We start from the raw sequence: 144,179 nt of genomic DNA, 5'->3' as shown, positions 1-144,179 counted from the left end.
ATAACAACTTTATTATAAATTCACCTATATTTTTATATTTTGTTATTACAGGATCAATTCCAGAGCTCCTCTCACAAACTGAATTCTTGTGTTGAAACACAAGAATGACAGTACCAATAGGGCCAAATTGACAAGTAATGTTTTGTATCTAACCTAAGGAGAAGTCTTGCATCTTTGAGACTTTGCCACCACTGTTGACATCTTTATGGGTATTTTGGTATAGGTTTATTTTTCTCTATTTTTCATTCTTCACTTGAATGAAGGTAATAAGGTAAAGATTCTGATGTAACAACATAAGTCGCAGTTGATTTGAGAAGACTCAAAATATTATGGAAGAGACTGTAAAATTGAAAGATCTAGCAAAAACAATGGGGTAGATCCTCCTGCAATGTGTGAAATGTGGTCACTGAGCGGTCCTAAAGATAATTTTACAGCTTCAATTCCAATTCAGTTCCATTTTTCTCATCAGCCCTGAGCCTGTTTAGCTTCCTGTCACTCTAAACCCTTGCCAATTTAGGTTTTTCAGCTTACTGTTTAATATAGATGTGATTCTGAGGAGCTACTTTTCTCCAAAATAAGGTGTCACGAATGGAAGACTTGTAAATATAAGTCTTCTCTGTAGTGGTGACAAGCTCTGTTTCTTGCTAAAAGGGCATTTAAATTGTACTGCTTTGCTGCAGAATCTCATGCTGTGCTGCTGCATTCAGAAACCATTATCACTGTGGGAAATGATAGCAAGTGGATATATTAATTAGGAGTTTTGAAAAGCAATGATGAAGATAAGATTTATCTATATCTCTGTAACTCACAGCTATGTGAAACAGAGTAGCTAAGGAATGACATAGTAATTCAAGTCATTGCATTTTATTGTAAATAAATTCATCTCGTAATAATGTGGGCTAGGAAGAAATACCTAGAAAGATAAAGTTAAACAATGTTATTTGACCATGAATTTCATGTGAGAGGCTTACCATAGGCCTTGGACAATTACTGGAATTTGTTTCTGCATCTCCAAAGCAATATTGGGGTCAGCAGTTAATAGTTTCTAAGAGTATAATGATTAAGGAAGTCAAAGCTGCTGTGATGTCTAACTATTAGCATTGTTACCGCTAAAGTTTGAAGAACTTATTAAAAACATAAAGGGTTTAGATTGTATATTAGCAAAACTTTCTTCACCCAAGAGGTTGTCAAACACTTCAACAGGCTTCCCAGGGAAGGTATAGACTTTTGATCCCTGTAGGTATTTAGAAGATGCATGGATGTGTGCGTCACTTAGGGACATGGTTCAGTGGTGGGCTTGGCAGTGCTAGGTTTACAGTTGGACTTGATCATTTTAAAGGTCTTTGTCAGCCTCAATTATTTTAAGATGTCATTTAAAAGAAATCATAATGATGTAAGGCTATTAAACAATAACAGTTGAAAGTAACCTTAGCTGTTTCTATAAATTTTGAAAAGCTATTGCTAAAGAAATTAAAAGATAGAAGAAAAAGAGAGTCATGTAAATTTTCAGCATTGCTAGACCGAAGTGGAAAAAATTCAGAAAGCCTCACTTTTTTTTCACTTCTCAAGCCTTCATGCAGCTTCCTGAAATATCTACTTCATCCTTGTTATTGGATGACTTTTAAAATGAAGCCAACAAACAACATAATCATCAAGATAAAAACTTCCACCTTTGGTAATAAGTATGGCTGCAATGGGAATTGAACAAAATCTCTGCTCACATGTAAAGTCTAAATAAAGTCAATATAACGGTGCTGATATTTCATTTGAATCTGGCCATCAGTTTGTGTCTAACACAGAACAGAAATTCAGTTGTGTGGAAAGAAACAAGTTAAGCAAAAAATCTCAAATATAGCTTGGGATAAACTTTAGATTTTTACAAAATATTTGGAGTTCTGCAAGGAAAGTACAAGAAAAGATCTCTTCAAGGGACTAGTTATTGAAACATTGCTTCAAATTAGAAGAGAATAGGTTTAGATTAGATATTAGGAAAAAACTATTTACTGTGAGGGTGGTGGGGCCCTGGCAAGGGTACCTGGAGAAGTTGTGGAAGCGTTCAGAAGTCTGGATGGGGCTGTGAACAACCTGGTCTAGTTGAAGATGTTCCTGCTCATGACAAGGGGTTGGAAAGAGGTGATCTTTAAGGTCCCTTCAAATCCAAAGCATTCTATGGTTCTGTGATTGTTGGATATAAATTCGGTTTTAAATACTGCCATAGTGTCACTGCTCTTTCTAAATACATACACATCTAAATACATCTCTGTGGTTTTTGTCTGTGTGTGTGCAGGAGTCTTCCTCAGTTATGTCATCTCTGTATATATGGCAAAATCCAGGCATAACTTTTCTTCCTGGCTCACCCCATGTTAAGTATAGAAAAACAAGGTGTGATTACTGTGAGAGACAGAAAATGCCTGGAATATTGCCACTCTGGATAGCCAACAGATTGGTATGACTGGAGCTCTGCTGTTCCACAGCAGCTTTTGTAAAAGTCAGGTGAAGAACAAAGAAGGAAATTATGCAATTGCAGATTACTGTGATTGTTGACTTTGATTGGAAGAAGCATTGCAGAAAAAAGGTAAGAAAGCCTATATATAAGCACAAACACAAGGCTGGAGCACAAGAGTGGATTGGGATGCTCAGTAGAAGTGGTCTTTGTACTACATAGGAAAAGTACAGCCCCTAGTGCCTCTCCTAGAATTTAGGAACACCTGATTTATATGTTTTCTCTCCTTTAAGGAATGTTATAAAATAAAAGAATTGTCATGCTTTTCCTGTAACAGCCATGAAAAGTAGTTCTTCCAGGAATACTAGGCTTTAGGACATAAAATTAATTCTTATTTGGTGATTATGCTGAGACAATATTTATGCCCCAAAAATATTAAATAATACTGTGAGTTCCAAGTAAATAGCATAATGAGTTTAAATTTCAATTGTTTCTTTCAGACCTCACCTATTCTCTTGACTAAGTTACATAAACTTTGCTGAAAAACACAACATTTAATTTTTTTAGAATGCTAAAGAAATTTATGAAACTTAAATTACCTTTCCTTTAGAAGAGTTTCACATAAAGCTGGTGTCCATATTTTGCACTTCAACAATGTTGCAATTTGCATTGCACCAACTCAGTTTTACAAGCTCTTATGTAGGTGCTTAACTTCATTCAGCAGTCAAACAGTTGATTTCCCTTCTCCAGGTGGGCTTTCTTGCTATTCCTTGCAGTTGCAAGGTATTCAGCTCAGCTTATACAAATACCCATATGAGCAACAATGCAATGTATTTGCCACACTATCTAATACAAGGAATAAAAGAGGGTGAAGTCATCTCGGAGATTGCCTGCTTCCTGATTTACATAACCATGCAATGTATAAATGTTGGCTCAAGAGAATTAAAACATTTCTTTTCCCCTCTAAAATATTTTGAATCCTTCTGTGAATGCAAAAAAAAAAAAAAAAAAAAGAAAGAAAAAGAAAAAAAGACTCATGAAAATCCAAAGCATTGGTGCTTGCTAAGGTATTTTAGAAAATGCATTGGATAGGAAGAATATTGCATGAAAAATCCAAGAGGATATCTATAATTTCCTGTCCTTTACTATGAGGCCAGTAATTCTCTGCTGTTGCATCGACTGCACATTTCCCAGTAATTCCACAGTGAATAATTCCCATTTATCATAGAGTTCTTCATAAAGATACTGCTAGGTTGGAGCTTGATGTTATATGGTCTTGAAAAGCTGAGATGTGTAAAATGTGCAGGAGAGGCGGTTGGGAATGCATTGTAGGAACATTCAATTAAGGGCCTGTACCGAAAGGTTTATCCTGCTGCTCTGATATTTCCCTTTTTTATTAAACCATCAAGGTAGTAGAGGCTGGACTAAGGTGTCTTCTGTCCCAGCAGATAATCTGTATGCATATCATCTGGCCAGATGTAAAACAATCTTCTCTTGTCTTTTTATTATTCCAGGCAAATAATTTTACTTTATTATTCCTGGAGCTCACTATCAATTGATATCATCATGCTCATACAAGAAATGGAGGTCAAATCCCCACAATCATTTATGTAAATTGGGATAAATTTCTAGCCATGCCTGCCAGCCTGAATCCTCCCCAGCTCTGATAGAGATTAAAAGAGTAAGAATTACAGAGGCAGGAGCAAAAGCAGGACTTTGGGTTCCAATTTCATCATCAATAAAGTATCATTAGTCTACAAATTTAGAGTTCAGTACAGATTGAATTGTGCATGGATTTCATTCTCATAGTATTGAACTTTGTGATTAAAATCTGGTGGGAGAAATGGAAAGTTATCTTTTTCTCATATGTCATATGCTGTCTGTCTTACATGAAGTTAGGCTTCACACACATGGAGGAGTTTTCTTGTGTATTGAGATGTTTGTGCTGAAGCCCATATTTACACCATCAGCTAGGAAATTGCAACATGAGGAGGATATAAATATAAAATATTGTTTCAAACATCCAGCTTCTACTGCAGCTCTTCCATTGAGTCAGTGATAAATCTGTTTAATTTTAACATCCTGACTTCATTTTAACAATGAAAACAATTATTGTTCACGACTGTCACTGTCAGGTTGTATGTATAATTGAATCTGACGATTTTGCACAAAAAATTTATTGTCAATTGGTTTCCCAAAATTTATTTGTTTTGTTGGGGTTTTCTATCTGTTTATTTTGTTTTGTTTAATGAAATAAAAGTTGTTTTATAGCAACTTAGCTACTTATAGTAATTTAAATTTTATTCTAATGATTTTTGTGGTACATTAATTTTGTAATTAAGAATGAGAATGGAGATCATGGCTGACAACATTCACAAGCCAGGCTTCTAATTCCTTGATTAGCTCCTGGCAGGAGAATTGAAAACAGACAATTTGATTTGTTTTCCCTATGGGAATGATACAGGCATGAAGAGAAGCTAGCAGAAAAAAGTGAAAAACCAAATCCTAAATGTCCACCTGTGGCACAAAATATTAAAGCAGTTAAATCTAGTTTCTAATATATTAGATCTTGATGTGAATTTGCAAGCATTATTTACAACAGTGACAAAATTTTGCAAGAAAAAAGCAAGATTTCTTCATACATTACATTATTTTATGGGAAACATTGGTATTTAGACTTGAAAAAAATTAATTATGCATATTCGGAATATTTTGAGTAATATTTTCTAGGTAAGGACAATATGCTTGCACCAGTTTCCACCGAAATCAGTGCTCATCTCTTTTGAATTTACGTGACTCAACTTCAGATGCAGTTCAAGATGTAATTTGTCATGTCACTCCAGAGTTAGATTCTTCACAGTGGAAAGACTTATTTAGCCTTAGATGATATGAAAAGAGGGACATCGAAATGAAAAAAAAAAATAAAATTATATTAGTTCTTATAGCCCATAAAATTTTTTGCTTGGAAAATAAATAGATTTCTGTGGTTCATGGGATTGACACCAAAATGCAAGACAGAGAGTTGCTTTCTCAAATTTCGAAGAAATGACCTTTATACTTTTTCCACAAAAACCCTCAATATAATTTCTTCTTGATTTTATTGAATCAGGTTTTTGCCTGTGCTCAAATGAGATTTCTTGAACCTTGCAACACAAGGAGTCAGAACTGAGCATTTCACCCATTAATAAAAGATAGTTTGTCTTGGTTAGTATAGGGAAAAGCCAGGTAGTCATAAATTCACAAAGTGCTGTAATGTATTCTACCACATTAGAGTCCAGGATAACATGAAATTCAATATTCATTCAGAAAGCACATCAGTGTTCATGAAATACTGAGTTATGTAGTTTTAAGTGCTTTAACTTCTATGGGCCAGAGGGATAAATTATTTATTTTCCCGTGCATACATTTGAAAACATCATTATTCTTATTGAAGAGAAAGGGGGAAAGGTATACTGCTGTTTGAAGGTATAAATTTTACAACCATGCTGTGCAAATTGTAAATTGTTCACACTGGCAGTTGCCTATAAGTCTGCACTTACATTACTTGGAATGATGACAATTCAGACCTGACAGGTGCTTTGGAACTGCTGTAGTAAATATGGTCTAATTATAATAACAGTAGTGTATAGAGAAAGAGACTTAAAAAATATGATCTGACTGCTCACAAATAACTGTATCCCTTGGACAAGGATTTTGGAAAGCAGCCCTTGGGTAAATGCAACATTATGGTTGAGAGGCAAAGGATGCCATGAGGTACAGCTTCCAGATGTTAACCTTCATCTACAGGGACAGCAGACTCAAAAATGGAGTCATTTCTTTGGTGTCCCATTTCTCCATCCTGTGAGGAAAGGCAACATAGAGCTTTTATCCTGCCTAACTCAAAAAAGTCAAGGGAGATGCTGGTTTTCCTTACTGTGATTATCTGCATGTCAGCCACAGAACCACAAAATGACTCAAGTTTAAAGAGAGCTCTGGAGATCATCTGGCCCAATACTCTTGCTTTAGAAGCTTCATCTAGAGCATGTTGCCCAGGACTATGTCCAAATACCACTTGAATATCTATAATACTCCTCAATCTTCCTGAGAAATCATCTCCAATGCTTAGCCAACCTCAGAGTAAAAAAACCCACAACATTATTCCTACAGTTACTGTGCTTCAGTTTCTTTTTATTGCCTCTTGTCCTGTCACTGGACACTACTGTAAAGAGTCTTGGTACTTCTAGGCCCACTTTTCATGTATTCAAATTAATTTATAAGATCCCCTCTGAGATCGTACAGTTCTCAGCCTTTCTTCATATGAGAGATGCTCTGGTTCCTGAGTCATTGTACTGGCCCTCCACTGAACTCTGTCCAGAAGCTCCAAGGATTTATTGTGCTGGAGAACCCAGAATTCACAAGTATGGCAATATACTTCGAATATACTCAGTACTCTAAGTATGAACTCAGCAGTCCTGAGTACAGGAGAAGGCTCCCCTCTCTCCACCTGCCAGCAACACTATTCCCACTATTCCCAGTGCAGCCCAGGATACCATTTGCTTTCTTTGCCTTGAGGGAAGGTTCATGGCACATGTTCATCCTGGTGTCCATCAGCCCCCATGGGCCTTTTCTGTAGAGCTGTTTCCTGTTTGGGTGGCCCCCAGCATTTATTACTGCAAAGGGTTTGTAATGGCCCTGTGTGGAGCTCCATCAGGTTCCTCATCCTATTTCTCCAGTTTCTCAAGGTCCCTCTCAGTGGCACAGTGACTTTCTGGTGTATCAGCCACTCTTCTCAGTTTTGCATTATCAGCAAAGCTGCTGAGGATAAATTCTGTCACATCATCCAGATCATTACAGAAAATATTAAACAGGATCTGACCTAGCATGGACAACTGGGATATAACTCTGATTATTGTCCCCTGACTGGACTTCGTGCCACTGATCACTGACCTCTGGATCTGACCATTCAGCCATTTTCCAATGTACATCCACTGTCTGCTCATCCAGCTCATACTTGATCAGCTTCTCTGTGAAGATCTTAAGGGGGGACAATATAAAACTGACCAAAGTCATCCACAGCTCTCCCTTCATCTAATGACAGAGTCAATTTATTGTTGAAGGTCAAAGCATTGGTAAAGAATAACTTCTTGGTGAATCCATGTTGACTACTCCTATTGGACTTGTAGTTCACATATCTAGAAATAGTTCTCAGGATTAGTTGGTCCATCACCTTCCCAGGCTTTGAGGTTAAGCTGAATTCTCTACAGTTCCAAGCCCTCCTTTCTGTCTTTTCAGAAGTTAGGAGTAACACTTTCTTCTCTCCATCCTTCAGGCACCTCTCCCAGTCACCATGATCATTACAAGATTGCCATGAATTGCCTCTTAAGGACATCAACCAGCTCCCTTAGCACTCATCCTATCAGGCCCCTTGGACTGGTGTATGAGTAATTTGCTTAAGTCTTTGTAACCTGATCCTCTTTCACCAAGGGCATGCATTTCTTGCTCCAGATTTCCCTGTGGTTTCTGAGTCTGGATCCCTGAAGACCGGTCTTGCTGGTAAGGACTGAGGTGAGGAAGGTGTTCAATACCTCAGCCTTTACCATGCTCTGTGTAGCCGAGCCTCCTGCCTCACTCAGCTGTGCACTGACATGTTCTCTGGTCTTCCTTTTTTCACCTGGTGACTTATAAAACCCATCCTTCTTGTCTCAGACATCCTTTGAGAGATTCAATTCCATCTGGGCTCTGTCCTTCCTAATCCCCTGCCTGTATGCTCAGTCTCAGCATTTCTCCAAGGTTACATGTCCATACATTGACCTTCCATATACTTTTACCCTGCTGCCACATTCTGTTTGCATCAAAGGATTAATTTCAAACCCATTTTTTTATGTATCATTGCTCGCTTTGAGCTTGGAGCTGGACAGAAACTTAGAAAGTTTAGATTAATCTGGAAAATTAATATTTAAAGGAAGAGCATCACTCTAAAGTCAGTGAGAAGAGGAGAAGATCAGTTTCATAGCTTTTTTTCCTCAAAAAAAATATTAAAAAGTCTTAAGTAAGTTTTCCAGCTCCATCCAAGCATCTCATAAATGTAAAGAACTCTACATCCTATAAATCAAAATTGGGCAAGTGACACAAAAATTTTACAATATGCTTATTCATCAAGGGCAGTGATCAACTCCAAGGGTTTTTTTAAGAGAAAGACACTGTGCAGAAAATTTATCAATTATATTTTTATTATTATTGTTTGCTTTTTACATAGTCTGTCTCTTTTAATTGGTACCTAGGTGATCTAGTAATTCGATTACACAAAAACTACTCACAGACATTTCTAGTCCTCAAGGTTAGAGAGAAAGATACTTTAAAAATTAATTTCAACTCTTCCAATGAATCTGAAAAACAGAAAAAAAATGCAGGGTTTTGTTTTTTGTTTTATGAATTACTCTAAGGTAATGTTAATTTTTAAAATAGCATTAGTTTTATTCAAGGGTCCTGATTTGTACTACTGCAATGCTTTGTGTTTACAACAGTGTCTATACCTGTTGGATCTTTATGCTTATTGGCTGAATATTACACTTAAAATCAGCATCAGACATTTTTAATAGGAAAGATAGAAGATTTATTTCATTGGCATTTACCTGACATTCAAATGTCATGTATCCATGTCTAAAAGTTTAAATTGGATTATAAAAAGAAGAGAATGTAATCAATGAGAAATTAATTTTAAAGGCTTTATTAATAGCTTAGATGAAAATCAAATTTGAGTATTTACACCTTCTAGCCACTGTTAGGTCAAAGCTGACTTTTTAAAATTATATAACTGATTCTTCTAGAGCTAATTGTCCTTAATCAATACCAACTCCTTGATTTTGTCACATAGCAAGCAAAAATACATGGTCTAATTTGCTGCTGTTTAAAAAAAACTGTAGTCATATAGTGCATTTTGATAAAGAAACCCTCTTCTTATTAGCATGTGCTGTTGGAGTTAAGTGTGGGTTGTCAATGGCAAAGTCACTTTGAAAAACAAAATTCTGTATTATAAACTTTTGTTAAGAGGCCTTTCATGCCTCAACTTCTTTCTTTTGAGAAGATCATCAGGTGGGAGTATGCATTGCAACTCCACCGAAGCACTTTGCTACGTTAAGTAGCCTCAAAAACGACATGGTTGAAAAAAGGCTAGGAAAAACTGTAGGGCAGCCAATGTCTTCCCATACTGTAAAAATTTAATAATGATGACTGAAATGTTTTCATATTTAGCCCACAGTTTGTCAAAATAATCTCAAATGTATGTTGATAACGTGCTGTGAAATACATCTTACCTTCCTGACTTTTTGTCCGTCTGTTTGGTCATGCTTGAGTAACCAAATTGCTCAAATCACTTCTGGTAGAAAAGAAAACAGAGATTAAATTATAGGGACACTGGAATGATTAACAATATAATTTTATCTAAAAATTAAGGGTTTATCTGCAATAGGGATATCAAGGACTGGGTGAGCACCAGTCCACCTTCCTAATGAACTGAGATGCAATCTGTAAAAAATGTGGTTTGCTACAATTTATTGTCATTCCAGCACTCCAGATCTGCAATTCTATCAGTGACTAGAAATCCTACAAAGAACTTTCCTGCAGGTAGCCTTCAGACATGGAGAGAAGATCCAAAATCCATCTTAGGCACTATTAATAGGTGAGATGATATCATGTGAAAAAGTGGGATTACAAAGCAGTTATAGAACTGATCAATGGAATTAAATGCTGTTCATGCAAGAGTAAGGACAAAAATTATATAGAAGCCCAGGGTTGTTCCTTAGCCTTCATCAGGACTTCTCTAAGTGACTGTGAAACAAGGACCATGTTTTGTGATATCTTTGGGCAGAGAGAAGAGTAAACCTTTGAGTGATAAAATATTGGCAGTTAAAGGAGTGTTTGGGGAAGTGTCACCATATGCTTGTTTTTCCACTCTTCCCTAAGCCTCTAATCTTGACCACTGTCAGTAGGAGAATGTGGGACATGGGGTTGTGTTTGATAAAGTTGTTAAGGTTTGTGCTCACCAGAAGGCCCTGTGGGGAAGGCACAACTGCAGGCTGGATGGTTGGAAGTTGGTTGGGGGATGAGAGCCAGTTATGAGGAAGAATGTGTGGACAGCACATGAATGGGAAGCTGATTGGGTTATAGGACATGCGGAGAGCAGACTGCAGCTGAGCCAGCCAATGAGTGCCCTTCTTCTGTTAAATTCAGGTTCTTTCCAGTGGAAACTAAAGGTATAAAAGGGGGGTGGTTTCTACCACAAAGTGATCTCTTTTGGTTGCTTAAGGGCGTCCATGCCTCTTTCTTCCCCATTGCTACAAGAGAACACAAAACCAGCCAGATGAATCTTTGGACTATTCTTACGTTCCCATCTTACACTCAAGGACAGCATGAATGAAGTGACCTGTAAAAAATAAATCACTTGCCAAATCTTAAACACCCAATAGGCACAGTAAGAGTAGGCCTGTCTGCCTCTTGATGAACTGGTTCACATTCCAAAACAGAGTCCACCTGACTGCTTTGTCTAAACACACTCACAAATTACCAAGGCATCTGTTAAAGAACAATTTTCTCACATTCCTGGAATACAAAGGTAACCTTTTCAGTAAAACTAGAAAATTACTGCCACAGATGTTCAATAAAGGACAAGAGAAAAGCCCCTTAGCACATAATTTCATTTTGTACTCGTTTCTTGAGTCTCTTCTATATTTCAGAATGGCTTGTTGCAAACTGCAAATAAAACTAATCTCAGACATCTTGTTCTCAGAGTTCATCTTCCCCTCTGATTATTGAATATTATGGATTTATTTTTCCATGAGACAGTGAGTTTGCCCATTGTGAGCTGTATCTTTACAGAGCGTGTGTTACACTGACTTTCCCATAAGCAGAAGGCTATAATAACATGTAGATATTCAATTCAGTATGAATAAAAAGTAAAATACATTTTACTTTGATTTTATAAATAAAGAGTAATCATCTTTATTTTATAAAGACCATTTGTTAATGAAATGGTCATGGTTTTCCGCAGCATTTTCAAAAAAGCATCTCAAAAGTAGATAACTATTGAATTAGAATAGGCAATCGCTTACAATTTCTTTTTGGCCTTTTATTATGATTTCTTTTTAATGAAATCATCACTATTTCTTCACTTGGGAACTAAACAAAATGATAACACCTATGGAAAATGTGTGGGTTTGCCCCAGAACTCAAATCACTGAAATAAACAGTTTTATTCATATTGTTCATGTTAAAATATCCCATATTATAATCATGTATTCAGAGATATGTTAAACTTATTGATAATTCTAAGTGTAAAAAAAATCAATAAAATAGTAAAGAAAACACATCTAAATATGTTGTTTTAAAGTTCAACTACCAGTACATTGCAGACAGTAATCAAATAAATCACTAACAGCTATAAACTGAAAGTCTGCCTACATAGTCTCTTTCTAACTGCTAAAAAGCCTAGAAAAAATATATCAATATAAATTTACTTTTAAAACAGAACATTTCTGTCCCTAAATCTCTGTGGTAATTAGAAAACAACCAAGGTCTCATGACAATTTCAGTTCCAGTTAAGAAACTGGTAGTCGAAAAAGCAAGTGGAAACAATGTCTTTTAAGAGGTATGGAGAAGCTAACATGGATTTGTCAAGAAAAAAGCTCTGTCAGACCAATTTAATTTCCTTCTCCGGTATGGCAATAAGATTTGAGAATAGAAAATAAGATGCAAATGTCATTTCTCCATGCTAGTAAGGCTTTTGAGTCATGACATTCTTATGTGCAAACGAGGAAGCGTGGTCTAGCTGAAAATAGTATACTGAGCTGTGAACTCATTGGAAATCTGAGCACCTCTCAGTGCTTTGCCATTAACAATAAAAGGTTATCAAGCAGGATAAGACTTTTGCTGTTTTCAATATTTTTATTAACAATCAGAATTAAGAAATCTGCTCATTGAAATCACAAATTACATCACTTTGAAAGAGACTGCTCATATACAGGAGATGGAATTTGGGACTCAAAATGACCTTGAAAAATGGATGATATTTGATATGAAAGATGCATGATGCTCTAACAGAGGAAAAGCAAGGTGCTGCCCCTCAGGCAAATTCATATGGCAATGCAGAACTTTGTAGGCAGCAGCTATTCAGTAAAGACATCAAGATGCATCATTGAATCTCAAGCTGAAGGTGAATCAAGAACACCTCAATGTCAAGAACACCTCAATGAACGAGAGTGATCTAGTCTGGTTACTGACCAATAGAGAACCAAAATGGTAAAACACTGAAGAAAGGAACAATGATTGGAATGGTTGAGATAAATAAATGTGCCCTACACTTTTCTGGACTTCTGGACTGCATGCCAACCTTCAAGAAATGTGAGAAAAAAGAGTGGTTTGTCAGTAACTAAATTAATCCTTCTTTACATGTTCTAGTCAAAAGAAATGAGTACTGGGAATTAACACAATGTCTACGTGCTACAGATGTCCAAAGACTTTAACATTTTCTGAATGAAAGAGCTATAAAGATAGTATTTGCACGTCTTCCTTACCCATAGGAAACCTAAGAACAGAGTAGAAATTACCCTGGCAGTAAGATTATCATCTAAATTATCCTGTCCTAGGACAGGGAAACAGATTTGATGATCTCTCACAGGTCAATGATTCTGTAACTTCAAAATCTTTTTCTTGTATTTGCTTTATTGAGTGAAAATTACATTTTAACTAATTGTAGTTTTTTACTTCAGTTAATTTTTCTCAGTAAATCTTTGACATTACCAGTAGAAGCCATTTCAGTTTATAGCCATCTAAAATAGATATGTTGAGATCAGATTACCTATTTAGACTGTATTTACCCAAGACACAGTAGGGACCTGTACTGGAAAATTACTTCACCTCTCTTTGACAAAGGATTCAGGAAGAAATTTATTTTTCCACTGGCTGTAGGAGAAGCCAGGACTAGTTTAGACTAGATATCTAATTTTGATTGCTAACATTTATTGAAAAAAAATTATGGTTATTCCCCCATCAGATATTAATTATTTTTTCCAAATATTATGGAAAAAGATCAGCAGTAATATTAATCTCTCTATATAAATTAGTTCTGCTGGTTTAGTTAGTTACATCTGGGGAAAGGCAGGAAAAGACTGATTTTTAAAGGAGGACAATGTCTCAAAGTATCTTTCTGTGTCATTTGAACTATCTGCACAGTCAAGGAAATCATTACTATTTGCCCACACAGCACTTGTATTTTTTATACAAATGGGCAAAAAACCTGAAACAAGACAATAAATATAGCTTTGTTTTCCTTTCAGTGTTCTTGTATGATTGAGAAATCGGGTTTTGGTTACTATCTAACTTTATCTGAAACAAGTGATTCTCTTTATTTATACCATGTCCTCTTCAAAATACATTCTTGCTCAGAAGATCTATAAGGAAAAAACCCTAATGTCCAAACCTCAGCTCTTTGAGAAAATGGCATGGCGTCTTTGTAAGCAAAAGTGATAGAATCTCCAATAAAGAAAACAGTCCTTGACAAATTCACAGAACCTATTACTGGCAGGAGAAAAACCCAAACAAAACAGCTGTAATAGAAATGAGAGATAAATAAAACTTGAACATTCATGTGTCAGCTTTTTGGGACAATACTTTACAGTCTCTCTATTTGGAGGTAATTTGGTGTTGATAATATGATGGCATGGGAGAAGAGAGAGGAAGAGAATTTAGCCATGCTATTTTTGGTTTATAGCTAGTTAGCTTTGAATGTAGCATGTTTCATTCATTCATTTAATTAGCAGTAGATCACATTTCTTCTTATGGCAGGCACCTGGCAATTGTTTGGCAATCTCAGTGATTCTGGCCAGAAGCACCAGAATTACCACCTCCAGAGACAATCCACGTAGAAGTTCTTCAAGTCTGTTTCTCACAAATCCACACCCAAGGCACAGTCCACAGTTATAAAACTAGCTGAGTTTGTTCAATACATAAACTTCAAATGAGTCTGAAATGGTGAAACCTCCTAACAGGATATTACATTGCATCTTTCATCATTACCAAGATCCTTACCATCATGGTTATTCTTCTTAGCAACTCTTTACTTCAAAGAAATTATGTGATGCTTTGCAGAAAAATAAAAATTACACATCCTCCCTCACCCTCTGAGAGGAACCAATTCAATTTTTATTTATGCCTCACATTTGTTATAATTCCATTTTGTGACACAGGATGAAAAATTACTGTAGAGGCTGTGTGTGTCCAGGGAGCCTTAGCATGTGCCACATGCAGGGGACAGCTCGGACAGGTGAGGGGACAGTGACTGCTGACATAACAGAGTCTAAGTGGACAATGTGGCATTCACATTCTCTGAACATGATCCCTTCGCCCAGGGTTTTTCTCCTGGGGAGCTGAAAGGCAGTGAGAGGCCTCAGAGAAAAGGAAAACAATTCTGATCTCATTTACTACTCCCATGTTGTGCTCATGTGGAATGTATTTGGAGAGTGTTCACCCACAGGTGATTGCTGGATTGTACTCCAGTATGAGTTGTTTTGACTCATTGGCCAATTAGGGCCAAGCTGTGTCTGGACTCTGGAAACAGTCACGAGTTTTCATTATTATCTTTTTGGCATTCAGTAAGTATCTTTTCTGTATTCCTTAGTATGGTATAGTATAGCATTCTTTAATATAACATAGTATATGTTAATGTCATATGTTATATGAAGTAATAAATTAGCCTTCTGACAACATGGCATCAGATGCATCATTCTTCCCTGCAACAGGGCTCGCCGTGCATTTACAATACTGACAGCCCCTGCAGAAAAGGCAGGGAAGCTCTGTCTCAGAGGGAACTTTACCTGACAGCCAACCAGGGCAGAAAAGTTTCCATGATTGGGCTGCAAGCCCCTTTGCTGGTGGTGTAGACTCCCAGGAAAAAATGTCCAGGAAATCAGGCTGTGAGAGGAGTCTTAGCAGATAAAAGCAGTTAACTGCACCACAATTCTGTCCATGGGTTTTGTTTTCTTGGGAGTGGGGGCCCACCAGGAGGGTCAGCCTGGCACACCCCCTCTCTCTTCCCCCAGCTTTTTCTTCTTGCAGTGCTGCTTCTTCCCTGCCTCTCTTTCCTGTCCACACGTGTTCCTCCACCCTGTTTCACCTCTTCCCCAAGGCAACTCATTGCCACTGCCTGCACCCAGCAGCTGCTGACGTTTTTCCCAGCTTGTCCGGCAGCCAGCCTGCAGCAGCCAGCCTGCAGCAGCCATGGTTCAGCACCAGCAGGACAGACACACAGCCTGCTGCTGTTTGAGACCGCGCCTAGCGGGAGCCAGGGGAGCCGCGAAGGCTCAGCACAGTGCACGCACTCCATCTGCAAATTGTATTCTATTTGCCATCTGTATGGCAGTTGTCTTCTGTTAAGTGGGCAGTTTTCCTTATCTCTTCCACACCCAATCCTCCCTCTGGAGAGACATCTGCTGATAACAGGCTATTGTATGTCACTGCATGACTGATAAAATTACATTACCCCATTGTGAGATGCTCCGCCCACAGGGGAGGGCCAAACATTCTACCTGGATATAATCTTGAGATTCTAGAACACCAGCATGGCTTCTCCACTGGATTTTCCCAGAACAGCTGCTCTCTTCCACTGGATCTTCAGAAGAAGACTGCACCTTTCTACAGGATCCCTGCACCAACAGAACCACACCTGACACTCCCGGAGCACTGCAGCCACCATTCCAATTGGGCTGCTACCAACACCCTGACCAACAGGGTGTCAGGTTGTGTTCTGACTCTGGTAGTGCTGTTTTAGTTTACTGCATTGTTTATTTTATTTTCTTATTTTCTTCCCTAGTAAAGAACTGTTATTCCTGCTCCCATATATTTCTTTTTTCCTGAGAACCCCTTAATTAAAAATTTATAGCAATCGGAGGGAGGGGGTTTACCATTAACCAAATTTTCCATTTCAGGAGAAGCTCCTGCCTTCCTTAGTAGGCACCTGTCTTTCAAAACCAAGACACCTGTTCCTCTCTACATTTCTCTTTTTCCCTCTTTGTTCTCTTTTCTATCCTCCTCTAGTAAAGACCATACTCTATCAGTAAACAGTTCTCAGATATAATATTGTCCATGTTTGTGAATTATTTTAGTCCGAGAAATCTATTAAAAAGAATCTTCCATGACTCCCCTTACAGCAGAAAAGGACACCACCATCAAGCTTTCCTTTGATGTGGAAGGAATTTAAAAAAGCATTTAGCAATCTTATTGAGTGATCAAGGTATCTGCTCTGTGGGAGATTTTTTCTGTAGCTGTGATTGATATCTTAGGGTAGAAAAAGGTTATTTCTAGCCTTTTCACAATTGTGCAAGGGTACAACAATGTAAGTGAATGGTCAGGAATAAAATGGTTCCCTAAAGCTGTCCAAACATACAAGTTTGGAAGGGATGAAGACTTTTACTAAAAATACCCTGTGCCTTCTAAATCTAGAAACCATTTTCCCCCTAACTAATGAACTCTAACAAACTGCATGCCAAAACCAAGGAAAAAAGCTCTGTATTTCATGGATATGAAATTCTATGGTTTCATGGACAAAAAAATCCTGAAAGCTTACTGTCAGAGAAGCTGCAGATTGAGGGACTCTAGAAGTCCTTAGACTACAGAATTTATACAAAAATGTGTTTACTTCTGGGAGCCTTTGTTTTATCCCACATAAGAAGGTGTTCACTTGCTCTTAAGCAGGTTTGCATTAAAAATTTCTCTTTCCTCTTGTCCTGATTATGTTACACTTTAAAGCCCATGGAGAAGAGCTTCTGCAGGACCAACAGTACAGAAAATCCTGCAAAAAGTTTCAGAAATCAGGGAGTTTGAAGTAGTGGGTCTTTAAGGCAAGCCCAAATTAACACATTCCAGTTAATATTTGAATTTTCAGTAATTAAAACCAAAGTAATCATTGCTCCATTCCAGGAGGAATATTAATGAAAATTAGATGAACATTTAATTTATATAATTTGTTTTAAAAATCTGTTTTATAAATTATGAATTGAATGAGTTAAGAAGAGATACAAGTTACATAACTTTTACTTTCCTTCATTTTTTATTAAAAAATATCAACCACAATGTTATGATCTCTTTCATAACTGGAGTTTTGCTTCACTTAAAATATCCTTTATAAAATATTAATTTGCAAGGTGAACAGCAGGGAAAATTGAGCTGTGTCCCATCTTCATGTCAGCTGGGGATTCACATATTCTTCAAGCATTTTAAGAGCAATACTAGAACTCATTTTCAGGAGTACAGTTTCTCCCAAATTGCCATTTAATCTGATCAAAGACAAGAAGTAGGAAAAGATGGAGGTGATTGAGCAGGCAAGACCACAAGAAAAGAGGAACATGTTGTTTCCTATTAACAGATGTCCTGGTACAAACAGGACCCTGCCCTCACCCTCAGGCCCTGGATATGTATTTGCTACAAAATCCTTTGTTATTCTTCTTCAGTCCTGTTACCATCCAAATAAACATAGAAGAGCAAGGAAAACTAAATCTCTGTGAAAAAAAAACAACAGGTTGAACCAAGAAAGGTTCAAAATATACCACAAAACTTGATTAAAACCAAATTAGGTTAGATATTGGTGCCAAAAAAGTGGATATATTTTATTTAATAGTAAAAGAGGCAAAAAGAAAGATGGAACAAAGAGGAAGTGGTGGAAGGAAGGAGGTGGCAGAAGTGGTGGAAATGACGGAAGTGGCGGAAGAGGAGGAAGTGGCGGAAGGAAGGAAGGAGGAAGGAAGGAAGGCGGAAGGAAGGAAGGAAGGAAGGAAGGAAGGAAGGAAGGAAGGAAGGAAGGAAGGAAGGAAGGAAGGAAGGAAGGAAGGAAGGAAGGAAGGAAGGAAAGAATAGAAAAGAAATAGAAAAAGGGGGGAGGTGTTACAGGCAGAGAGTGACATGGGTTAGGTAGAAACATGTCACCCTTCCGGGGTCCCCATGACATCTTATTGTTCTCCTCCATGCCGTCTTCTTGGTGGTAGGATCCCCACAGCCCCGCAGCCAAAAATATAGAATCCCATGGATTAATAAACGTTTGGGCCAGGTGGGAGCACCCAGGTGCCTCCCCTAAGGGGGAGAGCTTTGACACTTTGTCCCTTGCAACACTGTGGGTCTGTTGCATCATGCTGCAGTGCTCTGGTGCAGGGTCTGGGGTCCCCTTTGTGGGGTGTCATTGATGGGCCATGACACCCCCTCAGCTGTCCTTCACGTGGATGTGGCTTTTCCTGGAGTGAGGGGGCCCAGAGCTGAGCTGATCAGCACAGTGGAAGATGGGTGTTTGCTGCCTCAGACCAGAGGCTATTTCACCTCATGCCCAAAAGCTCTCCTCCTCCCCACTTAAGGGGAGGATCTGTGCAAGCCTGGCAGCTGATAACCCAGGGGCTGTAGTCTCCACCCTGAAGGTGCTAAGGTTGGCCCTCATGTGAGTGTGTTTTTCTCCCCCAGTCTAGACCTGTGTCACTTTTTCTTATCTCCATCAATGAGCAGTGCAGGGTCTTAGTCAGGGCCCCACTCAGGTTTTTTCTGCAGCTTTTGTTATACAGTTTTGCTATAATAGGCAAAAGTCTTTCATGAAGGTGTTTAAGCCATAAACCATAACATTTCAGTCTCATGTAAGGTTTATTAAAATTCAGGCATGCAAGGAAAGAAAAACATGCCATGGACTTCAGTAAATTATGTATGTAGTACATTACATAGTCAGAGAATATGATCTCTTTTACTTGCCTTGAGTATATCAAATACTGGCTCTGCAGAGGGATCAGGACAGACTGGATCAGTGAGTTGAGGCCAGTTGGACGAGGTTCAACAAGGCTGAGTGCCCTTAGGTCACAACAACCTCCTGCAGTGCTACGGGCTGGGGACAGAGTGGTTAGAAAGCTGCCCAGAGGAAAAGGATGAGGGGATTCTGGTGGACAGCAGCTGAACATAAGCCCAGGTGTGCCCAGGTGGCCAACAAGGCCAATGGCACATGGCCTGTAGCAGCAATAGTGTGGCAGCAGGAGAAGGGCAGGATTGTCCCTCTGTGCTGGGCACCAGTGAGGCCACACCTCAAGAGCTGTGTCCAGTTTTGGGCCCCTCACTGTTAAAACCCAGGAGATCCCTCTGGCTGTCCTGAGCAGCCAAGACCCCTGACAGGGGGCTCAGAGACCCTGGCACAGAGCCCAAAACCCCTGTGGTTTTGATTATGACCCATGGAGCCATACCAACCTTGTATGAAGATCTGCAAGGCACGACAGTTTAAGTAGAATGATAGTGAATTTATCACAGGGTGAAAAGTAGTTTATTTGGGGTTTTTAGAATGGGGGTTCAGGGGCCAAGATGGAGGAATCTGGGCATGTCCTGCCTTTCTCCTTCTCTTCTTCTTCTTGGCCTCCATCTTCTGCTGTGATGTTGGCACTTTTAGATTGGTTTAGAGTAGAAGCTCACTGTCTAACATAGGTGATAGGTATTGGAAAGTAGTTGTAAACACTGTATACATAGTTTTTAGTATAAAGACATAACACCACCCTGGGGGCAGGCAGAGTGCCCCTGACTGTCTTGTTGAGCGGACCTCAGCTGGATGGGAGAAAAAATTTTATGGATAAGGAACAATAAAAAACCTTGAGACCAAGAACTGAAGAGCTCTGACTCCTTCTTTGACCGCCGGGCTGGGAAAAGAGAGTTTCTAGTGCATCTCAGGGTCACTCTGACCAGTGAGAGATCCTGAGACCTGACTGGAACAAAGACATTTAGGGGCTGGAGCATGTCCAGAGGAGGAAATGGAGCTGGGGAGGGTCTAGAGCACATGTCCTGTGAGGAGCAGGGAGGTGGGGGTGTTCATTCTGGAGAAAAGGAGGCTTAGGATGAATGTCTGAAGGGAAAGGAAGTCATAGCAAGGTGGAGGTTGGTCTCTCCTCCCAATTAACAAGTGAAAGGATGAGAGGAAATAGTCTCAAGTTGTGTCAGGGGAGATTTACATTTGCCATTTGGAAAAAGCTCTTCACGGAAAGCCTTTTCAAGGAGGGGGCTGCCCAGAGGAGTGATGGAGTCACCATCTCAGAAGATATTTTTAGAATATGCAGATGTGGCAGTGAAGGACATGGTTTAGTGCTGGACTTTGCAGTGCTGGGCTAATGGTCCTGAGGTTCTTAAAGATTTTTTCCAACCCAAACTATGCTATGATTCTGTGATTTCATGGACAGTTAATTTGATCTGCCTTGATAATCAGTAAGTGAAAAAAATGCAGAGGTAGGAATTATACCATATTTTTCTGAAATAACACTTCTGAATAATAACATGTCTGAACGTGGTGAATTTTTGATGACAGGGTGGAACAGGAAAGAAAAGCTGCACTGACAACTCCAGAAGTGTAGATATCTGCCAACACACACAAAAAAAAGAAGCAGGACTAATCAAAGGTGTAGAGTAGGAACATTTTTATCCTGAAGATCAGAAAAAAATAACACAATGAAGTGAAAATAGAATAAACTCATGAGGCAAGAGAGGAAGACAAAAAAACATGCAAAAAGTAAAAATCTGTGGAAAATATACCTTACAACCTCAAAGAGAATGATGCTGATGTTGTACCAAAGGCTTAAAAAATACAGATATTGCTCACATTTAAAGAAGCAGGAGATGGGTGATTTGCAGGCTTTTAAGGAGGATGGAGTACCTTAAGACTATTAGACTACCAGAATTAAATAGTTTGATGATTGGGAATATTTTTACAGGATATCTAGAGAAGCCAGTTGTTCAGGAGTGTCTAGGGAGAAGATAAACCATCTTCAGGATCAAATATACTGGATATGTAACTCAAATTTGGTTTGGAAGTGTTGCTTCCTTTAAGTTTTTTCTCCACTTGAGCAAAACATCAGATCAATAGGAATTCTGCTTGCTGACATAGTCCTGAGGTTATTTATCTTCTAAAGAAAGAATTCTGTTTCATTAAATTTGTTGCCTTCAGTATAGCAAAGAGCTAATTTTTTTCTGGTAATACCAAGAATTCTACAAGCAATCCAATTCTTCATTGTTATTGTGCTCAAATCTTGTTTTTGAAAGATTGCATGCAAAGAGAAAGGCATACATTAGATATCTAAAAATATGCATATCAGGCCAAGGATTTATTGTTAGTATGACTGAAATATTATTAGTATAAATCAAGGATTATGAGCCTAATGTAATTGCTACAAGAAAGAAAGAAAAAAAAAAAGAAAAGCAAGCAAATTAATGCAGTTAAAAGTGTTATACACATCTTAGTTTTCACTCCTACAGGAGCTATGCTCACCCTGGCACTGCTCCTCTATGCCCTAAGGTCAGGAGGGTTCATTCTGTGCTGAGAGTTTCATGGGCAGAGTTTTCAGCATCCTTTCCTGGCAGGATTATGACATTCAAACTCATCACTAGTTCTTCCTTGGTCTAGAATTCACTTTAGTGAATTTATCATGTGTTTGATAACACACTTTGTACCTTTCTGCTCCTGCACTGGTCTGCAGTTCCGTATGTTAAATACTATTTCTGTGTTGCCCTTGTCACTCCTAGACCACATTTTGTGCAGGTCTGCTTTTCCTTGAGGGATCAGGGGGGAGCTGTGTTCAGCTTCCACGACCACCCTCCATCCCATTTCCCATGGCTGTACTCCTCTAAGCAGCATTCTGGGCTCCACCTGACAAAGCCTCTGCTCTTAGATTAGGGCTGTCTTTCCCTACACTGTCTTCATGTCATAAATATCTTCTGTGCAGAGTAACTGCTTCTCACTGCTCTCTATTTTGAGCTGTGCTTGTATCACACAAATACAAACAAAAGTAATGCATATAGCCATGGGTCAACTACAGAAACTGCTATCACAGCTAAACCAAGAAAAATGAAGCTTCAGGCAGGTCAAGAAAAGTTAGTACAGAGGACGATGGATAAACCCCAGACCTGAGGCCTTGGCAACTAAGTACAGTGCTTGTGGCCCATTACCAGCAGTGGCAATGCTGTGCTGGAGAGCTCCAGGTTTACTTTATGCAGGCAGCAAAGTACACAGAACCTAAGGATGCTCCCTAGGTGCTGGGCTTCCTGACTAAATCATGTACTTAAATTTAAGTGCATAAAGGAGTGTTGCTTATTTCAGTTCTGGCAGTGAAGTGTTTGCTGTCATCATGCCATTTGTGAGCAGCAGTAAACCCTGCTATTACAGCAATAAGTTCCACTACATTACTGGAATCGAAACCAGAAACTTATATTTAAGCATATCCTTTAAAGACTTTTTAAAGTAAAAATAAAGCGTTCAGTATAGTGCAGCACTGAAACTGATGAAAAATAATGTCCTCAGAGCTTCTCATCACAACAGGATTACAGTACTGATTTTTGTGAACATGTTAAGTTCTGTTGGTTGAGGATGGAAAAAGAGTTTTGACATTACAAAAACGAAAAAAAACCCTTTTTTGAAAGAGGATTTATTTTTGAAGTGCAATTTTGGGACAATACTTCCCCAAAAGACTGGTGTGAGTCTTTCCCCCCCCTTCTTTCTGTTAGCAGTCTTTGAAGATCCTTTTGTCTAACAGCTGTGAGTTTTGGGATTTTTTTATTATTCTCCTACAAATTAGAAGGCAAAAGGTAAAGCACAAATAATTAAAAAGTTAGAAAAAAATTGCGAGACTCATTATGTCTTTTTTTTCCTTATTAAATAAAAATAAACTGAAAAAGAAAATCTGTTTTTAGATACTATGAAAAACATTTAGTCAGAAAATTACATGCCTTTATGTAATTTTGAAGTTCTGTGAAAAACTCTGATTTCTCTTCACTTATAAATTCATTGTTTAAATGAGAGATAGTACTTCAGACTGTAAAACATCAAGATCATTAGAACCAATGGACTTCAGTTATAAAAAATAAATTTGTTTCTGACATTTAAGGACCAGCTTATATTATCTGAACATTTACTTTTTGGTGGACATAAAAAATAAACTGTGGTGTCTTATACACATATATGAATGATATCATATGCATGTGTAAGGTGGGAGAAGATGGGGGAGAGACTGAGGTTACACAGACACCAAGTGCCTTTTTGAGGAGCTTTCAATCTTCCCACAAGCTGTTCTAAAACAACGAGGGGAGCACCTACAGTTTCAGTTCTTCTCCTCTTATTCTATCCATATGGGAAAAATTAAGAGGAGTGATTACAATCAGCATGAGCTACTCAGGAAAATAGGCCAATGAAACTACAAGGCAGCAAAAGTATTCACAGTTAAAGGTAAACGAAGGTATTTTATTTTCTTTTTTAAACTGCCAGGTAGCTTGCTCTTAAATTTGAACCAGTTGAGATTAGAGGTGCTTGTATAGAGTCAACTGCTGTTCAGCAGGAAGCTTAAAAAAAATTAAGATGATTAATGACTGGTAGCAACATGCACTGCTGTCCATGGCAACTCTAATGCAAATGCAAAAAGAGGAAGTTCTCTGAAGAATGCCAAGGAGTTCTGTTACATTCACTTAGGAAGAGTAATTAGACAGTTCCACTTAGCTCACAAAAAAATTCTTGTTTACTCCACAATATGTGATTTAAATAAGCTCATAATGAAGCCTGTAAAGCAGTTGTCGATATTAACCAGAATGCTTTTTTTTCAGTAAGTTATATTTCCTTTATCTATTTATACATTCCAAGAAAGACGGAAGTTTATTATGGCACTTATTAAGCACAACCCTACAATCAGACTAACACAAAAATGCTGGAAAATATTTGCAAGGTAAGAGAATTTGCCACTAAAATTACTGGAGTCTACCTTAAACTAGATTGGCATTGGAAAGATAAAATTATGTAAAACCTGAATTCTCTAGAGCAAAAGAATAAACTCTGCAGTTTAAAACAGAATCTGATAGCTGTTTTAATGATTTTGAAAATTTCTGTCAATTAATATATCATTTATCCTGCATGCTGTTTGATCTCAACACTTTAAAGAAAAATCCCATCCAGAATCTTGTGAGCTGTTTTGGTAGTTAACCTGTTGGTAGGGTTTTTATTCTCTGAATCTAATCCAGAGTCTGTAATTCTTGGTGAGTATTTTAATACCGAGTGAAAACAGGTGAAAATCCTTAGCAGTGACAAGGTGAGTCAAGTTAAAGGGACTGGATTGAATTATTGGAATAAGATCATGATTCATAATTACATCTATATCCAGATATGTTGAGTGTTTGGATGCTTGAGCCTATCCTAATGATCTCACTGGAGTAGGAATGATTCAGGAGTCATAAAAGGCAAGATGGAAAGATAACTTGTCTCCTAAAACCTGGAGATAAAAACCCTATTTTCTTTCTCCAAATCTGACACTTCAAGACTACTTGACAAATTTCTGAAGTGGTCTGGACCTTGACTGTTGTTAAAATCTTCTCCCTTCCTATTTTTCAGGTTCTGCCATCAGCAATGCAGTGTATAAGATTTCTGCATAACATCACAACTGCTCAGATGGTGCTCAGATTGCCACCAAAATATCTCGCTAATACAGTACAGCTTGATATCAAATCCTCCAACTCAGTCCACAGACATGTGCCATCTCCTGTGAACCCATTTGTTTATTTTCTTTCCTCAATATACTGCCAGTGAAGTTTGTAAAATCACATAATTGTATGAATCAACTGTTTTGAAATATGTTCTAGCCATCTACCATAACACTTAGCCCACACTGGCTGCATGGTGGACAATTTAAAACACCACACAGCAAAGAGCAAGATGACACTTCAATATTTCTTTTCTCAGTTTTTTTTTTTTTACCAGACACTTCTCCAAGGCTGATCTTCTGCATTTGAGCAAACAAGATATTGGCTGTTGTTTCTTAACAGGAAATATTTATAACTGGATGAGGGGATCCCAGAGAGCATTTGAAAATACTGTTGGACCAGCCACTCACAGTCTTTTACATGCCTAAAACTACAGAACTTACACCAGAAAAAAGATGCAAGAACCAATGGGACATTATATACAATACTGGGACCTTGCTAATGAGGTGGTTTTTGCAACTTCCTCATCTGAATAGAATGGATGCAATGAATCTGCTCTCTGAATTACAAAAGGTCCATAAATTTGGATATAAAATTTTTATGAACATTGAACTCTTTGCTTATTATACATGCAGTCAATTTAATTAACACTGTGAGCTAGTGATCAAAATAATCTATTCACTTACTTTTAAATTCCCTGTACCAGATGAATTAAAATTACCCAGAGCATTATATACTGGATAATATCAGTGCTCACTCAGGCTTCTTGGTCATCTTTCAGGACAGTACCAAACTTTTAATTTACACCTCAAATTACACACCAACTCTACTGCATTCCCTCCTAAATTCATAATATTACAGTGCAAGCACAGAGTCTGAAGAAGGAAACCCAGATTTTCAAGTCATATATTACATGTTTATTCGCTCTTTCATTTTTGTGCACTGTCTTCAGTCACAGGAACAGCCTCAATTCCTGGTTCAAATTTTTCATCCTGGTGATTTTTCCTTTAAAACATGCATGCCTAAGTAGCACTCAAGTAAAATATATCAAAAATTTCTCCCTTGCCAAGTTGCTCAAAGACTGGAAAACACAATCTTCACTTCCTTTAGAAGGTGCGGTTGAAACTTGCTGCTCTACTTTTGTCTGAACTTCAGCATTTTATCCTCTAGAGATTCTCTGTGTCTATATTAATGCCACTGAGGAGAAACTAAGCATTCTAGATTATAGATTTCTATTGGTATGACTGAAAGGGCAGCAGCCATACATTGACTGGAGAAGAGGAACTGTATAAATTGGTTATTGTGATTTGGTGCTGTTTTTAAAATGTCATGGAATAATTGTGTCCAGTAAGAGACATTCTCTGAGGAAAAAGAAAAAGTAAAATACCACAATTCACTTCTTTCTTTGTTTTTTTAAACATTGTTTTAAAAGATCAAAGGAAGATGAGAGTCATTAAGAAATATATACTGAATATAAAATTCTATCCAGTACACCTACTCTAAAAACAAGGAGCTTCATATTAGCTCAAATGTGTTCCGTTCATGCATCTCAATTCATTTTCTGCCAATGAAAATTAAATTATATGGATTACATATGGAGAATTCAACAAAGCAACATCCCAAATAGAAAATTACAGGACTAAATAATCTTTTCAGATACTAGGAGGAGAAGTGCCTGGTTACATATTTTGTTTTAATAACAGCCAGGTCTGTAAAATGAAAGATTTTTTTATTAGGGGAACTTTATTATAGCAAAACTGAGTAACATTTCCTAAAGAGGAGACTGATGCAGGTTTTTAAACCTTGCTGAAGAGAAGACAGCTTGAGAAGAGAAAGTGCTCTCTGCTAATTACCCCAAGAAATAAAAACAAGCACTTCCAGAAAATTAACACCATTTCTAAATCAGTTCATGGAGACTCTCCAATTTCTTGTTCAGTGTGGCAGATTGATGTTACTTTCTCTGTCACTGTTAGCATCTCTTTCACTGTCTCTGTCACCTGTTGCTAAAGGCTGACAAGAAAGCTAAGCACCCTCTTGTCTTCATGAGCTGTATCTTGCAGATCTGTGTTCAGCTGCTGGTCTGGCTTTAGACATTTCAAATGTAGGGATGGTGAACACTATAGAAGACAGTATAAATCACTTGAAAGGGAGCCAGCTTTTCTGCTTGACCAGGACAGCAATTTTTGTTTCAGTACCTGCAACCTAATTCCATAATGAGTACAGCATCCTCACACTTTCTTAGTATTGCCATCTTCCTTCACAATAAATTTACCTGGTGCAGACCAAGTGGTGTGGGCAAGGTTGGGACACATTCTCTCCACAGAGGCAATGGAGGCAAATCAGGTGCTGGTTTCAATACAGCTCAAGGCTTGTATCACAAGATGTTTCTGAGGAGTGCATATTTCAACAAATGCGTTATGTTGGGCCTTGTATGATGTGATGCCAACTCTGAGGAAGGACATTCCTTCTGGCAGGCAGTAATATACATTCCTCCTGCAAGGAAAATCAGCTGAAAGAAAATTTCCATCTTCAGGCAGAGCTTGAACAGAGCCATATCAGGGGGATCCCTCCACTCTGGATGAAATAATCACGCCTAACAAAAATGCCATATGGGTATTTTGTCTCCCTCACTTTAAGTCTGATGGGTTGACAAACATTTTAACTAGCAGAATGAGGAAGATTGACATAATTATACTGTAATTTTAAGAACTATACAAGAAATATGCAAATTATGGGTTGGCTTCTACTACTATAACTTTGCTTTTATAGGCTCATCTTTTTATATCTCTCAGGCTGTTGCTCAGCAACAAAAATGACACAGAAGTTAATCGCATCCATCTAGTGGAAAAGTCTGTCCAAAAGGAGACAGAAATAAGCTATCCAAAAAAGTCTGAAAAATCCCATTCTAAATGAACTATCCATCTATCTTCAGCTGTTGCCATTCCTTTTCTTTTCTCACATCAGCTGTGCTCACCATTTTTCACTTCAATGATTGGATACAATTACAGGAGAGGAAGACCACTCTGCCTAGGAGGGAAAAAATGTTCTTAATGTTATTTGTTGTATTATTTCATAAAAGTAGATTGGAAGACAAAAAGGAAAGAGGTTTGGATCTTTTCTATGCCTAGCACTGTCATGAAAGTAAATTTTTCCTTTTTGTGTCCTAATCCACATAATTTTCATGCATGAAGATTTGGACTTTGGTATCACATACAAAATTTCATTGGGAAATGTCAATAATTTGAGTTTTTGTTTTTTATTGGTGGCTTCAAATCAAAAAAGGATGAAAACAACTGCACTTAATGTCTCCTTTAATAAACAAGTATATACATTAAAGAAACCCACAACAAAACTTGCAGTTACCACCAAGGCAGAAAGCATGACAGGAATACCCTAAAATCATATAAAAAACAAGATTTTATTTTACATTTGCAAAAAATGTACCATAATAAATCCTTTTTAAGTTCAAAAATTTTGCAGCAAAACATTTTTCACTGTAAATTGTATGTGTTCTTTCAAATAAGATAATAATAGCATCATTTGAAGCTTCTTTTTTTTGCTGTAGATCCTCCTGTTCTCTGCTCATATGTATAGAAATAAGGAAGCGTTTCCTAAATGTATAGAGTGAAAGTAATGTAAATTGCAAGATCCAGAGGTCACCTAGTCCAAACCCATACTCAGAGCATGCTGGTGGGTTTTTTAAATCTAAAACTTGTGTCTCTAAGGAGCATGCAGTTAACCGAGTATTCACAAGATGGGTGAGCCAAAAGTGAGAACCAAAGAACAGTGTGAGACTTCATATTTTTTGTATTAATTTCACTTCTTTTTTTTTTCATTTCATATTTTTCTATTTCTTTTTATTTTCATACTTTTTCTATTACTTTTAAGTAACCAGTCTCATGATGGATACAGAAGGTGGAGGAGACTGCATTTGGTTTCCTAGTTAATATGAATGATGTTCCAATGACCTGGAGACCTTCGAACTGCTCTGGTTGCACTGGCATGCTAAAGGCCTTGACCCAGGCAGAAACCCTGGGGCATGATGCAATCATTCAAGCCTGCCCTGCCTTGTTCAGGAGATAAGAGAAATTGGCCTCCAAAGATTCTTTCCAAAATAAACTTCTCTATGACTTTTGAAATAGCAGTTTCCACCAAAAAATAATCTAATCCTCTTTCATAAGCTGCAATTTCTCTAACAGCTGAGATTTTTAAGATATGATTGAGATTAATTTAAGGTGCAGGGAAAATGCTGCAGTCTATTAAACCTGGTACCAATAATAGTGTCAAATAATGATATTAACCTCTGGAATCATGGTATCAATTAATGTTTTAAACAAAAAATGTAAGCTATTAAGATACTTATATTTGATATTTTGCAAATATTTGACATAGCAGAACAACTGAAACTTAAGGTCAGTTCCAATTATATACATACATACAGCTATACATGAATAAATCCTATACTAAAAATAAAATGGATAGCTTGTTCTCATAATTCTGTGTTTCATATGAATGTTCAAGCTTTTCATGTCAGTTGAAATGCCACGAAGGGCAGGGACACATAACACTGCTGTCAAACATCTAATATGGGGAAGTGATGTCCATGTTATTAAAAACATCAATAAGTGTAAAATCACTCTACATAAATTAAGAGGGTGTCTTAGGTTTCCTAGAGCATTACCACAATGGTGCTCAATGACCTAGGAGTTGTCTTTGGTCACAAGTAGTTTGCTAACTACATTTAATGTGTGAGGTTTTGGTTCAACTGGCAAAAACCAAGTTTAACACAAAAAGTCTTGTAAAGACTGATTAGTGTGACAGTCTGAGGCACCTACAGACTGGAATCTTATATTGTATTTCATATGATGTCATGGTTTGGCCCCTCACAGCCATTTGCTCACTCCCTCACAGTGAAGAGTAAAACCAAGGAAACTCATGGCTGGAGATAAAGACAGAGATAAAGACAGTTTAATAGGGAAAACAAAAGCAGTGCGTGAAAGCCAAGCAAAACAAGGAACTAAGTCACCACTTCCTATGGGTGAGCAGGTGTTCAACCATTCCCAGGAGAGCAGGGTTCCATCACACTTAATGGTGACTTGAGAAGACAAATGCCATCACTCCAAATGTTCCCCCTTCCTTCCTCTTCCCCCAGCTGAGACTGACACCCTATGTTGTGGGATATTCCTATGGCCAGTTGGAGTCAGCTATCCTGGCTGTGTCCCCTCCCAGCTTGCTGTTCTCCACCAGCCCACTGCTCAGTGGGGTGCTGTGAGGAGCAGCAAAGGTCTGGACCATGTGCAAGCCCTGCTCAGCAGTAGCTAAAAAAGCCCTGTGACTTCAATACTTTTTTCAGCATGAGCCCAAAACACAGCCCAATAGTAGGGGGAAAACAACCTTGCTCCTCCCTCTCCTGTGTGCATGCACAAAAGTTACATTTTAAACTTGAGTGATCATCACCATGCGCTGAAATATCTGATAGACCCCTTTGCCAGAGCAACCTGGTGTTTTTTCATTTGTTTGGTATTTTCAAGCTGGAAAAGAATCTGCTGTGAGAAGGAAATCCTTAGACATGAAATGTGTGCATTTGCAATTTATCTGATTGCATCCTTCAGAATACCTATTTCCAGCTTTCCATTGAAATGTAAATGGACTGCACAAAATTGCAGCATAGTATATCAGTACTAATTTGATCCTATTGTTCTCTTGTGCTTGATACTGGAAGTTAATTTATAAAAACTTTAATATTAGTCCTAGTTAAATCATGGTCACTGCTTCACCTATGTCCTTTACTTTCCAAAATAACAACCTATAAGTTCTTTGTAATGCTTTAAAAAGGATACATGGTGGTGCTCTTATGAGGTTGTGCTTATCTGAGTGGTAAAATGTGGTCTTAAATTACTCCCTTGAAGAAACACAAGACAGCAACCATCATCTTATCTTTCCTGCAGGATCTTTTTTTGAACAGAAGAAGGAGCAAAAGACAATGCAGGGAAATGGAAATGGAAAGGGGAAGGACGAAGCAGAACAAAAAATGTTGATTTTTAAAGCAAAAGTATTTATAAAGCCTGTACAAATTAAAAGGTTTTCAAAGCTGTGGTTCAATATAATTAATGATTTTTCCAGTAGACTTAACTGACAATTATATCCCTGCCTTGATACATGAACATGAATATTTATATGCACAGTTACAACCTGTCATCAGCAGTTCTTCCTGTCCCACAGACATCTTGTACCACATGATATTCCATAGAGTAGGTATAAAAAAAGAAGTTACATTTAACAGAAAGTATTTGTTCCCAGTTCTCACCTTCCCTGCTAGCTCTTTCAGCTCTCCTAATATAATCACACTTTCCTGCAATAATGTTGGCAATACCCACAAAATTCTGAGGTGCCAGCACAGAGTAGCAACTCCCTGGCACATCCCATTCTTGCTGTGCCCTCTAACCCAGGGAAGTAGCTCTTGTGTTCTGGAGTGTTAAAATTCCATTCTGTATCTTGATATCCACTAAGTTAAATTGTGAGGAAAAAAAAATATAAGAAATTGCAACAGAGATTGCAATTGCAATCTCTCCCCTGGGGTTTTCTGTGGTTGTTTTTTTGGTTTGTTTGTTTGTTTTCTTTTTTTGCCTTTTTTTCTTTTTCCACTTTTTCCACAATCAAAGAAATGTACAGCTGTATTGCTCAGCTCAAATGATAGTCCTTCCTGATTGTTTCAGTATGAGGCCTCACAGTCTTAAGTAAACTTTTCACCTTAGTACACCAGCAAAGGCATCAAATAACACTAAAAAGTAAATGGAAGACTGCATGGTTCAATGCAGACGTAAATTTCTGAAATTCAGGATTCTTTCAGAGGTAACATAATGCTGATATTCTGTCTTACTTAGCGATGTCAAGTACTAAACTGATATGGTTCTTTTCCAAAGTTTTAAAGTTGGAAATCTCTTTGCATTTCATTACAACTTCTGTCTTAGCTGAGCTACTGCCATTTTAAAATATTGATTAAATTTCATCTTAGCACAAAGATCCATTTGTATGATTGACATTTTAGTCATCTGTATGGTACAAATTTGCAGCTCTTATCCAGGTGTGTATTCAAAATACAATAGCTGGAAATGTTTTTCCGTGTGATTCACCAATAAAAAAACCCCATCCTTTTTTTCAAAACATTGTCACAATATTTATAACTTATGCTATGTGAAACCTAGGTATTTGTTTATGGATGTATTAATAAAATCCTAAGCCCTGTGTTATTCTGAGTGTTTTCACAGAATCACAGAATGCTTGGGATTGGAAGGGGCCTCTAGAGAGCATCCATTCCAATCCCTCTTGATGAAGACTGAAATGTTATGGTTTATGGCTTAAACGTCTTTATGAAGGACTTTTGCCTATTACAGCAAAGGTGTATAACAGCACTGCACCAGCAAAGCCCACCCTGGATGGGTCTCCTGACTGAAAACCCTCAACTGTGGGTTAAACCATCTGAGGCAGATTGAGATAAAATGACGCCATTGTGTGAAGCATCTGGAAGAGCATCCACCACAGGGCTCAGCCCAGCACCTTTGGGGTACAAGCCCCAGCCCCAGGTTTTTCTGCTGCCAGGCTCCCACAGATCCCTACCCCAAGGCAGGGAAGGAGGAGAGGTTTTGGGTGTGTGGCATGGCCTCTGGCCAGATGCAGTGAACACCCATCCTCCACTGGGCAAACTGGCCCAGCTCTAGGGCCTCCCACCCCTGGAAGGCCACATCTGTGTCAGGGACAGCTGAGGGGGTGTCATGGCTCAACAAAGGCCCCCCACCAAAGGGGTCCCCAGACCCTGCACTGCAGGTGATCCCACATGATGCAACAGATCTGCAGTCTTGCAAGGGACAGTGTCAAACTTGGCCCCCACCGGGAGGTACCTGTGTGTTCCCACCTGCCCAAACGTATAATTATAATATGAGACATTATTGGGGACCTTGGAAGGGTAATATGTTTCTACTTAATCTCTGTTACTCTCCCTGTCCCCACTCTTTCTTTCTTTCTTTCTTTCTTTCTTTCTTTCTTTCTTTCTTTCTTTCTTTCTTTCTTTCTTTCTTTCTTTCTTTCTTTCTTTCTTTCTTTCTTTCTTTCTTTCTTTCTTTCTTTCTTTCTTTCTTTCTTTCTTTCTTTCTTTCTTTCTTTCTTTCTTTCTTTCTTTCTTTCTTTCTTCTTTCTTCCTTCTTCCTTCCTTCCTTCCTTCCTTCCTTCCTTCCTTCCTTCCTTCCTTCCTTCCTTCCTTCCTTCCTTCCTTCCTTCCTTCCTTCCTTCCTTCCTTCCTTCCTTCCTTCCTTCCTTCCTTCCTTCCTTCCTTCCTTCCTTCCTTCCTTCCTTCCTTCCTTCCTTCCTTCCTTCCTTCCTTCCTTCCTTCCTTCCTTCCTTCCTTCCTTCCTTCCTTCCTTCCTTCCTTCCTTCCTTCCTTCCTTCCTTCCTTCCTTCCTTCCTTCCTTCCTTCCTTCCTTCCTTCCTTCCTTCCTTCCTTCCTTCCTTCCTTCCTTCCCTTTCTTTATTTCTCTTTACTTCTTTCACTATTAAATAAATATATCATTTTTTTGGTATCAAGATCTAACTTTGTTTGGTTTTAGTCACCTGTTTTGGGGCATATTCATACCTTTCTGGGTTGGATCCATTTTATTCACAGATCATTAGTTCACTTTATTGCTCTGCAATTAGACCAGATCGCAGCACCCTCTGCCCAGGTAGGGTCACCCTGAGCAGGTGACACGGGAACATGTCCAGATGGGTTTGGAATATCTCCAGAGAGGGAAACTCCACTACCTCCCTGAGTAGTGTGCTCCAGTGCTCTAACACCTTCCTCATGTTGAGGTGGATCTTCTCATATTTTGGTTTATGGCCATTGCTCCTCATCCTGCCACTGGGCACCACTGAAAAGACTCTGGCACCAGCCTCTTGGAAGCCACCTTTAGGATATTTATAAGTATTAACGAGACCCCCTCTCAGTCTTTTCTCCATACTAACCAGGCCGAGATCCTGCAATTTCTCTTTGTAAGATAGATACTCCAGACTCATCATCATCTTTGTGGTCTCTGTTGGGCCCTCTCCAGTATCTCCTTGTGTTTCTTGAAATGTGGAACCCAGAACTGGACACAGCACTCCAGATGTGGCCTCACTAGATATGAATAGAGGGGCAGGATCACCTCCCTGAATCTGCTGGCCACACTCTTCCCAATGCACTTCAGGAGTTTTCTGCAGTTTAAATGAAGGACTCATTTTCCATTGCATCACTACAATAAAAGTGAGTGTCTGACATTGATAACTAATGTGCTCAACTTCCATCCACTCTGTGACTTTCAGTGGCCCCTGAAACTGCTCAACAAATTTCAGCAACCTAGGTTATAACTTGTTGGACTAAGTAAGACCCTTAGGAATATTCACTTCATCTTGAACTATCTAATGCAACCAAGGGACCACTTGACTGGGACATCCAGCTTTCTCTCCATAGTATTAATAAATTATGCTATCATAAATTAAACTTTTAAAATGTACATGATTATAAGAAGCAGGACTCCTTTTGAATGGAGTGGTAAGGAGAATTTTTGATGCACGTCTTCTCCCTTAAGTGTTCTCACTGAACCACTGAACCTTCCTATGCACATTCAGCTACATATCATTGTCACTGTCATTCCTAAGAGAAGGTTATAAAGAAAGCCTCTTAGGAAGGCTTCTGATACAAAAAAATTGAACAGTTTATAAAATGATATTGAAACCAAGTGATAAATATGCAAATTAAACTTGCCAGGTGGCAGGAACTCTTTCAATGTTCCTTTTCACCTTTAGATAGACTCTGAAAGTCTTCTGCCAGTCTCTCAGTCTCAAAGTGATTTTGAGGTATACTTGATGAGCAAATTTAAAATTGAAAATTTAATTTCCAAGGGCATTATTATACATTAAATGAAATACTCCAAGAAAAAAAGTACAAAGCAGGTATGAACACTGGTAATGGAGAGAATGCGAAGAGCAAAGGGAGAAAAAAACTATACAAGACTGGAAGTAAAGGCCAGAAGCAGAAAAAAGAGTTACATCTATACAAAAACCTAGAGTGTTCATATCAAGTCAGAAGGGGTGGTGTTGACCTGTTTCACCATATATCCTTTCCTGACTGTGCCCAGGTGCAAGACAGAGAACTTGAAATAAACCTTCAACTACTCAACAAGTTCTTTGTATAGTCTGAGATTAAGAATTTTGACAGCTGACAATAGAAAGTGAAGTGCTTTACAGGCAAGCTAACTTTTTAAAATAATGTGAAATAGTGTTTGAAATAGTTTCAACACCTGTGGCAGATTACAATGTTACATCATAGTGGTAGTTTACATGAAGTTCTGAGGAAACAAATGTAATGTTTAAAAAAGACTGTGACTATATTTTGTCTGGTGAAGTTAAAGATGAATGAAACAAGCTAATCTGATAAGTATTTTACTGGTATTATCATTATTATTGTTACTGCTTTGCTTCTAAAACCAGCTTCTATTGACTTTATATAATGTAAGAGATTATGTGACTTTAAATTGTGGTGTTAAGGCCTGTTTGATTTGTTCAGTGCTAGACAATACAGAAATAAAAGCAGAGCAATGTTAGTATAAATTGGCTATTTATTTTCCTTTATGGTCAGCATGGGAAAGTAAAACTGAAACATACAAATATCTCAAGAGAAGAAAAGATTGAACTAATTCTGTACTACATCTAAGACTTGAAGTTGTAATTTATGGTGTTTGTAATTTATGTAAAAATACATTGTTGTAATACAGAGTTGTATTTTATGTAATTTATTGTTTCAGGATGTCTTTCTTCTAAAGCAGAAATTTTGCTAAATTAATATCCTAGGTGTGATCTCAAAAATATTTTGAGTGTGTTGTACTGGTTTGTTTTCCTGGTCTTCTTAACTGTCATCTTAAATGAAAGGAATGTCTTCAGATGTGATTGTGTGATAAGGATCCATGATGAGAAAAAACTCAATATCCCAATGCTTTTAATAAGAGTTTATCTTTATGGAATTGTCAGTTTTCAGCAGTCAGGTTTAATTTCCTGTCAAATATATCACACAGGCATTAACAGCAGTGCCTATCTAGTCCTGTTTCTTATTTTGTCTTGGAACACGATTTTTCAATATTAGACAGCAGGTGATGCATCTAACTACAGCTTGGAGAAATTTTTGTATTTCTTAATTAATAAAACTTATTTTTCCAAGGGTATGGCTTGTTTGAATTATGATTTAGATTAAGGTTTCCAGTTGTTTTCCTGCATAACTCATGGTTTGGTTCAGCACTTGGCAGCTTTTGCATGCTTCTGCTGAAGTTCATTTTGCGTCTTTACAATCAGGTTTCACGTAGTTTGCTCTCACTCTAGGAAACTCTGGAATATGACTAGTTTGTTTCCTGAAGAAAATGTTAAAGTTTGCCAAGGATATAATAATTTTTTAGTTCATTTCAGGTTTCAGAACCTAAATGCTACTATTTCCTGTCAGCCTCATTTCACGGGGACATGGTTTATATCCTTTGACTAAATCTGAGTTATCTAGTTGCACTTTAGCAATTCTTGTTTTTCCCCCATGAAATGAGATTATAAACTTATATGCATCTCTACTAAGTGGTACCTCTGCTTCTTATACATAGATGGTCATGTGCGTGTGAAGTATAAGTCCTGTTGTTTGGGGTTTTTTTTTTCCCTTGCTTGGATAAAACCTCTACTTATCAACAATGCATCTCTTTTATTCTTTACCACATTTCTACTGCTTCTTTGGCTGTACCAAATGAATGGACACATTTATTTAGACATCCAGACATGCTATGGTGATAGATTCCTCCTGGTTCTGTAAACTGACCAGTGTATTCCAGTGGAATGTATTTTACTATGGATACCTCTTAATTCCAAGAGCACCCACAAAGGGACAGCAGTTGGGTCTTTAAGGATATTGAATTATTTGATGTCAAAGTAATAATTTTTATTGCAAAAACTTGCTTTACTAGACTATTATTGAACTTGTAGAAAATACTGAAAGAAACTCAAAGAAAATAAGAAGTGTCCCCATCACAGGAAGGGCGTGGACATGTTGAAGCAAGTCCCAAGATGATATGAGGGATGGAGCAGCTCTGCTATTAGGATATACTGAGAGAATTGGGACTGCTCAGCCTGGAAAAGAGACGCTTCAGGGTCACCTAATTGTGGCCTTCCACTACCTGGAGGAAGCCCACAAGAAAGATGGAGAGAGACCATTTACAAGGGCCTGGAGTGACAGGACAAGGGGCAATGACTTCAAACTGAAGGAGAACAGGATTTAAATTGGATATTAGGATGAAATTCTTTATTGTGAGGATGATAAGGCCCTGGCACAGGTTTCTCAGCAAAGCTGTGGCTGCCCCATCCTTAAAATATTCAAGGCCAGGACGAATGGATCTCTGAGCAACCTGGTTTAGTGGAAAGTTGTCTCTGCCCATGGCAGAGGGTTTGGATCTAGATGATATTAAACATCTCTTCCCACCCAGGTCATTCTATGATTTTCTGATTAATTTTATGATTTCAAAGAAAAGCTTTGCAAAAAGGTGTAGTCTAAAATAGTTATGTAAACAAGGATTATGAAGGATTATGATTATAAACAAGGATTATTTGGTAAATGTAATAGGAATGTAAGAATTTAATAATTATGAAAATAAATTATAATCCATAAGAATTAGTGGAAAAACTACATTCATAAAAGAGAAATGTCACTAATCAATAAATGCTGGTAGGTGACAATCTGTACTATTCTCAGTTAACTTTTAAGCCTTTTCTGAAAAGAGGTATAGAGCTGGATCTTTGCTGTCATATAAAACAAAAGGGTAGAGCAGCACTCATGTCTGATAGGAGCCATGTCTGTCAAACACTGCATCACTAGCAATGCTTTCTGACTTAATAAAATGAGATAAATAGACCAGAGGCCTCACTGAGGGCTTAGAATTTACTATACTGAAAAATAACTCTTAGGTCATCACCGTTCTTAAAAATGATTTATCTTGCAAACAGAAAGATTGGGTTTGGGGTTTACTGTCTATGCCTTTCATGGATTAATTTATGGATTTTTGAAGGTAACTTCTGAACCTTTTGATTATAACAGAGTTCCATTCTCTTATACTTTAGATTGAAAATCTTTCTCTCTGTAAATGTTGTCCCCTTAAGCCCTCTAAAAGTCATGTAGACTCTGAATAGTGATGCAGAATACCATTATTGCCCCCAAATGGTGAACATTTCCATAAGCACAGTCCATTCCACCGACCCCAAAAATTCCATTTGAAGAGAAAAACATACTTTAAAGTTGTGTCTGAAACAGAATTACTGGATGTGTTCTATTTTAGACATAAAATATCCTCCATCCCTTGTGTTATATAAAATTTTACCACACCTGCAAGTACTTGGATCTCATGTGTGAAATAGATGATACTGAATTAATTTTGTATTGAAAACAAAATCATAAGTTGATTTCTCCTAAATTTGTAATCTCTATACATTGCAGGAATAAATGTGTTTTTGTGGCTTGGGTAAAAATTTGCTCAATTTTGCCACAGACATGACAGATGCAGTTTCCTCTGTTTGTTGTGGCTGTTTTCCTTTGCTGGAGTTTTGCTGAGTGGTTCTGACAGCATTACTGCAACCACCGACTCTGGGAATTCCCATACCAACACATGGACCAAAACAGCAGTTTCCCATGTTTGGAACTAACATCAAATAGCTAATGATTTCCCTGAACACTGTTTTTAAGCATTCATTGGCCCACCTCCTGGAAATCCAACTCACTTTTTCCACCTCTTGAAACAATTTAGGCACTCTACTTTGACACCTGTCAGAAACCATTCCAGTATAACTGATCCTGTAAGAGTGGTCTTTGAATGCTGAATATTTGACTATGACTATGTTGGCTCTTTCTTGAAAGACTGTCCCTCATGGACCTGGTGTGTGTGTGTGTGTCTCTGTGTTATAATCCAAAATGCTTACTGGGACAGCTCTCAACTGTCCACATGCTTCAGCCACACAAGAGAACAGGAATTACAGCTGTGTCACACACATCTTTTATGAAAAATCCTTTCCTTAGGATTTTTCCTCCTGAGAAGCTGAGAGGAGGAGGAGCAAAATGTAAACAATGATTATCTGCTGCTGCAGAATGCAACAGGTGCATCTTTGATTGGTCTCATGTGGTTGTTTCTAATTAATGGCCAATCACAGTCAGCTGGCTTGGACTCTCTGTCCAAGACACAAGCTTTTGTTTTTCCTTCTTTTTCTATTCTTAGCTAGCCTTCTGATGAAATTCTTTCTTCTATTCTTTTAGTATAGTTTTAATATATCATAAAATAATAAATCAAGCATTCTGAAACATGGAGTCAGATCCTCGTCTCTTCCCCATCCTCGGACCCCTGTGAACACTGGTCACACAGCTGCATAATGCACATTTACTTTTGTTTGGATTCAGATACTTATTTACTTCTTGAAAGTCTGTTTTAATCTCCTCAGAAGCTGTTCAGCCTTTTCTCAGCTCCGTGGGACTTCATCATCAATCATGACACTGAGATGGCAGGCTGCCACAAGGGCAGAATAGCTGGTGCTGTACAGTCAACAGAAACAAGTGGTTTGAGTAGCTTTCCATTAGGATATGGCTGGACCCAGACCTCTGTTTATTAATCTGATGTTTGGGCCAAAGCACTTAGCAGTAGGATCAAAGGAGTAATGAATGCACTGCAAATCATGGAGTGTGTGTGTGTGCTCTGTAGGCAGTTGTTAGCAAAAGTAGGTCACGGGCCAGCAGCTCTGCAAGGTTTGACTTAGTGCAGCCTCTCTAGGGAGAAAATGCCATCATTACTGAAACACAAATACAGATTCCTTTGTTATGTACTCAAAATTGAGAGCTGTAGTAGAAAAGCTTAAAGCAGCAGAGGAAGGACCTTTTTGAAAAACAAGACAAAAAAGCCACACCAACACCTCCTCCCAAAATCAAAGCAAACGCCAAATTTCTTTTTTCTATTTTCAGCCATGAAAACTCAAACACTCTGCTCAGGATTCTGCTCAGGACCCTTCTCAACATGCCATCAACAAACATCACAAGAAGTTTCATACAGAATCCTCCAGGGAATTTCATGATGTCAACACTTCAACCACAAGCTAAACTTATTTTCTGATGATTTCTTTAAGCAGCTTGTCTGCAAAAATTGTGACAAACTTTTGTTCAGATCCCAGACTTCCACGTAACTTTAATTTAAATAATGGGGGTTTTTTTAATAATATGAAAAATATTTGGGATTAAGATGCCTTCAGATTATTTTTAATGGCAAATTATTACAGACATGGAAATCCTTCTAGGAAGAGAGGATAGATGGGTAGAAGAAGGTGGGAGGAAAATAAGGGTCAGGAGTTAAGACAGAAATGAACTTCCCTGCTTATTTTTCATCCAGCAAGGTGTACTTTCAAATTGTTTAATATGATTTCTGATAAAGTTTTTCTTTCTTTTAAAATAGAAGTGTAAAGTGCTTTTTTATTGACTTAGTCATTCTAGAAGGTTAATATCTAGAAGGTTAATATCTTTCTAAGTTAATATCCAGTAGTTTACATAGGTCATCATTAATCTTTTACATATTTCATTGTCATTACTTGCCCTTCCTTACTACCGCCCCCTCATTTTTAATGAAAAAAGGACATTCTAGAAAAATAATTGTTTGTCATAAAGGCTCATTCTTTTGCAGTGTGGATAAAAAGCAAATTTTTCTCCCAAATTTGCCCTAAACCAGGACAAGTGGGCAGAAGTGATTTCTAGGGAAATCATGAATCCATCCAGTACAGCTGACCTAGCTATTTCCATTTAAATGAAACTAATTTTCTTTTTATGAAGCAATTTAATTGTCTCACTACCTCTTTCCCACGTATTCAGTTGTGCTGAATATTTTTTCTTTAAATGCAGAGATCACTGAAGCTATATTTTAAAAGAGATGTAGATAGGGTCAACTCAAACCAGAGGCAGAACAGCAGAAAAAGCTTCAGTTTGTTAAGTTTGAGTGTCATTAGCAGCAGAATAATTTGATTATCAGTTAATGGACTCATTAAATGAGACAAAAATTAATTGTGTTCAAGCCTAATACAGTTCTGTTGTGCTCAAGACAGAAAAAGTGCCAAGAAATTATTGGGGGGAAGGGGATTGACAGCATTTAATAATTTTTGCTTTACATTTACACAAAAAGGTTTTTTATGGCTTCAAATTAAGCAAAGCTCACCCCCTCATTTTTCAGACAAAGTAATTGTATTTGCCTTCAGGAAGTTTCAAAGGGAAAGTGTCAAAACAGGACTTCCTTCCCCCTCCCCACATCCCCTCTTCCCTGAAACAGACGCTTGTTAAAAAAAAAAAAAATCCTGAAGAATTTCAGCTGAAAAAACTTCATGGTTTGACAGCATATTGTTTCACTGGATTTTAGTGAATCAGACATTATCAGCCTTCAGGGAAGGGAAGCAGCTAGAATAAATTACAATAACTTCTTGCAGAGCTGATTACACAGCAAGTGAGAGTTGAGACTTAAGAAGCATTAACTAATTTGTCTCCTTGTTTGAGGTTTTTTGTGTAGAACTGAAAGACCAAAATTCTACCTAAAAAGGATGAAAAACAACTCAATTTTTCCTTCCTGGGAGCTGTAACCTTCCACATTGACCTTCAAGGTACCCAACCACTCTATACATGAACTTCCCGAGTCTTGGTGATCTTTCACCATGTTCAGTTGTTTTCCTACTGCTGAGCAGCAGCAGCAATCCACAGAGACCAGCTGTGCCTCTGAATTTTGTCCATTGCAAATTCAAGGCTTGCTCTTACACCTTTCAGGTAACGCCTCTGATTTTGACTCTCCTTACCTCATCTTGCTCGCAATTTATGGGGTGAAGGTTTTCATGCTGTTGTGAGCTATTCAATTAAACAATTGATTAATTACTAACTATTGAACATTTGTTACACAGGAATACTTAAGCTATTCATCCTATGGACTAAGCAAAAGCTTGTTACCAACTGCCAGACTCAGAAACACATATCCAGTTGCAGCTACCTGGAACAAATATATTTTCCTGATAAATTTCAGGACAGCAGCTGTCCTGGACAATATTTCAATATTTTTGGCTAACAGTTGAATTTTCTTAGCCAACTGTATATTTCAAGATATATTTAAATATCTCTGCTTTCTCTTCTGCTTTCCGCAAGTGTTCAGCATCACAAATAACTTAAGAATAACATCATTGCTGCCTTTCTGCTTATCCACTTCTTATAAAAACAATGATACAGAAACTAGAATGGTTAACACCATATCAAGTGAGCATTTTGCTACTCATTACTGTGACAGCTTCTGTATATTTGATAGTCATTACTGTGACAGCTTCTGTATTTTCATCTCAAACTAGGAAAATGCCCCAGTCATTCAACCCAACAATCAAGACAGGCTCAGCACTCATATGCAGAAGTTTTTTGCACCAAAGGCAATCCCCTTTGTGGTGGTTTGACAGGAAATGTATTTTTTGGGATGCTGTGTTTTTGGCCAATGGATATTCAGACTTTAATATTGGCATTTAACCTGGCCATTAGGACATGGACACGCCTCTGAGAACACGGGGTTAAAAGCAGAGCTCTTCCCCTGGGAGGCTCCTCTTGGGTCTCCAGCAGGAAAGAGTTCGGGTCTCTCCCCCGGCCCAGCTGCTGGCTGGGCAGGGGGAGGGGAAAGCCATGTGGCCGAGAGAAGTAGGCCTGAGCCCGGGGGTGGAAGGGTGGAAGAGAGAGAGAAAGAGAGAGAGACAGAGACAGAGACACCGGGAGCCATCGGGCAGCCCCCCCGAGAGTCACAGAGATAGAGATAGAGATAGAGAGAGAGAGAGAGAGAGAGAGAGAGAGAGAGAGAGAGAGAGAGAGCGAGAGAGCCGCTGCCTGGGACTGTAACCTTGAAACTGGATAAACATGGGCCTGTGCCGGCAGCACGGCTGGGACAGAGAAGAAGAAGGGGGGGGGTTCAGCCGGCCGCTTGTAGGAGCTTTTAACCCCTTTTTGGAGAATGAGAACTTTACAGATCATTGACCTCTCCTGGAAGATAGAGTGGAAGATGAGGAAGGAAATGTGCAAGTGTGAGAGAGGTCTGGGCGAGCGAGAGATAGTAGAAGAGTAGAGAGGAACCCTAGTGGGAAGAGATGATGGAGTGGCTTTTGCTGGACTTTTTTTGTATAGCCATGGACAGAACCATGTTCCTTGTGACACAGAGACTGCATTCTAGGGGGAGGCAATGGCCACAGAACCAAGAGGGTTCAGTGTTGATGCCCCTCAGCCCCAGGGGGTGAAAAAATATGGGGGGGACAGGTGTCCCAAAGGAGAGATTGTGGGGACAGGTGTCCCAAAGGAGAGACTGTGCCTTTTTTGGATCGGGACAGAGCATCCTTAAAAGACAACCCTAGAAGCAGCTCTGGTCCGTGTTCAGTGGTGAGAGCACTGGACATGAAAAGGAAGAGGTCACGACGGCAGATGTACTCCGGGCGGTGCCACGAGCGACACGGAAACACACGAGGCTTCAGCTGTGTTTCCAGGGGAAGCCCATGGTACAAGAAGGACTCCTCTCCTCTTGATGAACTGAGGATTGATTGTCTAAAAGGTGGTGCTGGACCGAGAGTTGGTGATTTGAGGAATAAATGTATTGTGTGGGAAATTTGGTGGGGGGAGGAGGAAATGCATTTGTGAGGTTTTCATTTTCCCTGTGTGTGTGTTCCTTTTTATCTGTAGTTGTAGAGTAGTTAATAAAGTTCTGGTTCTTTTTTCCCTAAGTAGGAGCCTGCTTTGCTTATTCTTGGTCACATCTCACAGCAGAAACCAGGGAGAAGGTATCTTCATGGGGGCACTGGCATTGTGCCAGTGTCAAACCATGACACCCTTAAAATACACATGTGCACACACATATGTGGAAGGGGCTAACAGCGGGCCTGTTAGCTAAAGGAGCGAGAAGTAAGAAGAAACTGATAAGGAGCTCTCTCCAAGGCTGTAACCAAGGAGACTGAGAGAAGAAAGATAGAAGAACTTTGCAGCTGAATGAAACATTTTTAGAAAGTTAGTTAAGTCACTATAATTTCTCACCAATAGTATTATGTTGATTGTGGCCAATAGTAAAGATAGAAGAAGCATAAACAATTGGAAAGTGTATAAAAATCAGCCATGTTCAATAATAAAGTGTTGCCAACTGAGACTGCTCGTGGTCTCTGCTTTATGTTGTGACCGCCTCGACAGCGACACACATAGACTGCCCTGGTTATAGCAAAGGATGACCTTTGCTTAAAGGCTTTTATTAAAGGCTTCAAGATGAAATTATCTTTATCTTAAAATCAGATCTAATCACAAGGAACAACACAAACAGCTTTTACTCATACTTGTAGGTCCTAAATAGTGAGATGAACAAGTTTCTGAGTAATGATTATATTTCAGGTAAACGACCAGATCAAGGATGATTTTTCAAGCCATGATATATTTATCTTCAAGTTTAGAAAATGAGATTTTAAAAACAATTTACCTTGGGTTTTTTAATTTAAGACTTTTATTTGGCTTATAATAACTGAGCTTTTTTCTTGCACAAAACCCACTGAATCTTTCTTTAAATAAACGAGAGTTTTCATTTTATAATTCAGTTCTAAAGCCAGAGTTTTCAGGAAATTTAAAAATACAACAGGATTGCAAAATATGGTGACACAATCAATTTATTTTCTTATGGCTTTACATCTTGCATATATATTTTTTTTTCATCATGGCACAGCATGACAGGCTGCTTTGTAGACCTGCCATAGATTTTATGTAGCTAGTGAGCTAGCTTTTCCTTCTGTAACTCTTACCCAAAACAGAAGTTAAAGGTTAGCAAATTCAATTCTGTTTATATGCTTCCTGTAAATAAACACTTATTTTGTGTGTGAATTTAATTAAATAGACCTAAAGAAATTTGAATATCCAATTCACATATGTGCCTTTGCCTTGTCATCTGACAGTGTGTACAAACCCCAGTAAGAAGCTTTTAAAGTACAGCTTTAAACATTTATATTTTGTAAGTCCAGCTGACTTGATTAAACACAGTGAGAAAATATATTTATTTTATTTAATAAACCAAAATTTTATAATGAGATTGCATCCTTGAATAACATTATATATGAATTATAGTTTATTACTACAAATATTTGGCAATACACAGGTAAAAAAAATTTACATTAGCATTCATGCCACCTAACTAATTTTCTCATTATTTGCAGCAAGCAGAGAGAAACAGGTAAACACAGTCAAAACAAATACAATTCAGATGAAAAATTGCTGCAAGATAGGTTATCAGTAAAAGTGCACTTAGGAAAAAGCCTTCAAAAGTTATTTATGAAAAATTGTATTTTATTGACTGCATTATAGTCCCTTTATAAAATCAAAGCATATTCATTTGACTGCCATGACACAGTTTAATCTTTGAGTTGAGGAGTAATGATAAAGAGATACGTAAACAAAAAACCCCTTCAGTGCCAATGTCATAAAAACTGAAACTAGTGGAGAATGTTTCTTTCCAAAAAATCAGTCATTTTGTCCAGGTCTTGCCTTCCAAAACAGAATGAGTCACATGAGAAAGCTGTTATAAGGAGATGTGAACAAATTAAAGAGGAGCTGATCAGTAATTGAAAAAAAAATCATGTGGCAAACCACAGGGCTATAATCACTTTATTCATGGATTACTATTATAAATAGTAATAAATAAGACCCATTTTATTTAGTTAAGAATGTAATATGGAGCTTTATCAGAATATTCGTATTTATACTAAATTCATTAATTTGAACAACTCTCTTACAAAAATGACATTATTAGTCTGGCAGCTGGGATGAAACTTAGAAGTTCTATTTTTGTTTAATGATCAAGAAAGGAAGCCAAGTATTGGACAATTTATGCCCTAAAGCCATCACCTTTTCTGCAAGGCAGCATGTAAAGACAGCTGGGTTATTTCTGGGTAGTGCAGCACAATTCCAGGCAGGAAGACCACCAATAAGTAAAGCAGATAATGTGCCACACCACAGCAATTCACAGCTCTGCAATTGCCTGCACCTTCTTGTCAGGGAGCAGACTCACCATCCCTCTGGAAAAATCACAACTCATTGGCAGATTTCTACTACTACTGAATAAGTAATGTAAAAATAGCTTTGAGACATCACACCCTTTTCACTCTCAAAAAATTACGTATACCCCCAAAAGTCAAAATAGTGCTGTACACTATGCAAATGGCACGTGAAGGGAAATCTAATTAAGTGGATGAAGATTTGTTAATTATGTATCACCAGATTTTGCTGTACACTTGTTAACTGTTATCAGAACCATAGTAATTATGAACCTGTACTAGCAGCTTTGAATATTACTAACTGAGGTGGAAAGGAAAGAATGTGATTAAAGCTCCACAGAATAAGGATGGTAAATGACTTACCTGCCAGACGTGGTGTCATATGCTGACTTGAGTAGCATGCTGATGAAATTTGCATGGATATTTCTTCTGACAACTTAAAAAAAGTCTTTCTTGAGTAGAATCTGAGATCTATGAATTCCCACACATAAAGTGTAGGTGCACCCAATACTTGAGTCTAGTCTCCCTAGTAAAATGTATACAATCAATTTTCACTCAATTGGTGCTGAAAAGTTAACTGAAGGGTAATGCAAATAGGGAATTACAGGGATACTACTGGTAAATTAGCTTCATTTCAGGTTTCCTCATTATAGAAATATGTCTAAAATGGGAGCTTGAGGCTTCTTTTCCCACAATCATCATAGATTTTTTTTTCTTAAAAATTTATTCTAGCACTTAGAAAATAGAGAGATTATAATTTTTGATTTGGAACCCTAATGATACAGTCCAGAAAACACTAACTTGTACTTCAGTCAGAAGGTACAGAAAGATACTCTCATATCTGACTGCCACTAAGTGTTATATATGTATTTATATCTATGGGGTATTCAACTACTTTTACTATTTTATAATTGGGAAACCTGGTTGTACAGAAAAATAATTTTGTACAAATCATGTCTGACAGAGAAGGTATTTGCCTCCTTATTTCAACCTTTAGACAAATTAAACGTTTCAATCAATTGTAACCTAAAAAACATTATCTGTTCGACACCATTTCTTCCATGAGCATTTCTTATAGGATTATTTGCAATTAAGGTATAAATCTGAGAGTAAGTTATAAAGATATTTTCCAGAAGTGCAGTTTATCCTTGCTTGGAGAGGGAGGGAAGGCATACTCTGAAGGAAAAATGCACAAATTCATGAATGTATCAGCAAAATGCCAGTTACAATAACACTCCTCAAAAGTCATAGGGAGAGAATCAGGGAATATTACAGTGCATGCTGATATTATCACCCATTGAGCAAAATCCATAAATAGGCAGTGGCAAATATTCTGACTAAAAGCTCTCTAGGTGTTGCTGTTTGTTCTAAGAATATTTGTACTGTGGTCCACCCTAACAGTTGTGCATTTTCAAATATAATGTTTAAATGGAAGAATAAGCACAGAAGTTGATGCCACAGTGGTAGCCAAGTGCAAACATGGTAAAGAAGAGAAATTAAGCCAAGTACAAGAACTGTGCAATGACAGGCCAGACAGGTGAGCCCCAAAAAAATTACAAGGATCATATCTGAAAATGGAAGATTTCTTGTATGAGGGAGATGAAAGATGGAGGGGTCCTACCGAGGCTTCAGTTTTTGTGGGTTCTTTAGATTTTATTTTTGTTCTCCCACCTCTTCATGAAGAAGCAACATACAGTTTCAAAAGATGATTCTCCAGATACTTTCATTCTGGTAGAAGTCATATTTCAGTCAATCCCTTTTTGCTTCATGTGGATCAAAAAAATAACAACCGTTCAAGCAAAAGGGTAAAATAAAAATGAATAGAATTCTGTGTCCCAGCAATTTCTGATTTTTTTTTCTCTAAAGATTATTTTTAACCTGAGAATGTGCATGTTCATGCATATATGTGTCTCAGAAGACAGCTGAGTGTGTCTGTGATGAAGAACAGATATACCAAAAGTTTTCATTTAGCTTGATGATGATTTTGTTATTTCCATAACTGAAATCTGAATCAGAGAGCCAGACTAATAAAAAATATTTTTAGGAAGCTCAGAAAGTTTTATCCGAATTTCAGTGAAGAATAAACCCTCTGATACAGTCAGACCAAAGAACTATTATAACCAAAGGACTCATGGCACTGACTGGAAACTAACAGACAATTTAGTGCTAATGAGCACTAAAATACATATAGAATACATACAATTCATTCAATTAAAAATTACACTTCTTCTTCACAATTTTCACACTTCCAAGCGTTTTTTGAAGGACTAAAACCTAGTGAAAGTCTGAAACTCTTTCAGAGGTGAAATTATCAGAGAGCTGGAGCACCTCTTCTACAAGGACAGGCTAAGAGAATTGGAGTTGGTCACCTCAGAGAAGACAAGGCTTTGGGGAGACCTTAGAGCTGTGCCTCTACAAGAGAGCTGGGAAGGAATATGTAATGGTAATACAAGGGGGAATGATTTTAAACTAAAAGAGGTATGTATAGACTAGATTTAAGAAGAAATTCTTTACTGTGAGGGTGGTGAGACACTGGCACAGGTTGCCCAGAGAAGCTGTGGCTGCTCAAGGCAGGGCTGGATGGGGCTCTGAGCAATCTGGTTTTGTGGAAGGTGTCCCTGCCTATGGCAGGGGTGTGTAACAAGATGATCTTTAAGGTATCTTCCAGTCCAGATCATTCTATGGTTTCATGATTCTTGGTTTGGCATTTTGCCATGACACAAGAAAATATACTAGCTCCATACAAGTTTTTGAGAGACTCAGATGAAAAGGTAGGATCCATTCATTATTAAGGTCATGCTAATACACAGGAATATCAAAGATTTTTTTACACTCTTCTGTAGTGATGACAATTCCACTTGAAAAAAAAAACCAAAACAACAAACAGCACCATGGTATTTAAAGCCTTATAGAAGACTGAAGCTGATGGCGAGAGAGAGATTGTTTAATGCTTTTTTTTCTTCCTGCAATTTTTAGCCTGCAGAATTTTTACTCTTTTGTAAATGCTTGAAAATATTGAGAATTAAGCTAGAGATGTCAGTGGACCTGAAGACTTAATAGGATTCCACAAGCTTGTCAGCAGCTATGAGAGATGCAGTCTAGACAGATGTCTAAGAGAAAGGTATGTGGGATAGATAATAAAGGGGGCTTACTTGACATTCTGAGCTAGAGTTCACCAAATTTCTCCAGCTCTTTTTCTTCTCTTTTGCTGTATTTTCTTTACCCACACAACATCCCACCAAAGTGAATAAAGTCTTGGAAGTATTTCCCAATTGCAAGGCTGCATCAGCACCAGCATACTGTATGGCAATGCCGTAGAATGGCAAGATCCATCAGAATGTACTTGTGCTTGACTTTTTTTTCCTTTTGCTGTTATTGTTAGGTATATATAATGTCAACATGTTTTGACCCCCTTGGAAATTTTTTGTTTCCTCTTATCAAAATTATTTTTTACCTGCTTTCATGGATGTAAAAATAACTTTGATATATATTTGTATGTGTGTGTGTGTCTGTGACTGTGTCAGTGCCTGTCTGTGTGTGAATGCCCCAAATCGAATTCTTGAATTCTCAAGAAGTCCACTACCTGCTGGCAGCAATGGATATGGGCTCTTTGAAAAACCTGTCAGCATCTGGACTAAAAAATACTGGCCTGTCCCAAATCTTCAAATTAATAAAGAAATTAAGGAAAACCACTAATTAAGAGACTGATCGAGTGTTGGGTTTCAGCATATAGATTCTTGAAATGGGGGAAATGGGAGAAATGAGAATCTGGAAAAGACTTTCACTAAAAACAATTCATTTATAAACTGGTCTTGGAAAGAAGATAATCCTGAAACAGTGAAGATCTTTGCTAGAGAAGAGATCCTGAAAGAAAGGGAAGATTCTGGAAATCAAGGGGCTGTAAGAAGACCAAAAAAGTGAGATGCTTGGGGACCTTGAGAGGAAAGAGCTGAGATGGGTAAGGAAGAGCAACAGCATAGAGAGAACCAACTCAGTTTTATAGAGACCTTCCAGAGCCAGGAGGGACCTCCTGCAGTGAAGGGATGGTGAGACCTAAGAAACACAAGAGCTGCAGGGGAGGCTGTGACAGAATGTGTGAGGTAATCATGCAGGATAAAAAACCCTCATTGCCCTTTTCTTAAACAAGCTCCAGCATCCAGATTCACCCTGGTCATTTACTCCATCTCACCTGGAACACCTGGCACTCTCTCTTCCCTGTTCTCTTCTCCCACTTCTGCCCTGGCTTTCCCTATTTTCTGCAGTGACTTTTTAACTTTTTTTTTTTTTTTCCCACTGGGAACAGTAGCAGCTGTGGCAGAAACCATTTCAGGCCTGCTGTAATTTGTTCCTAGGATAGGTATCCCTTTCCTCTTTCTCTGGTCCTCTTTAAAGAAGTCTTTATATTTTTTGTTGCAGTCATGTCCTGGTCATTTACCTGCATCATTATCAGTTGCTGTGTGATCATGCCACATTGCTTTACCATGAAGAGAGTGAAGCATGCAAAGGTAATTTTACATATGATGTTAAAAAAATTGGCTAGTTGTTCTTTTTCAGTCTGAAGTGAAAAAACATAACCCAGAGCTTTTGTTCCCAAGTGAAGGTCACACAGACAAAAACTATAAAACCATTTGTAGCAAATAACAAGCCCCAATATTTTAACAGGTCATTCATCTGGGCAATTTTCTGAGCAAATCAGAGTTAGTTTTGCTTTGATGGTGTCCTGGTACACGTGTTTAAACAACATCTACAGTATCTATTCTGTGCAAATAGTTTAACTGGCTATAAGTCTGGGCTTCCGGTGACCCAGGAGTGACCTTTCCTGCTAATGCATGCACTAAAAGCAAGCATGAAAGGTACACACAGAGACAAATAGTTTAAAAATTCAAATTATTCTACTAAACACTTTTTTTTCCATTTTATATGCATAGAAGGCCAAATCAACAGCTATGACCTTGTAAGCCTCTAAATTTTTCTTCAATTTTTTCATAGTACAATTAGATAAAACTAGTACTTACATTCCATAGCACTTCACAGTGAGGGTAGCATAAAGCATATTAGCAAACACATATAAAATTGAGTACCGTTGTTTTTCTATTTTTATATAAACTCAATACTGTAACAATTCCAGACTGACTTTCTGCAGACATTTCAGGGTTTTGCACCATGGAGCCAGAAAGCTGCAACAGGAACCAAAAAGAGAGAGTGCAAACTTTTAGCTGTACTTTTCTATACAGGTATGTGTCAACACTATTTCCTTGTCCAGCTTTAACACCTGAGACGTTCATAGTGGGGAAGAGTGTGGATACATCTGCATTGCAGATCACAAAGCCTGATGAGGCAGAGTAACCTCTGGTTGCTCTCACCTCCAGATGTTTTGTTTCTAAGGCCTGAGCTTGCTAGGCTGGAACAGTTCAGGTACAGCTGCTACCGTGCAGTCTGCACGATACTCACAGCCATATTTTGGTGTTTCCACTTTACCACTGTGCCTAGGAAAAGAAAGAAGTTCATTTTTTAGGCTCAAGCCTAACAGAAAATAAAAAGAACAGAGGAACAGCTATTCTCACTTGTTCCAGTCATTGTTTTTAAAGTTATTATAAATGCCTCAGCCTGAATTGAGGTGCAAGTGAGACCATGTGCCAAAGTCAATAGTATGTATTTTATTTGATAGAAAATATGAGAAAGAGAGAGAGAAAGGGGAAAAGAGAGAAAAAGGAAGAGAAAAAAATAGAAAAAAGGTGGTGGGACAGAAATCTAGACAGATTAAAGAAAATACCACCACTCCGTGGATCCTCATGGTGTCCTGTTGATCCTATCCAGCTGGTCTTCTTGGTGGTGAGGGTTCCTTTTCTCCAGAAAACATAAAATCCAATGGATTAATTCATGCTCAGGCCAGGTGGGAGTGCCCAGGTACTCCCCTCCAGCCCACCTGAGCAGGGTGAGGGCACAGTTTGACAGAGTCTCATTCAGCAGACTCTGGATCTGTTGCATCTCTTTGCATCACCTGCAATGCTGTGGTGCAAGGGCTCTGAATGAGTCTGGGGAGTGCTTTGGGGATTTTGATGGATTATGGCACCCCCTCAGCTGCCTCCCATGTGAATGCCCTGTGGATGTGGCCTGTGGGCTTGGGGGTTTCACAGCTGGGCTGGTTTGTGTGAGGGAGGATGGGTGTTCACTGCCTCTGACCAGAGGTTACACCACACATCTGAGACCTCCTCCTCACCCCTCGGTTGGGGGGAGTCTGTGCAAACCCAGCTCCTGTGGGCTGTGGTCTCCCACACCCCAAAACCAGCCAGGGATGGTTCTCTGCTGCATTTGGCTTTCTTGTGGATGCATTTTTTGCCCTCAGCCCCAGATGATTGAACAATATCCTTTTTATCTTATCTACATGGCTTAACTCACAGTCCAAGGTTCCAGTCAGGAATTTTCAAGGAGGGATGGGCTTCTGTGTTTGTAGCTTCTTTATACGTATTTTCCTACCATGGGCAAAACTCCTTCGTAGCAATTTTTAAAGCATGAACCATTTCAGTCTCTGACATCACTGGAAAAGTGAAACATGAAAATTCACTATGAGTTTTGAGTCCCAGAAGAGTGCTCATTCCAAATATACCTGTTATTTCAGATAGCCTCATAGCCTGTCCATAATGAACTGTAACTCATGTAATAAATACCTCCAGGAACCTGAGAGCATGACCCAAACCACTCTGTTTCACAAGCTGTACAAAGCAATGACCACAATGATAGTTTTATATCATGAGACACAGAGACTCTGGCATCAGATAATTTAATTTAAAGTAGATAATTCAGCATGCATCAATTTAAAGTGAAGTACTATCATATTCATCGAGCTCATTACGTCCAGAAAAGTATTGCCCATTTTTTGGAGAGATCGATGTCAGAAGGTGACTTTGACCCTCAAGCTGCCTGTAGTGTTGATGTCCACACTGACTGTAATCAATTATCAGTAGTCTGTAGCATCCCACAGCAGACTAGGCACAAGGGGAGAGTAAAATAAAAAATACTGAAATATTTTATTGCAACTCATCTTTAATGACATAAATGAGGGTTCTATGCCCACACAACATCTGAAATGAAGAGCTATTACATGAATAGCCAATATCTGAATGATTTTTGTGATTCTTATCAATCTGAAGAAAAAGCTACAGATGTGAAACTCTCATACTTTCAAAATTGCATCTAGGCAGAAAATGGACATTACCAAGCAAAAAAGAATATATTGGCAGGATGTTGTTAAAAATTTGAAAAAATCACTTCTTCAGAGTCACTTTAAAAGATAAATATACAAACTTATTCAAATAATTGTTTTTTATTCCTTCACTTAGACTGTAAAACCTTTGAAACATAAAATTTACTAAAAAAAAAGGATTGTTAAAACTCCAAATGTATTTATCAAGACTGTGAGATAAGCATTAAGATGTATGTTTGGATTATACATAGAATTAGGCATGAGAAACAAAATTATGGTATATATACGCACCAGAAGTTCAAAGAAAAGCTCATTAATGTTTTGTTGATTTTGAGAAGACTTGATGAAACCCAATATGTCAGATAAATACATATTTTTGAATGCCTAATGGCAACATGAAATATGCAGATAATGAAAAAAATGGGTACTTGGGGAGAAAGTAGCAATACAAACAGATTGTGAGGCTGCTGAAGACTGTAACATCAAGAGAGATGTATGCCAAGGTTGCATACTTTATCTCTGTAACTGTTCAGCACAGATGCAGAAAGCATAACAATCTGCAGAAGAATCAAAAACATTGTAAATGAGATATTTGAATGAAGGAAGTGAATAGTAACAGCACAGTGGGTGCTGGTGACCATGTTAGAATAACATTGACTGGAGCAGAATTCAGGGATTCCCTGTGAGTAGCATCTCAAAGGGTTTCAGAAGAGTGAAAAATGTTAAGAAAACAATATTATAAAAATGTCAACTGAATAAAATCAGCAAGAGAAATTCCCAGATCTTGCTGGACTGACTGAATAGGTCTATTAATGGTGTGATTTGTGAGGGTCTGGTTCTCTTGTCTTTCAACATAGTGCATATTTTAAGAAAATACTCTGTACTCTAAAGGTAAACCCCAAAATTAGAAAGGAACAGTTCAGTGCTCTGTATATAAGAAGTCAATATATTTTTTTTAATACAGCTTAATTTAAAACCTTAAAAAGGAGGATAAAACACTAATAACTTCAAAATGTGATGCTTATATGTAAACAGTCTACTTCTATTCAAATACATTGGTCCAGCTGATGCTTCCTTGATTTAAATATGGACAAAACTTATGTAATTAAAGCATTATTCTGGTCTGTATCTAAATCCCTGTATCTCCTACATTTATAGTTACATTCCAGCTCCCAAGGTCTGCTAATGCAATAGCCAAAACACTCTTAAGAAGTCGAAGAAAAAAGAAATAGCAAAACACCCCTACCCACAACACCCCACTACAATATTTCAGTTCAAAAACCCCTGTAAGCCTTCTACTAATCTTGAATCTATTTTTCAGGATTGGAGTTACCAAGCACGAATATTCGAAGTGATCAGTACTGTATTATGTTCTGAAAATTAATCTTTCTGCAGATTAATATACAGTTTCTCACTAAGAGGGTGCCTTTAATTTAGTTAAGATCCCAAATTCAGAGCACAAAACACAAAGCTTGCACTGAATCTGCACTCACTATGGGACTGAACTAAAATTCATGATAAAATGAAAGTAATTTTACAGGCAGTGAGTCATTAAGTTATTTTAATTTTCACCCTCTAGTGTAGTAGAAAAAAATCTGAAGCAGATGGATTTTGCAGGTAGTGAAACATTTTAAAAGAACAAGGGAATTTAGGCATAAATGCTTTTGAGGGAGAAAAATGAGAAAATGGTAAAATTACTTGGAAGACCACAGAGAGAGAAAAGAAATTAAGCAAACAAAATTGCCAGATTTTAAATGCTGGCAACAGCGTATCAATGAAGAAACACAATGAATTTTTAAGATGTAGTACCAGCCAAGAAAGGGAAGTGTTTGGGGAGGTGTCTCTCATGAAAATTTATTTTGTTTTCTTTTTTTCTATTCCCCATTGAAGGAATTTTGAGTTGTCATTCGGATGCTTTTTGCAAACTTCTGCAAGCAATTACATTACGTGTATCAAAAGTTGATAAAATCTTTTCACTTCTTTCTAATGAACACATTTCTCTTGTGGGTTTTTGTTTATGGAATTAAACTGAAATATTTTATTCCCTGCCACCCCCTTTATGTGTATTGAATAATGCAGTAAATTCTCACACATTCTGCAGTGCCCCAAAACAAGGTTAAATACACAATCCTTCAGTTATGTTTTATAGCAAATTGAAAGGGAGATGTGAGATGAATGAAACTCCATGATCTTGCAAAGGAAAGCCTCCTGGTGATGCTTTCATTAGTCCCTCTCTTTTAAGGTCCAAATAGCTTTGGAGCTTTGGCCATGTTTGTATTTTTTAGGTATTTCTGTCTCTTCCCAATTTTACAATTTTAGCAGCTGCTGCTATATAGGGATGCTGCAGTGTCAAATCTGCATGTCAAACTATTGTATAATATGGATGCTCTTTCTTTCTGTAAGGCAAAACCGCTTTGCTATCAAAAGGATGCATTCCAAATTATATGAAGAAACATAATGACTTCTATCATAATTTTTTTCCTTTTACAGAAAAAAAAGCCCAATAATTTGTCTTCTTGCGTGACATTTTCTCAAAACTGTCTACAACTTTGGGATAGATGTTATATTGCAAAGAAGATGAAAAGAGAAAGAAGGAATTGAGAACCTTAGAAATCTTCAATACAACTGTTCCATTTTCCTATCTGATTTGATACTGCCTCTTGAGATTCGGATAAAATACCCCTTGTGACTCATTCCCACAGAGACAATTTAAGAGCAAAAAAAGTGTTGTCAGATAAGGATATCAATGCAGAGTTTAATTAAGCCATAAATTATAGCTTCAGTTTGTGATTTTAACCTTAGTCTCCTTTTTCTCTCAGACTTCAAATATATTGTATATCATTTTTAATTACACAATGATGGTATTTGATTGATTTTTTCATTGTGACTTATTGAGTATATAAAAAGGGAATTAGCAGCTGTATTCAGGGTCAGTTCTATTTTGGAAGGACACATTTGTCTGAGTATATCTTTGCTGCTTGACAGTGTGTGGGTTGGACTATTAGCACAATGAAAAATAAGGTGTATGTCAGTCTAACCTCCAGCTCTTCTCTCTAAAAGGAGAGAAAAGAAAACATCAGTTGAGCAATAGAAAAGTAGAGAAGAATGTGTGCAAGATGAACTGCAGGCATTTCAGAAGCAGATGGGAAAGTATTTTAGCTGTTTCCTGAAATCACTGGGAAGTTACGGAAGACAAGGATGTTTGGATGGATGGAACATTAAATGTGTCAACACATGATTTTGTTTACCTTGGTTTCATGGGTTTTTTTATTTGTTAGGTTCTTTTGTTTGTTTCTTTGGGTTTGGAGCTTCCTGATTTGTTTTTTAGATATTTTTTGTTGTTGTTGGTTGGTGGTGGTGGGGTGTTTTGCTTGATTTCCTTTTTTTCTTTTAAAAAGTTTGACCATTTTAAACTATCTGGAAAATAGCTGAATCATTCCGTCTGCATTTTAGAGTAGGGTTCAGTACAGAAGTCAGCAGAACAGTAATAATCAAGAGGCAATGGAATCAGGAAACAGCATTGTGCATTCATCCCTGGAAGTGTTCAAGCCTAGGCTGGACAGGGCTTTCAGGCACCTGGTCTAGGGGAAGTATTTCTGCCTACTGCAGAGTGGTTACAACTGAATGATCTCTATGGTCCCTTTCAACCCAAACAATTCCATAATTCAGTGGTTGGGATCTAACTTAAGTTGTAAATACAAAATTATGCTGCATTGAATAAATCCAAGGAGGAGAAAGCCACCATCTTCCACAGGTTATTTTTTAAAGGAAAAAAATAAAACACAACTCTTACAAAATTTCCAGAATACAATTTCAGATTGTTTTCCTAAAAGTGACAATACACAGATATCTGAATTAATATGATAACATATATTTCCAGATATAAGCAATTATTGTGGTGAATCCATAGTTTTGTTTGAATCAATGCACAGCTTAAAATGGTCTGCAGAGAAGCATTTAAAACTTGCAGACTATCTCTCTACGGATCAAGACAGATGATGTTAAAGAGTGAGTAGTAGGTGCCTTGGCTTTTGGATAGCAATAATCACTTGAGTAACTGTACGTTTCATTATTGTGTGCAACTGTTCTGATCTCAGTGAGATCCCTGGTCACTCATTTTAAATTAGTATCATCAATAAAGGAATTAGGTCATAAGTGTCAAGTAGGAGTAGTCTAAATTCTGGAGACAGTAGTTAATACCTACTGCTCTGTTCAGCTTTCTTTTACCCAGTAGTGCAAACTAAACTGGATCCTGTTCATTCCATTCTCAAGTGACATGCACAGTTGGTACTATTTTAAATTATAAAGCAGGAAATAATGAAATAGGGAAAAAGAATTTGGGTTGATTCCATTGCAGGCTGAAAGAGCTATAGTAGCAAATAATAAAATAGGGAAAAAGTTTTGGGACTGGTTCTGTTGCAGATTGACACAGCTCTGAGCTACCGTGGCAGTACAAAAAGGTCTATAATGGTTTTAGTTAAGAAGCACTGAGCTCATTAAATAGGCATTTTTATTGGGATGAAAATATGTTCACACACGAGTTCTGGACTATTACATGTCTGAAAGTATTTTAAGATATGTGCCTTGAATCACTTATCTCTTTTTGACTGCTTTTCCCACAGCATTCTCCTAGAGAAACAGGCTATTTGTGGCTTGGATAAGTTCACTATTTGCTGGGTAAAAAGCTGTCTGGATTGCCAGGCCCAGAATGTGGTGGTGAATGGAGCTAAATCCTGTTGGTGGCTGCTCACTAGTGGCTCAGTATTTGGGTCTGATACTGTTTAATAATGTTACCAACTATCTCAAGAAAGGAATTGAGTGACCCCTCAGTCAGTTTGCAGAGTATCCAAGTTGGATAGGAATGTTGATAGCCTGGAGGAAAAGAAGGCTCAACAGAGAGCTCTGGACAGGCTGGATCAATGGGTTGAGGCCAATTTTTTGAGGCCCACAAAATCCAGGTGCTGGGTCCTGCACTTGGGTGAGGACAACAACCTGCCTACAACCCAGGCAGCCCTACAGGCTGAGGCAGAGTGGCTGGAAAACTGTCATGGGGAAAAGGGCCAGGGTAAGGCCAATGGCAGCTGGCCTGTGTCAGTGATAGTGTGGCAGCAAAACCAGAGCAGTGATTGGCCCCTGGTACAGGGCACCAGTGAGGCCACACCTCAAATCCTGTGTCCAGTTCTGGGCCCCTCACTGGAACAAAGGCATTGAATGCGTCCAGAGAAAGAAACAGAGCTGGGGAAGGGTGTGGAGCCCAAGTCTGATGAGGAGAGAGTTGCAGAAGTTCATCCTGGAGGAAAGGAGGTTTGGGAAAATCTTCTTGTTCTGCAGAACAATCTAAAGGGAAGTTAAGGTGAGTTGAGGGATTTTTCCATTCTCCCAAGTGACAGGACAAGAAGAAATGCCTTCAAATTACACCAGGGGGTTTAGATTGGATATCAAGAAAAAATTCTTCACGGGAATGTTTATCAAACATGCCCATGGAGCAGCACGCCCAGGAAAGAAGTTGGGTTGCCATCTCTGGAGGTATTTAAAAGACCTGTGGACATGGTTTAGTGGTAGACTCCTCAGGGACATGATTTAGTGATAGACCTCACAGTGCTGGCCTTACATTTCGACTCAGTGGTCTCAAAGGACTTTTCCAACCTAAATTATTCTATGATTCTATGACTGAGTCTTCCTTACTGAAAGAACAACATATTGGCCTACTAGAAGGTACAAAAAAAGCCAAAATATAACTTCAGAATCAGGAATTGCAAAGGGTCTCCTGCCTGGAGCTGTGTTTCATTTTCTCTGTATATAATGAGATGGGGTCTATATATTTATATAAATGAAGACATTACCTCAACCATTTTTTCTTTGGGATATGAAAAAAAACCAAAAAAACTAAGAAAAAAACCCCACGTCAAATTAGAAAACTTTGAAGTGGTTTCTGTTTAAAATAATATATTTTAAAATATATTATATATTTAAATATATATTATTAATATATATTTATATCTTTATAATATTTAAACATATATTATATATTTAATATATATTTTAAATGTATTAAAAGCATATAATAACTTAGCTTGAAGAGCTTAGTATAATCATGTTATGAATCCATCTCTATATTGGGATCTGAAGTTTTCAATGTTCTGTGTTTTATTTTCAACTTTCCTTTGAAGTATGAAGTATGCAAGTAATAAGACCATGCTTTACAGAGAGACACAGGCAGAGATCATCAAAAGGTCTTGAGGTATGTTAATTTGTTCCCAAGTGAGTTATCGTCCTCATTTTTTCTTTGGAATAAATACTATAAATCCCCTTTTCCTTAAGGTACAAGGTAACCACTTCTATGGCTCTTACAAGCAAGGGATGCCCTCTCTTACAGAACCCATTGATAATAATAATAATAATAATAATAATAATAATAATAATAATAATAATAATAGATAGAGAAAGAAAGGAAGAAAGGAAGAAAGAAAGAAAGAGAAATATATGCAAGGGAGGTGAACATCCAGTGTCAATGGAATGGGTGTGGACTGTGGTTTGAAGACCTCACTGATCTAGCAGTGTAACATATGGAAATAACACTGTCCGGCCTGCTTCCACAGGAAGCAGAAAAAGAAAGAAATATACTGCAAAGCAAAGCTGCTTGATTGATTAGACACACCTTTGAAATATTTGTCAGAATAGTTTAATATTTAGGTTATCACTAGAGATCAAAATATTATACCTATTAGTATGTTTTAAATCTTCTGTGACTCTTGATGTTTCAGGCCACATGCTAAAAGCCAGTAAGGAGCATTGTCCTAAATTGCTTCTGGAGGAGATGTGAAATGTCATTTATGTATCAACCAGTTCTGTACCATTAAAGCAGAGGGCTTCCTCTGTATTTTTTATTTCCTAGAGGCCTGAAGCCACTGGTTATTATTTTACAGGAAAAATTGAAAGAATTAAATATGCTTTAACAAATTATTACCACTTCACATTTTGGAGGGAACCAGTGCTCTGTCTGTAGCTGTAAGGAACTGGTTTTGTGAGAACTTTATGTCTCTGAATGCATCACCTACTGGATGAGAATGCAAACTGACACCACCATCAGGGCAAAAGACTCCAGTTCATGAGCTCATGATACACAGGGACTCATAGGCTAATGAGTCTAAATGTTAGCCTCTAATGAGCATTAGTTTTACTGTGGTTAAATCTCAAAAGAGAACTAGTAATCAGTTAATGGCATCCCAAATAGTTAATACTGAATAGCATTAAAAAATAAAAAGAAAAAAAAAACAGGAAAAAAAGTGAAAGGCTGATCCTGGGAACAAGGGGTGCAGGGAGGGGCAGCCCCCAGCAGTGGATGGGACATTCCCAGTCCTGGGTCTCTGTGTAGCAGGCACTGGCTTTGGGCTGCCAAGCAGCAGAGAAGCAGAGAAGCAAGGAGAAGAAACAAAAAGAAACAGGCAAAACGCACAAGACAGCAGTATCTCTTGTCAGAGACACCACATTGCGTGGCCCTCAATCCAAATCTCCCACCCAGGAGGACACAACCACCCCTCACTCCCCAGGCTCTCACAGGAAATCCTGGGCTGGCTCTCACCCATCACAGTACTTCTCTAGGAGGGGAGCAGGACAGTGACCCCCCCCCCCAAGAGACAAAACAAAATAACCAAAAATGGTAGGGAATAAAAAACAAAAACAAAAACCAAAGAAAACCAAACCAAAACACAAAAAAAACCAAAACCAAAACTACTCCATCCCCAAAACAAATAATAAGGACAAATTGCCAGTGTGAATGAGAAAATTAGCTGTTTCTGATGGCAAGGGCCATTTGTATGCACTTTGACTGAGGTCAGAGTGTGATTTGAAATCCATTTGTTATGTATTTTGAATATAAAGTTATTCTCCATATCCAGATTCAGATCAGTATTAAGCACACTTTGAATATTCCACCAAACATCGTTACAGCATCACTTTTAGAGGCTGTTATTTGTTGTGAAACAATTAAAATTCTAGGCTGATCCTTGTGCTTTAGGGATATAAACAATATTTATGTTTAATGCTCAGTAAAAAGTTGAATGACATTTCACAAACAAAGGCATGAACATTGTGTTAGTCTTTCCTGTGTTAATTATAGCCCATACCTTGTCAGTCTCATCTGCAACTGAGACTAATTATCTGCCATTTAAAGAGACATGCCTATTGATTTTGCAAAGGCTGAAACAGGCTAAAATGTACTCTCTTTCTAAGGATATAAAAAGCATTCCCTGCCTATATTGATTGCTTACCCCATAGAGCAATAGCAAATTGCTATTGTGGAAACATAATGATGCTGAACATTTGTTGCACAGATGATAGGGTAATGTTTAAATGCTGTGTGTCCTGTTCTTTGTAGATTTACTAACAACATCCTTAATCATTCCTCTTCAAAATACTATGAATCCTAGAGCATATGCTAACCTAATGGTACAACATCATTCATAGACCATAGAATTTCATAAATTCAGAATTAATTAAATGAGATATTTTTTCATCATCAAATAGACTGGATGCCAATTTTGGATAATATTTCCCAAGACTTGGGTAGGAGTGAAATAAATTAGCTACAGCAAGATTCTTTCATCTCTTTTTAAATATAGTACTTACTTGGCATATAGTCTACCAAAAGCAAAATAATTACTTGAGGAATTATTAATTACATGCCATGAAAAAGACAGACTGAATCTGCTCCTTACATCCTTCTAAGAAAGAGTTTTATAACATTTTTGCACTTCATTTACCTGACATAGGTATTATGGTCTGATTAAATAAGGTTTGAAAATATGGATAAGTGGCATGAATTTTATTTATCTGAGTGTTAATTCTTAATATTGGAGTTGTGCAAATTCATTTGTACTGAACATCCAATTAGGATAAGAACTATCCATTTTCTAATGTTATTGCAGAATCACAGAATGGTTGGGGTTTGAAGGGACCTGTGAACAGGGTCACCTCGAGAAGGTTGCAAAGGATCACATCCAGGCAGGTGTGGAATATCTCTAGTGAGGGACACTCCACAACCTCACTGGACAGCTTGTTTCCAGTGCTCTGTCACCCTCAGAGTAAAAATGTTTCCTTATAGTGTCAGTGTTTCAGTGCCCATTGCCCCTTGTCTTGATACTGGGCACCACAGAAGAATCTGGCTCCTCTTGACACGAGGAGCCAAATATCTTATCCCTTTAAGGATACAAATATCTTATCCCTTTAAGATATTTGTATGTTGATAAGAACCCCTCCCAGGGATCTCTTCTCCAGGATAAACAAGCTCAGCTTCTGCAGTCTGTCCTCATAAGAGAGATTCTCCAGACCCTTCATCTTCTTCATGGCTTCCGATCAACCATCTCCAGTATCTGCTTGTCCTTCTTGTCCTCTGACCACACTCAGTTCTCCAATTCTTCCTGTGTGTTCCCCATGCTGTGTGTGGTGGTTTATGGGCATTTCAGAGAGGGAATCGAGCATGCAGGTTTCTGAGGAGGGGTATGAAAGGATCCACCACAGCTACACACACCCTTGAGGTGCTTGGTCTTCTGGTTCTCACCTTGGGACACAATCATTCTAACAAAGAAAATAATTCCTGACATGGCATTCCAGACAATAGAAATCCTGATATAATGAAGCAATTGTTTACGTGTTTTTCTTGTTTTCTAGTTCACACAGAACCAAATTCAGGGTGTATCTACTGCATTGTACTACTCTCTTCCTTTCTCCCATTTAGGAATACATTAAATTTCATGTCTACCTTTTTTTTTTTCTTGAAACACAATTTTAAAGAGCAAGATATGGATTTGATAAAAAAAATCCACCCCACTTTAAAGCACGAAAATTATTTGGAAAGTAGACCAGGTTATAGATTGACAGAAACAACAAAAATTACATATAGTTCTTCAGAGCAATATTAATTTTTTCTACTTTATTTTTTCTGTGACAAGCATCTGTCATTAAAAAACTAAAATAAATTTAAAGTCATTCCCAGCGTGGTCTTATAAAGCATGAGTTTTCACAGTGGATTATTTAAAAATGTAGCAAGGAAACTATCTGGATTCTTAATAATCCCTGGATCAGACAGCAAAAAGATTCTTCCTTTCAATGGAGAGTCATATGAAAAGACTTAAAAAAAGTGGAAGAGGGAAAGGGGATGACAAGACTAACCATGCATTGCACAGAGAACAATGGAAAGATATCCCATCACTGTTTGAGTTCTAGGTGCCTGCACATATTTATATGAGTCTTTAAGATGATGACCCCTCATGAGCTAAAAAAAGAATCATAAGCACCTATTCTAACGTGTTTTCCCTGATTTCCCAAACTGATATAGGACAGAGTCTGCTTTTCAGATTTTCTGAGCAATCCACCAACACAACATTTTTGTATACTGAGCATCTGCTATAAAATATTTAACTGTTCAAAATATCCAGCCATTTCGAATGGTCATGCCAATAAAATTATAATTTCTGACTGTAATCTGTGCTTCACACTTGTTCAACAAATCAATACTATTTTTTCTATTATGGGAATACACCTATTAATCATAGGATTAATACCAATTAAAACAATCCTGAGGAAAAAAAAATCACATGAGAAAAAACTCATTTGAAAATAACAAGTCACTATCTGTAGAGGGCTTTTTAAATCCAGAAACAGTATGCAGGCATTCTTGTATAAAATGACAAGCTAAAAAAAGTACAAACCATTCAATAAGAACTGGTGCTTGCTGTTTTCTGAATGCTCATCCTTGCAAACCTGAACATTGTTTTCCAAGGAATTCACAGAGGGGTGGTTTAAGGTTTTGGGTTGGCTGTTTTGGGGGTTTATTTTTGTGTGTCTGTTTTGATTTAGTTTAGTTTGTTTCTGGTAGGTGACAGAATACTCGTAGCTTATTATCAAAATAGGAGCTGAAGCTGAACTCTATATACAGTAAGAGATTGCATTGAAACATGGTATGAAAGTCTAAAAGTTATGAAGTTGCAGGTACTTGAGATGCTTTGATAAATGCAGTTAGATATTTAGAATATATTTATTATTATAGTATACTATGATAGCATATTATATATATTAGTAGGCATTTTATATATTTGACATATTATTCTTATATATCATTGCATATATTGTATTTACCAAAAGCACATGGTGACAGGACAAGGGGCAATGTCTTCAAACTAAAAGAGGCAATATCTTCAAACTAAAAGAGGTCACATTAGGACAAGGGGGAATGGCTTCAAACTGAAAGAGTCCACATTTAGATTAGATATTAGCAAAAAATTCTTTACTGGGAGAGTGGTGAGGCACTGGCATAAGCTGGCCAGGGATGTTGTGGATGTCCTCTCCCTGGAAGTGTTCTAGGCCATGTTGGATGAAGCTCTGAGCAATCTGGTCTAGTGGGAAGTGTCCCTGCCCATGGCAGGGGGTTGGAACTAAACCATCTTTGAGGTTCCTTCCAACCCAGGCAATTCTATGAGTCTTTGATATGTTTAGTTCATTCATGAAGTCAACAAATAATGAGGACAATATTATCTTATTTTTCTATTTCCATGCAAAACATCCTTCTACCACTATCACAATGCACACTCTTTCTCTGAATTCAATAGTTTTTCAAACAAAGCAATCCTTTTTGATTTAGTTTGCTCTTCAGACTCACACTGGCTTTCAGAAGTACTTCAGTAAAGAAAACCTGTGACATCTATACAACCTTGCACTAAGTATTGTGGCAGTAAAGGAAAAATATTTACTTACAGTTTATTGGATACTTGCATCCAGTGTGCTGTTTCTTGCATTTTAATATAGCAACTCTCTCTAAAGCAGGGGTGCTCTTAAACAAACTACAGGTTTTGTGGTTTTTTTATGTCAATGAAAGATACAAGGTAGCCATGATTGAATTTCTTTCATTATGAAGAAGGAGGTCAGGCCAAACAAAATGTAAATTGACAAGAAGAACACCAAAACATTTGCAACACTTGGATCTCTTTGTAGTAAATTTAACAACAATATCCAGTTAAGAATTTCAATTTACTCTCCTTCATCTTTTGGCCACATATATTTGTATATGTTTTGAAAAATTAATAGCCTGTGCCAGAATGATTTTTTCAGATATAGATCTGGTCATATAGACAGTGCTACAAATACTTTTTCCAGACATAAATTTCACCTGTTGACACAAGCTCCACCAAGGTTTTTTAAGAGCCTGTGATTGTATAAAAAATCAGGTTTAACGTACTCGCTATGCTACATCTGTGCATAGGATGAATTTCACCCTTTAAGTTAAACAACTTGCTCTGTTCTCTCTCTTACTTTTTAAAGTATGAGTACTCATGAATACTTGAAAAGTAGAAAATAAGCTGCTTCTTCATGAAACAAGTTGATAAACCTGACAGTTTTTAAATTCAATTTTTAACTTTTTAATGTTTCTAACAAAGTCTTCTTCCTTCAAAAAAATTCACCTTAGCAGATGTTTTAAAAATTGGTTTCTAAGCCATTTTCCTAAATTGCTTTGTTGCTCAGTTCCTAGTTAGTTCAACATTGTCTGAAACCTTGAGATTAAATTTCTTTTACACTCTAGAAGTTAAACTTGACAAAAAAAAAAAAAAAAAAAAAAAGATCCTGAAGCTCTATTCTAACTTTCCTTTAAATTACCAGGTATTTCACTTTATATTCATTACCTCTTTTTTTTTGTTTGTTTGTTTTTATTGAAGTGTTTCTTGAACCAAAAAAATAATTATTTCCCCATCTCGCCAGTTATTTAGTTTTGGGGTTTTTTTTTCCATTTGGTGTAAATTTGGTTTGTTTGCTTTAGATTTTCCTTGCCACACAAAGGCAGTACATTTAATTAAACAATGTGGGAGCTTGTCCTGGAGGGATGGGGCAGCATCTCTCTTGCCACAGAGATCAGCTAGAAGTTTTGTTGTAAAAAAATATATTCATCTTCAAAGAAAACATACACAAATGGCAATTATCACATGGAGAGCAAGGAAAGTTTTCTCCTAATTTTCTGTTGCCATGCCTTCAGTTTTATACTGAAAAATAATATTAAAAATTACATTGTTATAAGGTACTTTTTTCCTTGTAATTATCTTAAATAAAGGATCAAAGAAACTAAAATGCTGTAGGTAATTAATAATAGTAAATCAGCATTACCTCAATGTTCAAAGGTTATGCTTTTTTCTTATATGAGGATCTAGGTCAGCAGATGTAATACTTCTGAATATATGAATAATCCTTCCTTTAATATTCCAGAGAGTTAATTCTTCATCAAGAAATTCTTCTTCATCTTGTGTCCATACACATAGTATTTTGGACATCTTAAAAATAAATAGGTTCATTGTGAGTACTTTCAACTTGATTACCATGAAAACCGAAAACAACTGTCCTCTCTGCAAGGTATTTGAGCTTCAGACAAAGTAGGAAAATACGTATGAAATATTAGAACTTCCAGTTAAGATGAAAGAATTATTAATTATTCTGGTGGTGAAGAGGAATGATAATGACACTGACATGCAGGGTGCTGACCTGAAACCTTTCCTTTGTAATTTCTGACTCCCTACAAGTTAAGATATAAAATCTTTAATTCATTGCTAGTCAGAAAAGGTTTACCCATGCTGGGTACATGTGACACCATCAGTAATTCTGTCTGTATTCTCAGGAGTTCCTAGAATGTATTGATTAATATCATATAGCAGGGTGGGAAGAGCTTTTGAAGAACAAAGCCTATTCCATTAATTGATATTTTATGGCATGACTTCTATATTATCACTAGTCAATTATTATGCCTTTTTTTGGTCTGGATTTTGAGAGGATGGTGGGGAGGAAGAGAGGCAAAATTATTACCCAGATGGATATTTCTATTGGGAGTGACAGCTACTTTAAAGTATTTTTAAAAAATTATAAATGCAAGACTTATTCATGATGATTCCCTTGAAAAATGAGATTAAAGATAATTCAGTCACTCTTTAGCACTTTTTCATTATCCCAGAATGTCCCAATTTTTCTTTCACTGGGACCTAATTAATGTGTTTACTTTGGGGTTAATTAAATCAGTTAAATTATTTGAAATAAACTTCTGAGAAGTGATTTATGGTTTTATTTGGACTTGCAAAGAGCAATTTTCTTTATTACCTGGCTAAGTTGCCATTGATCTCATTTGAGATATTATAGTGATGCTATAGATACATGTACAAACCCAAATGCAATTAATAATTTATTATATTTTTACACTCTATTTAAATATAATAATAGAATGCAACTCCAGAATAGTTTGCATAAGATCACACTTACAATCATTTCATTTAATCATTGTATTTGGGGGTTGAGGGTGGAGTACTTGCTACTTGAAATTAGGAAAAGAGCCATGATAGTGTTGGTGAGTACAATAATGTGCCTGAACTTTTTTTGTAAGGAAGTTAGAACTACTTAGCACTAAAACAATATTCATGCTTTGTATTTTCAGTGCACAGGAAAAATACTATGCTATGAGCTGGGATAAAAGTGTGAAAATTAATTGAGATTTGAAAATAATGTCTTTACGACAACTTTTAAAGCTGATTGCCTAATAAATATTGAAGTTGACTTTTTCAGACTGCTTGACTAGTGAACCTGGAGGAAAAGACTTCATATCCTCATAAAAGGATCAGGGTTAAAAATTAGTGATATACTGTTATTTATGCCTAATTTATCAACTTGAGCAAAATAGGTAGAAGTAACATTAGGAAATGACTAGGAACTTTAAAATAGTTTCTCATTTACTGTGATTTGGAACTTCTACAAAATCTGGGAGAGACTTATGTGTCCAACCTGAAGGGCAAAAGAAAAGGCATACAAACATAGATGCAGATCTAAAATTTCCAGGTCATAAGAACAGTAAAATCTCATTTTTCAGGCAAACAGACCTGTTCAAGAAGCAATAAAGCATCATTCCCAATTTTGTCTTTCTTGAATAGAAAGACTTATTTAGGACTTATTTGAGTATTTTACTAGTAAGTAAATTTAGGACTTATTTGAGTATTTTCCTAGTAAGATGGAAATATGCTTGGAGGAGAAGAATGTAATTCTTGAGTGACTGTTAGATAGACAGGAAATGCCAAGAAAACCCCAGGGTAAGTGGAAGATGTTCTTAATTTAAAATACCAGGAGTGTTTAAGCATTAAATGACACAACATCTGACCATCGCATTCATGTGTACTATGAAAAAGGGGATGAGATGGGAAACAACCACATGTATATCCTGTTGATTTTCCTTACTTTTATTAAATTCATATTTTCAAATGTGTCCTGATGATAAATTATTTTTCCCAATGAACACTAAGTGTCATTACAAAATGACACTTGCCTCTGATTAGGATGTGATAGCTGTTGTCATGCACTGCAATATTGGAAGGAAAATTTTCTCTCTAAAACCATTAGTAAAGCCCAAGATGTGTACTGCTCCTCACAATTTATTTAGGAATTTTTCTTTACAATTAAAATTTCTTTGATGTTTTCATAGCAACGCACACAAATAGATTAGTGATATAAATGTCCCAAAAAAATGAAGGAAAAAAACTAATACATAAAATGCTCTAGTAAATCTCATGAGTTTCCTTATCATTGCATTTTGAAAATACACTAAGAAATGAAATGGAAACAAATCCAGTTTGTATTTCTATGTTTAAATAAATAAATATCCTGCACAATATCTTCAATATAACACTTTCCCAAAAATGAATTTCATCTGGAAATGCAAAGCACTTTGCAAACAGCAGTAAGTTCATTATTAACAGCATAATAATTTGGTGCTACAAAGATAATTTCCTAGAGAATTGTGAGAATACTTCAAACACCATAGTCACCATAATGAATGTTAAGAATGATCAACACCTTCCAGAACTGTTCTGAATGAAATAGAAATCACCTATGTACTGTAAATTGTCATTCAATTTGAAATTTAATGTCGTTGCAATTTCACTGTTTCTAGACCATACTATTAATTTTTTATGTTTATTTGCATCTAAATTTAAAAGAATAAGGATATATCCTCCCCTCTCTATCTCTGGGTGCCATTTTATAGAGATGAAGAAGTGCAATGTTTACAAACTGGATCAGGGGAAGAATGAAAAATATTGCACAACATAGCCACAGACATCGTGACTGATAGAGTCAGTGCAAATATAGAAGAATGCTGGAAGAAATAAGCCTTTTTTGAATTTCTCTTAGGAGAGAAAGAAGAATCCAAAGGGCATAGTTTCCTTGCATAGTATCTTAATGTCAATTCAGTATGTTAAACAAAGTGTAATATAGTCACTTCATTTGCCACATTTGCAGTCAGTGACTTTTATCAAAGACCTTCCAAACTGATGAAAGTTTATTTTCTTCTAGTTTTGCAGGTTTTTTTATGGTATGTTGTTTTGGTATTTTTCATTTAAGATGACATACACAAGAAGTATTTTTCTCATTACTGATGCATACAGTTTATTTCAATTTATTTTTTTCAGTAGGTTTATGTAAGCATCTCTCAGCTGTAAAGCTACCATTGATTGCCCTCACTTTAAACCGAAATTTACCTTCTACGCAAATCTAAATTTATTTTCACCCTCATTGTGAATCAAATGTAATCAAAACACTGAAATATGAAACTGATCATATCCTGCAGACCAGTAGTATGAAAAATTGGTCTTTCTTTATATAAGAAATTATTTGTCATTTGGGAATTTATGTTGTACAGTCTCGACATAAAACCAATATGCAATATTTTCTATACTTTGTTGTATATTACACATTTCTTTCTTTTTCTTTCTTAAAGAAAATCTATTGCCTGATTCTTGAGTTGCATAGCATGAAAAAAATTATTAATAGCTAATTTTCATTTTTCAGACAAGACACGATGAAACATATTTTCAAAACATAGATCTATAGATAATATTCCATATAGATAGCGTGGGAGTTTCTAAATCATAATATGATAAACATAACAATTACTTCTGTGATAACTATATGTGAAACAATTTTAGCAACAATGAATATGGTAAAACTCTTAATATTGCTTCCATTTGCTAAAAAATTAGCTCTCAACAAAAGACACAAAAAATTATATATTCAGATATTTCATTTTTTAATATATATTTGATTATAAAAGGTGCACTTAAAGTAGTATTATTGCCTCTCCTTTATAAAATGAGTGATAATTGATTTCTCACTACAGTCACTTTGTTTATATTCCCCCCTATTTTTCTGCAACAAGCCATTCTGTCCTTTCATGAAAAATGTCAAAAAACATTGTCTTGTTTTCTCCTTAGTTTCCATATGAAACTTTTGAATAACAAAAGAGAAAATGAAAATTTTAAAAATTGGAGATATCAAATGTTCCTTAGATGTTACACCAAGCACAACTTTTCAGAAGGAAAAATCTGTAGGAAATGAAAAAGAGGGACAGTGATGGATTACATGAATAATACTATTTGCATTTATTAGTCTCTGTTCTCTTCCCATCTGCAAGTATTTAAAACTTAAGCATCTCAGATATAGAAATACAGCCCTAGATCTTCTGCCTGTGTTTATCATCAGGGGTTGGACTAGATAATCTTTAAGGTCTCTTCCAACCCTAACCACTCTCCGTGATCTCACCCCTAAATCCTAAGAGATATGAAAAACTCAGTTGCATCTACACCAAAATCTACTGCTACAGAGCTCATGCTCTGCCAAAACCACTCAATAGTTGCACTACCTGCCAGGTGTGCAGTCATGGAGGGGTGCACTGGTGAACACTAGGTAGTTAGTAACAAAGACGCTTGTGACAGATTTTCTTATAAAAATATGTTCAACTCCTCTCCCTTCCTCACTCATACATGACCATCATGGCAATCAATGCCATTTCTAGTTGTGCTGTCTCTGCATGGTAGTTCTTCTGCCAATTGACTTCCAGGATTAGGTGAAATTTGCAAAAGAGAAAGGGACATTTTTACTGCCTTTCACAATAATTTGATCCTGCTCAATGAAAAACAGCATTTTAGAGAGAATGAAGGATGTGGCAGGTGAAATACATTTGCAGGAGTGAGTTGGAAAACTGTAGCTCCTCTGAGAACAGAAAGATGTTTGAAAGAACAGAGGAGATCCACAATGAGGAATCTGGAACTACAGAAACAAAAGTTTCACATGAACCAAAGCTTCACATGAACAAAAGCTTCATGTGAAGAGGAAATAGAAAAGAGCAGCTCTCAGAGGCACTGAGGTTAGTGGAATGAAGTTTGGAAAACAGGGTTTTTCCACAAGGAATGAAGAGGATGAGAAGCTTTTATAAACCTCTTTTTAATTTCTTTTCTGATCTAGTCAGAATCAACTGACCCAGTTTTGTACTTTCTCTCTTTTATCTCTATAAATAGCTAAATATTATAGCCAACATTCTACAAAAACTTGTTTTCTTTGAAGTTAAAAGCTCTTTAGTCTTCTTAAGGTGGCTCATTATAAGATTATTTTGGCCAACATTTCACCTTAAAACTGTGATTGTCACACTATTCAAAGATTGCAGACACACCACATACCTAGAATAAGCTATTTTAGCATAAAAAGAGTCTCATCAGAGAATCTCAGATTGTGTCAGTTTGGAAGGAACTGCAGTTCATCCTGTCTGTTCAAAGAGGGTCATCCCAGAGCACAAGGACCAGGATTGTGTCCAGACGGTTTTGGAGTGCCTCCAGTAAAGGAGACTTTACACTTTGTCTCGACAATGTGTTCCAGTGCCCAGTCACTACACAGTGAAGAATTTCTTCCTCATGTCCAGATGGAACTTCCTGTGCATCTGTTTCTGCCTGTGGCCTCTTGCCCCATTGCTGGGCAGCACTGAGCAGAGCCTGGTCCCTGCTCTGACCCCTCCCTGCAGGCACTGACAGACACTGATGAGGTCCCTTCTCAGTCTCTTCTTGAGGCTGAACAGCCTCAGCTCCCTCTGCCTTTCCTCATAAGAGAGAAGCTCCAGCCCCTTCCTCATCTTCATAGCTCTCAACAAAATCCTTTTCAGTAAAAGAATATTTTTTTTTTATTCTGGCTATATGTCTGAAGGCTGTTTCAACAGTACTTTGGAGTGAGTTTAAGTTGCACCATCACAAGCTCCTGCATCAGCCTGTTCTCAGATAATACAAGGTCACGCACAGAACTGAAAAGAGATCAGAATGAAGATTGAGACACAGCCTATAATTTCATTCTTACTATATTTCTGCAATAAAGTAGTATTAGCATTATAAGCAGTACAATGTTGCATTTTCTTTCTGTTTGATCTGTCTCTTTGGACTAAGTGAATAATTCAGACTCTCCAGAAGGCTCTGTAATCTTTTTGTAGGATTACAGAACATGCACTCCTGAACAACAAAGTATGTTTAGAACAATATGATTAAAATTCTTATATAATTGTATGTCTGTCATTAGAAACAAAATAGTCACTACTCAAAAATAGAGCAAATGTTTGGCAGAAAGATGTATGCATTGGATAAAGGAAAGGAAAGTTTCAAGAAAACTTGCAATGCAGTGACATGCATCAAACTCTTTTAGTTTTAAATATTTAAAGCAGTTTTTATAATAAAAACCTTCACCTATGATGTATTTAACACATATCAGTACATAACTGTATCTTTGCCGTTATTTTTAGACTGCACTAACATTATTCACATTCCCAAAAGCTTGATCAAGAAACTGCACATGCAATTGACTTTCAGATCACATTTAAGGTAAGAGAAGCTTCTCAATATTATCAGTGTTCCACACATAAGTGGAAAGCTACTGGAGAAAAGAAGACTCAGTTGCAAGGAGGCAAGAAGCCTTTTACTGAGGTGACCTCTAAAATCCCTGTAATAGTAATATATTCATAAAATATTTAAACCTTATATTTCATGTGTATCTTCTATGCTTGCAGTATTTGCATGGTTGCAGCAGTATGTTTGCTCTCACAAAATTTATGACATATCTTTCTGTCTGTCATTTCCATGGAGCATGAGAATTCCTTTAGTATCTACTAAATTTCCCTTGTTCAGAACTCAACTCACAATGACAATTTTATATCCTGTATTGCAGAAGAAGCATTAGAAACATGTTACTGGCTTTCTTCATATATTAGGTGGTGTTGGGATTGTCCTGGTGGTAGACAGGGAGTGGAGAGTAGGACATGGCCAGGTTGCTATTCTTTACGACCCACATCGTCTTAGGGAGCATAGTTTTGGGGGCAAGAGAAGGTGAGCACACCCTGGAAGACTATTTGTATAACTTAGTTAAGTGTGTGGTTTACCATTTAAACTCTTTGTGTTCTTCTGGTCTATATCCATGACTATGGATAAGCTGCTGTATATCTAAAAATTTCAGAGCTAGACTAATGTTATTTTTACATCTGATATCTCATGGTCTGTTAGAGATATTATACAGATATTAGACCAGATTTTCAGGTTTATATCAGCATATGGTTATTAATTTCTTCTCAGCTGTGTAACTGAGGACCTGTCATGTCTTTCCTTAATGAGACAGATGGAATCCCAGGTTTCTTTGTGGTTTAAAGTATTACATGAAAAAATAGATTTTTGCTTTAATCTTGTCTAAAATATGTGTTCTATTTTGGGGGATGTTTTTGGTTTGTTGATTTTCTCCCTGAAAATGGTTAAAGGCAAGACAGTGCCTGCTGCATGTGTGTATATGTTTTTGTATATATTCTCACATGCATATGTACACTTTTAAGAAAATGTAGATGTTTGTTCAAAGGCTTAACTTAAATCACATATAATACATAAAATGGTGTTTTGAAAAATTGTGGAGATGCAAAGTAATCTGAATAGTATTTTGAAACCTTTCCAAAGAGTCATGCATGCTCACCCAGAATATTAACAAATACACCACAATTGAAACACCAGAGTCTAACATTTAAGCAATTTAAACACTGGAGAATATTAAATTAAAAATGAATCTTTTTTTTTTTTTCAGCTGTGATAGTTAGGAATTTTTTTGAATTTTGAATTGAGTGAAAGTCAAGTGAAGCCACGTAGGAATTTGCCTCTGGACATGCTAAAATGCCAAAAGCAATTCAACTGTGATTCAAAACACTGAATAGCTATTCAGATTTTAAATTTGAAGCAATGGAAATGATATTTTAACAAAGATTCTATTTTTTTTTGAGTTAATTTTCAAGACACTTTTGCTACCAGGAAAATTCACAATGTTAATACAAACAGTAAGTAAATTAAAACAAACTAAATAGTTACACTTGACACAATTCCAGAGAAAGACCAACTTCAGTAATATAGCTATAAATCTACTGTGGAAGATACTAGTAGATTTAAGAGGATGAAAACGTTTCAAACCACTGAATAATTCATTGGCTATTGATAAAAATTATATTGTGTCATCCCTTTGTACATCCGAGTTCAAGTAAATTGGCTGTTTGTAGATACATTGTTTTACCACAAAGTAACATTTGACACCATAGGACAAATCACTTTAGTCATGTTGTGAGCAGTAATTATTTTTGATTTTTTTTACTAAATCTGAAATACACATAACATTATTTTAAGTGCTATTTGTATAAAAAGTCCCATAGAGGTTACTGTTTATTTATAATTCTTCTATCTTCCTTACCTTGATTGCTACATGTTTAGATATTTTAGAATAAAATAAATGTCAAATAATACTTGACTGCTAAAAGCTTTTAGGGTTCTTGTCCCTCTAAAAGAGGGGCATAATAGAAAGAAGACAAGAAGGACACTGGGAGTGTCTACAAATTTAGGTGGGGCTGCCTGTTGAGGACAGTTGTGAGAAAGGAGTCTCAGTTTATCTTCTGCAGCTTTCAACCCCTTGGTAACACACTAGATGGAAGACCCTGAAAATTGCCCAAAAAAGCCAGATTTACCAAATTCTATACCAGAAAATTAGAAATACTTAAATTAAAGCTGATAGTTCTGAAAAATACCTACCTCTTTATATTTGCTTGTGAGTGTAGAAAACGTGAAGATTTCTACAAAAATCTTTGAAATCAATTTGAAAATTGGCTTTTTTACCTTTTGTCTACTAAGAATTTGATGCTAACATCTCCTAGTATTTAAATCAGGACTCCAGCCCTATATAGACATGATGTCCAACTTTATTTAATTTCTCCTTATTCATATATTTGTTTTCATCTTTCCAAATACTTAGAGAATACATGCAATGAAAGACTGTGGTATCAACATTGGAGCTGAACTACCATAGACTAGCTCTGCAATATTTCACAGTTTTGCAAGATAATTGAAGTCCTACTTACTTCCATACAGTAGGGATTTCATTCTATGTCTTTCATAACCAAGTGACAAGGTGTTCAAGTTGCAGTTTGACTGTGTTAGGCAGATCTAGTGTATATGTATTCATATGCCAGAGGAAAAAAAATACACCTAATCTTCTAATTTTCAGTTATTTTTAATTAAAATATGGGTATTGAAACTGTCTTTACTGGGTAAGTTCACAAAAAGGGAAGGAGAATATGTTGCACCTTGATGTTATGACTATTAGATCCTTATTTCATGTCCCATAAAAATTTTTCCATAAAATGCAGGTTTCAGATATGTTTCCTCACATGTTAATCTATATTTCTCCCTAATTTTCTTGGGTAGCTAAATAGCGGAATTGCAGAGAAGTTGAGGACCCTGAAATATCTTTAGAACCTTTGCAGAATTCCTAACTCATTTGAATATCAACTAATAATAACTCACTGATATTTCATTTTCCTATAATCACTTCCTGAATCTAGGTAGGAGTCATGTTCTGATTTAATAAAACATCAGTATACCTGATAACATGATTCTTGACACACTTCCCTATTACTCTCCTTACAATTTGTGGGTATAAAACATGTGTTCAATATCATATGAAAGAGTGGAAAATGAATATTTTAATTATCAATTATTCTTGTCTATACTTTTTCAACTTCTTAAAAATATCATTTGTGGAGGGATGGCAGAGATATCCGAGGGAGAAAATAATCCTGTAATATATTTGTTGTAGAGCTATAAATCAGCTTCTACCTGTGCACAAATAGCCAAGTAATGTCATTCACGAGATCTCCTTAGCCAACAGTTGTTCACTTTGGCCCATATTTCCTACTTTGGATTTCACCTGTCCTGTTTTTCTGAGCCCCAAAATTCACTTCTCTTCATCCCGGTTTTTAAATTCTGCCTTCTGTGAACATACCATTGCTATTATATTTTTAATTAAATTTTAAGTATTGCAAAGAAATATCATTCTTGGTCCATAGCTTGGCACACAGCCTAATCATCATGAATCATGTTCTCAGGTACACTGATATTTTTATTAACTGAGGACATGACTCATATCTACATTCAGTAAATCATGAAAAGGAAAATGAAAAATCAGTGAGTTGTGATTAGTCGATATTCAAAATAGCTAGGAATTCTGCAAAGCTTCTAAGACTATCAGAATAAAGGCTTTTCAGGGGTTTGGGTTTAAGCCTGTTATCCCCAGCCTTCCCTGCAGCAGAGCCTGTTTCTGGCAGCACCTGCTCCAAGAAGTCTCCTTCTCCTTTTCTCTTCTGTGGCATTAGCAAATTTATAGTCATTAAGAGGGCAGGAGGCTGTGACCCATGTTCCCTTTTGACACAAGGTTTACAGTGCATTTTGTGGAACACAGGATGCAACATTTTTTCCTGGAACTACTGACCCATGACATTTTTATGACACTAGGAAAATAAAAAAGAAGGCAGCAAAAAACCCCAGCTGGCACTGGTGGGTTTTTATACTACCCTGGTGTTTTCACTCTGCTGTCTACTTTGCACCTGAAGGTGGAACATTCCTCATTCTGAGTACTGAGAGAGTGTGGAGGGTTTGAGGTTAATTTTCCCAAATGCATTTATTCCTAAATCAGAGCCTCTCAATGCTGTGAAAATATATGTACCATAACACTTTAAATGTCTTACAGTAACAGCAATGACAGCTTAAAAGAGGATATAAAAAGGGAAGTAAAAATGATTTAAGGCTCCAAGTATGTCTCTGTATATGTGTATGAACCTACTACCATAGTTAATTGAACCCATACTGATAAACTGAAGAGGAATGTTCCACCTTCCGGTGCAAAGTAGACAGCAGAGTGAAAACACCAGGGGCTATACCTACCACACTCAATACAAAAAAAAGCTTCTTTTTGAAATAAATGCTCTAAATTTTCCAAGCTTCCTGTGATTCTCATGTTCCTGAAGTGTCATACACAGGCCTTCACATCAGCCAGCTGATACAGTAGCAATGACACTGCATTGGAAGTACTGATATGAATACTCTGACAAGCCCCAAAAGAACCAATTATGTGCTAATTTTTCTCAGAAATGGAAACATGTTGACATCAATTAAAACACAACTTTTTTTGCAGATGGGAATCTGCATTTGAATGTGTGTTCAAAGAAGAAAGATTTAAAGTATTTTTCACAGTCCCCTGAAATACACAAACTATTTTTGAATTATTTTTTGGGAGATTTATATATCGCTGTTGGCATCATAAGTGATAAAATGCATAAAGAAAATTTAGTTCTGTGTTGGTTTTGCATGGCCATGGTTTTTGGTAGTGGGGGAGTCACAGCGGTGGCTTCTGTGAGAAACTGCTGGAAGCTTCCACCATGTCTGGCAGAGCCAATCTCTGATGGCTCTGAAGATGGACGTGCTGCTGACAAAGGCTGGGACAATTAGAGAGGTAGAGAGGCTGGTAACACCTCAGTGATAACATATTTAAAAAGAAAATCAAAACAAAATGAGGCACAGAGTCTTAATTCCAGCCAGACAAGAGGAGGAGGTGGGAACACTTGAAGGAAACAGCATGGAATGACCAAGGTCAGTGGAGAAGGAGGGGAAGGAGGTGCTCCAGGCACTGGAGCCCAGCCTCCTCTGCAGGCCATGGTGAGACCATGCTGGAGCAGCTGTGACCCTGCAGCCCATGAGGATCCATGGGGGATGCAGAGATCCAGCCACAGCCCATGGGGGAGATGCCCGTGCTGGAGCAGGTGGATGCCTGGAGGAGGCTGTGATCCAGTGGGAGACCCAGTGGAGAGAGGGAATCCCTGCTTCCAGATGGAGCAGCCTGTCCTTGGAGGACTGACTGTACCCCGTGGATGAGTCACTCATGTTGCAGCAGTTTTGGGGTTTTTTAATTTTTTTTTTTTTGTGAGATTGGAACCATTCTGGAGAAGTTCACAGAAAACTGTCTCCTGTGATAAAGGACTCCAGGGCTTAGCAAGGGAAGGAATCCTCTCCCTGGGCAGTGGAAGATGATCTTGGGTGATGAACTGACCAAAACCCCCATGCTCTATCTCCCTGTGGGATGGGTGAGAAGAAGGAGAGAACTGGGGGAAGAAAAGGTAGTGTTAAGGCCTTATTTTACTTCTCATCATCCTCTACTGATCTTGTTAGTAATAAATTCACTTTTTACCTCCAAGTTGAGCCTGTTTTGCTCTTGGAGTGTTTTCTCCCAATCCTTATCTCAACTCATGAACCATTTGTTAAATTTTCTCTCCTCTGTCCAGCTGTGGCAGGGGAGGGTGAGTGATCAGCTCATGGGTGCCTGGCATTTGGCCAGTGTCAAACCACAAGACCTACATTGTTCAATTGAATTGCATTAAAGTACTATCAGAAAAACAAGATTTCATATCAATATTAGTAAACTCGAATGCCAGCCATTGGCACAACTAAACAGTAGTAGTACCCCTGCTATTCTGTTCACAGCATTTGCTTTAGGACTAATACACTCTCAGGAATACTTCCATCAGATAGTTTATCTTTTTATGTTATATTTGACACATTTTTTAACAATATTACTGAAGAATAAGATTACTTCAATTTGTTAATCTGGATGTAATCAAACATACAGCCCAACAAAGAGCAATATATTTTTGTTCAATACAGTTCCTCCATTTTGCCATATACTTCATCTTAAGTGTGACTTATTCTGATAGAAATGAGAATATGTGAGCAATTCTTTTAATACCTGCAGCTTTTCCTTCATCTAAATAAAATTCATTTGATCCCTTGATCAACCTTCAGCATTTGACTGCCTTCAAATTCTGTAAAAGGTGAAAGAAAATCAGAGTGAAAAGAGCATACTTGGATTTTGGAAACATCATTAAGTAGAAAGTAAAATTTTATCTTTGTATGGCAGAACTCATGTGCACTGTTCATATGATGATATTTTTGCTCATCACCTTTTTTGAAAGACACATTGAATTTTTTATATGTGTGGCAATAGAAACTGAAAATAGGTATAGCATATCAGATGAATTATCTTAATAGCATGGAGGGAACACAAGTCTTCTATAGTTGCAACATGAACACTATTTAAGCTATATATTAATATTCTGTTCATGAAGTTTAATTAGTAAGAAATACAGCTGGAGAATTTTTCATTACAACCAATTGTTATTAATTGTCACCAAGGTTTCTTAACTATTCATTTTGGCTGGAAGCTAATTAATTTCACATCTTATGTGCTAGTTAGCAAAGAAATATGTTTTCACCCATATATACCAAAAGAGAAGAAGAAAATTATTATTTAGAATAAATTTTTAGATTTCATGGAATATATTTGTTTCAGAAATCAAAAAATCTTTACTGGTTATTGAAAATAAATACTTGATTGGTGTGTCTTGAGAAGGGGAGGGGTATCGTTCTTGAAATTTAATAGTTTATGATATTTTTCATTTTGTTTTATTTTTGTCTTGAAGATAAACTTTTCTTATGCATATCATAAAACCTTATCTTCTTTCCCACCTTGAAAGAGTTGCCTATTCAAAGAGAAATTGTTGCATAAAGGCCTTTTTTTCTTCATGTTGGATCATGCCACTGTCTTTCATTTCACACAGTTGTTACCAAACTTCATGTTTTCCTAATTTCTTTTTTTTTTAGAAGGATTCATTCCTGTTAAATTAATAGATTGTCACTTAGATTTATTCAAAATTTATCTTTTAAATTTACTTTTGAACTTTAAATTCAAATGCTCAATTCATTTTGTAGGCTCTCCTTTCATGTCAATATTTCTTTAGGAGTGCACATATCTTAGCAACTTAACTTGGAGAGATTTGTGTGTGTGTGTGTGTGTGTGTGTGAGAGAGAGAGAGAGAGAGAGAGAGAGAAATCCGTTATGATTTTTAGTTGATTTCTGGTTATTTTGGTCTCAAAGTGGTTTTGGTGCATTTTATTTAAATTTCTTTTGGGGGAAACTTTCTGAATGCATTCCAGAAAACCTACCAGAATTCGTGCTCCCCTACACAGTCCCATACCACCCATTTACCAGCCAGATCCTTCAGGCTGTTCACATTATGAAAGTTTTCAAAATTGCATCTTCCCTTTGCATGCAGCTCTCAAATCCTTAAAAACCTCTATTTCTATGTCATTCTGACCATGTATTTGTTCCTCCTTGCCTTTAGCTTTGCTTAAAATTCCTTAGTAATTGTAATCTACTTGCAACCTGATTTCAGCACACAACCTTTAAGAGACCCTTCCTCACCTTCCAACTTATTAATAGCTTTTATTTTCAGTCTTCTTTGTTGTAGATGTGCTCCAGAATGCGTAGAGGCAATACCAGAGAGGAGCATCTTGTGCCTCTGAGCAGAGTGCCATATGGAAGTGCTTTCCCATTAAAGGACTCAGCATTTCTCAGGGGCACAATCATCTCATGGCAGCTTTAGGAGGTAGAGGATCTTCTTTATACTGTGAGGCATCTTGGAGTCAGTGGTGGCTCAAATTCAGGATGTTGATGACAGTCTTTTTGTGTTGCAGTTTCTGGTAGCTGCAGCAGCACAAACCTATTTCATGATCTCAGATGTTTGGGCAAGAGGATAACCAAGAAGTTGCCATTTTCACTCCAAGGCATACATGAGAGGGTCTTCAGGAAAGGTATTATGCTCTGTTGCATCTGTTGGAGTGAATCCAGATGAGGCCACTAAAATGATTGGAGAGATGGAGCACCTTTCCTTTGAGGAAATGCTGTGAGAATTGGGATTGTTCAGGCTAGAAAAGAGAAGGCTTCAGTGTGACTTAATTATGAGCTTCCACTACCTGAAGGGAGCCCACAAGAAAGACAGAGACAGACTATTTGCAAGGGCCTGGAGTGACAGGGCAAGGGGAAATGGCTTTAAACAGACAGAAAAGAGGTTTAGATTAGATATTAGGAAAAAAATCTTTACCATGAGGGTGGTGAGGCACTGGAAGAGGTTTCCTTGGGAAGCTATGGATGCCACATCCCTAGAAGTGTTCAAGACGAGGCCATGTTTCATAGCAATCTGGGCAACCTGTTCTAGGAACAGAAGTACCTGCCCATGGCAGGGGGATTGGAATCTTTAATGCCCCTTCCAAACCAGGCCATTCTATGATTTTATGGTCTTTAAACCTCCATCCATGGCTTCTGTCAACAGCTGTTACAAAGAATTCCACTGAACTCAAAATTGCTTTTGCCATTCACTCTGGCTTTCCTAAGTAGTTCATGTGTTGCACCTTTAGTCAACACACTCACTTTCAGTCAGGATAAGTGTCTATCTTTGATACAGATGTCCTTTGGCAGGGACAGATAGAGGGATATGTATTAAAATAATGAGATGAATAATTTTGGGGAACAGCTATAGGTGAGGAATCCCAAAGAGTAGCTACTGGGTCTTTAAAGTGTGCTTCCTGCAGAAGGAAGTGGCAGAAGTTTATGTCTATGCCTTACCTTCTTTGATTGCACAGTCCAAATGAGCTATAAGACATGACACCTGCATCGTCTTCAGCACTTCACAAAGTGTTGTATCGTAGCTCAGATCTGTAGAGGAATTGCTGATTCAAAATGTATGTGTCATCACATGTTAATTGATCTTAATTGGTTTTCCTGCAGATGTATCAGCGTGCTATCACTTTATACTTGATGTAGCTAAAGATGACAAATGCTTCTTAGTGCTCAGAGTTCTCCTCTGTCACACCTAGCAAGGCAGTGTTGTGTTCTTTGCAGAAATGAAACAAGAAAACTACCGTGGCCAGATGTGCACTATCACTCATGAGCTGCATCGATATGCAAATAAATTCAGCTATTATTTCCTCATCAAACCCACTGCCATGAGCAGTGCAAAAGCAGTCAAGCTGTAAGCCCAAGCTAGAGACAATCTGCTTAATTTTTCATGTTAGAAGCTGGCATCTCAGACTTTAGAAGGTATTTCAATGAAAACAGGTGTAGAAGAAACTCCCATCTAAATTCATTTTATCTCTGAGAGGCACATAAATGTCACAATGTCCATTAATGTTCTGCACAGACTAAGCTTTAGTGTTATACAGAGAGATATAAACTAATTTTGGTCACACAACCTGAGTCTTGAGTCCACCTGAAGTATGGCTCTGCCAACAATAAGCCAAGGATGGAGAGCAGTGGTGTCCCACTTGATGCCAGTAGCCCTGTTACCAGTCAAGACAAGGGGTGCCACAGTTACTCACATGTAGAATTTCTAAATAGCTCTTGTCAGTTTAAAAAAATTAGATTAACTGTACCCAGTTAGTAGCAAACACACGCCTGGCACCAAATAAACCAGCACAAGTCCAAAATATTTCTACATCTATGCCCCTGCCTTGCACTTAGCAACAACACCCTCTAAGTGCTCTCAGGGGAAACCTTTGCAATCTCCTGGAGATTCATAGCCATTCACCTGGTTTCAAACATACTCTGCTTGAGTATATGTATACAAATACATACAAGGATATATGTATTTGTTTCTGTGTTCAATTAGGTCCACAGACAATTCTCAGCGGAGGAAAAGCCCTTGTTCCCTGTTACAATCTATTCCTGACAAGTTAAATTTTGACAGAGTATTCTGTATTCTTTCGGAGAATTATGTTATTTAGAATTATCATTCAGAACACCAACAAACATATTTTAGCTACTGATTATATCAGTCTTATCTACTTGCACAGTTATAACAAACTACCTGAAAACAAATTTATAGACTGATTGCATTAAGATTTAGGCTAAATCTGATTTTTTTGCTCTTGCTTATCTTAACTAAAGTTTTGCCTTTAAATATTTTCTGAGATCTAAATATCTAGGAACTTTTAATATCTAAGAACTTTTGGACAATCTATTTCAATGACATTTTTTGCCTTTTAATGCTTCTTAAACTCCTTCTTCAAATATCTTATGTGTTGCGTGTCTAAATACACAGCCAAAACCACAACAAAATAAAATGTGATGGTAAAAAATTATCTTTATTTTCTTGATTTGTATTTATTTATTTTAATGTCTGGTGACAAACTGGACTGTGGAACATGGGGTTGGCCCAAATATCTGCATGAGAATCAGTCACTGTTTGAAAATCTGTTAAATCACTGTGATAACACAGTTCTGAGGCATAAAACATCAGCCACAGATTTACACAAGTATTCAAGTTAAGAAGTGATGAAAATGTTGGTGTTCTCATTGGAAAATGGGAAGAAGGTAAAGCAGGGGCAGATTAACAAGAATGCTTGGTTATGGCAAGCATTAAATGTCCATGTTTTCCAGTGGAGTAGTTTAGGATGCTGTTTAATTCTTACCTAGCACAGACACATGTATGTTTGGGTGAGTTTCTCTAGAAATGTTTAGCCATGAACATCAATTTGCCTTTTGTCTCCTGAACACTTCTCTTTTAACCACGTTTTTATATTTCTGCTATTAAATATGGATAAGAATCTGTGATATATCTTAAAGATAAAAAAAACCCACCAAGTCTTTTTGGAAGTTTTCTTTCTTTTCTCCCAAACTTCCTTTGCTACTCTAATTTTTAAGTTTTGTTTTTCATCTTTTTTTGCATCTTATCAGACTAATGTTGGTCTGTTTCATAGGCACTCTTATCAATAGTAATTCATTAAAGGAAAACATACCAAGCTGTCAGTGAAGGAAAGCCTTTAAAAGCAAGAAACAGTGGTGAAAATATTGTTACTTGTCTTCAGTTTGAGAGAGGGATCAAACTGTATTTGTTTTCATCAATACAAAGAGCTTCTCAATGAAATGTGAAAAAATTATTCATGAACAGAACTGCATTTTAACATGATCAGCTTGACTACAGAGAAATTGAGGTGTCACACTGCCATCATACTAACTTTTTTTGCTTCATAAGAAAAAAATTCACAGTAAAAAAAAAAGCTCACTAAAACAACCTTATTAATTTCTTTGATAACTCTCTTTTAGATTTCAATTTAAAGTTATAGGAACAGATAACAAACAAAACAGCTGTGAATGTCCAAAGAAGAGTAAGGAATTAAAGTCAAGGTACTTGGATAGGTACTTAAATTGTTCAATTTTTATTCAGTACCCTGAATAATCCTTATATTTCTACCTAGTTTAAGTCAACTTATACTAATAATTACTTTACTTTAAGGACACTGTATATACCATGTTGAAAGCATTTCTCCTCATGAAATGACACATAAGAACAGCGCTGTGCAAACAGACCTGGGGGTCCTGGTCCATGGCCTGCTGGATCTGAGTCAGCAGTGCCCTGGCAGCCAGGAGGGCCAACCCTGTCCTGGGGACATCAGGTACAGCATCACCTGCCAGGGAAGGGAAGGATTGTCCTGCTCTGCTCTGCTTTGGGGCTGCCTTACCTTGAGTGCTGGGAGCAGTTTTGGGTGCCACAATATAAAAAAAATATAAAGCTGTGAGGGAGTGTCCAAAGGAGGGCAACAAGGATGGTGAAGAGCCTTGAGGAGAAGCCCTGTGAGGAGCAGCTGTGGTCTCTTGGTCTGTTGAGACTGAAGAAGAGAGACTGAAGATGGAGCTCATTGCTGTTTGCAGCTTCCTTACAAGGGGCAGAGAAGGGGCATGCACCAATCTCTTCTCTCTATGACTGTTGCCACCTTTCTCTTCACAGAGAAAAGCAAGCCAGTATTCTTCCCAAAGATTTCTGAGATTCACATTCTCTGAACCTCAGAGAAAGGGAAAACAGAGTTCTTATCACTTGCTGTGCCTGTGTTGTGCCAAAGTAGAATGCAATATGGAGATTGTTTACCCAAAGTGATGGTGTTTTATTTCCTTGGCCTATCAGGCCCAAGAGAGTGTGTGTGTTGGACTGTTGGCTGACAGTCACAGGACAGTCAGGAGATTCAGTGCAGAGTGTGCAGGGTTGAGTGCTTGGCAGATTCAGTTTTAGATGTATAGAATATTATAGTATAGTAAAGTAATTAATTAACCTTCTGATATCCATGGAGTCAGATGCAGCATTCTCTCCCCTCGTTGCGGTCATCACAGCGTTGCTATATGTGACCAAAGACAGAACCTGAGGGAATGGCCTGAAGTTGTGTCCAGTGAGGTTTAGATGGGATATTGGGAAAAGATTCTAACTGCAGAGGGTGGTTGAGCTCTGGAGCAGGGTCCCGAGGGGAGTGACCACAGTACCAAAGCTAACAGAGCTCAAGAAGTGTTTGGACAAAACTCTCAGGCTCAGGGATTCCTCGGGTGTTCTCTGTAGGGCCAGGAGTCAGATTTCAGTCATCCTTGTGGGTGCCTTGCAATTCAGGACATTTTATGATTCTATGATTATTTTCTGTTACAAATAAAGATAGAAAAAGGAAGTGAAAAGGCAGGATAGGCATTAAAGGCATGCCTTTCAGGTTCTAATTCCTATCATTGATTTTAAATTTGAGCATCTGATTAAAAACCTACCTGTGTAATCTAAAAGCTTTGCATCAACCTCTTGAAAAGATTCCTGTGCAGCTGCTTTAGCTGTAGAGATTGCTTTATGCATACAGATGCCCCAAATGGGGAATAGTATAGCAATTTTGTTAAAATTCAATACAGGAAAAATGGAAGGAAAAATTATGACAAGTAGAAAATAAAATGATGGTAAATGACATGCTTGAAAGCCAGCCCGTAATGAGGACAAATGAATGAAACAAAAATGAAGGAATATAGGAGATACACATTCTGCAATGAAACTGTTAAAGCAACACTTGAATTTTTTAATCACTCTTTCCAATGTCAATTCACTAATTTCCTGTTTCTAATCTCTTAACTGCTATTTCAATCACATTTTCATTCTTTTTTTCTTCGTTTTATTTAGTCCTAGGTTTTTATACTTTTTGGTTAGGGAGAGATGAGAGGCATTTTTGCTCTGTCTCCCTTATATTTGACCATGTTCTTTTCTACTATCTCCTCTCTCAAATATTTATCAAGATTTAGTGATATTCATTTATCTGCTTATGAGGTAGATGGTTAGGAATTACAAGTGAAATGTCAGGTTTCAAAACTGTAATATCACAAAAATTATTTCTCTGAATATCAGGTCTCTGTCTTATATTTATTCCTTGTTTTTCACACTCTTCCTTTAAACATTATTAAGTGCTTTTGTTTTGGGATTTTTCCCCCTGACAGGAAAAGAACAGGGGAGGTACCTGAGCATTCCCAGCTGAACCTGAATGTACATTAACCCATTGAATTTTATGGTATGGACCATGACCATCATTTCAACCAATGGACATTGAAATTGCAGAAATCTGGTATCACCACTGGATACACAGGTGTTGATAGTTTTCCTCTCCACTATCTATTTTATCCTTTCTTTCTCTTTTTTTCTTTTTCTTATATATTTTCTTAAGTGATACCTTTATATTATTATATTTATATAGATAATAACAGAAGTGGCTAAATACCTCCTTTCCAGTGCAAGCAGATTGTTCTAAAATAAACCTGTCACAGTCATTCGTGTCATTTTGCTCTAAATCACCCCAAGGGATCTATTAACAAGAACCTCAGTTAGCCTACCTCGGGGGCAGATTGTATCATCATCATCATCATCATCATCATCATCATCATTAAAAGAAGAGAGAGAGACAAAATGGAAGAAAACCAAAGACAGACAAGTGATGCTCAATGCAGTAGCTCATCACCCAATGACCAATGCCCCTCCCATGCCCCAGCAGGAATCAGCAGCTCCCAACCAATTCCCCACTGTTCATATCCTGAACATGATGTTCTGTGGTATGGAATATCCATTTGGCCTGCTCAGGTCAGGGTGTGCTACATTTCAGCTTCTTGTGAATGTGCTCACTGGCAAAGTGTGAGACAGTGAAAAGTGCATGACCTGGGTAAGCACAACTTAACCACACCCAAAATATCAACATATTATGAACATCATTCTCATACTGAATCCAAAACACAGCCTTGTACCACCTATCACGAGGAAAACTAACTCCAGCCCAAACCAGGACACCTGTTTCAGACTCTGATGCCAGCTAGTGAAATCCTCTGTGTACTTCTTGTAGGAATGCATAGAGCAGCTCTGTATATCACTGGGTTTACTTTTATGTGCACTGCTTAAAAATTATATGTACATTCTCATCAGATAAGGAATTAAAGACAAACCTATCCTATAATAAGCTAACATTATAAAACAATTAACATCTTTAGTCTCTCTGCTATGTAAAATTATCCAATATGGCTTAGCAATTCATCTCCATGTACAGAGAATGCAAGCTGTTTCTGAAGAGTTATCCCTTTCTTATAAAGCTTAATTTACACATTATTACAGTGTTTTAAGAGAAAACAGCAGGCTTTTAACTTGCAATCACTTTTCATCACTATTTAAAATTTCAGATACCTTTAACTTTTGCTGATTTCCTCAGCAGGAACTGCAATGCTCATTTAGTTCCCTTTCCATTAAGAATTGGGAGATACATTATCCCTAAAGCCTAAACAAGACAATGGCACACAAACATAAAAGTTTAAAAATCCACTGTCCTTGGGATATTAGAGCCACAAAAAGACAAAATCCTCCTTGGAAAAAAAAAAGAAAAAAAGGCTTATAAGAAGTAACATCTTTAATGCAGAAACTGAAACAAGCACCCATATTTAAAAAGCAAATTTCGGTATGAATAAATCTTATATGGTTTTTTGTTTTCAATTTATTAACAGGTTATTAAATCCATTAAGCTGATTTTCTCTACTTTTTTTTTTCTTATGAATGATTGCCTACATCCTTACTTTTCAAAGCATTAGAACCAATATGATTTTTAACAAAAGTTTTAATAGTATAGTGCTCTTGGCACTTGGTTTTGAAGCATTTTCAAGTAAGAGTAATAAATTAAAGAGTCGAAAGTTTAACAAGTTATTCATTTTATCTGGGTATGTACCTGTCAGTCAAAAGAATACAGCATTTCGATGATGGCATTTAGTAACTGAAGGCTTTTATAAATGCTTATTTATTAATTTACATCTTTGCAACACTTGGAATTTAGAGAGACATGTTTTGCTGCTATGGAGAGACAGTGGCAAAGCTCAGTGGGTTCCACTAAAGGAGATTAGCAGAAGTAAAAGCACATTCTTTTCAATTTATAAAGCACTTTATCCTAAATTCTGAGTGAATAAGTCAATGATTGCTTGGAAAAAGCATCTTGATGGTTTGTTTCATAAATATTCATAGTAGTTATTGTTCTGTCTATCAATAGGTCTCCATGGCTTTGACATGCTTTCCACAGCAGATCATTTTCCAAGCAAGCTTGGCCTGCATTTCATCTAAACTAAGTAGATTTGCCACTCATGTGAGCAAAAATTGATGAAATCTCCAATAATTAGCCTTGAATCACATTTGTAAATGGGACAGGATTTGTACTTGTTCAGAAACATGCGATCCTATTCTGCCTGGAACTGCTTTTTAATTGCAGCCTTAATGAGCCTTACATGGACTAGACTTCCACGAAAAATAAGAGTCATAGGGATTCCATCAATTTGTCTTGTCATCATGCCACATAATTTCTTCTTCAGAAATACTGCATAACTGTGACTCAAAACAATTTCCAGTTCTTTCCCCCACACCTCCCAAAGGAAGTCTGTTGATTTTCCCATTTAAATCTAGATAATACAACTATCTCCAGTTTAAAAAGTTATTTAAGTGCTTCATTTTCACACTTAAGGCAATTTGGTCCTCTGAAAACTTTAGTGCCCAAACAATAAACACTATATTTTAGTTAGGAAAAAACCTGACTATACCAAGAATCAGTGTTTGGAATCATTTTCTTAAAAGAATTTTGTCTGGAAATAAGATACAGTTATTTAAGAGTTAATATATGTTAACAAGCTAAATGACTTAGCTAATTTTTCCATCATTTGTATTACTTTTGGAAACACCCCTTTCAAAATGCTAAAGCTCACATAGTTTATAAATTTGGTGGGGGTCAGTCACTTTTCCCAAATAACAAATGATAGGTTGAAAGGAAATGGACTCAAGTTGTAACAGGGAAGCCGTTACTTTATTAAGAGAAATTTATTTACTTAAAGGGTTGTCAAGAACTAGAAGAGGGTGCCCAGGGAGGTGGTTGAGTCACCATCCCTGGAATTATTTAAAAGATGTTTACATGTGGCACTTGGGGACATGGTTTAATGGTAGGCTTGGTAATGTTTACAGTTGCACCTCATGATTTAACAGTTCTTTCTAACCTAAATGAGTTCTATAAATTTATGATTCTATATTATGAGTCTATCAGTAATTTAATTCTAAAAATACTGATACCCTCTCCCATACAATATTCTTTGTGTATTTGTGTTGGAGGAGATAAAGTTGAGAAGATGAACAGATTACATCTTAATTTATGAGCACTTAATATCTAATCATACAGGTTCTTTTGTATATACATGCATATGTGGCATATTATATATACAGTGTATATAAGTAAATCCACATATGTACAGTTGCATACTGTATATTCATTCCATTAATAATAATCATTTCAATGTATAATATTAGCTGGAAAAAGAATTAACCCCAAGCATCTTTTTAACCTCAAAGGAAGGGATAATTATCTTTAATGATCCCACATAACAAATGTGCCAGTCGGAGGTTACTTACATTAAAGTTCATCAAAAGAGAATCTGGAATCAAAGGGCCTTCACATTAGAAGGAACTAAACAACATAAGTAAGCAAGACTGTGACTTGAATACAAAATTTCCAATCTGTAGTTCAGAATGTATGATGAGCAAGTTTAATGAGTATGTTTAATGTGCACGAAGCAGCACTCCCAGGGCAGTTTTTGTCTAAGGGATGATACTTATAGAATTACTATAAATGGCTTTTAAGGTTCATTTTGTGCTGGGACATACCTAAAGTATTGCATAACTACAAAAAAATTATTGCAAATACTGAAACATTATAAAGCTTGTTCCACCTTTTATATCAAGATAAAAGACACAACACACCACAAAAAAAAAAAAAGTCCAGAAAATGTTGTACCTTTAAATTTTTAATCTTACCATACCAGAATGTACAACTTTTGTTGGACATTTATTGTATTTATTGTATTTATTGTGATTTGCATTGGCATGACAAAGCGGTCATGATAAATAGGAATATTAACTCAAAGGAGTAGCACTTTTGAAACAAGATCAGTGTGTACAGAAATATTAAGATCAGCTTTTCAAACAGGGATTGCGTCTGTTAGATATTCATAATTATAAAATATATATCTTCCACTTCTAATTATTTGTCTATTGAAACGACTTTAAAGCAAATATACTCTTTCTTGTATTGCTGGCTTCCAGTGTCTGATGATATAAAACGTGTCTGCTAACACTTTTCTTTATCAACAAACCATAGATAACTTTGCTTTTTCTGGACTATCACTATCAATTATTACTTTGACAGCAATGTCTAGTAGCCTCAAAGAACACTGTGTACTTTTTGTTCAAGGCACAAATACACGACATCTCATACCTAATAACAGTCCAGAATAATCCAAATAGGAATGACAGGAGTCAAGCAGATGCAAACAAGGTCAATCAATCAATGGAAATAAGAAATCTAGCACTGATCTTTTTTTTTTTTTTTTAATAGGAGTTTGTAGTCATGGTTCTGCCACCATGTGGTTCTTGGAATCCTGCAAAAATGAGTTATTCCAAAGCCTGGTGAACTTCTTGGAACACATAGGTTTCTTTGTCTATTAAAAAAACCAAACACTATCTAAAAAACAAAAACAAACATGTTTTGATTTTTTTAAGCTGTACAGTCAACTTCTTGGAGATGACTGGCAAAAGAAAACTTGTTAGTATGCATGGAGTGTTGCCTGCATACATCTACTGGCCTATTCTGACATTGGCAAAACAAGCTGAGGTTCTGGTTCACTGGGTCTCAGCTGAACACAAATATGTGTTGCAATCTAAGGACACTCTGAAGTCAGAAAGCATAGGAACAATAGGTTGTGTTCACTCAAGGTTATAGAGAAATAAAGCAACTTTGCAAAGATCATTAATTTGTCCAGAAGTCTGAAAATAACGAACTCGGAGGTTCTATGCAGTCTGATGATAAGTAAGCAAAAATATACAGCAGGCAAGATCACCATCATGAAGACAAGAAGCACTAAATATCTCCTGCAAGAGAGGAAACAATGTTATGGAGGAAGAAATCAGGAGAGACATTGCCATGCAGTTCATCTGAACAACACACTGACCAGATGGAAGGTCTTCTTCACAGGTATGTTAGAGAAGAGAAGCCACTAATTAGGATATCCTCCAGTCCATTTCCAGATGGACAATCCCATCTGCTACCACAAGGCATCCAGACTGCCTCTTGCCTGTGAAGATGATGTTTCTGCAGAGAATATGTTACTAAATAGGCCTCATCCCTGGCAGAGATCAAGGCCAGGCTGGAGGGAACTCCGAGCAACCAGGTTGAGTGGAAGTTGTCCCTGCCCATGGCAGGGAGTTGGAATAAGATGATCCAACCCTTTAAAGTCCCTTCCAACAAAGGCTATTCTGTGATGATTCTGTGAGTGCATGGCACTACCCAATGCAAATGTGTAAGTAAACTAGCTGAACAAAACTATCTATGGTAAACATCAAGGTTTCTATGCTGCCAAGAATTATCTTGGTTGTCAGTGTAGTCCTTTTCCAGTCAATAACAAATGTACCTACTCGGAGCTGGGTCAATTTAGATAGCTCATGTATCTGGGTCATGAAGTGGGATAGCTCTCACCCTTTCTCACCCAACATTTACAATGGACTGTGCAGAGCAGCACCCCACAGTCCAATGTAAACTGGCCACGCTGCAGCATTATAGAAACCACTCCTTGTCTTCAACAGTGTACCAAAGCAAAGTTTCTGTCACGATTTATTTCTGTTTCCATGCCATTGACATGCTTTTTTCAAAGGAGACCTCCAAACTACTGAAACAATGGCACACCAGGAATATAAGAGAATAATATGCCCAGCATAATCAGGGGAAAAAAAAAGAAAAAAAAAGAATCCTGTGTTTGGCAAATTTATAATACTCAGGATTCGTGAGCAGAACCCAGCATTGCAAACTTGATTGCAGAATCTGTTAGTATATCTGTTCATGTTTTTGTAAGTTTAATGCAAAATTAGTTTTTAGTAATTTGACAAGCCTCAAACATTACAAAAGAGCTTGAAGGCATACAAACTACTTTGTGTTGAGCAGCAACAGCACAGTGATATATTCAGCTGCATTCTATTTTAATCACCTTCTTTGTTGTATTGGGTTCTCACAGCCAGGTTTTGGTAACCGGGGGCTACAGGGGTGGCTTCAGTGAGGAGCTGCCAGAACCTTCCCCCATGTCTGACAAAGCCAGGTCCAGCCAGTTTCAGGAGAGAGGTGCCACTGCCCAAGGTTGAGCCAATCAGTGAAGGTGGTAACACCTCTGAGAAAACATATTTAATAAGAAGAAAAAAAAAAAAGATATTGCGCAGAAGTAATTGCAATCAGAGGAGAGAGAAGCAAGAACATGTGAGAGGAACAGCCCTGCAGACACCAAGATTAGTGGAGAAGGATGGGCAGGTGTTGCCTGGCAGGTGTTGCTGAGATTCCCCTGCAGCCCATGGAAGAGGCACACACCAGAAGGCTTTGACCCTGTGGGAAGCCCATGCTGGAACAGGCTCCTGGCAGGGACTTGTGGACCCATGGAGAGAGAGCCCACCTTGGAGCAGACTTCGTGGTAGGACATGTGACACTGTAGGGGATCTGTGCTGGAGCAGCCTATTCCTGAAGGACTTACCCTGTGGAACACTGGAGCAGTTTGTGATGAACTGTAGCCCATGGGATGGATTCACACTGGAGAAGTTTCCAGAGGATTCTCCCATGGAAGGGACCCCCATAATGGAAGGACTCTGCTCCCTTAGGGGGAAGCAGTGGCAAAAACATTCTGTGGTGAACTGACCATAACCACACTTCCTCATCTCCCTCTGCTGGTGGTGGGCAGGAGGGAGCACTTGGAAAGGAGGGAGAGGTAGTGGAGAAAGGATTTTAAGATTTGTTTTAATTCTCATGATCCTGTTCTGATTTAGATTGGTAATGAAGTCTATTAATATCCCAAGTCAAGACTGTTTTGCCCATGATGGTAATTGATGAGTGGCCTCTCCCTATCCTCATCTCAACTCATGACCCTTTTGTTACATTTTCTCTCCACTGTGCAGTTGGGGAGAGGAGGGATAGAGTGACTTGGTGGGAACCTGACATCCAGCCAGAGCCAACCCACATTTGTCTATTCTCTTATTTTTTAAAAATTCCTATTCATTTTAACAACAATTCTAAATTTTAAAAAGGAAAAAATAATAATTCCTTCTCTTTGTAGATGTCATATCTTTTTTTTTTTCAGTGCAGAAAGAATTATGATATACTTAGTTTCCTGAGGTTAAAAATTTGCAAAGTTTACTTTTAATTCCACTTGAGAGATTTATAAGACAATTCACACTTGTAATAAAAATGTTATTGCCTAAGTTTTGAATTTATGTGTACATATCTATATAGATACATATGATACAACATTGCAAAAAGACTGGAATATAAAGCTCTGGAATAGATGTCACTTGGCTTTCAACAAATTACTTTCCAAGTATTTGTGCATAGTGCATTAAGTGCTGTATTTCAGCACTAAGAAGAAAATTGGTTGTTAATATACAGGATCCATTAGTATTGAAATTGTCAGCAAAAAGTAATAGCTGTGCATGTTCAAGGTTATAAAAAATATGTTTAGCTATGGAAAAATGGAATTATCAGTTTTCATTTGAAATAATTACTACTAACCAGTATGATGCTTCATTAATAAAATGTGCAATTGACCTGGTTAAAACCCACTATCATTAGGAAATTGCATGCAACTTTCAGTGACTCAACAAAATTACTTTTTGGCCATATTCTAAGGAATTAATAATTAATTTTCAAAAGACAGATTACAATGGTTTTAAGTCCTCTCTAATAAAGTGGATGTACATTGCAGATCATCACATATCAGTGAGAGTTTTTGTATTAAAGAACATTTCAGAGTTCCCTCTCCAGTGATTTTCCATGTAAGTTAATCTTCTTTGGTGGTATGCCAAAAGACATGTCATATAATCCTTTGAAAATTATGTTTTCCATCTCTTCTCCACAGACAGATTTTTCATTCTTCTGCCTGCTCTGTTGCTTTCTTTTCTACTGCAGAAACATTTGAAGGAGAATGGACAAGTTCTTTGTCCTTCCTGAAACTAGATGGTGTTGCCTGATAAACTGAGATGTGGAGACGGACAGAGGTCAGTTTTGTATCTCCTGCCTCTTTGCCATCCGGGGATTGCTGAACAGTTTTGAATAATGCTACAATACACATATACATATCCAGTATGCAATAAAGGAGATGAATAACACAAGTTACTAACAATACTTAAGTTCTTTCTTTTTCGCTATTCAAAACCAATTCTGCTTCTAAAAAGAGCTATGTGTTCTCTCAAAATAACAGTTTTGTAGGCAGTTAAATAATAATGCTTTAAAAGTGGTTAGAATTATTTGACACTTTCTGTTACAAACTGTTGTTTTCAGATAATTGCAACTAAACAAAATATAAAGCACTCCAGCTGATATTTTCCATTTCAGATGTCTGAGATGGATTTTAAAAAAAAAAGAATCAAGGTATTAATTCCTTTCAAAACAGGATTAGGAAAAAATCCAATGCTTTTCTAATATCGGTCAATAAATAGATCTTATGTATATGATTGAAAATGTTGGATCTTTGTTAATGATATTTGAAAGTAGTGAGAAATCTTGTTGGGAGCTAGTGAGAGCTCAGCACAAATCCCAGTCTGTGCTGGAGGGACATAGGCACCCACATGTCTGATTACACTTGTTTTCCCACCTCAGTGAAATGGAATGAATGGAATGCTAATGAATCTGGTAATTTGTATCTTAAAAGTCCAGCAAAAAATAAAACATGTGAGAGTGTAATTGAAGTATGTGTCATTATGGATATGCTCAGGGTGGTGAATTCCTGTATTTACCGAGATCCAGGGAGGGGATTCTGCCCCTCTGCCCCCTCTGCTGAGACCCCACCTGCAGGGCTGCATCAGCTCTGGGCTCCAGCACAGCAAGGACAGGGACCTGCTGGAGCCAGGCCAGAGCAGGCACCAAGGGGATCACAGGGATGGAGCAGCTCTGCTGGGAGGAAAGGCTGAGAGAACTGGGACTGCTAAGACTAGAGAAGAAGATTTTGGGGTGGCTTTGGGATGACTTAAAGAAGACTTTGGGGTGACTTAATTGTGACCTTCCATTAGGGAACCAACAAGAAAAACGGAGAGAAAGTATTTATAAAAGGTCTTGAGTGACAGAACAAGGCAGAGTGGTCTTCAAACTTCAAACTGACAGAGTAGGTTTAGATTGGATATAAGGAAAAAATTTTTGCTGTGAGAGTGGTGAGGCCCTGGCACAGGTTTCCCAGAGGAGCTGTAGCTGCCTCATCCCTGGAAGTGTTCAAAGCCAGGCTGGATGGAATTCTGAGCAACCTGATCTAGTGGAAGATGTCCCTGTCCATGACAGTGGAGTTGAAACTGGGTGATCTTTGAGGTTCCTTCCAACTCAGGCCATTCTATGATTTTTGGTGAATTTTAAATTGTGCTTATTTGTCACCCAATCTGCAGTAAGGAAGACATATATTAAATCATGTTTCTTTAAGGAGTACATCCTAGCACAGATGCTTTCCCTACAAGAAAGAGTGATCCTTGGATGTTAAGATTTATCATTTCATTGCTATGGAAAATGCAGTTCGAATGTGTACTGAAAAAATATTTTGGAACTCCTAAATAAGTTTTATTCACAAATTGAACTTTGAACACATGATTTCATAAGAAATTCTCTAGCCACTTCATTTTGGAAGTTTGTTGTCTTGTAGTATTACATATATGTTTTCATGCCCTGAAAATGTGTCAATTCATAGGACATAGCTTCCTGTGCTCTGACTGCCAGTGTTGCGGTGCCTGAATTACAGGAACATGGAAAATAGAGGTAGTAAACTTCATTTCCTACTACAGTATGAACATGTCTTGAACTCAGGAAATGGCGGCTCCAGAGCAGTGTTCTATATGAATGAGTAACTGATTTGCCATGTTTGAAACCTTACAGAAAAAAAAATGCAACAGAAAGAAGTTTATATGTTCTAACTCTTGTTAGTAAGCATGGAAAAACACTATTGAATTAAACCCTTCCTACAGTTAATATAGCAATAATTCTTTACATGTGTTAAGCACATGTAAAGAAGCTCTTAAGTGGGTGCAAATGTCACTTTTCATTAGGTAAAAAGTGCCTTTTTTCCAAACACTTTATACAGAAGTGCAGTCTAATATATTGTGCTTCTCCACTGCAATCACAAGCATTACAAGCACGTGCCATTAAGGTATTTTTTGATAATTATTTGAGGTCCTTTTAGCTAGGACCACATCTCTGAATCTCAGAAATCCTTTGTATCTCTTTAAATAAAACTTTTCAGTGTCCTAATATGAGGGGTTTTGTCGCAGACATCTTTCATGAAAAATCCTTTCTTAGGATTTTTCCTTGTGACAAGCTGCAGTTCAGCAACCAAAGTAAACAATGGTTATCTGCTGCTGTGGAATGCAACAGGTGATTGGTCTCCTGTGGGTGTTTGGATTTCTTGACCACTCATGGCAGAGCTGGCTCTTGCTCTGTCTGAGACACAGATCCTTGTTATTCATTCTTTTCTATTCTTAGCTTAGCTAGCTGCTGAAGAAACCTTTTCCTTTCTATTGCTTTTTAGTATAGTCTTAATGTAACATATATCATAAAATAATAAATCAAGCCTTCTGATCATGGAGTCAACATTCTCGTCTCTTCTTCATCCTGAAAACCCTTGTGACCACAGTCACAGGGTTTTTTTCTGTAATGTTTCAAATGTTCATAAGAATTCAGTCATGAATCTTCTGTTGAAGTGTATGTTTTCTACAGTTCTTCTAAAACAGATTACTGTCCTAGTTTAGCACTGTAGAACAGAATATGATTGTCTTTTTTTTTAAATAGAATATAGTATAAAGAACATTTATCTGAGGAAACTAAACATTTTGTAAGTACTCCTTGAGGGAAAGTATTGTACTTAAGCGACCATTTTATTTTCACCATACAATAATATTAATAATGATCAATAAATCATTCAAAGCTTCCTCTCTGAGCCAAAAAGGCATTAAATACTACTATTATGGTACCTAGTTTTCAGATTGAATTTCTGCAGTAATCAGTATTTTCTGCCTTGCTTGTCACATTTTTTTTCTTTATTGGTGTATTAACTTCCAAAGTAGAAAATTGTCATTTTGCAGAACTGTCTCCAAACAGCAGAATGTCATCAGTAGTCCAAAAATCTTTTCACAATTCTGAGAAGGTACATAATACTTTTTGTGCAATCTAATTTAAAAGTGAATCTATTTTCTAGGAAACAGTGCTAAAGATTGACTGAAAAAAAACTGTGATAATAATTATTTATGGTCTGTGGTGGGCTGAACCTGGCTGGATGCCAGGTGCCCACCAAAGCCACTCTCCTCCTCAGATGGGCAGGGAAAAGTAAATATAACACTCATGGATCAAGACTGGGGCAGGAAGAGATCCCTCACCAGTTACCATCACAGGCAAAACAGATTCGACTGAGAAATTAGTTTATTACCAATCAAATCAGAGTAGAATAATGAGAGATAAAACCAAATCTTGAAAATACTTTTCTCCATCCCTCCCATCTTCCTGGGCTCAATTTCACTGCTGATTTTCTCTACATCCTTCCTGCCAGTGGCACAGTGAGGAAGGACATGGGAAAAATTCCTGGTGTCTTCTCACAGGAGTTACCTCTGTAACCACACTGTGTACAGTCATATTTTTTAGAAAAATCCTTTTGTTCAGGATTTTGTTCCTGGGAAGATGAGAAGACTCAGAGAAAAAGGAAAACAATATTATTTTATTGTTTCTCCTTTGTTTTACTAATGTAAAATGCGTTTGGAGATTGTTTATCTCACAGGTGATTGTTTCTGGTGTGAGTTTTTTCACTCATTAGCCAATCAGTGTCAAGCTGTGTCAGGACTCTGCAAAAAGTCACAACTTTTCATTATTATTTTTTTAACCTTCTGTAAGTATATTTTTTGTATTTTTTAATATAGTTTAATATAGTATTCTTTAATATAATATTGTATCATAAAATAATAAATTAGCCTTCTAAGAAGATGGAGTCAGATTCATCATTCTTTCCTGCCATGGAACATCTCACAAATACAATTCCACTCCACTACCAAACCTGGCCATGCAAACCCAGAACACGACCATAACTCAAATTCAGTGTACTAAATAGACCACTATGAGTGGTCATTAAAAAACCCTCCACACATAATACCTGGATATTTAAATTGCCATATATGACTTACAGTCAGCATGTGATTTTTTTTATATTAATAGAAAACATAGTCATTATTCTAAGAATCTAAACAAATATAAGCATCCATCTGGCATTTAGGCAGTATAGAATTATTAAACATATTTGGATTTGGTGAGCTAGAGTGTACTAGAGTAAACTTATGGAATTCTGTCATAGGTAGCATGCTGCACATGAAAATTTCAAGTATAGTCAGATTTTTTTCCCTTCAGTTTTCTCTTGTTTTGCTTCCAAAATATGAATATAAGTTTTTTGTTTTTACACAGCTATTCAGTGGAAAAAGAACTATTTATAACAGGATCATTTTCAATATTTATGGTTTCTTATGGAAGTTTCTATTTGACACACTGTTTTTTTCTTTCAGTTTCTACTTTTAGTGTAATTGGTCTTTCATTACATTAGACCTCAGCATTCTCTGAGTTTCAGTATAAGTTCCATAAAATTTCTTTGTAACAAAAAAAAATATGTATCTGTATAACTGAATTCTCTAAATTATTCTAATGGGTTTCAGACCATTTCCTGCATTTAGAAGTAAAAAAATAAATTGAAAGGAACCACCGCCAAACATATGCAAAGTATTACCTTAAGTAAAGATTAACTGTACAGTAGCTTTCAGACACTCTTGGATAATTGCACACACCTACCAACAAAACATATATGTGAAATATAATTACTTAACAAAACAAAGGGGAAAAAAGGATAAGAAACTCTATTGCAGGGGTGGGTTTAGATGTTTTTTCCACTGAAAAGAAAGGAAGAGATTTTGGCTGTAATTGCTAACTTCTGATAATATTGTATCATTATAAGTCAAAACTGTTAATTCAAGCAAAATCATTTATTCAAGCATCCATTCTCTGCATGAACAGGCTGACCTTCTGTTCCACATAGAAGCTTTAGTTCTCATAGTGTTTTCAAATTATCTGTTTCCTCTAGCTATAAAAGAAGTACCACTACACTGAGATGTTACTAGCTCCTTTATAAAGTTCATTCAGCACATCTCATTAATAGTGAACATATACTGAATGATGACCATTCATTTTTTATCCACAAAATATAATCAGTTGTGCTCAGTGTTAGGAGTTCAACTATCTAATGTCCAAGAAGGAAGACAAACATCTATTAAAAACCATAAATTAAACTCACTGATACCAAAACTTAAGTGAAAAAAAAAATCCTTAGTGGATGCATCTGGTTGTGATGGCTGCATCCAGCTCAAATTTGCTTCATAATATCACAATAGCCAAGGGCTAATTTGAGCCATGTGCACACCTAACCCCAGTTCTGATGAAGGTCTGACTCAAGTCGTGTTTGGGAGACACTGACAGCTGTAGTCAGGATGCAGGCATGACCATGAGCCCATTTCTTCACTTTGTAAACAGTGGAGAGCCCAGGCCACACTCAGCTTTCCTGTATGGGATGTACCCTGGAGCAGGGACACCTCAAAATGCTCCTGCTTAAAGGTTGCTGAAGGTTGAGAGATTCCTTATCTAAGCAGACACCCAGTAAGCATTTAATGGCAGGATGAGCTTTGAAATCTTAGACAAATGGTGCAAAATACAGTCATTCAGACATAAACTATTTACCAAGTCCAGGATTAAGCCTGGATCCTGCTACACTGAAACTTCCCTCTGAGGAGTTTAGCTCATCACTCACCCAAAGTGTCCCCCTGACAGTTTTGTCTGACGCTGTCCTGTTAGCAGTGAGTAATCAAGAGTACTTGGATATCAGATCTTGTTAAACCACCATCAGATTTAGCACCAAAAGTCATTGAATCACTGGTTTTTTAACAAACATGCTGCTACCTGTCTGTTACAGGTGAAGTGCAGCACTCCATCCACAACACTAATACACCTTAGAAAAAGCAGGAGATATAAAGCTCTGTGTTCTGCAGATGACATTGGTTCAATCACAAAAAAAAAAAAACCCAACCAAAACACCAATAATAAAAGAGAAATTAAGTTGTTGAAAAGAAGTATTCTGTGATTGAAAGGGGAAGATAAATGTACCTCCCCAAAACCAAAATGAATATTTCTATGTTGTCTGCTAAATGAGGTCTTGCCCTTCACTTATGTCTTATCAGGGTGAAGTCATGGAAAACTTTTAATCAAAGTTGTTTAGCTCTGTGTGGTTTACTGACTAACAATAAAGTCTTAATGGAAAATATTGATTTCCACTGAAAATTCAAATTCTTCCTCAAAAAATTTGAATTGATGCTTTAAAATATGTCTTTTTCATGGAAGGTAAAAATATTTTCTGACAATGGAAAATATGGTTCTGTTGTGGCAATGAGAGCAAATAGTTTAGGACAGAAGTGTTTTCAAAGACAGAACCCCCCATTTAATAGACACTGGATAAATAAGGTGAAAATACAGCATTATATGTATATATGTATATAAGTATATATGTATATATGCATATGTGTATATATGTGTATATCTATATCCCACTGAAGAAAAGGTCACAGCTTCTCAAAATTGAAATTTTCCTTCAAGTTTTTCAAATCACCCTCTGTGCTTAAATCAAATATAGCAAATTTACAGTTCAAAACACAGCATTTATAATGTTCTGCTGACCTGAACACCTTAGTCTGTGATGCTTCCTATCTAAATACCATACACAAAGGGATTATACATAACAAGCAATATACCTCTCCCCTCTCTGAGGAGCAGTCAATGAGAATCAAAGGATTTACTATTTTAACAAGAGCATGGATATGCATTATGTTGCAGTGCTTTAAGTGCAGATTGCTTTTATATTGGTGAAAGTAAGTGTACACAGTGTTACATGTGGATGTGATTAGTATGAACTTTTAGTGCACCCAGAGTTGTTTGGTTTGCTCATGAAGTAAATAGTGCACTTAACCTGATGTCAGAGCTCTCAGAAAATATGCTACAACAATTTAGGCAGCCTGATGTCTGTAGTACTTCTTTGCATAGACAAAGATACATAAAATTCATAGATAGACATGATAGTGAGTAGCTTAAAAGGTAGGGAGATAATACTTTAATTATACAATAATGAGCCATAACTATGGCAAAAAAAAAGGACAAAGAAGGGTATATACCCCACAGAGGAAAAAGAAATGGAAAAACCAACTGGTTAAAATACAGTTGAAATAATTTTCAGAGACTTGAATGCTGGGAGACCTCCCAGGTTATGCCTAGGACTGGTCCATGAGTGGAATGAACTGTCTGTCAACACAAAAACAGTTTCTTGGTGCCAAATCTGATCTGCTCAACTCCCCATCAAGCAGGCTACACAGAAACCTTGCTGTTGGACAGTTTCATCAAGTGGACGGCCCTGGGATGATGCTATGAGGGTGACACAAGAAATGTGGAAGTTAAGACTAGTTAGGTGTTGTTGAATCTCCAGAACACCAGAAACTAATAAAATCAATTTAGATGTTCTTCAAAACAATAAATCATAACACTGGTATGAAAGGCACTCATAGCAATTTATTGTGTTTACTCACAATCCCTGGAAAATAAATTTCCTCCTTATCTAGCTAGTTTAGCCACAAGTCACTATAGATACCATGTACAGGTATCCTTAATATTATTTACTTGAGAAATTCTCCAAATTAAGGCCAAATAAAAAATGGGATAAGATGCTCTGGTAATGTAATTGGACATTTCTTGTTTGATTTCAATGTAGTAATCACAATTTATAACAAATGAAGATTTGTCTATGGGTATTGCATGTGGAGCCACAGGGATAAGTATAACACAAACTGTTCTCTTTTTTTCCCCCCCTTTGCCTTTGGTCCACACAGCTAAGCACCCATTAAAAGTGAACCACTCCACTGAGCAACACCATATGATTAGTAAACAAATGCCTGAGGCCAGAAAGTACTTTTCCACTTCCATCAGCTTCCAAGTCTCCTTGTCTTTGATTGATGCTGAGGAAAAACTGACTTGAATGCTAAGCAAATGGAAAGTGTCACAGAGCCACCATGTCTAAATTCTCTTGACCTTTTCCTCATATCTGTACAATGATGCAGAAGAGAGCTTTAAACTCAAATAAATAAATAAACTGATTGAAAAAATAAAACAAACTAAGTGTTCAGATTTTGGAGGTGTTTTTGGCCTATCGTAACCTCTTTAGAAATTTTGAGCTGCAGATAAGAAATGTTTTACTTTCTTTTAATAAGTTCATCTCTGACAACTTTCACAATTCATATTCAAAATTGCTTCTTATAATATTGGGTTTTTTCAGAGATTTAGAATCATTGAATCATAAAGGTTGGAAAAGATCTCCAAAGTACTATCAATTCCAGCTGCTAATCAGCATTACCATGTTCACCATGCACATGGAAGTTCATTGTCTAGATTTTCAGCAAAGCAGCTCCAACAAATACACACAAGTATTTGGAACATCCCATAATGGAAATGCTCTGAGATTCTCATCAGCTTTCATAGTCTTCTGTGACAATGAAAATCAGTAACAACTGAATCATCAATACTGGTATTTTTCCTATGTATGGGCTTTTTGTGGGTTCTATTTTTTTACTTTTTCTGTAGCCAGACTATCAGAGATAGCTTTGAAGTGGTATACACCACAGCTCTATATGAAATGTTGTAGGGGAAGCATGACATTCATGCTGGATACAGAAAATGGAGGGCTTAAAATGGATTCAGCCACCTAAATCCAGAGACTTCCATTTGTGAGTTTTCCCTGGGCAGTGATTTCTGTTCCAGGCCAAGACTGATTTTAAACCACTTCCACTTTTCTCAAAGGTTCCTTGTGCTGGTGCACTTCCCACTGCACCAGCACAACACAGCTATTTGTATAGCTGGGCTATGAATCTGATTAGAGAAAAATGGCAGCTTTACAAGAAAGAAGGAATAACAACAAAAAAGTCTTTTCATTTTCTCCAGATCATTTCTCAGATGCCATTGGCAGTGTGCGACAGATTGTGTGAAGGAAGAGCAAGATGAAAGGGGTAGGAATGAGCAGTATAGCTGCTATGAAGGTAATGTTCCAAAACTAGTGTTTTTGCACAGCATTTCATATTATTAAATGTGCCTTCAATTTCCAGCCTTAAGGTTTCTAAGGAGTCTTAGTTAAATGTGTAACCACACGTATCTGACTTGAAATGGCTGAGGTATCCATCATGAATCTTTCAGCTAAATTATCCAATAGTCACACAATCACAGAATTGTTTAGGTTGGAAATGACCTCCAAGATCATCAAGCCCGATGTTTGATCACCAATTTGTCAAACAGACCAGAGCACTGAGTGCCATGTACAGTACTTTCTTGAAGACTTCTGGGGATGATGACTCCACCATCTCCCTGGGCAGTCCATTCCAATGTCTGTCACTTCTTTCCATGAAAAAATTATTCTTGAAATAATATTGAAGTTTTCATGCCTTTTCATGCCTTCTTTTTGTAAGCAGTGCAAAGGAATGACTATTAAAAAAAAGGATGATCCCAAAATACAGTGTAAATAGATGTTTTCACTTAGAAGCATTTTATAAGGAAAAAACAACCACCTGAATGAACTTGTAGCAGGAATAATGAAATATTATCTTCTGAAGTACACTTCAGTATATGCTATTTAAGTTATAATTATAAATAATGCAAAAGATGAAAGAGCAAAGAGTTTTTTAATCTCTTGTGCACATTTGGCTGTCACCCAAAGACAAACTAACCTAATAATAGAGAGTCAGCTGTAACTCTGAAGCATGCCTTGATGGCATAATTATAAGGGAGGATAAATAATTAGCCATCAAGGAAAGGAAAAATGAACTTTTCTTTATTTTGTAACCTGAAATACATGCTTGTATCAGCTATGGACAATATTTTCATTTGACCTGATTACTTATTGGTGTAGCACCTTTTTCTTCATTAGGTTTGTTTTTTCGTTTTTTACAAAATATGCAGTGAAGTCCAAAATTAAAACCGGTGACCACAGGAAAAAAAAAAAAAAACAACAGATTTGTTTTATGACTGAAGTGACTATCCCTTTTAAGAATTAAAACATAAACACTAAATATAAAGCAGGGTGAGAAATGTGACAGAATCAAAACTCAAGAAATTTCGTTCTGTGCGCAAGGCACAGAGGTGTACCTGCTGAGAAAGACTCATCTATGCAAGTATATGTGTGAGCAGATTTCCACTTGTTGCTGAGTGCCATTGAGAAACTTAGTTTACTATCTTTAAATGTGTATCTCCGTGTCAGAGACTCAGAAATTTAAAAGGTAAGAGGAGAAGTTGGAATAAATTAATTTCATGAGAAGGTAAAGATTTAAATAGGATAGCACAGAAGTTCTTGGTTTGAATAAAGACCAGAATTCAGGCAAAGTCAGGGTAAAAGTTAAAGATATATGAACACCTGAAATACCCTTTATGAACATACATAGAATTAATCTAATGAATTTTCTGGAGTGTGTTAACTGGGAAGCCCCCATAACAAACCAGCTAAACTTTAAACTGATCAGTTTAGAAAGAAAATGATTGAGTGGAAGTTTAACTTATTCAAAGCACTGAAAATTGGTTACAGTGTGGGTAGGAGTGTGGTACAGGGCAAAGCTGATTATTGATGAAAGTATGAAGATATGGCAAGAAGTAGTCTTGGTAAGAACACCTTTCCTGGGAAATGTTGCAGTGAAGCCAATTGTAAAGGAATAAATTTCAGACCTCGTTTCTAAGAAGGCTAGGGACAAATCAGCTAACTCAAAAGTTATAATTTTATAAAGAGGGGATTTTCTACCTCTTTCTACCATGGCATACTACAAATACAGTGAGAAAACTCAAGTCCTTCACAAAGCTCATGATACATAAATTAGTAAAACTGGTATAGCTAAGGCACTGTTATCTCAAGAGAGAGAAATAGATTTAGCCAAGGAATTCTTAAGATCCATCACAATTCCATTTCAAATAATTTTATAAAAGCTATAATCTATTTTGTTAAAAATTTACTCCTTTTAGCTAGACACTGACAGAGTCTCTGGTAATCATCTCCTAACAAATTGGCATTAAGACCAAAATGGCTCTTATAGTTCATTAGAACAGTCTCTTTTGCTCAAAATTTCTCCTATTTCACAGAATCGCAGTAGAGGGGTTGTTGCTTTTTTAAAGGATACCATGTTTTATTCTAGAAATCAATCCTTAAGGCTGGCACAGTTTTAATGGGTCAGTTTGTTAAATGTTACAAAGTCTGGAATATTAAGTCTCTGTCAGGAGACAAAAGCTCTTTTTTTCTAGTCTTTCATTATTCTAGTTACTTTAGCGGACAGTTTATATTTCCTAGTTCCTCCATCTGAAAGAAGAAACACTCTGGATTCTTTTTTCCCCCAATCTTTTCTTCTGATAAGTAATGTTACAGAGGAAACACTTTCAGTTTTTTTAGCCTGTCCATTAGGATGAGTCCTGAAAATCAAATTGGAATCATTAGTATTATCACATATTAGGTGTTTTTACTTGCAAAGTTTTAGCAGTTTTGCATTTTCTTGCTCAGGTTTTCTCCTTCCACAGATTTTCTTTTTCCATTTGCATCATATCTTATTGCTAACAAAGCACTTAAATTTCCACTGGTGACCAAATATGTACAACTGCCTGTACAAATATGTATATGATTGTGGTTCAATTTCAGCTTTTAATTTTTTTTTTATTTGAATTAATATAACATTTATTTTTTATTACTGGAATGTTAAATTATGTTTCATTAGGTTCAAAGAAACATCAAGACAGGTGGCTAAGCAAAATTTTTCCTAATGTATATTTCAAGCATAATTAATAATTTATTTCTTAAAATTATAAACTCTTGGGTATATGAGAAGTCATGTGTCATCCCATATGCATTTTGAATTAGTTATTTATATCATTAGAGAGCAGCTGTTTTAGACCAGCTCGGGATCAGACCTTAAGAGTATTCGCTAAAATGCAGAATTCTTAGACAACCATCAAGAACTTGGCACTCACCAGAATGATTAGCCCACAAAAGTAAAACAAGCATCTGGAAATTGATGAAGTGTCCAAAACTTTTTCCTGCTTTTTTAAAAATTTTTTTGTTTTCTGCAAAGTTCTGTTGCATGTGTTGGTGTTCCAGGACTGATATAATCACTGTGCCTTGTGAGTGCCAACAATGCACTGCGTGTGCTTGTGCTCTGCTGTGTCCAACATTTCAGTTTAAATGGGTGAATTCAACCTGAATATTTATTACACAAGTGATAATGTTCAACTAACAGGAGGTGTTCACATTATAGAAAGGCATTAGTGATATAAATCTAGGCTGGGGTTTTCTGGATTGCCTTGTACTGTGCACTGCCTCATGCCTGCAAGAGAAAGCATCTCCTGTCTTTCAGTTGTCCTATGAGTGAAGTTTTTTTACATTAAACCAGAAAATACTACATTTTACTTCCCACTAGAATCCATTAATTGGTCTAGGGCAGAAAGGAACAGCACTATTCTCTCACTAGCCATTTTCACTTCTTTTGTTCTCAGTGACAATTTGAAAGCTAAAACCAGCACTTCTTCCCTCACAGAAAATCTGCTCAGAAGATCAGGGCACTCTAATATACCTCTCCAAGCAGAGAGTTGAATTCCAGGGACCTGCCCGGGGAATTCTACATTTAATTTCCCTCTTACCTTGAGAATTAAAAGACCGGGCAGGCTCTGAGTTATTACAGATAGCAATACATGTAAAACCTGTAAAGCAAAGAAAGTAACAGCAGGATATATTTAAATCAGTATAATTGGTGAGATTGTAGAGGTTAGTGTTCTTATGGTATAGATTTCTGGAATGCTGTAATTTGCACAGAAAGAATGCTATTTTGTGCAGAGAGAGACTGAATCAAAGAAACAAATAAAAAAAAATATACATCGGAAAAAACCAAATACCTTACTTTACATTGAGGATCTATATGTCAAAAAAGATTTGTGTGATTGGTTACTATGCTGGAGGTATATAGTTTTATTTTTAGCAATTATTATGATTGTGTTTATGCTACACGTAAGACAATAAATTCCTTTCTTGCCCATAGGGTCCCCCTTTTAGATATAGTTCTTTGTAATGCGTCTGAAAAATATCCAGCATCTGATAATATACATGGGAATTACAGCATTATCTTGAAGGCTTCTCCCAACTCCCTTCACAGCTTACATTTCCACTGAAGGTAAATCCAGCTCTGTGAAACTAATCAATACTATGAAGATTTATGGTATGACTGGATCATAACTGAGAACAACTTAATGCTGTGTATTCAGAATATACATATCACTTAGAATAACAAAAGCTAAAGCTTCTCACATTTCAGTAAAAGATAAACATATTTTTTAAAAAGTAGCACCAAATGTAACAGCAATATTCATTTCAGTATCATAAGAAGGATTATTAAATTCATTTACTAGTGTTTATTGATCTATTCTGCTGACAAATTAGTTTTTGAAAATTCTACAAAGCACATGAGAAGAAAATGCTTCAACTAATCTATTTTCTTAGACCATGCAAAGAACCCATTATGAGTTCCTTGGCATTTTTTCCTTGTATTAAATTACCTTAATTCTCATTTTGTATGTTGCATGGGCAATTTTCATTTTATGCTTAACATAGCCACAAGTCAGAGAAAGCAAAACTCAATAAACCTGACACATCTTTCTGTACTTTAAGGTTCAAGTTTATGTTAGATGCAGAGAGAGAGAGAACTGAAGCTGTTAGCTTTAATGTGTTCTCCAAATTGGAAAACAGCTAAAATGAAGGGATGAAGGGTTAGCTATGAAATTTATATTACAGTTAAATATATTCCTCATAACTCCATATAGACCTGAAAATTTTTTTAGAAAGGAGAAAAACAAGCACAATGATTGTTTGTAAGAAGGTTTGTGGGTCTGGTTTAATTTTGAGGATGTTTTGTTTGTTTACTCTTTTGATTCGGTTTTTTCCCCTATGGAAAGAGAACTCAGGAAAGACCAGATTGCATAGCACTGCCTCCTGATATCCCAGATCATCACTTCATATAGTAACGTTCCAAAATCTGGAGTTGGTGCAACCTCATGTCACTTTTCACCTGCATTCTTTGAAGCACCTAGTGAAGTTACAATGCCACAGTCCCCAAAGGCAAAGATGTATGGCAGGGATATCAACACTGTGCATGTGCTGACAGCATCAGTCATGAAGTGACAGCATGAAAAGTTGAGCCTAAGCTCTCTTCAGAACTGGCAAATGAATCAAGCTGTTTGTCAGGACTAGACAGGGAAAAAAAGGAATGATTTTCTCTGGGAGGGAAAAAAAAAGATTGCAAAAATGCCAAGGTAGATGGCACCAGGATGAGCAAAATGGATAGCTTTATTTACCAGGAGATAAGGACAATGACAGATCTAAGGAGGTCCAAAGGTGGGCATAAATGAGGAATGATGTCCTGAGCTATCTGAAGCTGATTCAGAGGGCTAAAATGACAATATTTTGTGCAAACCTCAGACTTCTGAACACAATTTTTTCTTCCCTGATCCCTAGAGAACACATATTTTGAAATGGCTGATAAAGATTACAGACCTTCAAAACTCAAGGTTCTAAATACTTTACCACATTAACTACCAAAACTATGTCAAAAGTATGTCAATCAAAATATGGGCAAGCAGGTTTTCCCAAGTCAGTAAGGAGACAGCTTAAATTCTTGTTCATTTAACAGATTTGTAAGAGTATCTTATCCAGACCAATCAAGCTGAAGAACTCGTGGGCTGCCAGGCACGAAGTACCTTTGAATGAAGCACACCGTGACCGTACCTGCTGAGGCATCTCAGGTCCAGCAGAAAGGAGAGTGCAGCTTATTATATGTGACCGTCTCTCTACACCATCTGTGAGAGAGAGGGAAAAGAAGACTCCAACTGTGAAGCTGTTGCATAAATTATGTCATGGATTTCAACTCTGAATGTGTCAAAAACAAATGTGTATTCATTATTTGTTGTGCCGCTTCTCTTTTATGAGAGGTAACCCTTTTCCCTCCATTGTGTTAATCTTTCAGTCTGACATGTGAACTATGTCTTCCATGTCTTCATTTTACTAGGCGAAAAATGGAAAACTGCTCAGGAAAACAAAGGTCCCTAACGTATTTCCAAGCATTTTAAATCTACCATTAACTCCTAGAGGAACAATATTCTGAATTATTGTCAAGGCTGGGTGGATGGTATTGGTGATTTGGGAAGCCTTTGTACCTGCTGGCCAGCTCTACTCTTACATGATAGAGACACCACAGCTACGTCTCATAAGATAATTTCTTCACTTTTCCTGCTATTCTTTGCAGGCCCTATTACTTAAAAAATGAATAAAATCTATTAAAGAGTTCATTGTTCCTACTGTACAGTACATGAGTTTGAATAAGTGGATTTTTAAGACAGATCCAAAATTTTAGATGTATACATTAACTGTCTTATGAATTTGCAAATTGCAATGAATTTAATAGTGTACTCTGTTTCTTTTGCATTTCACTGAATCTTTGCTGTATTTATTCACAGAAAAATTATTTCCAGAAAAACTGCACTTTCTTGCATTAGTATAAATCTGCGACAACTGAAGCATGAAGTTCCTCATTCAGCATGCTCCTGTCTGATGGTGGCAATTCATCCATTCCACAGAAGTCACTAAACATATTATTGAACCTGACACAAAAGCATTTCAATTATTGACAAGTGGCATTTGTGACATAACCCCCACCATTCTCTGGATATATGTCTCTTATTTCTATGCAAAACTCATGTGTTTATGTAGACATTTTTTGGGAACATGAACAGTGGGATCAAGGAACCTTCAGCAGGTTTTCTGATGACACCAAGCTGTGTGGTGTCAACATGCTGGAGGGAAGGGATGGATCCAGGAGAACCTGGACAGGTTGGGGAAGTGAGTCTGCGTGAACCTCATGAAGTTCAACAAAGCCAAGTGAAAGGTTCTGCACCTGGGTGAGGGCAATCCCAAGCACACACACAGGCTGGGTAGAAAATGAGCCAGGATCATCCCTGAGGGGAAATACTTGGGATTGTTGGCAGTCAAGAAGCTGAACATGGTACTATGTGCTCACAGCCCAGAAAGCCAATCCTGTCCTAGGTGCATCCAAGGGACTGTGAGCAGGAGGTCAAGGGATGGGGTTCTGCCTCTCTACTCAACTCTCATGAGACCTTACCTGGAGTGCTGTGTTCCCAACAAAAAGAGGACACAGACCTGTTGGAGTGAGTCAAGAGGAGGCCACAAAAAAGCAGTTCTCCATAAAGGCAAGCCAAGAGAGTTTGGGCTGTTCAGACTGGAGAAGAAAAGGCTCTGGGGAGACCTTGCAGCCCTTTCCATTACCTAAAGGGGCCATAAAAAAGATGGAGAGTGACTTTTTACAAGAGTATGTAAGACAAAGGGAAATGGCTTCAAATTTAGAGTACTGGTTTAGCTTGGATATTAGGAAGAAATTTTTCCCTGAGTGGGGTGGTATGGAATATTAATCCCAATATTTCCAGGTGGGACGTGCCTGGCCTCATCTGACCCTTGCTGCTGGGCCAAAGGCGGCAGCTGTGGCGTTTCTCCTCAGAGATACCCTTGGCCAGCTGGGTGCTGCAGCTGGGCACTTGGAACAAATCCTGGCAAAGTAGAAACTCAGTTTACCTCTGGTGGAAAAGGTTCAGGCGACGGTGAAGAGAAAAAGGAGAGGATTCTGCCGTAGAGTTTTAATCCAGAGTTTTATTCCAGGATGACAGACCTCTGAATCTTGTAACGGCTCCCAACAGAATCCAGACCTCATGGTCCCATCTCCTTTTAAGCCTGGGGACAGGGGGAGGGGAAAGGAGAGGTTGGCACACCTGGGGGGTTGGGATAGGTGAAACAGGAAATGGCAACACACTGCAACAGGGTGGGGCACTGGAACGGGTTTCCCAGAGAAGATTTGAATGGCCCATCCCCTGTAGGTGCTAAAGGTCAGTTCTGATCAACCTGATCAGATGTGCAATGTGTCCCTGTCCATGGAAGGGGGACTGGGTCTACATAGGGTTCCTTCCAATGCAAATCATTCTACGATAATATTGAATTTTTTATGTGTCTACCAGACCACGTTTGCTACAGAAAGTGTTCTCTTCTGTGTCTCAGAGCTTGAATTTTTACATTTTTACTTACATTAATGTTTAGACACTGAAGTCATCCATTCAGAATCATATCCTACAAGGTTAAAAGTCAGTCTTTTTAAGATTATATAGGGATAAAATAGATATTTTTCATTTACTGGACATCTAGAGGTGAAGAAATGCATTTGAAAAGTAGGAAGGGCAACTGCTGAACAGGATAGGTTTGAATAAAAACAATGATATGAAATACAGTGGTATACTTCTGAAATAAGAAATATCAAACCTATGGTACAAAACCAGATTTATGGTGTATCTAAAAATAAAAAAATATTTTCCATCTTTGATATTTGTATGTCATGATCAGTTTTACAGTAGGTGACAAATAGAAGAATACAATGCATATTTTATAAAGCAGAGAAAACAAATTACCTTATTTCTCCCAAAGAATTTCAGAGACTTCTAATTTATTATTTCTATAAATTAAAGTATTCTGACTAGCTCTACTTTTACAAACATTTCAGATAGCATGATGGGACGACCATTGGCCTTTCCTGAATGACCATTTTGCTATGCTCATTTGAACAGAATATATTTTCTAGGATTTTGTACATACCTGAAAAATAAAAACTACCTTTTTAAAAATTAATAATATGTAGTTGTGAGAGGAACTGCGTTGCTCACAAGTTTCAATACCTGCTCTTCAAGATAAATCTTTTATCTCTTCAAAGTGATAGCTCCGAAGAGAGAAAGAAATCCAACCAAATGCAAGTATTAAAGCTACCATATGTGGTTTTGATACTAACCACGTTCCATTCAGGAATCTCTGCAACCTATCAGCATTTGGCCCTGTGGAATCTACAAACTTGTTTTACCCTCCTTTTTGAACTTACTGTATGGAACTTAATTTCTTGCAAACCTCTGTGCGGGTTCATTTAATGTACTTACAAAGTAGTATTTATATTATTCTTAAGCTCTGTTTTTTGATATTTATAACATTATATAGCCGGATGTCACTGTACTAGTTCATCTGTTCTTTTAGCAGAAAAATTACATCACCAATAATTATTGCATGCAGTAAATACTGTTACAGTATTTGTCGCATATTGTAACAATCTTTTTATGATTTTGTCACAATTCAATGGAATTTTGGAATAATTCTGGCTTCTTCTATTGTACAGACTGTTTATTCTGCCTTTTGCAGTGATTCCTAGCATATAATTGTCCTCTTTTATTGTTTTTTTCTACAATGAGGATGAAATATTTTAGGCATTTTTTTCCTCCCCGACATTCCAGATACGTCTGGAAAACTTCTGTATTACTATGAAAATAGTGTAAATATATGGATGAGTGCACCCATTCTGATATAAAAAGGACATGTTTGGGGCTTTTTTCTCTTGATGACAGAATATTACTTTTTCAGAAATACCTTTGCTCGTAACAAAAAAAATTTACAGAAACTAAACAGAAAAGAAAAAAAAAACACTTTTTTTTAAATAAAAATATCTTCAGAGCAGCAGAACCGTTTGTATATTTCCAAATATCTACTTAGCTCAAGCAGATGGACTCCAAACCAAAATATCAATGTCTACTGGTTATTGAAAATCCACTTGTCAGCTAAGCCATGGTGAATGACTCCGCATGCATTCTTTCTTATCTTTTTTCTTTAAGTATTTCATTTAATCCATCTATGGTGCCTCACCCACAGGTTTAAACTAATTCCTGCACAGTCCCTCTGACTCACAGGAGTTCGTTTCAATCAGTGTTCTGCCTGCCTCAAATCTAAAGAGGTAAGAGTGGATTCAATCAGTTTTCACCATAACACTTGGTGCTATGACAAATGAGAGAAAAAATTCGCAGTGAAATAGAAGGCCTAGCTTTCTGCAGTGCCAGTGAGGTCTGGCTGGAGTGAAGAAGCAGATTCCTTAAACTTAACAGAAATTAATTAATTTCACTGGTATTAATTAATCTCACTAATGAGAAAAACGTCCAGGCAGATACTAAAGGTGAATGAAGAATAGGCAAGAGAAAGCATCTTCCAGAAAGAGGGCGTTACATGGTTCAAGAAACGAGACACTGAGATCAGAATACCTCAGAAGTTCCTGAGCTAGAGCTCAAAAAATAGGTGGGTAAAAGATCCCAAACAGCCTAGAAATAATCAGATCAAAAGATGCTTTTCTTATATGAGAAAAACTGAGTTCTAAAACTGAGTCTGACTTTCAATTTTGAAAGGGTAAAAAGAAAATTAATCTGCACCCAACTGGAGAGCTGGTTTGTGATTTCAAACTATGAAAATTTCTGCTTAAGGTAATGGATGCATAGTCCAAGTGCATCCAGAAGAGGTGTCCTGCTAAAAAACAACTTATTTTATATGGCTTCTGTTTTTCTTTATTTGCTAAATTATTTGTCCAGTGCCCAGCAGTGGAAAGGACTGTTTGAATAAATACTGGTTTTGTCTTGTAGGTCATTGAATGCTGTATTTTGAAAGGAAAACAGGGTTGATCACTAGTGTATATGCTAAACACATGTACCATAGTGTGCATGTGTGTTCACATGCACACATGTACATTGTTACTTTGCTCCTTTTTGCCAGCAGTGATATTATAGAACTAATTCTTTGTAATACAATAGTTTAAAAAGCCATATTCTTGAAGGTCAATCCACTGCATGATTCCTAAGTTTAGTAATTATGCAATAATCTTCTCAAGATCCTAAACATCCATAATTGCTGTATGGAGACTTTCCTATTTCTAGGCTGGTTTACTAAGAGTAAAGGTTGCTAGAAATAAAACATCTCATATGAACTTTATCATGGCAGTTTGTAGAGCAAATTGAAAAGCTCTTTAAGTCATTCTTAGCATGCTTTTATTCACACTGTATGTTTAAAGTAGTGTTTTAGCTTATTAGACTGGAAATTGAATTTTAGGTGAGAGTGCAAGTGTTATTTTAGCTAATATTACTTTCCCATTGGCAATACTTTGAATTTTTTGAAGTGAAGATAATTTGAAAATGTAGAGTCACTCTAAAGAAATACTAATCTTTGTGAAGGAACCTTATTATCATCTCCTTCATATTTCTTAATTACTTTGGCTGGTGTATACACCTATGGTTATCAAGGCTTCTTCTCAATCTACCCCTCCCCTCTACCTTGTAAATAATTGTGTGAGGACGTGATCATGTGTAAATCAGAGTTTTTAGAAATAATGTAGCAGGTTCATTGCCAAATCAGATTCCTTGTTATCTACTAAAACAGTAATTCCACAGATAGGAACTATGGTTTTCTTTCCTCTTAGGAAATGCCTAAGAGGCGTTTTGCACATATCACTTTAAAACCCTTATTTTACAAAAATAGAAGGTAAGATTTTCTGGCAAGATTATCCTTGTCTCATTCTAGATACAGACTAGAATGAGGCAAGGATAATCTCATGAGAATTTCTTGTCCCTCAGGAAGCTTCCAGTTCACAAATGACCCAGCTTCTCTGTCTCCAGTGAGGCATCATACCCATAACAGCAGACAAAACATCTCCCAAGTGTGGACCAGCTGCAGCTCATTTTTTTACTCAGTTTTTAAGTACCCTACTTACAAGGTATAACCAAAACAACTGTTTCACACTTGTGAATATTCAGTTTCTGCACATGCTGGAAGCTGTTAATTCCGATTCATTTCTACTGAACCTAAAGCAACAGTCAATTCACAGACTGCTTTTTACTCTTTCTTTTCTGAAGCACAGCCCTGCTTCCAAGGTTTCCACTGCCACAGACAACTGGAGCTGCCACTCCATCTAAAAGACCCAAGAAGGGAGCTCCTACAGGAGCCTAAGCAGGGAAAATGGGAGAACTCCATAAAGGTTCAGAAATAGCAATTTCTCATCCGGCCTCAGCAGGCGGTTTCTTGTCTTCTTTGCACTGCTGCATCTCAAACATGCAAATTATGGCAAAAGGAAAACTGAGGGGAGAGGAAGTCTCATGCCCTCTTATCCTGCCTCTAAGCCAGTTGTTAATCATCGGGTAATTCAGTTTCCTGGACTTGTTGAGTCATTTATATGCCTCATTGGTTGGCAGGTAGACACATGACACTGATGAGTTCAGTGATTTTTTTTACCCAAGCACACGGAGAATAGCTCTATTCTGTACAAATAACCACATTGATATGCAAATTGAGATATTTGCTATTCATAAATACTTATTCTCATTTCAAACGTTTCAGGAAATTGAGGAGCATAAACAGGACCACATGATTTTGGCACATCAAATACAAAAGAAATGAAGTAATAAATGAATAAACAGACAAGCTGTATTTGTAAGTAGATCTGTTTCAAGCCATTATGTACAGTAGTTGCATTCATTAGAATAATTTTGATCAGAAAGAGGAAAGTGAATGAAAAACTATTTCTTCAAAAGGGCTAGCTAGCTCTAGTTTACAGAAAAGATTTGAGTTATTATTTGATAAAACTTTGTTCCCATTTACTGAAAAGGATTTCATATCACTTATGTTTGCTTGAACTGTAAGATTTTCAGCTCCCACTGAGTTGCCGTACAATTTCTCTCTAATTTGATTATTTATGATTGTCCTTAAAAACAGTAAATACCTTAAGTTCAGGACACACTCTCATACACCTGTGTAAAAAATTTGCAATCTATACACCTGTTGAAGGGTCTATACAATTAGTTTCTTTTCTTTCTTTAGCAAGTGTGAAAAAAATCTTCGCAACTATTTAATTCAAACTGAAAAATCAGTAAAAACTAATAATTTTCAGATCTATAGAAGACATAATGATAGATAAGTCTTTAAAATATCATTCTTTTTTGAATTTTCATCATTTTACAAATTTCATACTTTTTCCATTCTATTTTGCAACAATAAATAATTTGAATACCCATTTTAGTTAATACCAGTGTCAGTGAGCCCATCTAGCTGGTTCAAAACAAGTGTTCAAAGATAAATTTCTTTATAGTTTACCATGTAGTTCTATACACTTTATAACTTTTCACAAACTGATCATTGAGAAGTACTTTTTCTTAATGTTGGAATAATTTTTATGCAAGAGGTGATAAAATCTTCTCGGGCTGCCATCTGAGTCTTTGGGCTCTGTGGCTTTTTTATAGCACTCTGTGAATAAATACACTAACACAGATCAGATAGTCTTTCTGTGGGGATTGCCTATTATGCTCCCAGTAAAATCTGGCATTAAAAGGGTCACTGAAATACTTATTGTTGTTTAAAATAAATGAAAAATATGGTAGGAGGCCTGTAGGATCACATTTACAGGAAAGTGGACATGTAGTAAATGAACCAGCCTAACCTCTAGAACTAAAGAATGAGATCATCTCTGTAGATAAAAAAGCTAAGGCTACAAGAAGAAAGAAGAAGCAGAAAAGTTGCTGAGAGACATAGGGGTGTCAACCCAAGTGAAATAACACAGCATCTACCAATTAGATTAAGAAAGAGATGCATGCTTGCCTCATGGACAAAGTTGAGTTACCCATCAAGAGATGTACGGACAAAATGGAGCTACCAATCAAATAATGTATGACTGTGTAGACCAAAAATAAGTAAATATAAACAATGTTTAGAAGCACAATAAACAGCTTTTGCTTGCTTCACATCAAATTGTGCAGAGTCCTTTGTCTTCTCTCCTCAGAGGCCTAGAGCACATTCCTGGTGCATGGAGGCTGAGCATGTTGGGTTTACAAAGAAAAGACATTTAAGGGCAGCCTGTTTCTTCTGAAGGGAGGCACAGAGTTGATGGAATCAAATGTTTCTTCAAAGTGACATCCCATAAAAGAAGGAGAAATGACCATCAAATCAACTGGGAGAGGTGCTGATGGGATTGGGCAAAGCTTCTTCAACCAACATTTCTATGATTCTGACTTTCTAAGGCTACCAATGGAAGATGGCCAGACTGCCACAGAAATTTTGGCTAAACCTTCTACTGGACCATGTTTCACTGGTGCTTTCATATTTCAAGATGCTGGAAGACACAGGCATGAGATCTAACTATATTATATTGAAGAAGAATTCCTTTCATAATACAAATGTGTGTCTGTAGAACTATAAGGAGACTTTTCCCTAGCAGACAGCAAGGCCAAAACTGTCTCCAGTGGCTCAGAGAACAAGCACCAGATACAAATTCAATTAACATATCTTAAATGCACTTGTTTATGCAGAATAGTTGTAATTTATAAATTAAAATACTTAAATGGATAAAGTTCTGTCATTTCTGTAATATTTCAAGGCGTAGGTTAAAACTTGAGCTTATAGACTACTTGAATCTCTCAAGATTTCACTATTTATTCTCCTCAGGGAAAATATAAAGAAGAGATTTTAATGAAATTTTACCAAAAGTATATTCAGTTCTAGAAAAAGAATTGAAAAATTACATTACTGTAGTCTCTCATTTCAGTTGTCTTCCTGGTGCTGCATGGTAGTGAAACAGTTGATTCTCTATGCCTGACTTTGATCTAAATTTTGATATACAGATTTCACTAGATGTGAAATCCCCTATATGTATTTCTTGATGTACAGATTTTTTGATATACAGATTTCACTAGACGTGAAATCCCCTATACGTATTTCTATAAGTTAATCTTTTTTAGCTGTGTTGAAATCTCACTGTAATTTGCCCAAAGCAAATGGATGTGATTTCTCTTTAAACTAGCATGAAGCACATAGTACTTGAATCATGTGTCCTGATGTGTAGGGTTTGGTTTTGTTGTTTTGTTTTTTTCTTTAAGGGTGTGAAGTCCCTCTATAATGTCTCAAATCAGCATTCAAATACCTTGGCACATGAACTTACAAACGTACAGACATGTCTCCAACAGTGTCACATGTGTGATATCTGCTAGCTATTGAATTATTCTGACTAAAAGTTGGAATATATTTTTCAATCTGTGTCGATCATTTAAATTAAGCATGTGGATGGAACAATCTGAGTAAGTAAATGCACTCTTTTGAAGGAATGTATTGCGCTTAATGTGGTAGATGTGCAAGAAGGCATAAAGCAATATTCAGGCCCTGGAACAGGTTTCCCAGAGAAGTTGTGGATGCCCCATCCCTGGAAGTGTTCAAGGCCGGGTTGGATGGAGTTCTTAGCAACCTGGTCAAGTGGAAAATGTCCCTGCCCATGGCAGGGTGCTTGGAACAAGATGATCTTTATGGTCCCTTCCAACCAACACCAAACCCAAACCATTCTGTTATTCTAAGATTTAGAGCACTGCAACAATCATGGAAACAAGTTATGCTAATTAAAACTGCTTTCCTCACGTTATTTTTCTGTCTTCCTTCCATTCATTCTTTTGTCATATATGGTCTCAATTTTATGATGTCATTTCACCAGTTATTTTCACTCATACTATGAGCCTTTCTTCCAATCAGTGCATTGAATGGCCACCCTCTCAGACTTCAATCTACTGCATAAGGGAAGATAGAAGAATCTCTTTCCATTCTCCACAAGGACCCTGCATGCTGGGCTGGCTTGGGCCACTGTCTCATTTGTGGAAATATTTTAGTGCTTTCCTTTTTCTCCTTAGTGAAATTTGGGGGTTCTCTGCAGCCCAGATGGAGCTGAACTGCTGCAAGAAATTCAGTATCAGTATTAACACTGAAGAGGAGAAGGCAGATGAGATGTCCTCAACATCTTCCCCTTCTCAAGAGTACATTCAATTTAGTATTCTATTCTCTATTTTTTTCTTTATTCAGCTACTTTCGGTTTTTATGTTGTATTAATTTTTGCAGCTGTACTTAAGAATGCCAAAGTGTAAAAGAACACATCAATCTGAAATGTGGTACGTAAATTCTTTTAATTGGAGGTAATATACAAAAAATACTTTATTGCTTCTCACAGGTGAGAGATTTATTTGAATTACTTGATTACTGATTTAATATTTCATTGTCAGAACATTATACATATGTCTTTGCCAAAAGACAAAATTACTTATGATATAGAAGAACCTTACATGTGTATTTTAAATATCTAGCAATAAGAAATGGGTCATTTGTTTTGAGCTTGTGCCACACATCAGATATCCTAAGAGCATTAAAGGTAGCTAGAAGTGTCTCACTTACTCATTAACTGGCACTAGGAGTAAGAAATAAGTCTCATGCACTGAACAGAATTAATGTTCTATGCAGTCATCACCACAGAAAATGAAAAGCCAAATGAGCAGCAACATCACGTAAGTACAGAAACAGTATTCACAATTAATTACCCTGAAAACTGAGACACATCTGAGAAATGAGAAAAAAAAAAACAGGTGGCAACTTGCAAAATAGACAGAATTTATGAATAGAACTCCTAGCCAGCTACTTTTTTTTTTCTTTAGAAAAAGCCTGCTACCCTTTAAAAATATTTGCTTCCTTCAAGGCTCTGAGGAAAAAAAAAAGAAAAAAAAATTTAAAAATAGAAAGAAAAGCATAAGATTTTGAAACAGAGGGAACTAGTAGCAATGATTCAAAAGTGACTTCTATATTAAAGGCATTTATTCATATAGTGCCTATAATGGGTTTTTGGAACACTTCCTCAGAAAGTGAAAACCTCAGAAGTCACACTTGTAGAACAAGAAAACAACACAAAAAATCACGCTTGTAGCAAGAAAAAAACAGATGCCAGTAGATTGATAAACTCACCAAAGACTAGCTTCTTAAAATCAGCAAAGTCCAATGATAAGGCATCAGAAACATTAGTTCAAAGACAATAGTCTTCAGTTTCTGATAATTATAGCACTCTGATTAGACTGAAGAAGGAAAAATAAACCTGTCACAGACATACAGAACAGAGATGTCCTTAAATCACCAAGACACCCAAATTTTCATTCATTCCCAGAAGTTGCTTTCTAGACGGAATGTAAAAGCAGAAAATATTTTAAATAACCAGAGTCTGATATAATAGAAGACACTTTACGATAAAAGAAAACTGTATTTATAGCCTTCAGTATGTGTGTCAGGGAATATTCCTTAAATTTCTACCTGTCCTCAGAAATAGATGATCCTGGAATATAACTTGCTTCATTACTACTTGATGAGCTATAAGGAAAATTATCTCTTTTTTATCCTCTTTTACATAAATTTGGATAACCTGAGGGTTCCAATCTCCATTCACGTGACAGATAGAAAAAAATATTTCTTTTTTCAATGTATTGTGCTTGTTAACACAACCATAGAATGGTTTGCCTTGGAAGAGACCTTAAAGATCATCTAGTTCCAATATTGCAGTGATCAGGAGCATCTTCAGCCAGATCAGGTTTCTCAGAGCCCAGTCCAACCTGACCTTGAATGTTTGCAGGAATGGAGCATTCACCTCCACGCTGGGCAACCTTCCCCAGTGTCTCACCATCCTCCTGGTAAAGAATTTCTTCCTAATGCCCAATCTAAATTGACCATCTTTTAGTTTAAAGCTATTACTCCTTGCCCTGTCAACTTGATCACCTGGCCTTGCACAAGCCCTGGTGAAAAGTCTCTCTCTGACTTTCTTGTAGCTCCTTCAGGTAATGGCAGGGGCTCTAAGCTTTCCGTGGAGCTTTGTCTTCTCCACTCTGAACAGCCCCAACTCTCTCACCTTGTCTTCCCAGCAGAGCCTGCTCCATCCCTGTGATCCCCTTGGTGCCTGCTCTGGCCTGGCTCCAGCAGGTCCCTGTCCTTGCTGTGCTGGAGCCCAGAGCTGATGCAGCCCTGCAGGTGGGGTCTCAGCAGAGGGGGCAGAGGGGCAGAATCCCCTCCCTGCCCTGCTGCCCACGGGGCTCTGGATGAGCCCAGCACACGGGGGGCTCTGGGCTGCAATTGCACTTTGCCAGCTCATGTCCAGCTTTTCATCCATCATGATCTTTTGCTCTAATATAAAATGAAGCAAAAACTTCCAATTCACTCTTTCTTGGCACTACCGCAGGAACACATACAGCATTATATTTTTTTCCCTCTTTTTTTGACTATTTTCCCACCTGTAATCCCCCTCATTCCTCCTATTTATATGCACATCTTACGCTCTGTCTGATTGGAGGCTGCTGTGTAATGCAAAATGTGGAATAATCAAGATTTTCCCATGGTAAGTGATTGAACCATGTTATTTTTTAAAAACAGAGCATCAGGACTAGAAAAGAAAAAAGAGAAAAAATGATACAATTCTTAAAATGTTTCTGAAATACCTTAATTGTCAATATCTATTTTCCCCTTTATGTTGACCATATTTCATGTTTCCATGAATGCTTCCATTCCTAGGTGCCACAAATGTGTTCTTCTGAGGACTTACTCAGAGTTGTGATACTTTTCAAGTATCATAGTGGATTGAGATACTTTGTAAAATCACTCTCTTGGATTATTTTGTCTGAATTTACTACTGCTTTTCTGTACTGCATCATTCCATCTGTTCATACTATCCTAAAATGAGACTGGGATGCTTTTGAAGAAAAAATGGAAATTAAAAAAAATTATATGTGATGTAAGCCAAAGGCAGTGTGTAGACTGGAGGGTTGACTCTGTCTGAACTTCCAGAAGCATGACTGGTTATTAGCTCTACAAACAAGGAGACAGGATGCATTCCTCTGGGTACTCTGGGCATAAGAGTTTACTTTTACTTGAAATTCCCAGAAAGAGGCATTGAAAAAATTACAAGTAGTAGGAAATGTGAATTGTATTTCTTCTGCTGCTTTGCAAAGCAGTGCCATTAACTTACCTTTTCTTTTGTTTTGTTTTTTTTTTTCTTTTTACTTCATGCTAAGCATGTAACATTGTACTGCCCCATTGTGCATTACCAGCTAAGCTGGTAAATAAACTAGACCACCTGAGTTGGTTGGTAAATTGGTGATATACTAATCCTTTGTCTTGTGGATTCCTTCCCAGAGATTTGAGATGGCCCAGCAGTAAGGTACAGCAAATTTCCTTATCCTCACGGCCTTTGACAATAGCAAAATCTTCAAAATGTAATTGTGAGTCCTTACATGTACCCTCTAGATTTGCCATAGAAATTGATCTTGCAGAGAAAAATCAATGATCTTTCATCCAGGACTCTGTATGAGAATTAAGTATTTTTGTTTTATATCTTCAGGCCTTCAAGTTCATGCAGAAGACCCAGAGACCCAGCCTGCTAGACCTCAGTAAAATAAAAGTATTTTTTCTGCTCAAGAAACACGGTTTTATGATGTGTTGTCATGACTGTCATCTGACTTCCAAAGCTAAATGAATATTGCCAGAAGATCCAGTTTGTCTCCTTGAGAATCTCTCCTCGTATAAAGCTCTTTTCCTTTCGTAATACATACCACATGTTGTGTTCATCACCCAAATTAAACTTATCATGGGCTTTTTTCCAGTTTATTAGTAAGGCATCGATTTCTATTTTTCATAGTAATATGCTATCTCTTTTTCTGAATTCTGCAAGTAGTCTGCACTGCATTTCAAGCTCAGATGCAGTGGAGCATGGTGATGGCAACTGCCCAAACTTGGAGCCAGTTGGAAGCCAACCACTTCCAAATCAGAAACAAAGCAGATACACTAGATAACATCAAAGCTGAGCTAATAAGCCCCTGTGAGAAACAGTGTACATTAGCTAAGGTTCATTGTCTGACACACACAGCTTCCAGGCAGGTTAGCAGACTGGCAGAGCAAATTCACATCTGCCTGCAAAACACTGCACAGACACATCTTTCATTAGAGCAGATAATAGAGGTCCCATTACAGGAGACCAGATTAGACACAAGATTCTATTCCCCAGTGTGGCTGTCCCTTCACACAGAGCCTCATCCTGTGGGAATTCAGCCAACACAGATTCCTGTTGTCTTCAGCTGATATTTTCCAGTTCATTAAGCTTGTCTTGGTGTTTTTCTCTCCTACATTACCATCCTGTTCAACAAATTCACTGGGGTGTGCCGTGTAGTACTGGAATTTTTATTCTACTACGAAAACTGAAACATGAGGAACTCTACAAACTTCTCATTTTTGGAAATAAGCTTCTGTAAAGGAGCATAATTTACTTAGCAAACGTTATGAATATTAAATCAGAAGATGTGTTCATCAATAAATTGCAAATTCCACAGCTGTCTTCTTTTTTTTTTTCTTTTTCTTTTCTCGACTATTATTGTTGATTCATAAAGCCTCTGTCAGGTTTGTGCTTTTGTAATGCTTCCAACCTGTTTGAGCAGGTGTGCTCTGGTCTCTCTTGGGTAGTTTGGCAAACTACCTCATGTCTGTAAATTCGCAACAGGTGTCTAAGCTTTGAAACATATGTGTTACATAGTCTATGTAGTCTAGAGACTGCATGAAATAAAATTATCAGGATGTACCAAACTTATGGACTGACTTCCTGAGATTTTGACCATTGCAAAATCCATTGCTGCTTCTCCACTATTGGACATTCTGCTGCATCTAAAAGTGACACATAAAACAATACCACTGATGTGTTGTTGCTTTTTCTGTAGGTACAGGTACATATTAACTAACAATGGCAATGTACCAGCAGAAATTTGAACCCAGATTTATCTTTATAAAAGTTAATTGAATGATTCTGGTCAAAAAAGATACATCCCTCCCTCTCCTTGAAATAACTTGTAAAATGTTTTGTTGCAGTAAATTGGAAAATGCCATTTTTTTTTCCCATTTTGTTTATGTTGTAAAATTTTGTGTCTTGGTTCTGCCATGATCCAGCTATGACTGGATGCAAGACACTGAAATTCCACGGACAATTCTCACAATATTTTTTATGCAGATTTTCAGTCCCAGAAGTTTGAATAGTAGTCAAAGATTTTGAGATTTACCCACAACTAGTTTATTCTGTATTTTGTCATTTCTCATTGGATTGTATGGACAGTGACTATACAACAAATTTGAGCCCAAGATGGAATAAATAATTTTACATGTCTCAAAAAATTATTTATCTCCAGAGGACACATACCAAGGTTATTTATCTTCAATTTAAAAGACTGAGGAACTATACAATTAACAGCTGTATATATAATATTTTAACACAAATATGATACACGTATTTTAATAATATTTTATTATAGATAATATATCATTTAAACCACACATATAACATTTAGGTTTTCTTTACATTCAAAATGTTAAATATACCTTTAAATATAACTTTAGACTGCAGACTTACATGTTGTTCCATCCAAAAATCTAGTCCCTTGCCTCTTCCTGCTAATTAAATACATACTTGTTGACAAATATTAAATGAGAAAAAGCTATCTAACAGTTAATGCATTAAACACAGTTCTCCCACCTCATTCAGTGAGCATATCAGATCTGGCCAAAACTCAATTTCATAAAATGTCAATTTTTCACTGTCAAAATTCAATTTACTAGGAAAAGGACAAAACATTTAGAAACAAGCTACTCTTATCATTTCATACAATAGTGCTCTCTACTTAATAATTGGATTTTATCATTGTTTATCTCTGTGTGAGGGAACAAAAACTACTATGCCAAAGAAAGAAAATAAACCCTAGTATATACTTCAGGCTAGAACACTATCACACACATTTTAACTTCCAACCAAGTTATCTGAATTACTGATTATAGCAAGTGATGAGGTACTTTCAAATGCATTAAATCACCAAGAGCACCAACGTGCTCTACACCCCTTCCCAGACAGCTTGTGAAGAAAATATAGAATTGCTGGCAGAACCCCTCATGTACAGAAAGCAAGGAGGATGTTTAAAAGGAACTCACCTTCCCATTGCAGACTTGTCCTGGGCTGCAGGGAAGCTTTTTTTGGCTGGTTGACCATGGCCCTGAGGAGTTTAGGCACAGAATTCCCACCCTGCATTCAAGGCACAGAATTCCTACCCTGCAGTCAAGGGTAGGAGCTGGGCCCTCCTGAGTCCAGCCACCAAATCTCTTCCCAAAGCTGATTTTGATTTTCCTCATTGGAGATGTTGCTGCACAACAAATTCCATCTCTCCAGCTCCTGGAGGATGACAGATGACACTGGCAATACTTAAAACACTTAAAACACAGTATCTGGGTTATGAACTGCTGAATTTCATATTTTTCATTCAGAATTTATGTGATATCTGATTATGAGAGAGAATCTAATAATCTGTGTACTATCACATTTTGTCATTTGACCCTTACTCTGCTCACAAACCCCATTTAGAGTGTGTTCATTTTTCTGTAAAGTACTGTGCTGGACAGGTGACATGGAATAGCATTTGAGTGTATCTTTAAAAGTATTAGATATTAACTTTTGTTAACAAGAAGTCTTTGCAACCTTTCACATCTAGGGAAAGTCAGGATTAACTTCAGTTGCATGAGTGAGAATTAATGCTAAAAGATTAGGCCTGCTTCATCAGTAGCAGAGAAATTAATTTTTTTTCAGAGTGATTTGTTCATGGACATCCAATTGCAGCATTGCAGACACCTTTTTTGCCCTGAAAATATGATTTCACAGAGTGCACCTGCTTTACCTTGAACGAAGCTAAGACCTAAGAATTCTTCCAGAGCAATGGCAATTTTGGAAAAATCCTTCCTGTAACTAACCAAATTGCTCTCATTGAATTTTTTAATACTCAAAATAGTAGGAGGACATCAAATTATATTAACCCAGGCTAGGTCATATGAACAGAGGTTCAATGAAATAATTTGATGCATAAAAGTTTCTATTTACTCTAAAATGACACTATTAGGCATACACTTCAAAGACCAGGAAATAATATTTAGCATAGTTAAAATCTGCTTCAAACCTACAAAGCTTGTTTTTGTAAATTTTCTGTATGATTGGAGATGTTTGGATTATTATATCTATTATGTATGTATTTGAAGAATTATGTAGGTGGTGTATTTCAATTTACTGACACTTCCTTACGTGGAATATAGTGTCATGAAATTTACAGTCTCATTTTTTTTTTCTTTACATAGACGTAAAATAAAAGTGTTTTTAGGTGCAGAGAAAGTGTAAAATGTTTCCCTGGGAATCTCAGAAGGAATTAAAAAATCCAGCTGAGCACAACTGAGCTCCCAAAACAGAAAGATTACCATTGACCTGAATAAGTTTTGGGATTAATAGATTACCTTGTACAAGGTGTCCCACAGCAACAAAGCTTTAGACCACCGTGACCCATTTTAGAGTAGAGAAATCAGTTTTCTGTACAGGCAACACTTAGATCTCTGCAGAGCAATGATGTAGCTCTCACTGCACCACACTTTCACTGCTATTGTAAAGGAAGAATGCAGTGACATCTGCCAAGCCACATCACCTGCTGGGGGCCATGTGTGGCCTCTGTGAGCAGACTGAGATAGATGGAAATTCCTGCTGAAGGAGAGGCGAGAGTGCTGCAGAATTCATCAGTGCAGGTCCAGAAATTAACAGCTTCCCAAAAGTTTGTCTACAAATTCTTGGTGAAATGTCTGGAATAGAAGACAGCCTTCCTTCTTTCTCAGACATCATGGGTGTCTGAGATACAAATGAGTTCACTCAATGTCAGCTGATAATCATCTATGCTTAGCACCCATGATGACACCCCTGATATCCTGCTAGCTGAACAAACCCACTGAAAGAAATGTGTTTTGGCACTCTGTGGTACAAGATGGTCAATGAAACTTGTGCCATATTAGAATTCCAAAGCAGCAAACAAGAAATGTAGTGTGTTTGGCTATAGATATCCCTAAAGGTCCAGAGAAGATGATATCCTTAAGGGGAAGTCCTCACAGGTATCTTAAAAGAGAAAAACTTGTGTTACCTCATATAATCCCACACTTTGGAATCCCAACCCATCTTTTGTGACCAGCATCTGAGGCACATCAGTAGGGTCTTTAGTAAAGAAGCTCCTGTAGTGGATTAGAGCAAAACAACACCAAATAACCAATAGAACAACAGCAATAGTTTTTATTTTAACTACTCTGGGATTGTTGGGAAAAGCTTTGAAAGAGATAAGAGATTAAGAAAGGGGAGATAGTAAGAGAAAGATAGCGAAAGAGATAGAGATCAGCTCCAGTGATCTGCGGATGATCCCGGTCCATGACTGTCGTAACAATTCCCAGTCCTGGTCTGCCAGAGGTGGGGACCCAAACACAGCAAAAAAGTATCCAGAAACACCCCAGTACCTCTGGCAGGAGGAGCTCTGCTGGAGCATGCATGGCCTTTCCTTGGAAAGGTCCAGAGAGGGGCTCTGTGTACAGGGTGTAAGTTTGCAGATGGGCAGTGGAGCCTGGCTGCACAGGAAGGAGTGGCACAGTGAAAAACATTGTCCTCCCTCTGCAGAACCTGCTGCTCACTGTCTGATTCTCCTTATTTGGTCCAAACCCACCTCTTTTAAGAAAAAGTTTAACCACAGGGCCCAAGTAGTTTAGCACATCATCCTAAACTGGCTGCTCTTGACCCTGCTCTTGCTCTGAGGGAAAACTGCATTGCTAATCTGCTCCAAAGCTGAATGCACTGACAGAAAGTGGATAAACAGAAAAAGTTCATCAAATTTATGGTGTAAAAGATGGGTATTGAAAAGAAAAAAGTGTTCTAATATTTTAAAACTGTCTAGAAAACAAAGCTAAGTCCTCATATTGAAACTCAAAATCTCATTATTGAGAAGGCCATACAGCTGACATTTGACCTGAGAATCATATGAGATGTTTACATATTTGTTCAATGTTTCTCCTTCCTGTGAATTGTTTTCACTGTAAGAATGGTGAAAGGCACTTTCAAAATCCTTCTTGATAATCTTAAAAAGCCAGAAATTAATTATGAAATTCCTCTGTAAGGAATGTCAGATAAATACTGTAAGGTGTCCTTCATAAAGTTGTCATTTATCTTTCCGTTATGCTCTGCAAATGAAAGTACCTCACAATACATGTAAGATAATGTATCAGTAACAGCATAATATTGATTTATTGTCAATTACATGTAGAAATTCTTCATGAAACGTTAGTGAAGACAATGCTTTCTCCTTCTAACACTTCCATTACTGTAGGCAAACATGAAGTTATATTTCTAAAGTCATGATTTCCTATTTGAAATTATGAAGATAACGGTATTTTAGACATATCTTTTAACAACCTAATAATGAAAAAATGAAAAAAAGTAGATGCCACTTCTTCTTATCATGAGTCCAATCAATAGTATATTTTCAGTGAAAAATATTCCAGTACATTTGAAGAGTCACTATGCAAATTCATGACAGATTAGAATAGCATGATAGATAAAATATTTTGTTTCATTGACAAAATATTTTTACCAGATATTCCTAAAACAATCCCATCTTCTACTTAAAAGTACTTGTTTTCTATCAATGCCATTGCTGTCACTAGTTCCCAGCGTACCCTGAGTTTGTTACCAATGGGCTTTTGAAAATCAGAGAACAAAATGGGTACCTTGTAGGCAAGAATGACACATGTAGGGGATTATTAAAGCAATAAGTGAGATTTAATCTCTCATAATCTCTAAACATAAACTACAATCTATTTACAAGCCAAGTATCAGAAAGAAAGGATATAAATTAACATTATTCACCAAACTCTCCATTTATGTCACCTGATTCAACACTTGCACACACATTTAATTACATGAAGAGGAAACATTTGCAGAAAAGCAAGCAAAAAAATCTCCTGATAAACAAACCCCTCACTTACATACACATAGTGTGTAAGATTTCTTTCCTCTGTGAGTGCCCACCTGCCCCATACATGTGTTTTATACCATACACTGCAGCACTTGGTTGATTCATTATTGCCTGGGCAACATAATCATTCTTATAGACACACTTCCAGTGCAATATGATTTTTATGCTCAGAAATGTTTTGATGCTTAGTGCCATCTTGCAAATAGATGGCACTAATGGACTTACATGTATCCACCTAACACTGAAATTGTGTTCCCAACATATTTTCCCTTTGCAGCTTTTTCTGCCTTTAGGTTGAGATTTGATTGCAGCAGCAGGAACAACAGCAGATCTTCAAACTGTAATCCTATTTTTCAGCAGTGTGCATCACTTATTAACTTTCATTTGATTTCCCTCTGGCACCCACAGCTCCAACAAATGTTGTCTTCTTGTTCAGTTTTGTCAAAATCACAAACCTGGCAATAAATGCTGTAGCTGAGACTCTCACTAAATAAACAAACCCTTGAACCATGCTGTAGCTGGTTAAGTGCAGCAAATGTCCCGACCTCTGTTAGAGCTCCAAGCTCAGAAAATGTGGCTGAAAGGACTTGTCCTGCTGGTTGTGAGCCACTCAAATGAGTAAAAGGAATTCTTAATCTGTGAATCATAAAAAAAAAATTATATACTACATCTCTTGATGCATGTTACAGAATAGAAAGTTTTCTTTTCTTCTAGGATGACAAGGGGCTTTACTTGACAGCACCTAGTTGAGGGTGGGTGTTTGTTCCTTGCATTTTGTTTTGCTGAAGAAACATATTATCTGATGTTATAGCAATTATATTAGCTAGGAAATACTTAATTTCTTCTTGGATAATATATTAATTACCTGCCTTTCCTTTTTCTCATTAGTGTACAAGAATGAAAGACAGATTGATAATCTGGAAAGACAGATAAGACTTGCAAATGCAACTAATATTTCATTACCTAAATTTTTGAGTATATTATATAAAATGAAAATGAACCTAACTTTCAGGGGATAAAATTTTTCACATGGAATCACCTAAAATCAAATAATTCTTAGAAACTCTGATTTTCCAAGGAAATTGAATAAACCAAGAAATGCTTCATTGAATTCATCTGGCTTGTTTTTCTACTCAGAAAATGGCTCACAAAAGGTGTGTATCTTTCATCCAAACTTCTTTATTAATTACACAAATTGTGTATTTTTTGTTAGCTCTTTTAAATCTATGGATGGACTTAGGAGCAGTTAAGTAATAATATTATGTATTAGAGTAATGTAGTTAAAAATACTGAATAGGTTGGTATAAATTTTTTGAAGAGCATGGCATACTTTATTTCCAGTTATAAGATGGATCCTTTACCCACGTCCTGGGCCATAAAATTGTTTAGAATTTAAAATCTTTTAAAGGAAAGGACTAGAGAAGTACCAAGACTGTCACACCTTTTCCTCTCTAAGCCATATGGAAATTAGATGGTGCACAGCTTATGAGTAACATAAACATTATGAATTGTAGAAGATTTAGGTGGAAACACATGGAAAAATAATGTTCTGAATAACTGAAACTCTTCCTAAAGATGTTCCAAAAGGACTCATATGAAATCTTTTTTCTTATATAGTGATTCCTTAAACGGTTTGAAGACATAGCATTTTCAAATGCTTTTCCATAAATACAGATTGAAAGCAACCAGGATTTGGTTGGGGTTTTTTCCCATATAAATTATATACTTAGTATTATTGACCTCATATGCATTGTTGCCTCCCTCTCCCCTCCTCCTCCCTACCCCTTAAAAAAAATTGGAAGCTAATATAATTGGAAGTGAAGTTCAGCTTTCATTTTGCCATGAGTAAGATTTCAGAAACAAGTCCAAAATCCAACCAAGTTATTTTAGAGCTTTGTTACCTTTTGCAGATATATTCTTCCCATACTTTCTACATACAACATTTTTTTTTTAAAAACCAAAACCCTCATGGATTCAAATGTACAAAAAGACAATTCCATCTTGAACCTCAGATTAAAATGCACTAAAGCAGAGGTACCTGTTGCATGTTTTTGGGGTGTTTTACTAATTTTTGTTTTATTCCAGTCAGAAACTAAAATATAGAGCAAAACATGACAAAATATAAATTACAACATGATGAGGAAGCTGCAGCTGAAAGATGAAGGCTTAGATTAAAGAAGAAATATGTGATAGCAAGTCAAATCCTTCATATCAGCTTTAAACTATGCTTTGCATTCCAATTTGAACATTGCAATATCACACATGCCAAACACTCAAGAACAGTATGTGACTGAAAAAGCATGATGCAGATGTTAACAAATTTTGAATCAATATCTACTAATTATAACATGAGTAACTCCTAACCAAAAACACTTGCATGACATTTACTCTAATGAGCTCTGAATGTATTGCATTGAAACCCTATGAGTTTATCACACCTGTTGAGGAAGACAGTTGTTGCTTTCTCACTTAAGATTGTAAGTGAGAAGTGGCTTCCAAGGCAGCCCCACAGACAACATATAAGGCTCATTAATAAATAAATAATACCATAACTAGGCAGAAAGTAATTTTTAAGTTCCAGTCCAGGAGTGTCTGAGCATGGAATGAGGAGATTGGAGGCTATCTTTAAAAAAAAAGTCCCATATGACTGAATAAATAGCAAAAGGGCTAACTGCAAAAGGGTCAGTCTGGTTTTTCTGTCAAAGAACTTATGTATGTCTTTTCCAATTCTGGTAGCACAAAACATCACATTTTCTTTGCAGTTTTAAGGCAATTAAGAAATCAATGATTGCATCAGAAAGTCTCCTGACATAGAATTAACCTCACAGCTGTACCAAACTTTCAAAAGAGATTCAAAGCAACCATGTGTAAAGGAGGCTTTGTCTAAGTTCTCTCTGTTCTTAAAAATAGATCTGAGGTACTGCACCTTCTGTGTTCCAGCATTGAGACCAAGAAAAAAGCAGAGAGTGCATAAGTAACATAAGAATGCTGTATGCCTCTTTTCTTTTCTGTCTCCCCTTTTTTACCTTTAGCTGTTAGAGGAATGAAGAAAGAAATCATTAGCATAAGGGATGGATTTTTATACACCTTTTGAAAATATACCCTTTAAACCCTGGTGATAAATACATGAGATATACCCACAGTTATCAACAAGACTCTAATTTTTATAATATTTTTTACCTGCTTGATTTAGATGGGACTAAAACTGATTATGAAACTACTGTTGTAGGACAAATTTTACATTAGGTATGTCTGATGTATAAGATTACTGCCTATTTAGGCCTAAGGTTTGCTGCATATTAAAATTTTAAAAAGCAGACGTCCAAACACACCAAGTACACAACTACTGTATTGATTTAATCTGCCTAAAGAAGGAAAAGGACCTTCCCTGAAACAGGGTGAGCTGCTTTCAGTAGCAATTGTAGCTAGTAACCATTCCAGACATTCAGAGGACTGTGGTGTCTGATAGATGGCAAGACCACTAAATGTAGGTGGAATACATTTATTCACTTCAAAAGCAAAAAAAAGCAAAATCAGAAAAGAATTTAAAATTTTCCAGTTTATATTTCTCTCACAAAAATTACCAACTCTCTCTCTTGAGCAACCAGAGAAAGCAATAAAATTATAAAATAAAGTTCAGCACTTCCTATTTGTCTGGTGATATTTCCTAAATATTTTCCCAAGGCAAGTCGATTTGTTCTGCTTATGATGTTGCTCTACCTATACTTGAAATAGAGCAAACTGCTTGAAGTGAAAACTCACTCTAGAACAAAGGAGTGGATAAATGACACACCCCATGTCACGGTGGAAGCTCTGGTTAAAACCTGAATCATGTTCACACTCAGAAAAGGGCAACCCAGAGGAAAAATCATAGTGCAGGAGTGACAGGGAGGGGAGAGTGACCTGCCTGAGCATTTATGATTTCTTCAAGCACCTGATAAAAGGGATAGATTGCTTCCTGCTCAAAATTTAGGGTGCTGATCTCACCTTCAACTCAAAAGCAGACTCTGGGTGAGGTCAGCAGTGCAGGGTGAAGCCTGAGCTCTCCTGCGTCAGGAATAAAGCTGTGTGTAATAGGAGAGGCAGGATGCCAGCAGGACGTGCTGCTCGAGGGAACCATGGAGACAATTAATGCAAATATGTGTGCTATGGCAGGTACCTCATTTGAATATGGAAATGTTTCAGGCTCACACTGAGCTACAGATGGCGAAGAAAGCATAGCCCGTGGTTTTAGTCCCTGTGCTACAGATGCCAGAACAGACACCTACAAAAAGTACCTCTGTGATTTTCTAGGCATTGATTAGACTATTTTCACACACAGAAAATGGGACAACAACCTACTGTCTTGGTTTTAACAGAAGAGGATTCCCTACTATTCTGCTAGGAAGGGGAGTAAATATCTATCAAAAAACTCTTTGCTTGACATGTTTTTATTCCAGCTGAAAATATTTGGTTTCTTGTGAAAGAAGACTTGCCCATATAACATCTTCCTCTGCATTTTGAGGAATCACTGTGTGTGAACAATGTACTTCATTCTTTCCAGACAAATGACATCCTGCAAATATTTTTTCATTTCATTTTTACTGCTACTTTTTGGTGTTTTGATACTAAAAACACTGCCTCTATCTTTCTTTGAGTTCAATGATTTTTGTTGCAGTTTAAGTTTCCCAGAAACAGGAATCTGAGGAGAAAGAAGCAATCATTTGTAAGCCTTGTCCATTTCTATACCATTGGCACAAAGGCAGCATGACCTTAGTTTCTTAATGTTTCCTTTTCCCCTGTATTTGAGGTAATCACTTCTAAGCAATGCAGCTACATTTTGTGCATCTATAAAACTCCTTGTGTTTGATATACACATTGTTCGTGGAATAAATAGTGAGTGTGGCTTCTCAAAAAATTTTTTAGCAACTATCACAGAAAAATTTTTTTATCTTACTGTTCAGTGAAAAAAAAAAACCAAAACAAGACAACATGTTTTTTCTTGAAACCTAGCACTGCTTCTTTTTCAGATTATATGGAATAAGAATCTGCTTATTTCATGGCTTTACAAATGTTCTATATCTCTTTGGGCTGTTGTTGGCTAGAATGACACCTTCTGACTCGGGACAGATGACAGCTGTTCTTATACTGGAAATCTGAAATGCCACCCAATATTTTCCCATAGTATCAGTATTATCAGTACCATCAGTATCACGCTGGTTCTTTGGGCATCCAGCATCTAATCAGTCCCAGGAGATCTTTTATTTACCTAATCAATCAGTGAAAGCCTCCAATTCAGGTTTCCAGAATAGTCATATTTCTTAAAATCTATTCCATTTTGGATTTTCACAAGGAAAGAGATCTTGACAAAAAAATTTGATCCGTCAGCCATGTACTATATATGCTTAAAGGAATTTATTCCACCTACATTTATTTTCTCTATATGGTATTTCCAAAAAGCTTCACAGTTTATTTAAAAAAGTCTCTGCTCACTATCCTCAAAGGGTACTTTAGTCTGGTAAAGTTTTCTAGTTCTACACAGGAAGCAGGATGATACCTTTTTTCCCACATCTGCTAATTATTTTATAAGCCATACCGTAAGTATAACAATAAAGTTTATAAAATATCCCTTATATCTGTCTTTAAAGTATTATGGTTTTTACTTGTAACTCTTAAAAAAAAAAAAAAAGAGCAGACCAAATTTTAAAGCTTTAGCTTAAAGAGAAATTTAAGTTTCTTCTTTATTTTTAAATCATATAATAATATCCATATGAAACATTCCTCAGATAAAACACTCGATAGATTTTTGGAGACTAGAAACACCTTGTTTCCTGATCCATCTGCTTTTTCATGAAAAATAATGCATTAATCACTTTCTTTAGGTCATCCATCAGAATATCAGTAGTAACTCTGTTAAATATCAAATTGCCTCTGAACAAAGCACCATAGACAAAAATAGCACTGTCACTACTACTTTACCAAGTTTAGACAAGACATGTTTACACTTAGTCTGATTTTTCTCCATTTAATTCAACAAGTGCAAGGAACAAGCAATAAATTTTTGTGTTCCATGAAAGCATGTCTAATTTATCATATACAATAAAACACTCAGTGTGCAGAATATTCAAATGGAATAGAATGGGTTTTAACCTAATTAGGTGAATTTCAGTTTGACATTCTGTACATCTATGTTTCAGAAGTATGACATAATCTTGAGGTGTGATATAAGCTTGATTGTATATAGTATTTAAAATTATTTTTATCAATTGGTTAATTCTAGAGATGAACCTACTGTTTATTTCCTAGGTAGGCAAAGAAACCTAGGAATGCTTTCAGCATTGGGATTACACTTTCAGAAATCCCTAAAGTAGCATTCTGTGTGATATATTTATGGGGTTTTCCTACTTTCAGAAAAAAATATTTCTTTACATGGGGATTTAAGATGTCTTCTTTACAACTAGTATACTGTTTTCTTATCATGCAATTGGTTCAATAGTTCCAGTGGAGCATAAAAGTTTCCACTGTTAGTATAGAAGGAGAGGTCAATACATAGCTAATTATTAGATAATTAATTACAGAAATAATTTCAAATTGATTATGATAATAAATACAAGCATTATATGCTAGGGTTCAAAAAAATGCAAGTTAACAAACATTCTGTCAATTCAGTACAGCTGCTTAAACTCTCCTAAATCAGGATATCTTTGCAGCAAATAATAAACACTTATATAGCTTCCACTTACATTGATTTTACTCCTGAATTTACATTAACTACTGTATCTTTCATTAATCCAATTCACTATCTTCACTAAAGCCTGAAATCAGCAAAGCCACTAAAGAATTTACCTTAAGTTCAAAATGTATCATTTCTAACAGGACATTTTCCCAATGTCCCCATTTAAAGGGATTTTATCTGACATCCACATCACAGAAAAGTGAGCTTTTCCTTGAGATACCTTGTACTGGATTACTGCAAGTGATTTTCTTTATAAATATAATGTCCTAAGTGAGAGAGAACAGTAGACACAAAGCTGGGGTTTTTTTAATTGTGTCTCAGAGCTGCCAACCAATATCTCTTCTTTGGAAATGGAAGAGAGTACTCCAAAGATAGCTCCATTAAAAGACAGATAAAAGGAATATTCTTTTTCTCCATTCAAGAAAGCAAAGTAAAGTGAACTACAGCTCCAGAAAGACCATTTTACTTGGAAATTAACAGACCCAGTCTTCAACACAAGGACAGTTTTAAGTTCCCAAGGAAAAATTGGGTGCTATTTGAAAAACTTCTCCCTTTTTACCCCCAAAAACCAAAGAAGGGGAGGAAAAGCTTTGAACTAAATACAACATAAGTTGAGTTTTAACACTGATTATGCAAAACAGATAAAAATTTTTAAGCCTGTCATTTGTTTAGAGAAAGCTTTCTAAAAGTTAAAATATTGACTGTAAGGCCAACTTGATGCAGAACAAATATCTCTTCATTAATTAATACTTTTCACAGATAAAAGTACAAAAAGAACATGCTTTGGTATGATTAAATCATCCCTGAAACGGAAATATTGTGCTGGTAGATAAACACATACTTCTGTATATCTTGGAAAGACAATCATAAAAGCTATTTTTATTGTCAGAAAAATGAAAAAGTATCATAACTTGAATTTTAGGCTCACATATGCCTTTTATTTTTCTAAGCTACGAAGCAGATTTCAGGAAATCAAAGTGAACAAAAGGAAAAAGCTAAAATCTGATAGGACAGTAAAATAAGATTATCCAAAGTGATATTTTGGTGTAAACAGGAAACAAATTTTTAATATTAAAAGTTCTGCTGCATTCTGAGTGCCAGAGGAAAATAAGGAAAATTGTCTTGAATAAATATCTTCCATTCTTTGTACTGATAACTGTGATTTGTTCTGGAAATATATTAATGAAAGATATTAAAATAAAGATTACTGAAACAGAGAAGAAAAAAATCTATTATTAATGTTGCAACAATTAGGTTTAAAAGGTAACCATTTTCTTCCTTTCTCCTTGTTTACAGGTGAAATTGCAGCCTTTCTTCATATGGTCCAAATGGTTTGAAGCTCACTGCAACAACTGCTATTATTCTTTATTTCTATATATCCAGTCCAAAATTTGAATCCCTTAAAGTAAACAAGGATTTTCCAATTACATTTACTGGAACCCTGCTCTTGTGTTGGTATCTCTCAGTCTCTGATCTCTGTGCCACTTCCACATGAGCAATAAAATGCTTTGATACTGCACGAGCATCGACCTGAACAGTTTGGCTTTGAACATGGCACATTGATCCTCATGTTCATAACAGCACGTTCTTGTAAACAGGGAGCTCTTATATTTCTTTCTGTCTGCTCACATGGCTTCCAGATTCAGGCAACACTTTTGAAATTTTCTTCAGAGGTGAGGTTTGAAGATGAATATATAAAATAACATACAGCACTCCGAAGTACAGCAATTCATTTCAAAAGTGTTCTCTGAGAACTGCAAAATGTTCAGAGAAAAACTGAATTTTCAATTGGTTTTCACATAACAAAGAGATGAGTATCCAACTTCTCAGGCTGGAAAAAAAAGATTTAGATGAAAATGATCAATTGCTACAAAATCAGGAAGCAGTAAAATAGTCCACTGTTCACTCCCTCTTCTAATAGAAGAAAAAAAAGACCACAAAAATAGATAATATGTGTTTTTAAATGAATACATTTTATATTTTTCTCGCAGAATACCTGACATAACTCTTGGGGAATGTGCTAAAATATCTCATAGGAGAAACTATAGATGCAGACACTTCATCCATTTTTTCACTTTTCTAAGTGTGTGCTGATGGCCTCAGCTGGAAGCAGGACACTGAGATAGATGAAATCTCATCTAGAACCAGCAAGTCTGTTCTTGGGTTAAATTTGAGGAAAGATAACTGAAAAAAAATTAATCTGAGAGTACAATGAATCACGTTTATATCTAACTACTCCAGTCCAGAAGAGTGTTTCTCAAATGTTTAATGTGAGCATCAGTTACAAATTACTACAGCAAACTAAGTGTAAGGGAAACCAAATTTTCTGAGTATTTAGTTTGACTATTTAGGTAATGTTGCACCAAATACTCATGTGAGAGTTTATTTATTCCTTTAAGGCAATGTGTTCAAATCAGGTATGATTTTGACAGTTGCTCTTGAATTCAGCAATATAAATGCTGGGCTAATATTCCATGTAAAGACAAAATGCTAAATTTCTCTGCATTGTATTGCTAGACATGGCAATAATCCCTTCTTTCAGGATGTAGTGATTTTTTTGAGGACGAGACTAGTCAGGAGAGGTTGAGATCTCTTGCCTTGTTGAGTGGAGAAGAGAAGGCTGAGGAGTGACTTTTTCACAGTCTACAACTCCCCCCAGGGCAGCAGGGGCTGGGGAGGTGTTGGTCTCCTTTCTGAAGTGATTGGATAAGGGAAAATGGAATGAAACTGCATCAGGGGAAGTTCTGGTTGGACACTGGGAAAAGGTTGTTCACCCAGAGGGTGGTTGGTCACTGAAACAGGCTCCCTGTGGAAATGGTCATGGCAGCAAGACTGCCAGAGTCAAGGAGTGTCTGGACAATGCCCTCAGTCAAATTATCAAGCTTTAGGCAGTGCTGTGAAGAGCAGGGAGTTGGAGTCAATGATTCTTATGGGTCCCTTCCAACTTGACATATGCTATAATTCTGTAGTTACTGTGCTAAGAAATTAGATATAAGCATTAATACAATTTTAAATTGACAGTCTTGCAATTAGACTTAGTTAGGATTTAATTTTCTTAACTGTAACAACAAATAAGAAGTAATTTATGATAATTAACAACTAGTGTCAGGGATTAGCTACACAGTACAAGCCACCTGTCAACTAGACCTAATGGTATTCATTGTAGGTGGCACATTTCTGAGCAGAAAAATTCTGCCAAATAAGATGTATCTTGACTGTTCCACAGGGGTTTGCTGCAGGCATATAGCATTTATGGTCTTAATTTCTCTTTTGATGGAGTTTAATTGGTTTGGGCACTTTGGGGGGTTATTTTTTAGCTTTTATTTGGTTGGTTTAGTATGGTGACTTTTGGTTTTGTTTTGGTTTTATTTATTTGTTTGTTTTGTTCTATTTTTTTGTTTGCTGGGGGTTTTTTGGGGAGGATATTTTTTGGGTTTTGGTAGCTGGAAGCAACTGTACTTCCCTTTTGGCTTAACTTCTCTCACTCTTTTTCCATCTTATCACCTCCTTCTGTTTATTCCTCCAGGATCAATTCCTCTGATCTTTTTTGTATTATTAATATTTCCTGTCCCAATTCTCATTGCTCTTCTGCCTCTTTCAGTGTGTCTGCTACTATCCATCCTAACTTCCACTAATTTCCAAACCTTGGCCCTTGTCTAGACACTGAAACTATTGCCCTGCAAAAGACTAAATTTGGCAGAGCAAAGCCAGTAAAATACACCTGACCCCTTTCCAACTAAATCACAAGTCCCCTCTTAAAAATGGAGAGGTTAAAAATTCTCAGTGAAACAGACAGAAAAATGTTAACAGAGACAAACCAGCTTATGTCCCTCTAATCTGATTCCTGGGAAGAGTTAGTGTTTTCTTCCTTTTTTGTAATTAATCTTAGAAAAAAAAATCAGGCTACAGACAACATAAAATGCAATATTAAATTGAAGACATGAAAAATGCTGCTAAAGAATTATGACTTGGCTAAATGTAAGAACTGAAAAATGGAGTCAAATAATAAAAAATGTTAAATGGCCTTTGTTATTGGAAGACTATGACTTCTCCCTATATCAAGAGTTGTATTCACTCTGAGGGTAATTTCATATTATGGATAATTTTAATTTCAAATAAATTATTTTTTTTTCGATTAAGACGGTAGAGTCACCATCCCTGCATTTAAAACACATGTGGATGTGACACCTGGGGACATGATTTAGTGGTGGACTTGGCAGCATTACTTTACAGATGGACTTGATGTTCTTAAGGGTCTTTTTCAAACTAAACCATTCCATGATGCTATGATTCTAAGATATACCTTGCATGGCTACATATAAAATAATGCTGAAAACATTTAAAACAAAACTAGATTTTGGCAAAAAAAAAAAAAAAAAAGAAAAGTTAACATATCTTTTTAACAAATTTTACTGTCAGCAACATTGTAATATCTTTCCTCTTATGTTTCATAGTAATTTATTCAATAAGATGTTTCATTTGAAATCAAGATTTTCACTAGCAGATAATAATAAATGTGAATAAAATATAAGAACATAGCCCTTCACCAGAGAATGAAGACATCAAAAACCTTCATCAAGCTAGACAGTAAAATACATTTTCATTTCAGAATGTTATGACAGGATAAAAACATACATAATAATTACTATTTCCCTCAGGAGAATTTATTTCTAAAGTAACTTAAAAAGAAATTGCACTTGAGAAGAGTTTGCTTATTTAAATCAGAACTATTTGTAATTGACATGAATAGCACTTTCTTTAATATATAGTTAGAAAATACTAATTTTTAAGTTTCATTAATTCAATAAATTTTAGTTGCTGTCAGTTTAAATTGTCAGTTAATATATCCCGAGTTTCTTGAATACCAAGCGGTAGTCCTCAATAAAAGTTAACAAAACAAAGATGAGAATAAGCCTCTTGTCCTTATAATTTTTAATGTCCCCATACTTTATAAGAAGAATTTATACAGCATTGTTGAGAAAGAAAAAAATTTTTTCAACTTATCCAATTTAACACAAACAGCTGAAATTTGAATAATCCAGTATTTTACAAATAAAACTGCAAAACATGTGAAAGCTTTTATTTATGAATCATAAATAATTTACAGGCAAGTTTATTTTATAAATTCTAGTGTTTCATTTTATAATTTCCTAAAACAACATTGAAATAGTAGCTAAAGCATGCTAATGTTAGATGTAAGCATACTTTCTTCTTCAGTTCTTGTGTTAATTTTCCAATCCTATGCAGCACCCAAAATTTTCTATTAGTTAGTAGTTGTCCAAATTGGTATATATTTTAGAAGAGGAAAAGAATTATTTTATAAACACTGGAAATGGTTTTGCCCCTCCCACCCCCCAAACTTCTTTGATATCTCTAGATGCAATGAAGAACTGAGCAGAAGCTATATTCAATAAATGAGAAAATTTGTTCTAGATAATCCAGACTTCCAATTCTACAGGAAATCAGTCAAAAAACAAACAAGGCATCAGTGAGAACTTCGTGAAATAAAATCAGTTCTTCATCATCCCACCTTTTTTGGCTTCTGTATGAGTAATTTGTGTATATTAAATAGTAAATTTAAAGAATAGCTTAATTTAAACTGGAAAACAATGGTAAAGTTTTCTCTCTGCATGGAGAATTTCCAAGGCTGGTTTCTACATATGTAAAGATGCTACATACAAAGTGGAGTGGTCTAACTACCACTCCAACTCCTTCCTTTAAGCTGGTCCTCTTTCTCCCCTGGATATATCTGAACTTATATATTATTTTAAAAAATGCAAGCAATGGATTTACTACAATCCTTAAAGAGAAATGATTTATTTACTGTGAGTCAGTCACGTTTTGACATGGAGTTCTGTAAGTAGTCTCAAACCATGCTATTCCCCATGCACATAGGAGCTCTGGGGTGACTCTGAAGACTCATAGAATATCCTGAATTGGAAGGGATCCATCAGGATCATCAAGACCAACTCCTGGTCCTGTGCAGGACATTCCAACAATACCACCACATGCTTAAGAGCATTGCCCAAATGCTTCCTGAACTCTCAGGCTTAGAGCCATGATCACTTCCCTGGGGAGCCTGTTCCAGTGCCCAACCACCTTCTCGGGGAAGAACCTTTTCCTGGTACCCTACCTAAACTTCCCCTGAGACAGTTTCTGGCTGTTCCCTTGGACCCTGTCACTGGTCACTGCAGAGCAGAGGTTGGTGCTGTCCCTTTGCTGCCCTTTGTGCAGAAGTTGCAAACAGAGATGATCTGTGTCCTCATCTCCTCCAGGCTGAACAGACCAAGCAGCCTCAGCTGCTCCTCAGACGGCTTCCCCTCCAGATCCTTCATCATACTTGTGGCCTCCTTTGGAAAGCTTAATTTTTTTATGCTCTGGTGCCTAAAATGGCCCCCAGGACTTGAGGTGAGGCTGCACCAGTGAAGAGCAGAGCCCAGCTGCAGATGCTGTGGGACTTCCTGCTGAAGCTGCAGCCACATGTCCTATTACCCTTGGCACCAGCTGCCCAGAAATGTGGTACATGTCTGCATCTCCATCTTTCAGCCACAGAATTCCAAGGTAATGAAAGGAAGAACCATTTTTGGCAAAAATTCTGTTGTGCCAGAGAAATTTGTCTAAGCTCTATTTACTCCTCATGCTGATGTAGAACACTGCTAATTTTCTAAAATTAATCAAGCTTCATTCAATCTTCAAGGTTCAGTTGGTACATTAGCTGGAGATCTGAAATTGGTCTAACTACGTCCCAAAATGCCTTTCAACTGTAAAGTCAGTTTTATTGGACAATCAGCTTTGACCTAAACATGTGAACCAATGTTGTAATGGAAGATTTTTTTATAGTATAAAAGACATTATAAAGAAATAAGCTGTACCGTCTATATACTCACAAATAGATATATTTTTTTCAAGATTCTTTTCAACCCACCATCTCAATTACTTTCTAGATGGATGAAAACTTTACACAGTCCGTGTTTGTCTCTGGAAAATACCATATTTCTATTTCCTGATGAGCTGCCTGTGTATCTGTTTCCTGTTCTCTTCAGCAGTCTCTGTTCCTATATGTGGTGCATCAAGAAAATAAAAGTAGGGCTTGCTTAGTAGAAGTAACCTACAGAAAAAACTGTTGCAATAAAAAATAGAACTATGATAATAGAACTGAACACGATGCTCTAAACTAGAGAGAACTTAAATATTAAGTGATTGATATAATAGCAGCATGCAGAATAATTACCTATTTTTTAAGGGCTTTTGGGATTATTTTGGAAAATTTAGACAGCTAGATGGGCCATGTGTAGCAACTTAGCATGTTTTCTTCTTCCTGACCAAAATAAAGTGAAAAATAATGGAAAAGTTAACCTGGAAAAGAAAGATATGTTGACCCTGCTCAGTACTCTTGCTCTAAGGGAAAATGGTATTGCAAATCTCCTAAAATGCTGAATGTACTGAGAAAAAGTGGATAAAGCAGAAAAAGCTCACCAGATGTACAAGATACTATTGAAAAGTTTAAAAGTTTAATGGTTTGAATGGTTTGTAATGGTCTAGAAAAAAAAGCTAAGACTTCATATTGAGAGTTGAATAATAAATAATAGTAACAGTATTGCCCATGATATTTGTTTTCAGAATCATAACATATGATCATTTTTTATTCAGTGTTGCTCCTCTCTGTGAATTGGTTTCACAGTAAAGAGGGTGAAAGGCACTTTCAAGATCCTTCTTGACAATCTTAAAAAGCAAAAAAATAATTATTAAATTCTTCTGTGAGGAATGTCAGATAAAGTATGTAAAGTGTCTTTCATTACATTGCAAAAGCACCGCTGCATCACTTGAGATAGCATCTGATAAATATTCATTGCAGAATTAAATGCACAAAGCTGTCATCTGACTTTCACTAGTACTGGGTTTATATACTTATTATATATAATATTTATGAGTTGCAATATTTTATTGTACGTGATCATGTGATATAAAAGTTCAGTAACATAAAAAGGCAAAAAACATTTTTCATCTCTCTGGGTAGTGTATGGTTAG

Source organism: Molothrus ater, chromosome 2, assembly GCF_012460135.2.
Source record: "Molothrus ater isolate BHLD 08-10-18 breed brown headed cowbird chromosome 2, BPBGC_Mater_1.1, whole genome shotgun sequence".
Lineage (NCBI taxonomy): Eukaryota > Metazoa > Chordata > Aves > Passeriformes > Icteridae > Molothrus > Molothrus ater.
The sequence above is the reverse complement of the archived record's forward strand: the minus strand, read 5'-3'. Positions refer to the sequence as shown.